This window comes from Eleutherodactylus coqui, chromosome 10 (assembly GCF_035609145.1).
Source record: "Eleutherodactylus coqui strain aEleCoq1 chromosome 10, aEleCoq1.hap1, whole genome shotgun sequence".
NCBI classification, from domain to species: Eukaryota; Metazoa; Chordata; class Amphibia; order Anura; family Eleutherodactylidae; genus Eleutherodactylus; species Eleutherodactylus coqui.
In genome coordinates, this window is record NC_089846.1 from 21,171,493 (window position 1) to 21,315,671 (window position 144,179).

General features: G+C 44.9%; 3 protein-coding genes across 3 annotated transcripts; 1 reads left to right on the top strand and 2 right to left on the bottom strand.

Annotated features, from left to right (window-relative positions):
* Positions 1-3,418: 3,418 nt before the first annotated feature.
* SNAPC4 (small nuclear RNA activating complex polypeptide 4) lies at positions 3,419-75,792 on the bottom strand. The gene is made up of 23 exons (XM_066580511.1): positions 75,557-75,792; positions 71,561-71,604; positions 69,891-70,022; positions 69,691-69,816; positions 61,970-62,048; positions 57,596-57,677; positions 56,461-56,565; positions 55,153-55,225; positions 51,414-51,578; positions 48,279-48,426; positions 45,559-45,665; positions 43,487-43,581; positions 41,487-41,581; positions 41,317-41,405; positions 39,003-39,467; positions 36,427-36,519; positions 34,239-34,431; positions 31,615-31,685; positions 29,708-29,818; positions 28,845-28,872; positions 21,530-23,100; positions 17,935-18,044; positions 3,419-5,050 (listed from the first exon to the last, which is right to left on the bottom strand). Exons 1-22 carry the CDS (start codon positions 75,687-75,689, stop codon positions 17,976-17,978), a joined length of 4,074 nt encoding a protein of 1,357 aa, XP_066436608.1. The 5' UTR covers positions 75,690-75,792; the 3' UTR covers positions 3,419-5,050; positions 17,935-17,975.
* Positions 75,793-91,095: 15,303 nt separating this feature from the next.
* Positions 91,096-95,331, top strand: ENDOG (endonuclease G). Its single transcript, XM_066580513.1, has 4 exons — positions 91,096-91,168; positions 92,226-92,780; positions 94,718-94,827; positions 94,906-95,331. The coding sequence occupies exons 2-4, from the start codon at positions 92,301-92,303 to the stop codon at positions 95,186-95,188; spliced, it is 873 nt and encodes a 290-aa protein (XP_066436610.1). The 5' UTR covers positions 91,096-91,168; positions 92,226-92,300; the 3' UTR covers positions 95,189-95,331.
* Positions 95,310-106,582, bottom strand: SPOUT1 (SPOUT domain containing methyltransferase 1). The gene is made up of 12 exons (XM_066580512.1): positions 106,499-106,582; positions 103,719-103,761; positions 103,505-103,630; positions 102,537-102,696; positions 102,362-102,451; positions 100,425-100,474; positions 100,208-100,338; positions 100,000-100,069; positions 98,127-98,225; positions 97,946-98,048; positions 97,334-97,481; positions 95,310-95,514 (listed from the first exon to the last, which is right to left on the bottom strand). Exons 1-12 carry the CDS (start codon positions 106,526-106,528, stop codon positions 95,440-95,442), a joined length of 1,125 nt encoding a protein of 374 aa, XP_066436609.1. The 5' UTR covers positions 106,529-106,582; the 3' UTR covers positions 95,310-95,439.
* Between the last annotated feature and the right edge of the window lie 37,597 nt (positions 106,583-144,179).

Genomic DNA, 144,179 nt, shown 5'->3' on the forward strand with positions numbered 1-144,179 from the left:
ACTTAAAGGGGTTGTCCCGCGCCGAAACGTTTTTTTTTTTTTTTTCAATAGGCCCCCCGTTCGGCGCGAGACAAACACAAGGGATGGGTTAAAAAAAAACAAAACAGTTTAGTACTTACCCGAATCCCCGCTCTGCGGCGACTTCTTTCTTACCTTAGCAAGATGGCCGCCGGGATCTTCACCCACGATGCACCGTGGGCTCTGTGCGGTCCATTGCCGATTCCAGCCTCCTGATTGGCTGGAATCGGCACACGTGATGGGGCGGAGCTACGAGGACCAGCTCTCCGGCACGAGCGGCCCCATTCACCAGGGAGAAGACCGGACTGCGCAAGCGCGTCTAATCGGGCGATTAGACGCTGAAATTAGACGGCACCATGGCGACGGGGACGCTAGCAACGGAGCAGGTAAGTGTATAACTTCTGTTTGGCTCATATTTAATGCACGATGTACATTACAAAGTGCATTAATATGGCCATACAGAAGTGTATACCCCCACTTGCTTTCGCGGGACAACCCCTTTAAGTCACGCAAGCAGCCATATTACTTGTGTACACCATGAGGGTTAATAGACAGCTTTCCATCAGGTCCTGTTACAACAAGCTTTACAAACAGATAACAGGACAGTACACGTGGCTGCTACGTGTCAGTACTTACTTACAGCTCCGATTGTAGCAGGATCATACTTCAATTTCATGCCGTTGGCTACAGATGGTTGTGATGCAATTCTAAGACTAAGAGCCACAATATTGCACCAGGATTTGTGACACACACCATATGTAGACAATGCCTTGCAGTATCACGATCCAAAATTTCCAGACCATAAAAAAAGGCAATTAATGGGGTATTCCCTGCAAATAAATTAACTTTTAATTGCTAGATTATGCTATCTTTTTTGACCATAGCTGTAAAGCTTGCTGACCACTAGATGCCTCTGCGACGCAGAGAAGAGATTTCACCCTGTTACCAGAGTCTGAGAGGGTGAGAGGGGCGCATTTTCGGGATGTGAGAAGCTGGATGGTCGTATAGACAAATTGCCACCACCTGGGCTGTTCTGACAGCAAAGTAGGAATGTCCTATTGCAGAATAAATTTGGTGCCCTGATGGTATTGCATGATTGATAGATAGGATACCTACCTGTATTTCTGTGCACTGACGACACTAGTAATCCTGACCAAATACCCAACTCGTTTTGCTTCAAAAGCAGCCCCAAACTTGCAAGGAGCCCCCACCATGCTTCACTGCTGCCTGCAGACACTCATTATTGTACTGCTCTCCATGATGCTTCACTGCTGCCTGCGGACACTCATTATTGTACTGCTCTCCACCATGCTTCACTGTTCCCTGCAGACACTCATTATTGTACTGCTCTCCACCATGCTTCACTGCTGCCTGCAGACACTCATTATTGTACTGCTCTCCATGATGCTTCACTGCTGCCTGCGGACACTCATTATTGTACTGCTCTCCACCATGCTTCACTGTTCCCTGCAGACACTCATTTTTGTACTGCTCTCCATGATGCTTCACTGCTGCCTGCAGACACTCATTGTGCCGCTCTCCAACCCTTCAGTAAACAAACTGCCTTCTGTTAGAACCAAATATTTCACATTCTGACTCATCAGCTCAGAGCACCTGCTGCCATTTTCCTGCGTCCCATATCCTATGTTTTTGTGCATAGTTGAGTCGCTTGGCCGTGTTTCTTCATTGGAGATATGCTTTTTTTTAACCACAATTCTTCCACGAAAAACACTTTTGTTCAAACTTCTCCAAACAGTAGATGGCTGTACTTCGGTCCCACTAGTTTCTGCGAGTTCTAAGCTGAGGGCACTGATGGATATTTTCCAATTTTGAAAGTACGAATTAATTTCCTTTGACGGCAACTGTGTCTGCGATCCTCAATGTTGCCCAGTTTCTTTATGCTTCTTACCTCGGAGAGACCTTGCTGATGCAGTATAACTACCCTCTGACTTGTTCCTGTGCTCAGTCTTGCCATAGTCTATGACCTGTGACATATAACTGTCTTCCACAACCTCACCTTTGTAGCTCAGTTAGGCTGTATGTCACACCAGTGGCCTGGATGATCATATCATCTCCCTTGGTATTCCACACAGTAATAGTAGTCCCCCTACTATTACTTTGTGCCCCACAAAGTAATAGTATATAGTATTGGCACCCCTTTTAAAACCAATTAAAATAAATTTTAAAAAAACTGAAATGTTTAGTTCATATGACGAGAGGGACCTTCTTCTGCAGCCAGCACAGGCGGTGCAATGCAGTGCCATCATTGCGCCGGCTGGGCTGCTCAAAGGTGAAAGCCTCAAGTCCTGGCCAATGTAAGCAGCTGTGCAGGGAGCCAAACTGGGTTCTCATCCTAAGGGTGTGGATCCAGTTGAAAACTCAGGAATGCAGGCGAGCCCCCTTCTCTTACAGACCTTGCAGCACCCACTGCGAGCCTGATAATTACATCTCTGCCCTCAACAGAAGGACATGCCTTGCTGCCCTACGGGCATTACCATCACAATACAAGCACTATTCATACCATCAATGGACTACATTATAACAGCTTATGCAAACTGCCCGAAGGCAGGAAACGGTTTCTCGCAGTCACATAACAGAGGTGTTCCAATTTTTGGCCTAAATCTGTGACTCCATAAAGGAGTCGCATTGTAGAGATGTGACTGTCTTTATTGGAGCGTTCATCCATGTATAGATCTAATTTTCCTCATCCAAGACCATGGCTGCCAGCTTTGATGGCGTTCACTTATAGGCCTCATATAGCTTATGACCGGGGGTGGGGGATGGGGGTGGGGGGGGGATCACATCGAGGGTCCTTTTACACAGGCTGATCATTGTCTGATAAACTGAACGATGAACCAATCATCATTCAGTCGTGGCTAGGATCTACACGGATGATGATCATTCAGATTTCCATGATCCAGTGAGAATCTGAAAGATCATGCAGTGTTAATCCTTTCAAATCCAATTTGTATCCTGGTTTTCCTAGGGGGCTTACTCTTTTTCTGACGTTATACAACGGCGCTATCTGCTGGCTAAAGCCAGTACTGCATGAGGTAACACGTTGGATAGGCTCTGACAGCAGAGAGGCTGGCAATATACAGTAAGAGAACCCCGATGAACGTCCTACAACATCGGAGCTGTACAGCCTTAAATCATAATGTCTTCAGATGTCAGACGGTGGATTGGAAAGGGTTAAAGAGCCCCAAGTCTTCACAATTACAGACCGTCCAACATGAGATTTCCTTATTTCCGGCAAAATATCACTTTTTCTCTTCATCCTATGAGGCAGTGAATTGATGTCATGTTAAGAAACCCTTTCCAAGACCTGCAAATATAACTTCTTATGCAACCAAGAAACCGGAAAAGAAAAGAGGAACGTGAGAAAAAAAAAAACAGAGGATGTGGGTAAGTGAGAAAATAGAACATCTCTTTTTAATGATATAATTTTCCAGAAGCAAAAAAAAAAAAAAATGGACAAAATAAATATACAAATTCTGCGCTCAGTAATGCCGGTCCTACTTGGAGTAACAAACCTAAACTGATTAAAGAGTAGTTTCCATCTGTTTTTTGATGTGGCGTCCATGGGCCTTGATGGAACTGATGAAGACTGAGCAACACAGAAATTAATAGAATCAGGTGCAGTTTTTTGTATTATTTATGCAAAAAAAAAAAAAGACACAGGTGAAATGCAAACCAACACGCAAAAGGGTAAGAACACAAATTATATATAGAATTAATCCATAAATAATGTGTTTACAAATATCTATTAGTCTCAGATCAGATGTTTGCCAGGCAAGTGCAGTGAACTGATTCCTGCAGGAAGCAGAAAGCTCCATTAACACTGCAGAGGCCAGGCTAGGTATTGCAGGCAAAGTCCCCACTGAACTAAATGAGAACATAGGTGTCTTCTTCCGACAAACGTCAGCCCAGTGAGTGAGCCCACTGGGCCAGTGACCAGCTGATCGGCAGACCACCCCCTCCCCGTCCTAAAGGATAGTCCATCAATAGTTTGCAACTGGACAATCCCTTTAAATTAACATGATGAAGGGGCCGTCTCCCTGGTTCTTTTAACTAGAAAATACGGCAAGATCAGAAAAGAACATGAACATATACATACAACAAGAGAAAAAGTTAAATATTAGCTTGTGACTTTACATAAGGTTGTAGTTCAAGAACCCAACATTGACAACTTGCTAGATGTCTTTATAGTCCTGCAGCCCATTTTGGGCTTTGTCTCTTAGTTACAGGAACCGGACACATCGTATCTATATCTTACCTGACAAGATTCTAATAATTATGGGTTTAAAGTAGTATGTAGGAGACAGTTTTTTCAGGTTTTCACCCACTCATGAAAACTGATAGATCGGTGAGGGTCTGACTACTCGGACCCCCTGATCCCGAGAATGGGGGGCACATGTACTGCCTCCTCCTCATTGTGGGGATGCTTCTCCCACCAACCGTGATGTCCCACTGAATGGATCACTGGGCATGAAATGCGTGGCTGACGCTCCATTCATTTCAGTGGGACTAATGGAAGTAGCAGAGCACTTTGTACATGGCTAGATCTGGCGGTCCAATTGCACATGAATGAAGCGGCACTGCGCTTCCGTGACTGCCGCTCCGTTCAATCTGACATCACTGTAGGTAGGGATAGCAACCCCAAAAAGTGAGGAAGAGTTGCGAGACATGGGTCCCTTATTCTCAGGATCGGTAGGGGTCCCAGCACTCTGACCCCCATCGATCTCCAGTGGATAGGTGAAAATGTGAAGATTATCGGTCTCCAAAATACCCTTAAATCTCCTTAAAATCTACCAACTCGCTTCCTCTGCTAGAAAGTGTCAGACAGACCTGCAAATCGTCTTTGAATGTCAATAAACTGTCAATATCCTCCACCAGTGAGAACAGGTTGGCTGACTGGTTTTCAGAAGGAGATCCATGTGCTCTTGGCTAAGATGTTTATCAGATGTGACATCTATGTCTTCATGACCTCCTTAAGTTTTAGCACGTGGATAACTCAGTTGATCGATTTTCACTGCAAAAGAAGAAAGAAAGATATATCTGTATCATTGTAAGGCTTTCTGAGCTCAGCAGATTTTTCATGGGTTTCTGAACATAAATTATTATGCGTGGCCGTAATATACTATAATATTATATATATAGATTATTACTAAATCTGCCCCCATACAGTTGAATGGCAAAAACAGTCCCTTTGGCTCAGTACTGCGGAGCAGTCGGCCCTCTGTGTGATCACATTATAGGGTTTTTTCTAGATTTCCTTATGAACGCACACACAGGTAGAGAATGGATCCATCTATAGGTCCACTTAGGATTGCAGAAAACTGCGAAGCTGTAATACGGCAATATGCAGAAATGCCTGAGGCTAATAAAAAGCTGGCTGTATATGGGGGAATAGACTCGGCTGGTCATTCTGCAGCACATCACCCCTTTTGTTGAGTGTTTTTTTCTATCCCTCAGTATGGCGGTTCATCTGAAATGTAGGACGCCAATTGCTAATCCATGATCCCTCTTGGGTATCCCAGGAGGGTCGATGCTACGGTATGTCAAGAACCTATGGTTTATAGAACACTTTACCGCTATCTTCCAGAGGTTAGATCATACGTTTTTAACATTAAAAAGTCCCATTGACAATCACGTGAAAAAAACAGCGATATCGCGTGAAAAAAAGGCGCAAAAAAACGCAAGTCTGCAGAAGCCCTTAGGGAGCTATTTCACATGAACAGTGGATGCTGCTAGCACAGGCTTTCCAGTCCCCTCTTAAGCTCCTCTATACATTTTGCCATCACCACGTCCTCAGGCAGAGAGTTCCACAGTCTCACTGCTCTTACAGTAATGAACCCCCATCTGTGTTGGTGATGAAACAGTCTTTCCTCTAGACGTAGAGGATGCCCTCTTTACCATCGCAGTCCTCGGTATAGACAGATCATCCTTGTATTGTCCCCTCATGTATTTGTACATAGTTATCTGGTCGCCCCTTAGCCGTCTTTTTTGCATAGTGAATATTCCCAATTTTGATAGCCTCTCTGAGTATTCTTGTCCTTCCATTTCGTTTATTAATTTAGTGCCTTTCTTCGTACCCCCTCAAGCACTGCAACATCCTTCCTGAGCACCGGTGACCAAAACTATACACAGTATTCCATGTGGGGCCTAATAAGTGCCTTATATAGTGGGAGGATAATGTTCTCGTCCCTCGCCCCTATACCTCTTTAACTGCACCCCAGATACACACGTTTTCGCCTAGACCAGCTGTCTCATTTTATTTATTAACCTATTATGTGGTACGGTGTCAAATACTTTAGTGAAATCCAGATCAATAGACTCTCCCAGGTCTAGCTTAGAACTTACATCATTATAGAAGCTGATCCAATTGGTTTGACATGATCGACCACTCATGAACCACTCGTGCAGTTACCAGGCTCTCTTCTTGACTCCTTTATGTATATTGGAACCATATTGGCAATACGCCACTTTAGTGGTACAACCCTGGTCTCAATAGTGTCCCTAAATATAAGACACAGCAGTCTGTCCATCACGTCACTTCATTCTCTTGGGACCCTCGGGTGTATTCCATCTGGGCCCAGCGATTTGTCGATTTTAATATTTTTTAACAGTCTCTGCACTTCCTCCTGAGTTAGGCAGATGATATTTTGCGGGGAGTTCATTTTATCCCCCTGTGTCTCGTGTGACATTTCTTTTTCCTTCATGAATACACTTGAGAAAAAATTATTTATTAGATTTGCCTTTCTATGGTTTCTCCTGCACTGTTTGTTAAAGGGCCAGTACTTTCAGTGCAAATCCTTTTACAGTTTATAGAACTGAAAGATAGTTTCGGGTTATTTTTGCTCTCTTTGGCAGTCAGTCTCTCTGCCTCCTCCCTAGCAGTTTTGATCTTTTTCTTTCATAATTAGTTTTTTTCGCCCTGTATCATTTTAGCGCTTCATCGCTGCCTTCTTGTTTTAATAATTTAAACGCTTTCTTTTTTTCGCTTATTAATAGAGATGAGCGAACGTACTCGGATAAGCACTACTAGTCCGAGTAATGTGCTTTATCCGAGTACCGCTGTACTCGTCCTGAAAGATTCGGGACGCGCTGCGGAGCGGGGAGCTGCAGGGGAGAGCGGGGAGGAACGGAGGGGAGATCTTTCTCTCCTTCTCTCCAGCCCGCTCTGCCCCGCTCCCCGCTGCGACTCACCTGTCAGCAGCGGAGCGCCCCGAATCTTTCAGGACGAGTAGAGCGGTACTCGGATAAAGCACATTACTCGGACGAGTAGTGCTTATCCGAGTACGTTCGCTCATCTCTACTTATTAACCCCCTTACAGTCTTGTCGAGCCACATTGGTTTCCTTCTAATTGTAGTTCTTTTATTTTTAAAGGGTATAAACTGCTCACGAGGTCATTAGGATGTTTTTAAAATTCTCCCATTTATCGCCTGTACTGTTCTTTTTGAGAACATTGTCCCAATTAAGTAGGATTTAACATACATACATACATACATACATACCCCTCTCCCTTTCTGGTTCCCACGGTCTCTTCTGAAGAAATTGTAACCCTGTAAATTCACCACCCAATCGCACTTCTCATCAAACCATGTTTACGTTGCCAAACAATTTATACGGTTATTATTCTTTAAATTCATTATGCTACTTATGGTCCTATTAGCTGTTCTATCAGTTCTAACTGCACTGCCCCACCCCCTGCTCGACCCCCATTCCCATTACTTGGTCCCAGGTCACCGTCTACACTGTCTTCCCCCGATTACTCTTTTTGCCTTCCCCTCCAGTCCCTAGTTTAAACACTCCTCCCCATTGAGATGCAATGGTCTCAGCAAATGTATTTTCATGGTCACATACCCCCCCCCCGCACTCTACCGTCCCTCCCAGCAAATACCTGTGGCAGCTGGTACAACGTAACCGAATAGCCAGTGCTACTATAGCTACTGACAATAAAGCAGGGCACCTGTCGGGTGCCAAGTGAAAGGGGAAAATTAGTTGAAGGGATACCACTTACTAGCTGTTAGGGATTTATAAATAATTATGAACCATTTAAAAAATTGGTGGCCAAACCCAAAACTATGTAAACAGGCTTCTAAAAATTTCCATTCTAGTGAATCAAAGGCTGTGATTGAATTTAAAGATGCTAAAGCCCAAGGCTTATTATTTGACCTGCCAAGTTGAATAGTTGCTTGAAGTCTACGGATATTTATAGTTAATTTACCAGGCATAAAGCCCAATTGATCAGTATGAATGATATTGACTTGAAGAATGACTTGATTCAATCTAGTAGCTAATACTTTTGCTAGGATTTTGTAATCAACATTAAGCAATAACATTGGATGATATGAATCCCATTCTGTGGGTTCCTTCCCAGATTTTAACCCCTTAGTGACGAAGCCTGTTTGCGCCTTAGTGACGGAGCCAAATTTTGGAAATCTGACATGCGTCGTTCAACGTAGCATAACTCCGTAAAGACTTTACATATCTAAGTGATTCTGACATTGTTTTTTCGCCACATGTACTTCATTTTGGTTGTAAAAAGAGACCAATATAATTTGTGTATATTTATTAAAAGCACCAAAATTGGGAAAATTTTGAAAAAATTGTCATTTTTTCACATTTTCAACTGTAATATCTCAAATATGTCCAAACATACTGTACAAATTTTTTATAAGATATATATTTCCATCTGTTTACTTTATTCTGAATGCACATTTGAAAAACTTTTGTGTTTTTTTAACCATTTAGAGTACATACAAATTTAACATTACTTTTCAGCATTTTGAGGAACACTTTGTTTTCCTGCACCAAGCCAAGTTTGCAAAGGCTCATGAGTGTCAGAATAATAGATACCCCCACAAATGACCCCATTTAAAAAACTGCACCCCTTAATGTATCCACTGAGGAGGTCCTGAGTATTTTGACCCCACGGTTTTTTTTCAGGAATTAATTAAATTTAGAGGAGAAAAAATAAAATTTCATATTTTTGCAAATATGTCATTTTAAAGACATATTTTTTTCCTATAGTGCCCATGAAAATGAGGATTTAGACCCCACAATGGATACCCCTGTTTCTCCCGTGTTCAGAAATATACCCATTGTGGCCATAATCTTATGTCTGGATGCACAACGGGACCTAAAATGAAAGGAGTAATCGGTGTCTTTCAGAACATAAATTTTGCTTGAAGGCGTTTTAGGCCCCATAGCACCTTTGTAGAGCTCTTGAGGGGCTAAAACCATAGAGAACCCCCACACATGACCCCATTTTGAAAACTAGACCCCTTAACGAATTTATCTAGGGGTGTACTGCCCATTTTGACCCCACAGTTTTTGAATGAATTCAAGCAAAGTAAAAGGAAAAAAATTGTGATTTTCGTTTTTTTGTCAATTCTGTCATTTTAAAAACAGCTTTTTTTGTACAGCACACACATGAATGAAGCCTTGCACCCCAAAATGGATACCCCTGTTTCTCCCGTGTTCAGAGACATACCCATTGTGGCCCTAATCTTATGTCTGGATGCCCAACGGGGCCCAAAACGAAAGGAGTAGTCGGTGTCTTTCAGAGCATAAATTTTGCTTGAAGGCGTTTTAGGCCCCATAGCACTTTTGTAGAGCTCTTAAGCGGCCAAAACCAAAGAGAACCCCCACAAGTGACCCCATTTTGAAAACTAGACCCCTTAACGAATTTATCTAGCGGTGTACTGACCATTTTGACCCCACAGTTTTTTAATGATTTCCAGCAAAGCAAAAGGAAATAAATGTGATTTTCGTTTTTTTTGTCAATTCTGTCATTTTAAAAACTGCTTTTTTTGTACAGCACACACATGAATGAAGACTTGCACCCCAAAATAGATACCCCTGTTTGTCCCGTGTTCAGAGACATACCCATTGTGGCCCTAATCTTTTGTCTGGATGCACAACGGGGCCCAAAAATGAAAGAAGTAGTCAGTGGCTTTCAGAACAGAAATTTTGCATGAAGGTGATTTAGACCCCATTGCCCACTTTCTACAAGTGGGCAATGGGGTCTAAATCACCTTCATGCAAAATTTCTGCCAAAATTTTTGGCCCTTGAGCGGCCAAAACGACAGAGAACCCCAACAAATGACCCCATTTTGAAAACTAGACCCCTTAACGAATTTATATAGGGGTGTACTGTGTATTTTTACACTACAGTTTTGGAATAAATCTAAGCAAAGCAGTAGGAAAAAAATTACAATTTTCATTTTTTTGGCAGTTGTATCAATTTAAAAACTGTTTTTTTTGTACAGCACACATAGGGAAGAAGACTTTCACCCCAAAATTGATACCCCTGTTTGTCCCGTGTTCAGAACCATAACCCTTGTGGCCCTAATCTACTTAAAGGACACATGGCTAGGCCTATAATAGAAGGAGCACCCGTTGGATTTCAGGGTACAACGGAATAAATTCCAGGCCCCATTGCCCACTTATAGAGCCATTGAGCGGCCAAAACGATAAAGCACCCCCACAAATGACCCCATTTTAAAAACTAGACCCCTTAATGTGTTCATCTAGGGGTGTACTGCGTATTTAGGCCCCACAGTATTTGAATAAATCTAAGCAAAGCAGAAGGAAAAAATTACGATTTTCATTTTTTTGGCAATTTCGTGAATGTAAAAACTGTTTTTTTTGTACAGTGTACATAGGAATGAAGACTTTCACCCCAAAATGGATACCCACGTTTGTCCCGTGTTCAGAAACATACCCATTGTGGCCCTAATCTACTTACAGGACGCATGGCTAGGCGCATAATGGAGGGAACACTCGTTGGATTGCAGGGCACAACTGAATAAATTCCAGGAACCATTGCCCACTTGTACGGAATAAAAACTGACACCTTAAAAACACACACACACACACACACACACACACACACCCACCCCTACCCCTCCGTGCCCTTTTCGGCGTTCCCTAAATCTTAGATAAAAGTAATAATGTGAACTGTGTGGTATTTCCGAAGACAGGTGTAATTACAGAGGCTGGTTGGAATGGGCACATGGGGCAATAAAACAGTGTATCCCCCCCCTCCTCTCATGCTTTTTGGGGGTCATTTCCTGACCTCAGTAGCGGGTATGGGGTGTGAAAAGTGGGGTTCCGTGAGTCTCCGTAAGCTTGCGGAGGTGCGGCGGTCTCACACAGAAGGCGCTCAACAAGCTGCTCCTGGAACTGCATAAAGGTGAGCGTTCCCGGGGCTTCTTGTAAAATAGGTATTACAGGTAGCGGTCTGAATAACGCCGGGATCACATGGCCGTAGGCGGAATCTGCTTGCGGAGATCCGCAGCGGATCCCATCTGTGAGCCCGGCTGTGACCCGGCGTACGGCCGCGTAATGTACTGCGCATAACTGACTTCTCACACAGGCGGTCATGCGCAGTACTTTTTTTTTGTTTGCATTTCCCGCACCGTCGCTTAGCGATGACACGGGTAATACACGGATCAATCGCATTGGATTACACAATTCCGCTCACATTAGCGGGTCGGAATTGCGTAATCCACTCGCAGAAAAGAAAACGCAGCAGGTTCAATTTTACGGCGGATATCCGCAGCATAGAGCCCATTGTGCTCCATGGTCGCGGATATACCCGCAGCCCGTATATAAGGTAGTTGCGTATGGGCTGCGGGTATATCCGCGACCATGGAGCACAATGGGCTCTATGCTGCGGATATCCGCCGTAAAATTGAACCTGCTGCGTTTTCTTTTCTGCGAGTGGATTACGCAATTCCGACCCGCTAATGTGAGCGGAATTGTGTAATCCAATGCGATTGATCCGTGTATTACTGCGGATCAGACGCATGCGGAATCCGTAATTCCTATCTGGTCATGTGAGACCGACCTATATTAGATCGTTACCTTTTTATCACGTGACTGGGGAACGCTCAACGAGGCCACCCGTCACTGCTCCAGGCTCTCGGTGACCGTTGGTCGCTGGGAGCAAGGAGATTTTAAATTTCCTGGACTCCCCGACTCCTGCGCATGTGTCCGGTATTTTGCCGGCGGTCGCATGTGCAGAATCCGGGCAAGTTCACGGAGGAAGATCGCGTCAGGGTGCAAATACGGAGGCCTCCGGTAAAAAGTTTCATCTCATCCCACCGATCGCATCGGTGAGGGGAGATGAACCTTCACCTTTTTTTACTTTTACGTGATAGCCATTATCCATTGGATAACAGCGAACACGTGATCAGGAACCGCTCACCGCAGCCCCCCGTGAAATCTCCAGGCTCTCGGCTAAGTTTTGTAGCCAGGAGCAGGGAGATTTTAAATTATCACAGCTTTTGCGCATGCGCCTGCCATTGTGGCGACGGTGGCGTGCGCAGAAGCTGGGGTAAGGTCCGCGGATAAATCCGCGGGCCTTAGGTACGTCATTTCATCCTCCCTCACAGATATGATCCGTGGGGGAAGATGAAATGCAAGCTTTTTTAACACTTTTTTTTTTTTACTTTTTACACTTTTTTTTTTACTTTACATGATCACTGTCATCCATTGGATGACAGTGATCATGTCCCTGGTGACATCCCTCTGCTCTTGGCTACACATGGCAGCCCAGAGCAGAGGGATTTTAAATTTCCCGGGGCTCGAGCCCCTCTGTGCACATCGGGCGCGCATGCGCAGACGGGCACTTCGGGTCCCGGGACATCGCAGAGGACCCGAGGTGAGTATTTTCACCTCTCCTCATGGATCCGATCCATGAGGGGAGGTGAAACTTTACTTTTTTAAAACTTTTTCGCAATCGCCGCAATCCAATGGATAGCGGCGATCGCGTGCCCGGGGACCGCTCACAGCGGTCCCCGGTAACAGCTCCTGGTTCCCGGCTACCTTCAAGAGCCAGGAGCCAGGAGTTTTTAAATTTGCCGGGGTCTCCCGGGCTTCTGTGTGTGTGCATGACGTCATCGTCTGGGGCGCATGCGCAGAAGGCCGGCGGCGGGTCCGGGAGGACCAGATCTTCAGCCAGCAGCGGGGAGAAGGCGGGTGAGTATTTTCAGCTGCCCTGGTGGATCCGATCCAGCAGGGCAGCTGAAATCTAATTTTTTTCACTGTTTTATTTACTTTTTTGCGATCGGCGCTATCCATTGGATTGCGCCGATCGCAATGCCGGGGGGGGGGGGGGACTGCCCGCATCCTGGGATGACAGCTCCATGCTGTCGGCTACCTGCGGGCACCGACAGCATGGAGCTGTCACGTCCTCAGGCAAGTGGGCATTAATCCTAAGAGGATGCATAAAACTACATCCTCTAGGATTAAAGCCCACTTTCTGAGGACGTAGTTTCCCGATGGGGCAGTCGTTAAGGGGTTAATAATACTATGATGGCAGAGTCATAGAAATAGGAGGGAGTTGTCCAGATGGGCCTGCTGCAGAGTATCCTGTAATGTTGGAGAAAGCCGCTTTAAGTATCTCTGGTACACCTCTATTGGTGTAGAGATTCACAGAAAAGTGTACTGTATCCATTAATTAAAATTTCAATTGTATTAGTAATCAAATTAAATAAAACCCCCAACTCCCCCCCCCCCCCCAATAATGTCCCAAACTAGAATATCTAGATGAGCAAGCAGAGTAACCGCCAAGAAAAGGGCGACACTACACTGGAACCTGACCTGCTTCTTCCTATCTTTTCCTAATTAAAAATATGGAGGGAATTTGAGAATGGAGATACCCTGGTCATGACAAAGGAGATCCGATTCAAAAATGGCTAATTAATAACAACTCCAAAAAATATTTAAAAAAAAACAGAAAATACACCACTAAAATGAAAAAAATATATATTTAATGTCAAACCCTCATGACATCAAACCATATGGATTCCTTTTTCTTCCTACACGTTTCACCCCAAAAAGGTCAAAGGGTTCATCAGGGATCTTCACTCAATAACTGATGCCACAAACCGATATCATTTATAGTATATAGCTAGATATCAGTTATCAAAAAATACCAAATTGTAATGGATCAAATCTCAGATTGAGAAGACTCCCAACTACATATCATTTCTACCTCACCACTTCAGGTACCAATAGATGGTGAGGAGAACCAAAATATATTCACATAATGTACTCCTACATATTTAGGGCGCAGCGCTGCCAAGGTTCCAATTTGAGCCATATACTAGCCTTGACTGAAAAAGATGTCACATTTCCAGGAGATGGTAGTTATGATGTTACAATGAAACCACATATTAAAATCGCAATACCACATCATATCCCAACTACCGCTTGTTCCATGTTGTAATAATAAACAAACCGAATATAATTGCATGAATTGTACCATACAGTATTCCAGTAATAAACCTGGAGCAAACAAGTGAATTTCCCAGAACGCTTCACATCAAGGACACCATACTCAGGGTTCTTCCTCAGGCATAATGGAACAGATCTAAAGAGGTATTTATATAAAACCACTAGCTGATATACCCGGCTTCGCCCGAGTTAATTTGGTAGTGGTGTTTATCTGCTGTTCACACGGAATATCATATGAAGTCGTGGTTACTTTGGAGATACCGGGAAAAAAATATGTTCACCATTTTGCATGGTTCTCTGCGTTACCCAGGAAACACCATGTGGAGGTAACCATGCGACGTTTCCCTTATATAAAAGGACATCAGGAAGTGAGAGAATTAGATTACGTACATAAAATGTGGACGCTAATTCTTTTGCGCTTAGAATTGAATAATTGAGTTGAGACCCATTAACTTTTGCAATTTATGACATAATCAATGCTCCTGCCAAATTTCAAGTTTCTATTACACCAAGAAGTGAGAGAATTAGATTTCGTACGTAAAATTTGGACGCTAATTCTTTTGCGCTTACAAATGAATAATCGAGTTGGGACTAGAGATGAGCGAATATACTCGTTTCGAGTAATTACTTGATCGAGCGCCGCGATTTTCGAGTACTTCCGTACTCGGGTGAAAGGATTCGGGGGGCGCAGGGGGGGCGGCGTGGCGGACCGGGGGGTAGCAGCGGGGAACAGGGGGGAGCTCTGTCTCTCTCTCCTCTCCCCCCCACTCCCCGCTGCAACCCCCCACTCACCCACGGCGCCCGCCAAATCTTTTCACCCAAGTACGGAAGTACACGAAAATCGCGGCGCTCGGGCGAAAAAGGGGCATGTCCGAGTAGGTTCGCTCATCCCTAGTTGGGACCCATTCACTTTTCCAATTTATGACATAATCAATGCTCGTGCCAAATCTCAAATTTCTATTACACCAAGAAGTGAGAGAATTAGATTTCGTACGTAAAATGTGGATGCTAATTCTTTTGCGCTTAGAATTGAACAATCGAGTTGGGACCCATTAACTTTTCCTATTTATGATATAATTAATCCTCGTGCCAAATTTCAAGTTTTTATGACATCGAGAAGTGAGAGAATTAGATTACGTACGTAAAATTTGGACGCTAATTCTTTTGCGCTTAGAATTAAATAATCGAGTTGGGACCCATTAGCTTTTCCTATTTATGACATAATCTATGCTCGTGCCAAATTTCATGTTTCTACGATATCGGGAAGTTGGAGAATTAGTGGCGAGTCAGTCAGTGAGGGCTTCCGTCTTTATATATATAGATATACACCAATCGGTTTTCGGTATAGGGATGTCTGTATTGAGTGGTTTTAAATTTGTATGGTAGTGTCCAAAAAGTTGATCTCTGTATATGAGTAGCTTAATGTCAGGTTTATGGTCGGGTGGAATGTATTGAATCTCTCATGGAATTTTACTAGTTCTTGTTCGTTCTTGGTCCAGATGAGTATGATGTCCTCAATGTAGTGGAAGTAGGCCAATGGTTTGTTGGGGCAGAAGGCCAGAAAGTCACACTCCAGTTTTACCATGAAAATGTTGGCATATTGCGGTGTTATTTTACTGCCCATGGTGGTTCTGGTGAGTTGCAGGAATATCTCTTTGCAAAAGGAGAAATAATTGTGTGTGAGGATGAAACCTGTGAATTGCAACACCGATTCAGAGACAACCCCATTGGCCTCAAGGTGTGCCTGACAGGCAGTCAGTCCATTTTCATGTGGGATGTTGCAGTATAACGATTCTGCTGCCGGCGGCCCCACTGAATGCAATGGGCTGATGGCAACCCCTGCAGTGATTTTCGGGGAAGGGCTTTAAGCTATAAGCCCTTCCTTGAAAATCATCCCTAGCATGTGTAAAAAATAAAAAAAATATATACTCACCTATCCGCCGCTGCCGGGGCTCAGCGATGTGTAGCCGCTTGTTCTCCCTGCACTGCTCTGAAGTTCTTACAACTGAAAGAGCTGTATCAGATTGGCTGAGCGCTCAGCAAATCACCGGCATTGCTCGGCCCTTCAATGAGTGACGGCTGAGCGCTGCCTGTGATTGGTCACAGCGCTCAGCCAATCACATGCAGGCTCAGCTATTCACTGAATTCAATGTCCATGATAAATTAGGCAGTCCCACATGATCCCTAGCATTTAGTGTGGTACAGAGGGAATCCTCCCACAGGAGCCACCAGCCCAAAATCAGCAGGGCAGTGGAAACTTAAAGTCACCTGAGCAACGCACCGTTCACAGCAGAATATGGATCACTGGGAGAACTAATCGAGCACCGATCTCACTGATGAGGAGCACTTCAAGATGCCACCTCACGGCTAGGCCTTACCAGGACACAACACAGGATGCTGACAGGAGGTTCATAAAGCACCACCCCAGACCCAAACACGGACCGGATTCCTCCAAGACAACAGCTTTAAGTATTTAAATTCAATAAGGACAGCAGAATCTAACAGAACTCAGAATTTTAACAGGATTATGGGTATTCCGAGGGAGCTCAGCTCAGAAGCGTCCTGACATGCTGTTAGTTGGCCATACCCCCAAGCACGGTGATACTTATATGTATTTTTTGTACTTCTTGTTTTTTATTTTTAAATGGTTTGGTTAAAGCATTTTTTTAATTAGTGGGGTTTTTTTTTCAATACACTTTATTGAATTTTCTTTTGACACTATTTTGTACTCCTTTAAAGGGACTCGAGGATTCGATTGTTTGATTGCTAGCATAACACACTGCATTACATTCACAATTTTTCTTTTAAACTGACTCAATAATTTAATGTCTGTCCTTATCAATATCTGGGAGACCCCTCTCTATGCCTTTCCTTTTCCACCTATCAAATCCTGTTCACTTGTTAAGCTCTGGTAGCCAGGCCACGTCCCATATTGGGGTATGCATTGCAGGTTTAAAGCCCAGCACCAAGTGCCATATTGGTCACTAAAGGGTTAATGGCGCTCATGTAACAGCATCCTAAGAGAATCTCTTTTCCTTATTTTCTCCATCAAGTGGATCCTAAGGCAGGACACAATGCAGCTCAGGAAAATAGCAAGAACAAATATACTAACTGAGTAGGTCTTACACCAAGTTCCTCCCTAATTCTCTCACTCGAAAACAGATGAGCAACAATTTCCTATGCAAAAAAAAGTTAATGTGCCGACAGCAAATCCTTCGGTGACCCTCCTGCCTCACCCCCAATCATACATACCTAGCTTGAACCATCATGCATGTGTTTCCAATAGAGAGATGAGAATAAGCCACTGCCAGACACTTCTAGCAATGGCTTATATCCCATAAACAGAGGATTGGGCATGTTGAAATCCAATATGCCTGATCCTACTTTCCGCCTGTCGTGGTGGGAGAGTCAGGAACCTCCATACACATTACATGGTTGACTAGTGCATCAAAGATTGGTGGGTTTGACTGACATTTGTCAAAGGTGTATAGGCAACACAACGCTAGGCATTATGAGGCTTCCAGGTCAGAAGGCCCTCCATGGATCTGGGATTCTCCCTTAGGAGACTGTAGAATAATTCACGCAGCTTCAGGATAAATATAATGAATGTGAGGAACCAGAAAGATACAAGACATACAATGCAGCAGAGGACTTTAACGTACTGATAGTTGATGTCTCAGTGCAGGAATAGGCCATCCTCTTTTTAAGCTGCGTTTGTGTTGTCGGAAACATTTTCTGGAGTCCACCGACTGTCGGGATTCAAAGTTTCTCCCTTCCAAAGAGAAGGACAAAAGTTACACATTAAATCATTATTAACATCTAAGTAGCAATAGCATTTTAATAGGATATGCCATCACTTCTTGATTGGTCAGGATCCTACACCGCTACCAATTTTAAGAATAAAAGGGGCCACATGTGAACTTAAAAGGGGCCACTTAAAAGGAACATGTTGCATTTCCCTTCACAGCAAGAGGATCGGAAAGTTGTTGTGCATGGAGAAGGCTGAAGGGGCTCCTACTCCTTTGTTCAGGTAATCGTGGAAGATGCCAGAGTCATAGATGTACCCCAGAGAAAGTTTCATCACACTAACTTCATCTCCCATAATATCATGTCCAGTACAGGCAATGAAGTAGCAGAGTTCTGAATGGAGCTCTGGATGTGAACAGTGAATAAGACAAAATACATAGGATAAGGTAGCCCCTTAAATAGGTTTTGTCATTAAAAAAAAAATAAAAAAAATCTATACTCATCTATTCCTCCCACGTCAGTCTCCTTAGCACATCATCTCCTCGCTGAGCTTCTGCAGTGCCCCCAGGTCACATCACAGAACGCCAGCCGGCTTGTTATGAAGGCTGCATTCCTCACATTCTTCTTCACGGGCGGCTCAGTGAAGGTCAGGTTGTTCACTGGCTAGGAAGAAATGCTAATCTATTTCAGAGACAGCTCGCATATGCAGTCTCTGAAGTAGATCGGCACTCCCACTGCTGGCCTGTAAACTGTGACATAACATACATTGGCTGGCAGGAAGGAGACTGCCGGCAATGTACGTAATCTACCCCACAGGAAGCAGAAGAATCAGCCAGCTTCCCACCCAGACTGCAGGAGACAGGAGAAGATAAGGAAGGTGAAGATCTGGTAAGGAGACGGATGAGGAGGAATAGGCAAGTATAGATTTTATTTTGCTTGGTATTCTTTGTTATTTCTTGTCTTCCTGTTCTTTCCTTCCCCTCGAAAGGGCACAAGGATAGTCTTGTTTCCCAAAAGAGTCTTTGAAAAGCTCTTCCTAGGGCACTCTTGCTTTAATACTACATTTCTAGGCTTGAACTTGGGGTCTAATTACTCATTCTGTTATGCCAGTTAAATCTGTGTCCCTTATTTCTCATAACATTCAGGGTTTCAACTCCCCTATTAAGAGACAGAAAGCCTTAGATTATCATTATAATCCTCACAATGATGTGATTTTCCTCCAGGAGACATTTCTCCCGTTCCTCCGTACTAGCTTTGTTTCACCGAAATTACCTGACATATTTTCTGACTTCCGTGCAGAAGAATAAAGATGTGGATGTGAGGATTTCCAGGCATATTTTTCCACCTGTAGGGTGGCTGCTGAGGCTGCACTGGGCCAAAGGCAGGAAGCTGAAGGTCTGAACAGGAGTCTTGCAAGAATACAGGCTGTGGTCAAGGCTAACATCACAGGTGCAATAACAAGGTCTAGGCTGAATGTCATGGCAGGCAGCAATAGCTAAGACCAGAATACAGAGCTGAGATCAAGGAGTACAGAAGTCAGAATAGTCCTAATATAGCAGGTGCAGGAATGGGATTGGAGGGGGATAGGTTTAAGGTATGCGCGCTGGCCCTTCAAGAGATGGAGCTAGAAAGCACAAGTGCCCAATAGGCAAACACTAGGGATGCGCAGGAAGACTGAACATGGCATACACGATGGTGGTGCCTGGTGACAAGCGAGACAAGGGAACGGCAGTAATGCGCTGGGATTGTGACCACCTCTATGGAAGCAAACATTGATCTTAGAGAGGCAATTGTTGCTGCCCATCATTCTGGGAAGGGTTATAAGTAGAGATGAGCGAGCGTACTCGGTTCGGGTGTTTTTGCACTCGAGCACCGCTTTTTCCGAGTAACTGACTACTCGGATGAAAAGATTCGGGGGGCGCCGGGGGTGAGCGGGGGGTTGCAGAGGGGAGTGGGGGGATGGGGGGAGAGAGAGAGCTCCCTGTTTCCCACTGCTACCCCCTGCTCCACCACGTCGCCCCCCACCCCCCGAATCTTTTCGTCCGAGTAGTCAGTTACTCGGAAAAAGCGGTGCTCGAGTGCAAAACCACCCGAACCGAGTACGTTCGCTCATCTCTAGTTATAAGGCTATTTACAAACAATCTGGAGTCCATCATTCTGCACGGAGAAAGATTATTCACAAGACAGTTGATAATCTTCCCAGAAATGGAAGTCCCAGCAAATTCAGCCCAAGGTCAGGTCATGTAATGCTCTAAAAAAATGCATAAAAACCCAAGAACTACATCTCTGACTCTAAAAACCTCAGCATGTTAAAGGCTAGCACGGTGCTCATTTTGAAGCCAGATAAAGAGCCAGAGGAATGGGGCTCAAGATATTAGCCTCCCGACTAAATCAAACTATAAAAGAAATCACACACCCCGAACCTATTCGGGTTTATTCCCGGAATGTCTACCTTGGACAATATTAGAAGGAGACAGATGTGGGGGTTGGACACATCTAAGGTGATAGATCTGAGGTGCATGGACAGACATCCCCCAATATTCCCAAAGTGGCGAAACATTGTTAATTCCACCTTGCCATATAAAAAGATAGTCAATAAAAATAGAAAATGTCCGAGGAAGTTCAACAAGGTGTGGGGAAAGTGGTGCAGCCCGGCAGACACAAATCCCACGCAGGATCGACTTCAAGGTCTATTAAATAGGACCGCACCTGGATTTTCTCCCATACTCTACACATATAGGAGTCTAACCTACTAGTGTACTGTACTTATGTATCAAATGTGAATATGATGCCTATGTAATTTTCCCCTAGTTTGAAGAATTTTCAGTGTATGCAAAAGTTTTTATTCATTTATATGCTGTATAGTATATTTATTGTTCAATAAAACGAGTTTGAAAAAAAAACAAAAACTCAGCATGTTAACCCTTTCCAATCCAATTTGTATTCTGGTTTTCCTAGGGGGCTTACTCTTTTTCTGCTGTTATACAACAGCGCTATCTGCTGGCTAAAGCCAGTACTGCATGAGGTGACACGTTGGATAGGCTCCAACAGCAGAGCGGCTGGCAATATACAGTAAGAGAACCCTGACGGATGTCTTCCAACATCAGAGCTGTACAGCCTTAAATCATAATGTCTTCAGAGGTCAGACAGTGGATTGGAAAGGGTTAAATGTCCAAACTTATGACAGAAAACTGAACAAGTATGGCTTGTTTGGGAGGCTTGCCAGGAGAAAGCCTATTTCTAAAAAGAACATGGCAGCATGACTAGCAAAGGCAGAATTCAGCATTTTGGCCTAGTTTTTGTTATTAACACTTTGCAATTTGTGATGTCATTGTTCCACTGCGGTTGTAGTTACCTAAGTTTAAGACCACCCAAGAACCACGTTTTTTAAATTATGTCCTAATGCGGAAAACCATAGAATTAAAGGGTGCACTTACGGTTTTCTCATGTTGCGTAATATAATGCAATATTATAGAATACACACACCCCCTACATATAACTCTTTTTTACCTCTTTTGGGTTTGCAGGTGTGGGTGACCCTGAAGCTCTGCCGTCTGAATGTCTGTCTGTATTGTTATCAGCATGGCTTACATACTTGTCAACTGCTCTTACTTGGTCTTCATCTTTGACCTCAATCTTCACAGCAGCCGGCTTGCTATTAGGTGGTGTAAAAACTGACAGTAACCCTGGGAATGTGAATGCAGACAGAAATCGCTGCTTCAGGAGGTTGTATGCTGGATTGTCTTTAAGTTTCTGCTCCACCAGCTTATCTAGGATTTCTTGTTTCTTACAGAGGTCGTCTTCTTTTCCGTCTCCATCGGAATGTGAGACAAGTTTAAGAGCACTCTGTTCCAAAGTCTTCTTCTGCAACAGGATCCTGGAAAAAGTCTTCAGAGTGGTAGCAGATGGTGGCAAATAAGCTATGCCACTCTTGCCCTGCAGCCAGTCTTTCACGTTGGTCTCATCTTCCAAGGAAATAAGGCTCAAGTCGAAAATGTTCTTCTCAGTGCTACTTGTGGAGGTTTGGGTGGTGGTGGCCTGAGAAGGAGCAGGCCGTTGACTATTTTCAATATTACATGTAACTGCTTTAGGGTGATTGGGGGGTAAGATTTTTGCTATTTTAACAACAGGATACTTTTTGGGTGTAATGGTGATTTGTGTTGTCTTGTTAGGGGGACTAGGTATAGAGGGCAAGGTTGGCAAAAGATGCTTAGTAGGCTGAGCACAATGTAGCTGAGCGGCTTCCTGTGCAGAAGACCCCTTACTCTCAGGCAACTGATGGTTCATGGTACTTCTTAAAATAGTTGGAATTTCAGGAACTTTATTAGAGGCTTCGTTTGAGAACTGGTCAACAGCTTGGATGGATTTAGACACAGCTGGGCTCGGATTCATAGTTGCCTGGTATGGATTAACAAACAAAGCCTGGACTGGAATTCGGACCAAGCCTTGAGGAGTAAGAATCCAAGTTGTGGGGGCTGCTGCATGGTTCACTGCACTCCGAAGAAGTTGTATTGGCACTGGCCGTGAAGCCATTTCTTGAGAGCCCGGGACGGTCTGCACAGCACATGGAGAACCAACCGATGATGCACTATTACATTTATTCGTTGCTCCTGCATCTCGCGCAACAGCCACAGCTTTATCTGCATTTGTTCCTTGCGGAGAGTCACTGCTTTCTGATGGTATCTGGTTGCTAGCAATATTGTTTGTCGCTACAACCTGGCATGTTGGCAATGACACTAGGGGCGAAGCTGGCAAAGGAGCATTTTGCGAGGTGGGTGAAGGCACCGAAATAACTGGTGTTTGCTGCTGTCCTGCAGGGATGGAGGTGTGAATGACTGCTATTTGAGGAGAAACTACAATTGTTGGAGAAGAGGGAATTATATTTGGGGCAGAACGACGGGCTTTTGATTGCTGCATTCTTTTTTCTTTCAGCAATTCAAAGACTGTCTTTGGCTTTTGTGTTGGTGCAAAACTTCTTGCTTGGCGCCGAGAAGCAGGTTGTTCTGTTTGTGCTCTAGGATCGTCTTTCGATCCTTCCTCTGAAGCAGTTGGCTGTGGTTGCTGAGCTTTATGTGAAAGCGCTGCAGAGGACATAAAAAAGAAAAAACAAAGTGAAATGAATGTACATCTTTTGACATCAGTCCATTTTCAGGTTCAAAATTCAATTACTGGAATAGTATACACTGTTCTACCAAAAGTAACTGGACACCTGAGCAGGAATCACAAGTAGCATTAATCTCTATACCTTAACACTTACTGGGGCTCCTCTAGCCCTAATGATGTCGGATACTCTCCGTGGCATACTTTCTACTAATGTGTGATACACTTAAGCTGGTACTTCCCGCCATTCATCATGCAAACATCTGGCGAGTTCTCTCAACAAAGATTGACACTGTTCCCATTTCCTGAGACGACGTTCCAGTTTGTCCCAGAGATGTTCAGTAGGTTCAGGTTCAGCCGGTCCAATCATGGAAAGTCCATTTTCTCAAACCAACGTAAAACAGTGCTGGATGTGTGACGAGACGCGTTGTCTTGTTGGAAGTATGGCTGATCATTCCCAGAGTATTGCCACATTGTTGGCAGCCCATTATTGTCTAAAATGTCAGGGTAGACATTTGTGTTCATGGTTCTTCCCACTACAACGAACCAAGACCATGCCATATAAGCATTGCCAGACCATAACGGAACTTCCGCCGTACTTACCTGTTGGCACAATACCCTCAGGTACAAGGTGTTCCCCATCATCCTCCACACCCCGGTACATCCACCTGATGTTAAGCTGGAGTAGTAGGATTCATCACTCCATAGAGTGTGCGCCCATTGCTCAACTGTCCAATAACGAAGCTCCTTGCACCATTATAGACGATGGGCCGATATGTTGCACTTTGTGCTGAACGGCTTGTGTGCAGCAGTCATAACTCCTATATTTCCAATAGTGTGCAGTCCCCACCACCAACTATGGCTGACACCTCCAAGGGTCTGTATCTTAGGGTTGACCAATGCCTTTTGGTAGGATAGTGTATCTTTATGAGAATGGAAACTAGGTTTAATGATACATGCTCCAAATCCTCCACTTTTCCTTCACACCGCCCTAACACAAGGTCAGGTCCCATATCCTGAGCTGGTTTATTTCTTCATATTTTTTTATCAAAGTGATGAAAATATGTTACATATTGTATAGATGTGTATAGATTTGGTGTACCCAGAATCAGTTTGGCTTGCTCTTTGAGTTTCATTTCTGGAAGGTGCTCATTAGGATGAGGTCTCCCTCTTATCCTTGGAGACCAAAGTCCTTTGGCACTCCAGTATGGCCAAACTGGTTTTGAGAGGAAGCCAGATATAAAATGCGACATCCAAATCAAGCAGCCTCCATCACCAGCTGGGGGAAAAGGGAGGATGTAAGAAAAGATGGACTGTTAAAATGCATTGGATTTGCTCCTTCTTACCTGGCTAGCCAGTTGTAGGCCGGGGCTTTGCTTAAGGCCTCATGCCCACGGCCGTGACGGACTCCGCCAGCGGAATATCGCAGCAGAGTCCGTCACAGCGCCCCCCCAAAGACCCCATACTCACCTCTCTGGATCAGCTGTGCGCACGTAGTACAGCACGTGACACACCGGCAGTGCGGGATGACGTGGACAGCGGGGACACGTAATCACGCGATACTTCCGCTGTGCTACAGCGGAAGTATAGCGTGACGGACGGTTTCCATTGGCTACAATGGAAGCTGGCCGCACGTATTCCCACAGCAATTAGAGCATGTCGAGGTTTCTTTCATGTTGCGGAATTCCGCGGTAGAATTCCGCAGCGTGAACATTGAGCTATTTGGTTCAATATAACCTAATAGCTGCGGCATAACGCCGCAGATTTACGCCAAGTGAAACGCAGCAGAAATCCGTCCATAGGCATAAGCCCTAAAGGGCAATTCCCAAAATCAACTTTTATCACCCATCTACAGGTGATCTGATCAGTGGGGGTCTCATGTCCCCCTCCCCTCCTGACAGCAGACTCATTACACCCCCCACATTGAGGAGGAAATTAAATACAGCCGCAGTTGACACGAGCAGTGCCACTCCATTCATCTTATAGTAACATAGTATAATGCCCGACAGTTGTCCGAGTATACTCGCTTCTGTGTTGTTACACAACTGCAAGTATCGCTGGATCGCTCACAGCGCGGCTTGCAGAGAGACAGAACGGTTGGAGGACCCCGCTCCTCTATATTCACTGTAAGCAGCGGCCGTTCAGGACTGTACAGCTGCTGTTTACACCGAACGATGTGTTGTTCGGATTTTTAAGCATCCTTAAAACTTAACGACTGTCCAGTCATTCTCTTTCTGCATGCTTTTACACGGGACGATAATCGCTGAAAACCCCTGAGCACAGGGTTTTGAACAACCAGAATGATAATCGTCCCATGTAAAAAGGCCTTTCGGCTGAAAAAAGGCCTTTGTCACATTTGGTTCAGCCCATTACTCCCCAATGTTGATCCAGTGGAAGGCAATAATCCCAATGAGGTAGAAGCTAATTTTTCTCATTTTTTAGGGAAAAAATTCCTTACTGGCTCCAATCTGGCAATTGGAATAATCCTGGGATCACCGACCCTTCTACAGTAATCAGTGATATAACATGTAATATTGTATCACTCAAGAAAGGCATCCAGGCCCCTCTTGTACTCTATTATGGAGTTCACCATCACAACGTCCTCAGGCAGAGAGTTCCACAGTCTCACTGCTCTTACAGTAAAGAGCTCCCTTCTATGTCGGTGTAGAAACCTTCTTTCCTCTAGATGTAGAGGGCGCCCCCTTGTTACAGTCCTGGGTATAAACAGATGATGGGAGAGATCTCTGTATTGCCCCCTAATATATTATACATAGTTATTATCTCGGACATTTTTTTTTCTAAACTAACCCCAATTTTTATAACCTCTCTGGGTTTTGTAGTCCGCCTATTCCATTTATTACTTTAGTTGCCCACCTTTGTACCCGCTCAGGCTCTGATTTGTCCTTCTTGAGTACCGGTGCCCAATACTGTCCACAATATTCCCTGTGGGTCTGACCAGTGATTTGAACGGGACTGTCTTCAATCTTTTTATGCGACTGTTGGAGATAGCCGAGCGCTTGCACTTGGCCATTTCTGGGGGTGTATGGACTGTGTTAGGGTGTGATTTAGGCTCCGTTTGTGGAAGTTCAGCTCAGTGAGGTAGATTAATCCCTTGCAGTCGTACCCACCCCACATCTTGGGAAAGCGCATAAGTGACAACAAGCCCATTCACTGATTTAAAAAAAACAAAACAAAAAAACCTCCAAATGCCCTTCATAGACATTACGTTAAAGGGGTTTTCCCATTAAAGACATTTATCACTTATTTACAGGGAATAAATGTCTGAGTGCCAGGGATCAACCACTAGAACTCCCAGCAATTAAAAGAATGGTACACCCTGAATCTCCCATGTGAATGGAGCAGCCGTGTGAGCATTTGTGTGACCGCTGCTCCCTTCACTTATATGGCAGTGAGGGAGATAGCCGAGCGCACGGATCTCTGTTCTGCAGAAGTGAATGGAACGGTGGTCACATATGTGCACCACCCCTCTAATTGCAATTAAGGGTGCACTGTTGCCTACACCGCCAGCAATCTGACATTTATCACCTATCCTGATAATACAATGCTGGCTACCTGCAGCTACAATTAGGAGCCTAGGAGCTCACGGCACAAGACTCCGGCTAAACTCACTAATACATAATACATGCATAGAAAGCAGCCACACTTACGGTACAAAAGTACAATAACCAGTACTAACACCAGTTCCCAGCAGCATGCAGAGGGAAAAGCACTATATAGGGGAAGGTAGTACCGATGCAAAATGCTGATGAACAGTTAATTGTTGTTAGGCTGGATTCACACGAAGGTATATCGGCTCAGTTTTCACACCGAGCCGATATACGTCGGCTCTTTTTGCAGGGGGGGAGGCTGGAAGAGCCAGGAGCAGTGCTCTGAGCTCCCGTCCCCTCTCTGCCTCCTCTTCGCCCCTCTGCACTAATTGCAATGGGGAGAGGCGGGACAGGGCTAATTCTCGTAACTTAGCCCCGCCCCCGTTCCGCCTCCTTTCATTGCAAATAGTGCAGAGGGGCGGAGAGGGGGCGGGAGCTCAGTTCCTGCTCCTGGCTCTTCCATCCTCCCCCCCCCTTGCAGATGAGGATGACGTATATCGGCTCGACGTGAAAACCGAGCCGATATACGTTCGTGTGAATCCAGCCTTAGGCCTCGGTCACATGGGCGTTTTTTCCCGCGATTTGCGGATCGCATGACGGATGCGCATCCGCAAATCGCGTGACCGGGGCCGACAATTCACTGAAAAAGCTGCACCAAGCAGCGTTTTTAGTGAAACTGCCCCACACTGCCGGCTATCCTCTGCCACAGCTGTGCCACAGCTGTGGCACAGGAGAACGATGTTCGCCCATTGAAAGCAATGGGCTGCCGGCAAGCGCGGGATGAATTTTCGGGAAGGGCTTAAAAATATAAGCCCTTCCCTGAAAATCATCCTAAAATGTGTAAAAATATAAAAAAAATGTATACTCACCTTTTCCCAGCAGCCGGAGTTCAGCCGCGTCTGGCCGGCAGTTCCCCTGAACTGCTCTGTGTAGTGTTCAGCAGTCGGGGATTTAAAATCCCCGCCTGCTGAATGAGCTGCCTCTGATTGAACACAGCCCTCACCAATCAGAGGCAGCTCTCACTCACCCATTCATGAATGGGTGAGTGAGTGCTGCCTCTGATTGGCTGAGTGTAGGGTCCAATCAGAGGCAGCTCTCAGCTGTCATTCAATAGCTGAGAGCTGCTTCTGATTGGTCCCTGCACTCAGCCAATCAGAGGCAGCACTCACTCACCCATTCATGAATTCATGAATGGGTGAGTAAGAGCTGCCTCTGATTGGTGAGGGCTGTGACCAATCAGAAGCAGCCCATTCAGCAGGCGGGGATTTTAAATCCCCGGCTGCTGAATACTACACAAAGCAGTTCAGGAGAACTGCCGGACGGACGCGGCTGAACTCCGGCTGCTGGGAAAAGGTGAGTATACATTTTTTTTTATTTTTACACATTTTAGGATGGTTTTCAGGGAAGGGCTTATATTTTTAAGCCCTTCCCGACAATTCATCCCGCACTCGCCGGCAGCCCATTGCTTTCAATGGAGCCGGCTGTATTGCCGGCTCCATTGAATTCAATGGGCGAACATCGTTCTTCTCTGCCACAGCTGTAACAGCTGTGGCAGAGGAGAATGATCTTTGTAGTATAGGTTCTCAATGGGGTTGGCGCTGCTGCCGCCGGCCCCATTGAGCGCATATATAGAACACAAGGAATCGCAGAACGCAGATAGGCGCGATCTGCGATTCCTCGTGTCCTATAATTTATCAGACATCCGCATAAAAGCGGACATGTGACCGATCTCATTGCGAAAGCAATGGTTCTATATATGCGCAGATCGCATGCGCATCCGCAAATCGCGGCAAAAAACGGTCGTCTGACCGAGGCCTTAGGGTGCGTTACCATGTAACAAAAAGCAAATGCAGCTGAGACTTTGCCGAGCCGCAGCTGCCAATAGCCGAATGTTCTTGTCGACCCATTAGCAAGATCGTGCTTCAATCCACTGCCATGACTGGGTGGAGGCTCTTTGGAAAGCAGCTCCCTAGTGGAGCCATCATATAAATGTGTGTGCTTGTGAAGGCAAGTTGGAGATTTGGAGTTCTGAAGACGTACAAGAGGAGCTCCAGCACTCAAAGATAACCATTGTAAATAATCATTATGTACACATAGGAAAATTAACCGCTACATACCTGAAATGCTTTTCGGGGGCATAGCAGCCTGTATATACAAAGAAAGAACAGTAAATGACATACAGTATATATGGAGAAGATAGATAGCCCATAATCGCATGCCCATAAATGGCAGTGGCTTTTTCATACCTTGAGGACATGGCCATTTTTCATTTTTGTTTTTTTTTTCATCCAGCTTTCAATCAATCAATTAAAAAAAAAAAATTCCGTCAACATAGAATTATGAGGACTTGTTTTTGTGAGACGAGTTGTATTTTTTCAACGGCACTACTTAAAGGGAACCTGTAGACCCTGTACAACCCCATAAACTATGTTTTTGTGCGGTTTGGAGAGGTGACAGGGAGCCGGGTGGTGTATTTTTTATACTCGCTCACTCCCCCGTTCTCTCGCTGTCCACCGGTGAGGTCCACACCCAATCTGAAAATGTGACTCTTTTCAGACCACTGTGCACACAACACTCCCATAGATGTTTATGGGACAGTAGAGGGAACGGGAGAGTGGGCAAGTATAAAAAATACCTCCCTAGGTTCAACAGGATTTCCCTCAACAGCAACATAACTTAGTTCATGGTGCTCTTTGGAGGGGATTGGTTTGCTATAATGTACCATATAATGTACTAAAATTATTAACAATTTCTAAGAGTAAAACCGTTAAAAAAAATGCAATTGCGCCCGGTATTAGTCTATCGTGACGCCACCAGGAATCTATAGCTTCAGCTTCCAGGTTTCTCCAATGGACAACCCTTTTTGGAACATAACATTTGATGCAGTTCACCTGCACTTCTCATTAGTAGTAAGTAGCAGGAAGCAAAACATTTTTGTCACACCCCTACGGCCACCTAGTGGAGAGGAGCATTTACTTACTGCCCGAGTCGGCTGTTGTGCTGTTCGTCTGGCAGCTTTTAGTAATTCGGCTTCCTGAGCTTTCCTTAGTTGGATCATTCGTAGACAACCTTCCGCATTAATCTGGAACAGCTTTTAAAAGATGGAGCGGAACAACAAAGTATAATAATATAAAACATCTCTATGGCATAGTAATACAGTTCTACAACAATCATCCTCACTGCTGAGCCAGGTAAACAAAGGTATACTGTGTCTATGGTGTCAGCATAAAACACGTATGTCAATGAGCAGATGGAGCCAAATGTCTTTAAGGCATTCATGGTGCAGTACAAATGACTTGTCTTTATTCCGTGAATTAGTGCGATTATAGCAATACCAAATATATATAGTATTTTTTTTTATATAGTAACACAAAAAAAAATTTGCTTTCCGACACCATATTTTGACCTACCCCATAACTTTATTCTTCCGTTGATGGGGCTATGTGAGGGCTCATTTTTTTGCAGAGCAACCTGTAGTTTGTATTGGTACCCATTTGGAGAACACACGACTTTTTGATCACTTTTTATTTAAATTTTTCTTGGAGATGGAGTGACCAAAAAAAAAAAATCACAATTCTTCCATTGTGTATTTTTTTCCTGATGGAGTTAACCAGGATTATTAATTGGATATTTTAATAAACTGGATCTTCACGGATGTAGCAATACCAACTTATTTATTTTTATAATAACTAAAAGATCTTTATTTTACCTTTTTCCCTTTTTCATCAGTCCCCATACAGGACTTGAACTTGCGATCACTTGTACAGTATAATGCAATACTATGGTATTGCAAAATATATGTATTTTAACAGGCTGCTTATTAAAGATGTGTCACAGCCACGTCCCTAACTGGCAAAGGCTCATAGCAGCCCTGGGGGCATTTAGAAGCTGTGATCTTATTGTGGGGGGATTGTTCAGGACGTTCGATTCCCAATCGGTCGGGGCACTTAAATATTGCTGTAAATAGCCACGATCAGGATTATCTCCAATGGAGATTGCTGCAGGCAGGTGTTGGCTGTCATAAAACAGCTGACACCCACCGGGTATGGAGTAGATTCGGCCCCCGAACCCACTCCATACACAGCATATGTGGGAAATGGCATGTGTAGTTAGGACATGTATAGCCATATGTGTTATGCAAAGGGGTTAAAGAATGTATACATCCTATATGTTGCTGTGTATAGTTAAAAATGACACCAAATTCAGCTACCTACAACTCTTTAGGAGTCAAAATCAAGTTGGGATTTTATTCAAATCACATTTATGAAGATGGAACAATCAAAAACAATAATACAAAACAGCAAGGCGGAAGAGTGTTAATCATAATAGTCTATCGGGAGGGGTATTATCTCTTCTTAAGGAGAGCACCTAGAAGAGGTGTGTATGTGAAGACACCTAGAAGGCGATTGATGAGGCTTATAAGGCCATGCATGCTTTTCTGGGAAATATATGCCCATAAGAAACGTAGAACAATATCTCTCTGGCGCCACCTATTGGATGGCAGCATTCTTTCAAATCAACGTCAGAACCTTTTAATAAGTCTTTAAAACAATGATTTCAAAAAAATTGAAAAACAAGCCAGAAAACCATACATAGACAGCTGGTTCGGGGATTTTTCCCGTCATCAGTGTGCAGTAGGTTTCTGGCTCAGCACTTGAACTCGTCAATCTCTGGTGGTCCCATTAAAGTGAAGGGAGTAAAAGTGCATATTCACAGCCACAGCTGCCAAACCATTGGGACATGCTAGGAGTGAAACCCTGAGATGGGACAAACCTTGAAAGGATGTTCAGTATGGATTCCATGTCTGCAAATCATAAGCAACTACTAAACACAACGAAGAACTGTCCCCCAAAACTAATCCCTGTTAGTGGCCCCTCTAAAACTTACCTGCATAAGTAAGGTGAAAATGGGGGTGCTGGATGTAGTCACAGAGGAAAGTTGCTTTCTCATCGCATCAGCTGAAAGCAAGCAGATTCTTATTAGCCCCAAGTAGTAGACAGGAATATATAAGAAATGTAAAGGTGTCCATTCAGATTAGATCAAAGCCTGGCCACTAGAGATGAGCGAGTATACTCGCTAAGGCACATTACTCGAGCGAGTAGTGCCTTAGCCGAGTATCTCCCCGCTCGTCTCTAAAGATTCGGGGGCCGGCGCGGGTGACAGGTGAGTTGCGGCGGGGAGCGGGAGAGAGAGATCTCCCCTTCGTTCCTCCCCGCTCTCCCCCACCACTCCCCGCCCCCCGAATCTTTAGAGACGAGCGGGGAGATACTCGGCTAAGGCACTACTCGCTCGAGTAATGTGCCTTAGCGAGTATACTCGCTCATCTCTAGTAGGGAAGTTTGAAGCCTGTCCATGGAATTATGAGGGATTCCACCACTCGAGCCTTGGGGCTTTGCAACCTGGACACAAAGGTTGGAAGCTTGCAATTAATTCTGGATGCCATCATGTTGACATCCCTGTGACTCCATCTGTGGCAAAGGTCTTGAAACACGTCAGGATGACTCTTTTGCTTAGAGTCTGGCACCTAGTACCAGACGCTATACCAATTGTCTTCAGCTGTCCCCCCCCCCCCCCCAAAAAAAAGCCCTCAGATTGCTATATTGACAGAAAATAAGAGTTTTGAAAGTGTTGAGGAGAAACCAAAAATGGGGGGAAAAAAGTCTGTGTCCTTAAGGGGTTAATATGCCACAAAGCCTATTAAATAGAAGTTAGTATATTAAATCCTTGAGATTTGGGGAGATTCTTTCTGGAGACCAATCTGACACATCTACTGGATATATACACGTGCAAGTGCTACCCAGTTTCCCCTAAAATAAGACAGTATCTTATATCAATTTTTGCTCCCAAAGATGTGCTAGGTCTTATTTTCAGGGGAGGTCTTATTTTTCGATGAAGAATAATTCACATTTATTGTTAAACAAAAAAATGCACATTTATTATATACTGTACAGTAGTTGTAATCACAAACCAGCACAACCAGACAAACTGTGAATCTTATCAAGAATTTCTTGTTACTACCATTATTTCCATGTACACACTGTCTGGAGACTGTAACGATCACCCCCTAAAGAATCAAAGTGACACGCTAGTTGCCTGACTCACACACAGGGCCACAAATAATAAGGGCTGTAAAGTACCTGGCACCCACACACTGTCTGGAGACTGTAACGATCACCCAGAGCAGTTCCTGAACCACGTGTACAGCAGTGCAGCTTCCAGCCACCAGGGGGAGCTCATCACAGCAGACTCACACAGCAAGGACAGAGCTAGGTCTTACTTTCAGGGGATACCTTATATTTAGAACTTCAGCAAACCTCTACTAGGTCTTATTTTCAGGGAATGTCTTATTTTTGGTATAATACAAGGTATGTAGGGCAGTGAAAATCTGACTTACGCTGCACTCATTTACCAGCGATTTATTCTGCCATTTTCATGCATGTACCGTGTGTTTTGCCAATCACAGAGTAGAACCTAAAACTTTGCTTTTATTTCTCATTGTCAATAAAAGTTGAGGGGGTCCGAGCAATTCCTCCTAATACGGAGGAACTGACCCTTAGGGATGCCGCTATACAGGGACTTAGGATGGTAACTGTCCCAGTGCTGGACGCCATTGGTTGTGGTAGGCTTACGATATACAGTCGTAGAGATGGTGCCATCCGCCCTCTTATTGATTTTCTGAGGTGAAGTACAGGCCATGGGTGATAGAACTGCTGGGAAGGATCCTGCTCTGCACATTAGCCGATATATTGGGTTATGCAGGGTTTTTAGAGGCATATTCTCTGGACAACTATAATCTGTTGCGGCATTTGTGAGGAGGTGGGTTATGGATCCATCACTTCTCACTCATATAAGTCCATCACGACTGGCATGAAGTTCCTCGCAAATACTCTGAAATCACACGGCTGACATATTTTAGTTTGATGCTAGATATATTTTTTGGATTTCTTCAGGTTTAGGGCGCCCACCCACTGGCGTTTGCGTTTTCCGTGGGAAAAAACGCAGCGGTTTCAGCGATTTTTTCGCGCGTTTTCCGCGATTTTTCCGTTAATTTCCATTGACATTCATGGGTGCATTAGGAGAAAAATAAGGACACATATGCAACTGACAGTTCCTATGTTAAAAACGCAAACGCAACGCAAAAAAAACGCCAGTGGACAGGAACACATGTTATCTCTATGCCTGTGCAGGAAAAACGCAAAACGCAAAACGCAGGTAAAAAAACGCCAGTGGGTGGGCGCCCTTAGAATATTTTTTCTTGTCTTTTGGCTTCTTGCTCTGCTTTTATTTCACATAATCATTAAGTTCCATTTTAGGTTCTACTCTGATTGGATCTACTTTACACTCTGAGTTACTATGCGTTTCTCCCATATTGTACTCAAATAAAACTTTTGTTTGATCACATCTTGTGAAATACTATGTGAGGAAGCACTCTGCACCCCTATTTGCATATTTTACACAAGACACCACTTATAATTCTTCATCAGTTGAGTGGACTCTTAGTTGCCATTTACCATAAATTTGCTTATCCCAAGGCGACCTGTAGTGAGTTAATAGGGGTAGAAAGACATTGCCCACCCAGGGCGTAATGGCAGTCAGCAGACTTCTGTCAACTGGGACTTTTTTCTTCTTAGGTACCGGTCTTGAGCCCAGTCCCTCTGAGGTGTCACTTGCGGGGCTTGTCTGTGTTGCAGCAAGTTGTTGAGCCTAAAGATTCAAAAAAAAATATGAACTATACATCTGTTTATACCACACAAAACGTAAAGGGGTTGTCCAGTTGTAAACTACTGATGGCATACCCTTAGGAGAGGTCATCAGTAGTAGATCGGCGAAGGTCCGTTACATAGGACCCCCCATGGATCAGCTGTTTGCTGGGCCACAGTTTCCATTGAGATGAATGGGAACTTGGCCTGCAATACCAAGCCTGGCCACTACAGTAAAAACAGAGCTGTCTTGCTTCCTGCAGAAATCAGCTCAATGCACAAGCTTGCTGGCTTTGGTGAACAGCTATTCAGTGGGGGTTGTGGGGGCGATGGAGCCAGGCTGATCTTCTATTGATGACCTGTCCTAAGGATAGGCCATCAATAGTTTACAACTGGACAACCTCTAAGAAAAAAAAAGTTCAGCCATTGAATTCTGGTTTTCTAGAACTGACCCTATGGGAAACCATAATCATATTACTGCATGTAGAAATAAAATTGGGGTCATCTGTTAAATGATACAATATAGCTTACCTAAAGGCACAACTAAGGAGAATTTTACAGAATACAGCTCTCTATTAAATATATCTCCCACTAGTGGTAGCTGCAGGGAATCAGAATTTTATCATTTGGCCTATTCTTAGGCTAGGTCATTAATAGTAAATTGGTGAGGGTCCACTGTCTAGAACCCCCGCTGATCAGCTCTTGGCTATGCCAATGCGCTCATACATCAAGCAGATTTTTTATAAAGTAGACAGCTTTGTCCCCACTATAGTGACTAGGCTTGGTATTATAGGCACAGTTACCATTCTCTTCAATGGAAACTTTGCATGTATTACTAAGACTGGCCACTACAGTGGGAACAGAGCTGTCTGCTTCCTGCAGAAATTGTCTCACTGCATGAGCGCACCAGACCAGCGAACAGCTGATGAGCGGGGGCCCCAGGAAACAGACCCCTGCCTTACTACTATTGATGCCCAATCTTAAGAATAGGCCATTAATAGTTTTACAATTGGACAACCCCTTTAAGAAGAAATCAGACTCCTATAAAACAACTATCACAGGAGCTGTATGATCATCATCAGTTACAGGAGTGTCTGTGTCTCCCTCTGAAGAGCTTGTGCAGTAGGGTCGATCCCATAGGAATTATGCGGTTTGAAAAACTGACTAACTTGACAGCACATAAACCCAAGTAAATCTCAGGTGGTTAGAATAAGAAGGACTGCCAGGAGTTTCAGATATAATAGACAAACAAGGTAATACTATCTGACTTATGCTTTATTCACACGAGCGTATACCGGCCACCATTTTCACGGTCGACCGATATACGCTACCATCTGATGCATTGGATTCCAATGCATCAGATCAGACGAGCGCATTTCAGCCGGGCACTTTTATGCCGGGCAGGAAAGATAGTCCTGGAACTACCTTCCTGGCCGGAATACGTCGGCTGCTGCATAGACTGCTATGGAAGCCAATGACAGCTGCCGGAGAAGGGAGGTGGGAGGGAGTTTAGCAGCGTGACTGCTACCCCCCCTTCTCTCCGCCCCTTGCTGGCTGTTTGCAATTGGAGGGGAGGGGCATGAGCTAGTTGCCAAGCTCCCGCCCTGTCCCTTCCCATTGCTGGCTACTGACAAGGTGCTTAGCTCACTAGCTCCCACCCCATCCCTTGCCGAGAGCCGACGGAAAGGGGGAGGCAGTGTAGCAGAGCTAAACAGTCTTCCCCCACCCGACAGCATTGCGGGCTCGGCGTCTATGCGCCGGGCCGTTTGAACGGGCGCACAAACGGCAGATTTGTGCACCTGTTCACGCGGTTTTTGGCCGCGCCGCGACACGGCCTGCCAATAAACGCTACGCTCATGTAAAAGAGCCCTTATATACACTAGTTGGGATAGCGGAATAACGTATGAAAAACAATTCACCAGGGTGGCCCTTTAAAAAGTGAACATTGTTTGTTCCAGACCTATAGAGCCATCCCCTAAAGGAAGCATGACCACAGCACCTGTTTGCCTCGGCAGAGTAAAGTATTCTGTCTGAGAATCCGCCGGACGTCATCCTCACTGATCTGCATTATCTGGTAGTCACTGTTTTCAGCCTGGGGAGAAAGAACCAAGTTTAATCACACAGCTTTATGAAGCATGCTGATGAAAAATGTGACAGACGTAGGCCACGCTCAAAACTACCGTATAGTAATACACCGCAATAAAAAAAACCCGCTGTGTTTTACGGACTACGTATCTCTGTGTATTGTTGCGTTTTTACTCGTGTATGACTGCGCATGTACAGTATATTTAACGCACGCTGTTCTGCACTGGCATCTCCTTTGTTTGCCCCATTTTCCTTAGAACTCATGTAATTGCGTATGGACTGCATTTCGAACACACCCGTAAAGAGTAATAGGGCTCTTACGCAAGCGCGAAGACCTGTGCGGTGCGAGCACGCCGGAGCGGCCCCATTCAACAGAACAGAAGAGGAGACTGCGCAAGCGCGTCTAATGGAAGGAGAAGAAGGCTTCGGTCGGCGCCATGGAGACGGCGACGCCAGCACCGGAGGGGGTAAGTGTATAACTTCTGTATGGCCAATATTTAATGCACGATGTATATTACAAAGTGCATTAATATGGCCATACAGAAGTGTATAACCCCACTTGCTGCCGCAGGACAACCCCTTTAAGCATTACAGAGTTCCCATTGAAATTTAAGGACTGTCCATATAATGGATGGACGTCTCCGGTCCTCTGAACTGGGAAAGTCTCTCTGTAGCCGCTTTCTGCTCCAGATAAGAGGCGGTTCTTACACGTTTTTAATGCATGTTTAGTGTACATTAAAAAAGTGTACTTTAAAAAATATATGCGCTCAATCTTTTTTAGCTTACACATTAAACGTATCACTGCCGCAGACTGGGATAAAGCAGCAAAGTAGACGAGATTTGCAAAAATCTCGTCCACTTGCTGCGGACGATCCGTTGCGGCCAAGTCGCGCTGAAATGGACATGCCACGCAGAATTCAAAGCCACGGCATGTCAATTCTTTCCCCGCTTCCGCGGCGGACGCTCTCCTCTATATGGGGAGAGATGGCCACAGCAGAAGCCACTTCAAAATCTGTGGTGAAAGGCCACGGGATTTGAAGGTGCATTCCTGCTGTGGAAATCTTGCAGTATTTCCGTGCGGTCATTCCATGAGATTTGCGCAGGATTTCGGTACTGTGCGACCCCAGCCTAAGTTTCTATACAAACTGGGGTCTGTTTTTTTGTTTTGTTTTTTTAACATAAACGTAAAAGTTTAAGTTTTCAATGTGAAGTCTCCTATTAACAAACTATGAAACTTTAACACTTTTTTGCTATTAGAGAACAAAAAACATGCCACTAGGCAAAATGAATCCTGATTCTACCTATACTAAGCAATCAGACTCATTTACTATAGGGTAGGTGACATTTGTTTGGTATTTGAGATATAAGCCCTTGAACATAAAACGTCTGTGCCCCGCGAGTGCGCTGGTGAACACACATCAGTGAAACAATCATTGAATACAAACTAATCAAATACAGTGAACATACATGCCCCCTTTAGTGCTTCCTGAACTAAAATAAGAAGAGGAGCAGTACTTACCTGTTCCCTACCGTCACGTTCCGGCACTGGAGTCCTGCCGTTTGTAGTGAATGGTGTCCCTGAAAAGTCAGGTGACTGCTTCAGCCAATCAGAGGCTGCAGTGTCACCGCTTAGTCTCCTGGCATCAGCGCTCACATCCTGACCAGCATGAGGCCATGATGCCAGGAGTTCAGGATTGTGACGCTACAGTGGTCACCTGACTTCCAAGGTCATCTGTCACAACAAACACCAGGACCACAGCGGGGCTGCAGCAGTGGAATGCGGCGGTTGGGAGGCAGGTACTGCTTCTCTTATTTTAGCACGGCAGACACTCAAGGGGGCATGTCATCCAGTAACCGGACACCCTGTTGAAAAGTTATGTTTATGAGGTTTTGACTGTTAAACACAAAAAAAAGTCTGAAAAGGTTACCATGCGGGCAGGACTGATAACCATTAGAGATGAGCGAGTATACTCGCTAAGGCACATTACTCGAGCGAGTAGTGCCTTAGCCGAGTATCTCCCCGCTCGTCTCTAAAGATTCGGGGGCCGGCGCAGGGCGGGGAGAGTGGTGAGTTGTGGGGGGAGAGAGGGAGAGAGAGATCTCCTCTTCATTCCTCCCCGCTCTCCCCCGCCGCTCCCCCGAATCTTTAGAGACGAGCAGGGAGGTACTCGGCTAAGGCACTACTCGCTCATCTCTAATAACCATCTCAGAATTCTTTACCAAATTAGAATTCTGCTTCAATGAACAGTGAAATTAAACAACTTAATTTGATTAATCGCCAATCGAAAATATTCCCTGATATTGTTTAGGAGCGATTGAAAAGGTAAAAGTTATTTGATGGCGACATCAGTAATCAAAGACGGTTCTATTTATGGACAAGCATGCAGTGGATTAGGCTGCCCCCTGCGGGGAATTAGGAGTCACTTAAAACATTCTGTGCTAATTAAACAACATACAAGAACATGATTCTACTTCCTAAACAAAACGTACCTCTGAGAGGAAGTGTGCGGGGTGCTCTGTTACTATGTCTGTGGATGGTGGGTAAGCGATGCCTTTCAGTATAGTGTTAAACTGAAAATTGCCCCGTCTGGCCCGCATTTTGGACCGTGATGCTCTAGAATTGATGACTAGTTTGGAGGGCAAATCTAAGTTCTGCTTCCTGGGAATCCATAAATCCATATCAGGCATAGACTCTAGAAAGTTGGTGGCCGCTCTTCTCTCCTCGTTTTCAGAATCATCGGCTAAGCTGCTTGAGTCATCCTCCTCTTCGCTGCCGCTACTACCGCTGCTACTACTGCTACTACTGCTGCTGCTGAGGAAGCTGCTGCTACTGTCACCGCTGTTATCACTGATGTCTTCCTCACTCAGTTCCTCTTCTTTTATCTTCTTAGGTGCTGTTTCTGGTCTCTTTCGTGGCGATTTACCTTCTGATGGTCTTCTTTTCCTTTTTTTCCCCTGAAAAGTCACATATAGGAGTAAATGGTCAATATCCAATTAAGGTCTTTTGTTCTGCAGATCGACCAGGCTGCTCGCAGTCGTGCATGCGCAGTACAGATTTTTTTCGAATTCTTTTTTCTCAGCGCCGTCGCTAGACAATGGCGCAGAATCTGCCACCTTTCTGCAAGGTCATTGCGGACGGGCCGCGGGTCGGACGGCTTCCATTGACTTCAATGGAAGCCATCTGCATGGAATCCACATGAAAATGGAGCAAGGAGCATGCAAAGCCAATTTTTTAAAGGACTAATTTAGTTCTGCCACGGATTTAAAGAGCCTAAATATCAGACCCCCCCATCCACATGAATCTCTCCATTTTAAAAACTGCACCCCTTCATTCAAAATGACATTTAGGAAGTTTATTAACCCTTCAGATGCTCCACCGGAATTAAAGAAAAGCACATCAGAAATTAGAACAATTTTTTTTTTTTTTGCAGATTTTCAATTTCAAACATTTTTTTTTCTATAAACATGGCAGGAGTCAGAGACACAAAACTTAGAATTAATTACCTGGATTCTGCAGTTTTTAGAAAGTCTCTATATGTGGACGTAAACTGCTGTTTGGGCAAATAGCAGGGCTCAGAAGGGAAGGAGTGCTATTTGGTTTTTGGAATGCAGATTTTGCTGGAATGATTTTCAGACCCCATGTTGTGTTTGCAGCCCCTGGAGGTATCGGTACATTTAAAACCCCCAAGAATTGACCCCATTTTGAGAACTAAACACCTTAGGGAATTCATTGAGGAGTGCAGTGAGTGCTTTGACCCCACAGATGTTTTGTGAATTTTTTTACATTTTGATTTGAAAGTGAAAGATTTTAATTTTTCCAGTAATATGGAGGATTAACATCAGATTTTTAATTTTTGCCAGGAACAAAAGGAGAAAAAGCACCTCATGATGTGTTACCCAATTTCTCCCCTAAGCATGGAAATGCCCTGTATCTGGGCGTAAACTGCTGTTCGGGCACATGGGAGGGCCTTAGAAAGGAAGCACCGGCATGTGGCTTTATATATAAGCTGTGACCAGTCCATCAGGGTAAATCATAGAACGGTGGTCAAACACAATAATACTATTAAAATCCCAGAGACATGTGGTATATTTTGAAATAATCTTTTATGCACAGGTGGGTTCTGTGGGGCAGGTTTCCTGGAAGCGAGGCTCTGGGGGGGGAACACTGGTGGAATTATCCAGGTACAGGTGATAACCGGATCCAGTAGTTGGGGCAGCAATTCCCATACAGTTTTTCCTGTCATTCCCAGGATGGGGGGGGGGGGCATTCAGGGGGCTCAATTCTGATGTCCTTCCCTTCGTCAATGTAAAACTTATGTATGTACTCTTACACATTTTCACGCCATAACGTGCCCTCTTATTGGGCCGGTACTGGCAGAATCGAAGCCTCTCTTTGAAATGTACCATCTACAAACTTAACATTAAAATGCTCTATTACCAGTCTGGTTTTAAATAAGCGATCCCAATTGTGGTTATCGCTGGGTGGGCACTGCGTATTGTCATACAATGCAGAAATTCTATGATCGCTTCAAAACACGTACGTGACATTGGCATTGCAGTGTGGTATAAAATATCTGTACTCCGGTAGACTCTACTGCTTGGCTTTATTACTAGCCCTCTATATGATACAGCGCCCTAAAATTTAGTGGTTTCTGATGCATCCACAGGGGTCCACCTGTGAGGTTTCACAAAACTGAAGTTGAGCTTTTCTCGGATTCCCCTCCATACAAACCCTAGATGTACGCCCCGGAGCATTAAGGGGTTAAGTACAGAGAAGGCTGAGACATTCAATTAAAAGCTTTACCTTGAAATACCCCATCATATTCTTCCATTTGCTCAGGCACTGAGAGCCTGTCCGGTGGGTTATCTCCTTGCCAACCTTAGACCAATGACCTGTAACGTAATGAAAAGAAAAATCAAACAAAACAAAACTTCTCAACGAACACAAACAAATGAGCAGGGTCAGCGGCTTACCTACACCGTACTTCTTAGTCAGCTCAATGAGTTTTTGTTCTTCCTCCGGGGTCCATTTGCCCTTTTTAATATCCTTATGAAGACCCTTGTAGTACCTGAGAGAATATCCATTCAGATTGATGAACTTGGACAACTGTTAAAAATCTGTGTGACCCTCCACCCCCTCAGACCATCCCCTACAACAGACCTGGGCAAAGCACGGCCCGCGGGCCACATCCGGCCCGCTGAATAGCTCGGACCGGCCCGCAAAGAGTGTCCTGGTGACTCACCAATGAGTCCGGTGTCAGCAACGGGAAGCAGCGAAACTAAGGCCTCATGTCCACGGGGAAAATCGGGCCCGCTACGGATTCTACATGTAGAATCTGCAGCGGGTCCCTCCTGCCCCGCGGACATGAGCGCTGAAAATACAAATAAATGACAATAAACTCACCTCCCATCCGCTCCGTTTCTTCTCTTCGCGGCGGCGTCATCTTCTCTCGTCGCGGCCGGATCTTCATTCTTCGGCTCGGCGGATGTGCACGATGACGTCGGTGACGTGCCCCGCGCATGCGCCGGGCCGAAGCAAAATGATCCGGCCGCGGCTGAGAGAGGATGGCGCGGCGCCGAAGAGAAGAACCGGAGCGGGTAAGTAAAATGTGATTTTTGTGTCCCGCGGATCCGGACGGCTTCCATAGGCTTCAATAGAAGCCCGCGGGAGCCGTCCCCGCGGGAGACCCGCATGAAAATGGAGCATGGTCCAGATTTTTTCATGCTCCATTTTTTTTAAAATCACTTTTATTGACGATCCGCGGGTATTTATCTACCCGCGGGTGGTCAATGCATCTCTATGGGGTGCGGATCCGCGCGCGGGAGAAGAGTTAAAATCCGCTGCGGATTTTAATTCTTCTTTTCCCCGTGGACATGAGCCCTAAGTGATGCCACTGTAACTTCTAAGTGGAGATGGGAGTGCTCCTTACCGCTCCCCTCTCCATTGGCAGACATGGGGGCCGCGCCGTAAAACGGGGTGAAACACCGGGTGTTCACCGCGCCGTATTACAGCGCCATTCATTTTCAATGGCGGCCGTATTCTGGCCGCAAATCGGGCGGCTGGAATACGGCCCCATTAAGGCAATGTGCATGGAGCCTTCGTATGTTGGTCTGGCCCTCTAAAACCATTCCAATTTCTCATGTGGCCCCATGGGAAAATTAATTGCCCACCCCTGCCCTACAAATATACAGCAGGTATAGGTTTTTCCCCAAACATGTCCATAATATATACCAAATGAATGTCTCTTTGGCCTCCTGCGGGATTCTGCAGCGGAGTTCGACCCAGTGCCCAGCCAGTGACGCCAGCTTATCTGTCTGGCGGCTTCTGCACAGGCTGCGGATGTGCCGGCTGGCACTCCGTCTTGCATATGCAGTAGCTGCCGGCGTTGGGGGGACAGGGGTGGGGGTGTGAAGGTTGAATCATATACCGCGATACTTCCACAGTGCTCACTACAGAAATGCCACGGGACGTACGGCTTCCATTGACTTCAATGGAAGCCACACGTCTGTAACCCGCACAAAATCGCAATCAATTTCCGCTTGTGGAGATGAAATGGCGTTTTGCCATTGAATACTATGGGCTGTATTTGCTGCAGAGTCCAGAGGTAGACGCCAACAACGGACTTAGAATGCAAATACGCCCTGGTGAAGGACGCCTTTGGCATATGCTGGGCCAGTATGCGTCCACTTACCTTTCTTCCACTGTATAGGAAAGAGCAGTCCGCTGCACTTTCCTATACAGATGGACAGTGTGAAAAAAAAAAAAAGCATACAGAACGATATACATATTTTTTCATTGGGAGTCAATGAGTGACAGCTCGCTGTATGCCTATTCTGTTCCCTTCTGTGATTCTCTTCTGTTGGGGAATATTCCAGATGGAAGCATGAAGCGCCATGTGAACAGAGCCTTAAGTGAATTTGGTACTTTTGTTATATTTCTCTACAAAGAATCATAGAAATAAATGAATACTGACCTCTCACGGCATTGGATGTCAGTCCTTCCAGGAACTTCATAACGAATTTTGTACCAGTCTTTCTCTCCGTATTTCTCCACAGCTTTTAATAACCGCTAAAGAAATGGCGAACATAAAAATAAATTAAACAATTCACAGAAAATAAATGTATTACCTCCATTTTGAGGAGTGACAGAAGGTTAGGGTTCTTTTACACAGGATGGCTTTTGGGTGTTCAAGCGTCGAACAGTTACCCCAAGCTTATGCTTACACATAGCAGCAACGATCGTTCGGCGAGGCATCGTTGGCCCGTTTGCACGTGAATTCGCTGTATAAGTGACTGAGAGCGACTGAACGAGCGCCGCTTAAACCGGACGATAAGTGAACGAGCCAACGATGATTCTTATGCCTACAGAAAACGAATGATGAACGAAAAGTAAACAATTATCGTTCGGCCGTTGGCTGCATTTAGACTAAACAATTATCGTTCACTTTCGCTCGTTTGAAAGATTTTTTGAACAATAACTGTTTTGTCTAAAAGGGCCCTAAGTGAGAATATCTGAAGTAGTGACCCTTAGAAAGCCTAAGAGAAGAGGATGAGTTGAGAAAACTGGATTAGGCAAGTATTGCGCCATCCCCCACCCAGTTTATCCGCCACACCTCATCCCCTGCCCAAACTCTCAACCTTCCTTTGATTACGTCTTCCTCATGTGCAATGTGACCAATCACAGGCAGCGCTCAGCTGTCATTTATTGAATGGCTGAGCGCTGCCTGTGATTGGCTAAGCGCTCAGCCAATCAGATACAGATCTTTCAGCAGGCGGGGATTTTAAACTCCCGCCTGATGAAAGAACTTCAGAGAAGAGCCAGCTACACGCAGCTGAGCCCCGGACAGGGAAGTGTATATTTTTTATTTTTTTTTACACATGCTATGGATGATTTTTTAGGGAAGGGCTTATATTTAAAGCCCTTCCCCGAAAATCACAGCAGGGTTGCCTATCTTCTGCATACCCTGCTCGGAGTGCTCAGCTTTATAACAGAGAAGAAAATAGCTGTATGCAAAAGATAGCGGTCCCGCGTTCCTTCTGCATACAGTGTGGCCTTCATTTACACACTTATGCTAAGTGAATGCTCAAAACGGTCACTCAAACTGCCGTTTGAGCGACTTTTGAGCGATCATCTTGCCATGTAAATGCACACAATTATTGCTCAAAAGAGGTCTTTTGAGCGATAATCATTGTGTCTAAATTAGGCATCAAGTATATGGATATTATTAACATTTACATTTTAAATATTCTTTCGCCCTTCAATGGTTTTTGACTTTGTATTTTGGTGAAGCTTCGCATAGAGACTTTAATTGCTCCATTCTTCATATGAACTACGGTAGCAACATGCCACAACAGTACAAGATGAGAATACCCTTCTACGAAGAGGCCAATTATAAAGCCTTATTGCAGTTGCTAAAACCATTTCCACCAAAGAATAAGGTGAAAGCGTTCTTAACTTTCCAACACTGCATACAGTCTAGTGGCTACAAGCTGCCTATGGGCCCTTTTACAAGTATGACGATTGTTCAAATATGCATTGAATCATGCAAAAATTAACGATAATTGTTTAGTGTAAACACAGCCAACGATTGAATGATAATTCGTTCACTTATCCTTTTTCATACATTTTATGCAGATATAAAAGTCATTGTTTGCCGTTTGCCAACCGCTGCATGTAAAAGTTGTTTGCAAACCTTTCCCAGGCAATTCCAGACTCCCCTAACAGACTAACGATGGACTGAACGAGCTAGGACAAAAAAAAAAAAAGACGAAAAAATGTAAACCATTATCTACACGTGTAAAACAATGGCATTTGAAAGCAAATGACTCATTCACTCATTGCAACGATTAGCTGCTTTGTGTACAAGGACCCTTACACTCAGCGGAATAAGCCAAATGTGTTTCTGTACTATTTATCACTCGCGGTGGAGAGATGCAATCACAGACAGGATTCACAATGCGCTGGCTTTGACTCTAGATTACTAGTTTGGAGTTTACTCTAGGCAACATTACCAGGTTTGTCGAATTTCCAGGTTTTGACCCTCACCTCATCTTCTTCTTTACTCCACGGTCCCTTCTTCAAAGACGGATCCAGACACTTCGACCATCGATGAAGGAGCTGCATGGAGTCTCTGCCTTCCATGAAATAGGAAACTGAAGAGATACATTGTCGAGTCAAGTCTAGCCTGTAGATATACGTTTATAATTCTAAGACTTAAGCCCCATTTACATGCAACGATTATCACTCAAAATTTGTTCAAACGATGGTATATGAGCGATAATCACTGCATGTAAATAATAATAATAATAATAAACTTTATTTGTATAGCGCCAACATATTCCGCAGCGCTTACATAGACAGGGGGGATACAGAAAGACAAAAGTACAAACATTACAGAACCACGGTTACATAGTAATCAATTGATGGAAACAATAGGGGTGAGGGTCCTGCTCCAACGAGCTTACATACTACAAGTAATGGGGGGATACAGAAGGTAAAGGGGCTGTAGATGTGCATGGTATGGCGAGGTGGAAAGTGAGGGGTGATATACACATAGACAATGGTCAGACATTTAGCCGGGTGACGGCAGAATCGGTATGATTGCAGGAGCGGTTTATGATGGCTAGCAGGGATTGCAGTCAGTAGGTCAGGGAGCATGTTATCAGGGGGAGTACAGAGGGGTTTATTTAGGGAATGCGGTATGCCTCCCTGAAGAGGTGCGTTTTTAGAGCACGCCTGAAGTTCTGCGAGTCCTGGATTGCTCGGGTAGCCTTTGGTAGTGCGTTCCAGAGGACCGGTGCTGCTCTGGAGAAGTCTTGGAGGCGGGAATGAGAAGTTCGAATTAAAGGGGCGCTCAGTCTGGTTTCATTAGCAGAGCGGAGAGCCCGGGCTGGTTGATGGATTGAGATGAGGGAGACGATATAGGGTGGTGCTGCGCTGTGGAGGGCTTTGTGGATGAAGCTAGAGAGTTTAAATTGAATTCTGTATTTAACGGGTAGCCAGTGCAGTGATTGGCACAGGGCAGAGGCGTCCAAATAGCGGCTGGATAGGAAGATGAGCCTGGCTGCCACATTTAGGACGGATTGGAGAGGGTAGAGTCTGGTGCAGGGGAGGCCGATCAGCAACGAGTTGCAATAATCGAGCTGGAAGTGGATGAGGGCAACAGTAAGCGGTTTTAACGTGTCCACAGTGAGAAAAGAGCTACCATCGTTTACTCTTCGGCTGAACAATGATTTTAAGGTGAGCCTAAAATCCATCATTCAGCGGGAGAGTAGATGACAGCTCGTCAGCCTTGGCCAACGTGTTTTTTCAACACGCTGGCAAATGCTCAGTGTCCTCTAAGAGATTGACACGGACATGAACGCTTCTCTGTGGGTGTGGGAATGGATTGGCTGGCTGGGAGCCAGCTAATGAGTGTCTGTCTGTAGACATTTATTCCAGCTCCTCCTTATGGAGGATGCCGGTTATACTTTTAGTCTGATGGGGTTGCCGGTCACGTTGATGGCTGCTGCTCCATTGTCAGATAAAGGTTTAACATAAAGGATATTCTGGAATGCTGAGACAGCTAATCCCTGACTATATTACTATTGTATTCCATATGGTCCATTGTGTGCAAGCCTCCATTTAAACTGTATTACTTGTTATTCTCTGTACCTTATATATCCCTGTATTCCAACTGGGGAGGGTTAGGCTCACCCCAACGTGCCTGATGTGGGGTTGCCCTCATCAGGGCAATTGCTATGCCTTTAGGTTGGGTCTCCCTGCATTAATAATTAGGGTCAGATTTACCCCACTTTTAGTTTCATTACTCATCTTTTGTGTTTTCCTTGTTAATATATTATGCGTATTCACGTCCTTTTTGGGCCACTAATTATGTTCAATCTGGACTAAGTGTTTCACGTTCGGCTCGGACGTAACAAATAGAGGGTGAAAGCATGTAGGAAAGAATGCCCACACGATAGTCTACATACTTCCTCAGGTTAGATTTCTGCTCATTTCAGCATAAATACCAGTACCGTGATCTTCAGAGGTTTGCTGTGTGTGTACACGGCATACTTGCCTACTATCCCTCTCCGTGACATAAGTTAACAAACACAGACCAGGCATGGGATTGGTATGTTTGGGTGTCCAATGCTTTGGAATATCCAATAACCTGGAATCCCAGAAGTTGCTGGATTATTGAAGTCTACTGGGACATGTAAACATTGATAAGGGCCAATGGGGGCTGTAAAGAAATTAATAAATGTCGCTTATCAAAAATAGTATATATGCTTATCAATCTATTTTAGCAAAAAGAATATTTTAGCAATATATTGTATGTGTAACAGAAGTCATGACTGTTTTTTTAAGGAAGTACGTCTGATCTAAGTGGAATCAGGAAGTTCTAAGGCCAGATGTCTTGGGATTTAGCAAGACGGGGCCTAACCGCAAAGAGTTTTCAGCTCTTACTCTAAGAGTCATATGAAATCAGCTATTTTCTTTAATGTCATTAAGTCATGTGTTTTTATCAGATGAATGTATGTATCATGAGGTTACTCCTTGTATTACCAGAGGTCGCATCCCTGCGTGGGCGATCTTCTATATAAACTGAGACGATACAGACAATAAACAGAGTCACTTGTTTCAAACCATATACTGTGTGTATAGGTCTGTGCATGGTCTCTCAAAGGAGCGCTCCTCCTGCTTAGGTCAATTTGGAACCGACAACATAACTGACCAGTCTGTTTGAACAAATTAACCCTCGACAACATAAATCAAGCACTCACTCTTGCGGTAAGGTATGTGCATTCCCACCCGCATTCGCTGCACGAAATGCATCAGCATCTCATCTTCTTCCTTAGTGAAATCTTTCCTCTTGAAGTCTTTGTTGCTGAGCTGGAACTGCTGGAGACACTGGAAGGCCGTTCGCTTTGTCTGCAAGAATCGAAACATGAAGTACTAGTAAAAAACTTGCAGTCTATGGAACATGAATCTGAATTGCCATTCTTGAACCTAAATCTGGGAATTTCAGCTAATTGGGCAGAACGATTATAGTTCAGAAAATCGTTCAAATGAGCAAAAGTGAGCGATAATCGTTAGGTCCAAGTGCGAGTCAACAACTAAACCACGAACGAGAATCATTCCTTTCTTGTTGGTCGTGCAATTTCTCCAGGCATAAGAATTATCATTGGGTCGTTCGCTTATCGTTGGGTTTGAACAATCGTTCAGTCTCTGTGTTCGCTTATACAGGGACTGAACGACGCAGAGCAATTCTCATTTGAACAAGCCAATGATGCATTTACCTGTCCAAATAGGCTGCATGAGTGCGAACGAGTTAGCGGAGACGTTACTCGCTTGTTCAAACGAGAATCGGCTCGTCTACAAAAGACCTTAATGACGCAACTTTTTTTTCTTCCTTCTTTTTCTCATCTTTAACCCCCCCCACACACACTTTAAAAAAAAAACATAAACTTATTTAGAAGTCGATGTAGCTGTTTTTTGAGGGGAGAGTTCAATTTTTCACTAGTCCTTTTTAATATACCAGATAATGTGGAGTGAAATGGTAAAAAACCTCCGCAATTTAGCCTTTTTTTGGGGGGGAAGGGGGTCTTGTTTTTACGGCGTACACACTATGGTATAAATGACCAAAAAAAAACTGTATTCTGTGAGTTAGATCAATTATGAAAATACCAAATTGATAAAGTTTTTAATTTTTAATATTTCCACATTCAAATAACCATAACTTCATTTTCCCATTGACATAGCTGTCTGAGGGCTGTTTTTTTGCGGGAGGAGTTGTATTTTTCAAAAAGGTACTACCATATATGATGCACTGAAATACTAAAAAAAATTCTAAGTGGGTTGAAATAGCGTAAAAAAGCCTGCAATTCTGCCAACTTGAGGGGTGGGGTGTCTTGTTTTTACAGCATACACATTGCGGCAAAAATGATGTGGTAACTGTGGTCAGTACGATTAAACGATAACAAATGTATATAGTTTGGGGGCTTTTTTGCTCTACTTTAACCCCTTCCCGCCCCAGGACGTACCGGTACGTCCTGGGAGCCTGGTACTTCCCGCAACAGGACGTACCGATACGTCCTGGGGATAGCGCGAGATCACATATGATCCCGCGCTATCCCACAGCGGGAGCCGGCTGTCAGTCACAGCCAGCGTCTCGCTGCAACAGCGGGGGGGCATCGGAGATGCGCCCCCCGCTGTTAACCCCTTCCCTGCTGCGATCTAAGTAGATCACGGCAGGGAAAGAGTTCACAGAGGGACCGCACTCCCTCTGTGTCTCCGGCCGGCACTCGCGATGTCATCGCGAGAGCCCGGCCTGTCACCATGGCAACAGGACGCCAGGCACTGGCGTCCTGTATTGCCTATGTCTATGATCGCTGTATAAGCGATAAGGCATGGCAGAGCAGTAGCTCTGCCATGCCTTATCACAGCGATCATAGGCACAGTGCTGCAAGTCCCTCAGAGGGACTCAAATAGTGTAAAAAAAAAGAAAAGAAAAATGTTTAAAAAAAAATGTAAAAAAAACCTTTTTTATGCTTTTTCTAATATCAGCATAAAAAAAGGTAAAAAAAAATTAAAACCACACATATTGGGTATTGACGCGTCCGTAACGACGTGTACAAAAAGTTGAACATGCTTTTTATTTTGTACGGCAAAAAGCGTAACAAAAAACGCTAAAAAACAGAGGCAAAAATGCTAATTTTTAGCATTTTGCCTCCCAAAAAATGCAATAAAAGTGATCAAAAAAGCCGTACATTCCCCAAAATGGAACCAACAAAAACTACAGCTCGTCTTGCAAAAAATAAGCCCTTATAGAGCTCCGTACATAGAAAAAGAAAAAAGTTACAGGACTTTAAATGCAGCTATAGAGAAAAAAAAAAAAAGATTCCAAAAAAAGGGTTTTTATTGCAAAAATGTGTAAAAACCTAAAAAAAATATAAGAATTTTGGTATCGTTGTAAACGTACCGACCCGCAGAAAAAATTTAGTGTGTCATTTATGCTGCATGATTAACGCTGTAAAAAAAAATAAAAATCTATGGCAGAATTGATGCGTTTTCTCTCGCTGTTATCATTAAAAAAAATAAAGGTTTTACGATATAGCCTATGTACCACCGATAACAACTACAGCTCGCCACGCAAAAAACAAGCCCTTATAAGGCCGCGTCGACGGAAAAATAAAAAAGTTATGGCTTTTGAAAAATGGAGGTGGAAAAATACCAAAAATCGCTTGGTCCTCAACGCCAAAATAGGCCGAGTCATTAAGGGGTTAAGAAAAATAAAATGCATTTGGAAAAAAAATAAATTATTTTCTGTCGCCATCCTCTGACCACCATAACTTTAATTTTCCCATCAAAATAGAAGTGCGAGGGCTCATTTTTTGCGAGACATCCTGTAGTTTCTATTGGTACCATATTGGAGTTTATGGGACTATTTGATTGCTTTTTAGAAATTTTAGAGAATGGATGGCCAAAAAAGGGCAATTCTGGCGTTGTGTAGTGTATATTTCTGACAATGTTCACAGCGCTGGATAAATAATGCACTTCTGCTTCCTCTAATTCACTACATAGCACTCATTGAGCGCTAAGTAGCCAGCAAAAGCAAAGGCAGAAGTGATTAAAACCGCTTGTCTTGTACTCTAGGTCCTTGGCTGTTACTGACAGCCAAGCACCCACCCTGCCCCTGCTAGACTGCGGGAGCAGCAGCTTTAATCTTGTGCCATATATTTACTATCGCCAGGAGTCAAAGTCCAGGACCAAGAGCCATATAGTTACGGTGATTGGTCCTTATTGGGTTAAACAATGGACGGACGATCCTTAGTCATATTACTGACTACTGAAACTATGGCCGCAGTTTGCTGTAGAATACGTCAGATCCGTACCAATGTATGAAGTAAATCACTCACCCCTAGCTCCTCCGCCGTCACTTCCCAGTTAACCATCTTGTGCTTTGCAGCAATTTTTTGCAACGTTTTGATTTCGTCTTCTCCCCAAGGATCCTTGTTGACGTCGGGGTGCAGATGGTTCTTCCACATCTTACTAATTCTATCTGCACTGTGGATACCTTCGAACTGAGAGGAGTAAATATCTAGATGTCAGATTAGGAGAAGCAATATCCCCATTATATAGTTCGATGAATGCTGTTGTACGTGAGCCCACAATAATATGCAAATTGTCAGGTTGCGTAAACTAGAATATTTCCATTCACTGTCCGTATGCAGAAATATCGAAAAATGGTGAAAAGCTCAAACACAAAAGTATATTAGAAAACTGCTGAACTCAGCATTATGCAATTAGTAATAATGTACTATTTGCACAAAACAGTAAACAAACTTTCAATGAAGAATTGTCATATTTACAGCTGCATTGGAAAGTCCTCAGACCATTTTACCCCTCAGTGACCGGCCTATTTTGCGGCTTAAGGACCAACCCATTTTCATTGTTGCATTGCAAAAGCTATAACTCATTGACAAAGCTATATGAAGGGGGTGGGGGGGGGGGGGTAGTGGGGGTGCGCAAGTTGTATATCTCAATGGCACTAATCTGGGGGACACAATACAGAGTTGTATAAAACTTTTATTACATTAGGTGGGGCAGATGGGAAAAACATCGAGAAATTTCAGGTTGCTATGAACAAGGCAACACCCATTAGGTGTTGTTTTTATTGTATTTATTGGGTACTTTATCCATTAAAAACAGGTTTTTGTGGGGAGAAAACATGTTTTTCTTAAACTTTATTTTTTTTCTTTAAATGTAAACTTTATTGATTTTTTTTAACACTATGTTTAACCTGTTAAGGACCAGGCACTGTAAATTTATGGCGCCTGGTCCTGGGCTTAAAGCGCCGCCGATAGTAAAATTTAAGCTCCCTGCTCTGCAATCAATCAGAGACAGGAACGGGGTTATCAGCTGTTAATAACAGCTGACAACCTGGTGGAGAAGGCAGGAGGAGTTTTTAACCCTTCCTGCCTTCTGCTTCCCCGAGTACACAGTGCTCACTGAGCACTGTGTATTGGAAAGTGAAAGCAGAACTGTAGCTGTAACTACGGGAGTCGGGGGGGTCATGTGACATCCGAGGTTCCCTGCTACAGCAGAGCTGGAGGGTCAAACTAGACCCTGGCTAGCTCTGCCAGTGACTAATGTCACTCCAGGGGTTGTTTTCCCTGTAACTAGGGCTCCTATGGATGCCCCAGCTACAGTGGGAAAGTGTCAAATAAAAAAAAATGAATGTTCCCCAGAGGTCTTACATAACATCATGGGGAACAGAGATAGTAAAAAACATAATTACATAAACAAAGAAAACAAAACAATATATAAGAAAATAACACAAATCTGAAGCCAACCAAAACTGTCGCCGTATGGGCCCTGTAAACCAAAACCATACACACTATATATCAAAACGTCCGAAACAAATAAAGGGAACCCGTTCCCATACTTTATTTTAGCATAAATATACTAAATTAAAAAACTATAACTATAAATGTTAAAAAAAAAAATCTTTATTTAGCATTTTACCCCAAAAAAACGGGGAAAAAAAGTCAGTGAAAAAGATATTTAAAATAAATAAATCACCCTATACGTCACGGGGGAAAAAAAACGCTGTAAAAATAATTTTGGTAGCTAAAGAAAACAAATTAGGGCAGTAAAACGGCCACATGGGTAAAATCCCTAAAAAGTGTCTGGTCCTTAAGGTACAAAACAACTTGGTCCTTAAGGGGTTAAGTATCTAAAGTGGAATTGAAGAGGCGTTCATTCAATCCCTAGGATAGTACACTGCAGTACTTATGTAGTGCATTCTACTAAACCTATGACAGCAGCCTATTAGACTCCGCTGGAGGCAGGGTGTAACAGGCTACGTTACACGGCAGACATGGAGGCCTTTGGCAGGCTTCCGGCTTCCATGGGAACCCAATGGTAACTTGCAATTGCACTGTGGGATGCTGATGGGTGACAGAAAGAGACCCTTCCCCCTGTCATCTGCAGTTCCTATTGAGTGAGGCATGTAAGGAATTAAACCGCCAGGATTTGAGGTTTCTCTGGCTGTAAGAGCAGGAGCCTGGCTATCAGTAGTCAGCCAAGCCACCACCTTAAAAAGATCTATGTGCAGGTTTAAACTCCATTAGTGACTGCCGTAAAAAGGTGTATTGGTGGCTACTAAAGGGGTTAATCTTTTTTAGACCCTTTGGTATAATACTTGATATGGGTCAGGTTGATGGAAAGCGGAATAGAGCAAAGTACAGAGATATTCTTAATAAAAACCTGATCCGGGATACTTATGTCAATGCAAAATGTTAGAATTCTTTGTACATTTGTTAAAAGTGAAAAACGAACCTCCTGCTGTCATTCTGGGGTACTGAGTGCAGAATGATGGGGAAAAGATTCATTTTTTATATCTGTACGAGGCCACGCCATAAGAAAAATGTAGAAAAGTGAAAGGGTCTGAAAACCTTCTGAATGCAACTGTATAGCACTAAAAAACTATAAAGTATTAGGGTTTTCAATTTTTCTTTTTTTTAAATCTTACTTCTAAACTTCCTCCATATTGTTCGCACGCTTTCTAGGAGCTTTCATCATAGTACTGAGGCAGTGACCTTTGAGAAAACATTAAGATTTACACACACATGCGACGACCCTCTGTTGTATGGAGGTGTAATGGGTCACCCACAGGCCATGTTTAGGCCTTACTATGTACCCCTGTATGCCTCCAATTTTTATATAGATGTTTTTGGCCCCCCCAAAATCCTGGCATTCTCCATTGGGTGCCATACGGCAGATATATTCTCCATATGCATACCTCTGAACATGGCAGAGCACCTGGCAGAGCAGCATATGGATGCAGAAGAGGTCGGTGTGCTACTGCCCGCTGTGCTGCACACTTGGAAGCTTCTTGTAGTTGCCGTAGATTAGCTGGAGGTGCTCACATGGTCTGATCAGCTGATAGGAAGGGGTCAGAGATTTATGCTGCCTTCACCAAATTGTGACCTCTCATCAGCACAAGGCAACAGAAATCTGGATTCATCTGACCAGACGATGTTTTTCTGCTGCTCAGTGATACAATTTTTGCACTCTTTTGTCGACTGGAGTTCCGCCTTTTTGTGTCTACTAGACAGCAATGGTGCTGAAAGTAGTCATCGGCTCTTATAGCTCATCCGTACTAAGGAACGACGAGTTATAGGTTTGGATACATTAGTTGGAGCACCACTGTTAAATTCATTTGCAATTTGACTGTGCAGCATCTGTTGATCAGAAGAAGTCTTGACATCCTCCTCTGACCCCTTCTACCAATGAGTTGTTTATGTCCATAGGATATCCTTTGCAATTTACTCTCAACACCGCTGCACGAGAAACCTCAGAAGATTGGCAGTGAAATCCTGGCTCTGACTAGTCTAGTACCGATGACCCGGCCTCGTTGGATGTTGCTCAGATCACTGAATTTTCCCATCTAATTCGCATAAACTGATCCACAGAAAATTTGTCACATGCTTTCATGCCGCACTCCAAGTCACGGATCTAATTTCCATATAGGAGTGCGCCAATCGTGAAAGGCAAGATAATATATCTAATGAGGTGGCCGTTCTGCGTACGCAACTGTTTGACAATTACTAAGATCCCACGTCTAAGAACAGAAGCTTCAGCCTAACTTACATTGATATTAGAGATCTTCTCCCAGTCATGATCATCAGTTTTCTGCCCCAACAGCTTTGCATCTGGAAGTTGGCTGAATGAAAAAAAAAATATTGAGAATGTATTGCAACTTGAGATATGATCACACATAAAGATCTACAATAGGGAAAGAGTATTTCATCAAGACAGCATCATGTAAGGGCGCTGCAAAAAAAGGCTGGCACGAGATTAGAAAACAAAATCTGCTTTTTATTCCAGAAACAGTGCCACTCCTGTCCCTGGGCACTGTCTGGTATTGCAACTCAGCTCGATTTACATGGAAGCTGACTGCCGAGCAAAGTTGCAGCTGGCCACATAGAGAAGAAGCCTCTATAGGGGAAATGTATTATGACAAGCTAATCTGCATTGGGACAGCCGTAACTTTTATATCTTTTATACCCCGTTTCCCTGAAAATAAGACAGTGTCTTATATTAATTTTTGCTCCAAAAGATTTCACTTTTTTTACATGTATAGCTGCCTGGACACTATTTAAATTAAATTTTTAAATTAACTGTAACTAGGGCTTAATTTTGAAGCAAGGCTTATACTTCAAGAATTCTCAATAATCCTGAAAGATCATTCTGCGTCCTCAAAAATCCCCCTAAAAATCATGCTAGGGCTTATTTTTGGGGTAGGTCTTTTTTTCAGGGAAACCAGGTATCTATAAGGATGACTTACTTAAACCGGCGTTTTATAAGCCGGTCTAAGGAAAGTTTGCACTGGCGTGAAGTGTGACAAATGTATTAACAGACGAAATGTATATGACGGCCATGAGTTTTACATTTCTTCATCTACATTTCTACTTGAGGACTTGTTGCTTTCTGTGAAGAGTTGTAGATTTTTTTAGGTAATCTAATTTAGAGTGACCAAGGTAAAGAATTATAGTGAAATAAGGTCCTTTCAAATGTGATTATTGTTGGGCGCGGTCGTCCCAGCGATTATCGCTCCTGTGCCTTCCGTGGCAATTGTTCAGTGAACGGAGGTGGAACAGGCCAGAGATTGTTTCCCGGCCACCCGCCTCCATTCATAGTAAACAGGCAGTCATTCATAGATGAACGACTGCCTGTTTACACAGGCTGATCGGCATTTGATTTTTATGCCTGAACATACAGAACGACGAACAATAAACAGATTACTGTTCTTCAATCAGTTGCTGGTGGCATTTACATTGAACGGTTAATGTTGAGTTTCGCATGATCCACTGATATTCTAATTAATCGTTCCAAGTAAAAGAGCCCCTGGGAATTTTAGCGAACAATTTAAAGAAAATAGGAAAAAATGTGACTTACTTGATGTCATCTATTTCCTGCTCTACCCCTCGGATCTGCTCCGTAAAGATTTTTTTGTCAATATCACTTTTGGCAAAATCTTGCTTCTGCTGTAGATATTCCACCCTGTAAACAAGTCACGGTTATGTTAAACGTATCATGCAGTATTTTGCTGTTAATGCTAACTCAATCTGTACCTCAAAATTCTCAATATCTCTAAGAATCTGAACAAATGTGGCCCTAACAGTAGATTAACATAAAAATCCTGTGTGTTCACGACTGGAGACAAACTCTTCGGTACAGATCAGGCTGTGAATATTAAAAAACAACAATATCCTATTAAAAGTAATTGGATACGTGGGCAAGAATTTAAAAAAATAGCATTAATTTCCATATGTTAATACTTCGTGAAGCTCCTTTGGCTCTAATGACATCAGATACACGCTCTATAGCATACTTTCTGCTAATGTCTGATATACTTCACCTGGCATTTCCCTCCATTCATCCTGCAAATGTGTGGCAAATTCTCTCAATGAAGATGCGTCGACCCAATGGTGCCCTCTGTGGAGTGATGAATCACGCCACTCCATCTTCAAATCAGATAGACGTACCTCGGTGTGGAGAATGCCTGGGGAACAACTTTAGCCTGAGCATGTTGTGCCAACAATTAAAGTTCTATTTTCCATTTAGCAGGCAAAACTACAAGTTTTCATGCATCCACTGGATGGGTTAAAACTGATATATAGATGAGGGTCTCATTGCTGAGACCCCAACCAATCCCCAAGAACAGGGGACCTCATCCCCCACACCTCCATTTCGCAATACAGGATTACCATCCCCTGTCACAAATCAGACGTTGTTTTAAGTTGGTTTGGGGATATCAATGTTCCATAATTGGACTGGACAGAGTCCTGATCTGAACCCTACTGAACATGTTTGGGACAAACTGGAGTGTTAAGTCAGGAAATATGAGCAGCGTTCATCTTCTTCGAGTGAACTCGCCAGATGTTTGCAGGATGAATGGAGGGAAATACCAGCTTACTTTTTGTAAAATAGGAAAAAAAATCTTCAAGGTTTCCCATAAAACAAATATTACATGGAAAAGCTACATTGCAGTAAAAATGATGCACAAAAATAGATTAGATTTACAACTTACTTGAGCAATTTGGGTTGAAGCATCTTTTGTAAACTGTCACTCAAAACTGCCTTTCTTAACTCTTCATTATCCATAGTCCTCCCTGCAAACAGGAAAGTTGGACAAAAATCAGACTAGGGTTCTTCAACAAACAGAGAAAACTTTTAGTTGTTAAAGGAGTCGTTTAGTCGTAATGAGTGTCAATCAACAAGGCATGCCGATCAGCACTGGTTTGCTGCAGTTCACAAACAGCAGATGATCGCTAGTAGGGGAACAAATCATTACTGCGATCCTCATACAGCCATCAATGGTCGGCGGCACGTCTCCTTGGTTATCCGTGGAGATGTAAAGTCCGTGTGCCAGCTCACATAAGACACAATCAGCTGATGAATTGCACTTTACACGGCCCGATGGTCGGACGAACGGTCTTGCTTGAACACCAAGCTGTGCGGCATTCAATCAACCTGAACTTTCCGAGAACATACAGATACAAGCTGGCAAAGCACATTACATAAAGGTCGGAGAACCTGCAGGCTTACAAAGAATCAGATGACAGATTTGGGGACAGACGATCCAGCATGTTGGATTTCAATATGCCGGTATGTCTTTTGCTGCTCTGAGAGATAAGCAGCCGCCAGAAGTGCCTGGCAACTTATTACCTTCTCATATTAAGGCCTCGGTCAGACGGGCGTTTTTTCGCACGATTTGCACATGCGCATGCGTCCGGTGATTTTATAAAACCATTGCTTTGCAATGGTATCGGACACATGAGCGCTTTTTATGCGCTCGTCCGATAAATTATAGAACAGAAATCGCAGATCGCACCTATCTGCGATCTGCGATTCCTGTTCTCTTCTCTATATGCGCTCAATGGGGCCGGCGGCAGCAGCGCCGACCCCATTGAGAACATATAGAATACAAATCATTCTTCTCTGCCACAGCTGTAACAGCTGTGGTAGAGAAGAACGATGTTTGCCCATTGAATTCAATGGAGCCGGCAATACAGCCGGCTCCATTGAAAGCAATGGGCTGCCGGCGATCGCACGATGAATTTTCGGGAAGGGCTTAAAAATATAAGCCCTTCCCTGAAATTCATCCAGAAATGTGTAAAAACAAAAAAAATATATATACTCACCTGGTCCCGGCAGACGGAGTTCAGCCGCGGCCGGCCAGCAGTTCTCCTGAACTGCTCTGAGTAGTATTCAGCAGCCGGGGATTTAAAATCCACGCCTGCTGAATGAGCTGCCTCTGATTGGTCACAGCCTCACCAATCAGAGGCAGCTCTCACTTACCCATTCATGAATTCATGAATGAGTGAGTGCTGCCTCTGATTGGCTCAGCGCAGGGACCAATCAGGGGCAGCTCTCAGCTGTCATTCAGCTGAGAGCTGCCCCTGATTGGTCCCTGCGTTGAGCCAATTTTTTATATTTTTAAGCCCTTCCCGAAAATTCATCGTGAGATCGCCCGCAGCCCATTGCTTTCAATGGAGCCGGCTGTATTGCCGGCTCCATTGAATTCAATGCGCTGGACAGCTCCGGCCCGTTTCTAATGAAACGCGGCTAGGAGCAGTTTTTTCGGGCGATTTTTCGGCCACGGTCACGCGATTTGCGGGTGCGCATCCGTCATGCGATCCGCAAATCGCGGGAAAAAATGCCCGTGTGACTAAGGCCTGAAAGAAACAAGCATGCATATTTACATGTATGGTGGAGCTGCAGGAAATAAAGGTTTGTCTGACAACTCATGTGTACGGCCGGTTTTACTTCACACAGAGCATAAAATAAAGAACACTGAAATAATATTTTCTCATTTTATTTTCTCCTCTCCCCTTTCAAAAAAAATCATAACAGTTATTTTTCTGGTTATATAGTTACAGGAGGGCTTGTTTTTTTCAAGACAAGTTGTATTTTTCAATGGTACAATTTAATGTCCCATATAATGTACAGGAAAAGTGGGAAGAAATGGAAACAAAATGCAACTGCGCAATATTTGGGGAGCATTTACTTTTAGAACTAGAGATGAGCGAGCGTACTCGGTTCGGGTGTTTTTGCACTCGAGCACCGCTTTTTCCGGGTAAATGACTACTCGGACGAAAAGATTCGGGGGGGCGCCGGGGGTGAGCAGGGGGTTGCAGAGCGGAGTGGGGGAGAGAGCTCCCCCCTGTTCCCAACAGCAACCCCCCGCTCCACCACGCCGCCCCCTGAATCTTTTCGTCCGAGTAGTCAGTTACTCGGAAAAATTGCGAAAACACCCGAACCGAGTACGCTCGCTCATCTCTATTTAGAACGTTCATGATGATCTTAATTCTGTGGGTTAGTACGATTACAGTAATACATTAAAAAAAACTAACTATATAAATTTGGTATTACAACCTAATAATAAAATCTAATACCTTTTAAAGAAAAAAAATTGCATTCTCTCGTCATCTTTTGACCCCCATAATTTTATTTTTTTTTCCCGTCGTTTGGGTTGTGTAGGGCTCGTTTTTCCCCGAAGGTGACCAGTAGTTTTTGGGGTACATACGAATTTTGGACTACTTTTTATTGGATATAGTGTGAGCCAAAAAGCTAAACTCTGGCATTACGTGTATTTTTTTATGACTGTGTTCACAGTGCTGGATTGATAATGAGATATTTTAGTAATCCAGACTTTTGTGGACGCAGTGGTACCACAAATTAATTACTTTCTTTTTTAAACCTCTTTAAACTCCTTAGTGACCAAGCTTTTTTCGTTTTTTCCTCCCCCCTTTAACAAAATTGTAACTCCTTTATTTATCTACGATGTAGCTGTATGAGGGCTTGTTTCTTGCAGGACAAGTTACATTTTTTAATGGTGCTATTTAATATACCATATAATTCCTGAAAAAAAAATAAAGTGGAGAGAAATAGGAAAAAAAAAATTAAATTCTGCCATCTTTCAGTGCGCCTTATTTCTACTGTGCACAAACTGCAATGAAAATGACCTGAGAACTTCATTCTATGGGTCAGTATAATACCAAACTTATATAGGTTTTTTTTTTTGCTGTAATACTTGTATATTTTTTCAAAGATATAAAAATGTTTAAAATTATTTTCTGCCGTCATATTCTACGTGCAAAAGCCATTTTATTTTTCCATCGACATAGCCATGAGAGGGCTCATTTTTTGTGGGACGTCCTGCAGTTTGCGTTGGTATTTGTTTCAACTTTTTTTTAGTCCCCATAAAAGCCTTGAAATTGCGATTGTTTGATTGCTCATAAAGTATAATGCAATACAATAAAAGGCATGCCTGGATAGGCAGTCATTCATAACAACCCTGGGGGCCTAAAGACCCCTGGATGCCATGATAACTGAACAGCACCTCACAATGGCACTGCAGAATTTAAAAGGTTAACAGCCTTGAACAACATGAAAGCTGATCACAGCAGATGCCAGTGGGTGTCAGCTGTCATTGACGGTTGACACCCACAGTGTATGTAGCAGACTCGGCTCCTGAACCTGCTTCATACACCGACGTATGGCGCACATTAGGAAGGAGTTAAAAAGGTACAGAAACAGTAATTACATTTTACAGTAAGGTGAACACAATGCTAAAGTCTTTAGAAAAATGTAATGTAGTCAAATTACTATCAACCACCTGTCCGTGAGTTACACGTGATGTCACAGTCATGTGATCAGTAAACAGGCCTCTGAACTCCGCCCCTGATCACATGACCATGACATCACCACAGGTCCTTCATCCCTGTGCAGTGAATGAGGGATTTCATCTGATCAGTCACCAGGGCTCTGATCTCTGCCCATGATCACATGACGGTGACGTCATCACAGGTGCTTAATTCCTGTGTACTAAATGAGGGATTTCATGTGATCAGTCACCGGGATCCACATGGCTGCTGCTCGCATATTAACATCTTCATCAACACTTGTGAATCAGCCAATCCCAAACAACCAATGAGGTTGAATCAGCCAACCCAAACAACCAATCTGGAATTGCTATATAGGGCAGAAGTGTTAATGAAGATGTTAATATGTCTGCTGTTAAGAACCTGTGATGATGTCATTATCATGTGATCAGGGGCGGAGCTCAGAGCCTTAGTGACTGATCACATGACGGTAACATCATCACAGGTCCTCTAAGCACACGGCTGCTGTCCGGCTCTGCTGGTTTAGCAACTGCGATCAACTCTATTCCCTTTCACTATATTATATTAGTAAGTTCTATATCCCCCCAGTGATGAGCTGTTATTGCTGGGGGCTATACATTTCCCTTGCAACGATATTAACATTAACCAGGCAGCAGTATACCGCATGAATGGGTCGGGTAAATTGGATTGTGGCAATAATGAATGGAAAGATAAACTAGAATACTCATTATCCAGGTTTCTGGGTTTTATAGACTGGATACAAACAAATAACTCACATTTTTTACAATTTAATTCTTTGAACGTTTTCACAATATGAGAACATCTCTCTGTCATCTCTGGATTGGCTGGAGGTCCCTGCAAGACAAATATAAGAAATAATCCATTTTTTTCCAAATTCAATGTTTATTGAAGTTTTCAGAACTCTCTATAAAAGTACAGAAACAATGTCAACAAGGGGAATTATCAGTGGAGGATAGGACAACAATGGATAGGGGTGGGGGTAAGGTCAAGGGCCACAGAAAATGAACACTTACAAATTCCGTGGCAGCAGATCTCGAAAAAAACATTTTTTTTTCTACTTACACTAAAAGCTCTTTCTCGTTCATTGCGGAATAGAGCTGAAGCCTGTGGATATAACTACTGCCACTAGGAGGCAGACACTAATCAGAAAAGTGTTAGCTCCTCCTACTGGCTATACCCCTCCTGCAGGCACAAAGCTAATCAGTTTGCATGCAAGTAGTAGGAGCAGCCAAATGGGATACAAAAACAGTTAACAACATGACAAAAATTTTCATCAAAACTGTAACCATGCGCAACTGCAAAACAAACCCTCCAACAAGGAGAAATATATGTGAAAGTACTAATGCAGTATGGCTGGGTGCTGTGTACCGCAATGAACGAGATGGAAAAGATGTAAGAAGTAACCAGGCAGCAGCTGATGATTTAAAAGAATTAGATTTTTCTTTATTCCTTCATCCAAAGATGACCGGCGACGTTTAGGCTTCTACCGAATCCTTTTTCAAGCCCCGAAACATCGCCGGTCATCTTTGGATGGAGGAATACAGAAAAATCTAATTCTTTTAAATCATCAGCTGCTGCCTGGTTACTTCTTACATCTAACTTTTCCTTGGTTCTTGATCCAAACCAGACCGGGCTGTTGAAACATTTTCTCCTCATTGTATATTACAATTCTATTGGGGAACCAGATCGGATCCTTTGAATCCCCGTTTTTGAGTGCTGCGGTTGTGACTTGTTTTTCCTGTCGAGATGGAAAAGAGATTTTACGGCAAGAACAAAAAATCTTGTTTTCTCGTCCGTATCGTTGGGGGACACAGCTGAAGACCATGGGACATTCCAGAGAAGTCCCTTGGGGCTAGAAAAGAAAAAGCTTACACACTTGAATAGCAGAAGCACCATTGCACACTGCCCATGAAGCCCCCACTGCCCAAGTAGAGTGGCCATAACCCAGAATGGAGGTGCTCTGCACTTGGCACTGTAGAGCTCTACCTCGGCTGTTCGGATCCAGCAAGAGATGGCCACTTTGGAAGCCGCAAGACCACGTCAAGAATCACAAACAGAGAATCAGGGCATCTGAAAGAAGCAGTCTGAGAAAGGTATGTTCGCAAGGCTCGCACAAGATCTAGTTTGTGAAGAGCACATTCTCTGAAGTAAAATGCGGAGGGGCAAACTGAAGGCAGAACGATGATCTCATTGAGATGGAATGTAGATACCACCCTTAGGTAGAGAAGAAGGGCCCTGACTTAAGACTGAACGGTGGTTTAATCAACAACGCTGCAAGCTCAAAAATCCGACGAGGGAGGTGGACGCTACCGAGAAGGCCACCTTCCAGTTCAAAAGACAAGCTGCAACCTGCCTCAACAGCTCAAATGGATAAGACTGTAGCGCATCCAGTACAAAATAAAGGTCCCAAGGTGGCACAGGAGAATAGCATGGAGGAGCGGCGTGAGCGACCCCTTGTAGGAATGTATAGACAGGCAGCTTTGAGGACAGTGGGCGGTGAAAAAGTATGGATAGTGCAGATACTTGTTCTTTTACGGAACAAAGGCTCAAGCTCATATCCAGACTTTCCTGTAAAAAAGACTGGAGGTGTGATAAAGAAAAACACACAGAGTGAAAGTCGCGTTTGTACCATAGAAAGAAACTTTTCCCATACGCTATGGTAAACTTTAGATGAGATTGGCTTTCTAGCGTTCATCATGGTTTGAACTATCGGTTTCGTAAATCCCCGGGCTCTCAAGACCATGGCTTCAACCACCATGCTGTTAGACGAAGCGCAGATAAATTCAGGTTGAAGAGGGGTCCCTGTAAGAGAAGATCCTCTCGAAGACACGACGCCAAAGAGAGTCGACAAGTAGATCAACGACATTCACTTACCATGCATGGCGGGCCAATCTGGTGCGATGAGAATAACCTGGAGACGTTCCATCTTGATCTTCTTGAGAAGTTGAGGGATTGGTGGAAAAGGGGAAAATACATATAGAAACCGGAATTCTGTCCATGGAATTACTAATGCGTCCACCGCTTAAACTCGGGGATCCTGAAACCTGGCCACAAAGATTGGCAGCTTGTGATTGATTCTGGATGGCATCAGATCAACGTCAGTCTGGTCCCACTTTCGACTAAGTGCTTAAAAGACTTTGGGATGTAGCTTCCATTCTCCGGGATCAACTGTCTCTCTGCTGAGGAAGTCGGCTATCCAATTGTCTACTCCCGGTATGTGGACCGCTGAGAGCACTGGAAGATGATCTTTGGTCCAGGTCTTCTCTGCTTCTGCCATGACCCTCGTGCTGCCCCTTGATGATTTATGTACATGACAGCTGTCACGTTGTCCGTATGTACCCGCATTGGGCAACCTGTCAGCTGGGGTGCGAAGTGATGAAATGACAGCAGAATGGCCCAAAGCTCCAACATGTTTATCGACAGTCTGGATTCCAGTTTGTGAAATCTCGTGGCACAAGGCACTTATACCTGATTAGCTTACCCCCATGTCTGTGGTGAGCACCTACCATTAAAAAAAGATAAGAAATGAGCGTCCCAGGTGGATCCATGGGAAATCCAGCCACCAATGAAGGGAGCTCTGTGTTTTCAGAGGTATTTGGATCTTCTGATCGAGAGAGTCTGCAGCTTTGTCCCACTTCGAGAGAATGGTCCATTGGAGAGGCCAAGTGTGAAATTGGCCGAACTGAATCGCCTCGAAGGAAGAGACCATTAGTCCCAGTACTCTCATGCAGTGACGGATGGTCATGGGGTTCTGAGTTTGCAGACAGAACATCTGCTTCTTTAAGTGCAGCAGTTTTGATGTTGACAGTATAACACGTTCTTGAACCAAGTCAAAGCAGAATCCTAGGAATTCCAGACATTGCAATGCTGTGAGGGACGACTTCAGATGGTTGATGATCCACCCGAACCTGGATAACGTGTCCAGAGTGATATGAAAACTCTCCAGGTTGGCCAAACATGTTGGGGCTTTTATCGTGATGTATTCTAGATAAGGTACGGCTACTATCCCCTTGGAGTGGAGGAGAACCATTACTGAAGCTAGAACCTTCGTAAAGACTTGGGGGGTAGGGTGGCGTAGCCAATACGAATAAAAGCTCCGTGAATTGGTAGCAATTGGACCATACAGCAGATCAGAGAAATCGCTAAGGAGCGTGTTGATTGATAGATAACAGGAACTCCTCTGGTTCCACAGATGCAATGACAGATGTCAGCGACTCCACGCGGAACTGACGGACCTTCACTTCAACTTCTTCAGGCCAGGAATGGGTCTGACAGTGCCATCTTTCTCGAGTACCATAAATAGGTTGGAATATAAGCCTGTAAAGTGTTGAGAATGAGGAACCAGAATCATAACGCCTTGCGAAGATTGCTTGTGCAATACACAACCTAAGGCGCTGGCCTTTAAAGGAGACCTCGGAATTCTGGAGCTGAAGAGGCGATCGGGTGGGGGTTTCATACCGCAAACTCTATGGCGTAACCCTCTGAAATGACCTCCCTGAACCCAGGCGTCTGAGACATGGGCTAATCAAGTCTGCCTCGTGGACGCCAGGAAGGCCTTGGTTTAACAGATGGCCTTCATTTTTGTTCTTATGAGGTTTTCTTACTGTAAGAGCTGTGAGGAACGAGATGGCGAAAGGAACAAAACTGAAGTGGTTCCTTCTGTGGAGTTTTCGCATGTCTGGATTTATTCTGTGGCAGGCAAGAACTTTTTCCAGAGATGATCTCATCCAGTCTGGTGCCAAACAGTTGCGACCAACAGAAGGAAGGCTTGTTATGGACTTTTTTTTTAGGAGGCATCTGCGTCCCAGGATTTTAGCCACAGGGTCTGGCGTGTGGCCCCCGAAGCACGAACTAAGAGCCTGGCCACATCTGGGCAAGCTTCACAGCTAAACTTTCCCGCAAGGCTTAACTGAGGCGTAATATGTGACAATTTTTTCGGAGGAGACTCTGAAAGAATCATTTTGCGCAGTTGCTTGGCCCATTGAGTAGTGGCCTTACTGATATCACCAGGGAGAAATGAAAACTGGCCTGAATGCCAAACCCACTGCTTCAAAAGAGGTCTTTGCAAGAGGCTTAATCTTCTTGTCACGCATGTCTTGAAAGGATGAGGTGTCCGCCATTGGAAGAGTGGCATGTTTTGCAAAACTGGACACAGGTGGATTTACTCCTGGTGAAGACAACCATTTCTTCACTAACTACTCTGGAATAGGATACAGAAGGTCTAGACGCTTAAGTTAAGTAAAGTGTTTGTCGGGAATGTTCCATTCCCTGGTTAAGACATCCTCAAAATCCTCAAGAGGAGGAAACCTCTTTGGAGATTGCTTTGAACATCTAAAGGAAACAGACAACAATGACGTAGTAGGTCAGACTACTGAATGGTGTCCTTCACGGCAGCTATCAGGCTATCCAGCATAGTGCAAAGTTTGGAAGCCTGTTCATCGTCCAGGTCAGAATCCAAGAAGGACTCAAGACAGTTCACACTGAGCGACTATTGTGCCTGGAAGACAACTGTGAGCGCAGGAAGTGCTGGCCGGGAAGACGATGCAGGAGATCTGAATGAGTGCAGTGAGCGGGAAGGTCCATTCTGCTTTCGTCATCTACCACGAGAGGAATCCTGCCTGACAGAGTTGTCTCAGTCGAATACATTCTGAACAGGTGGACTAGTAAAATGGTCCAGCCTATCTAAAATGGCATTAGACATTAAGGTCTGACACTGCCTGTGACAGGAAGTGAGCCCATTCTGGTTCGGTGGGGGCTAAGCGGGAGAGGTGCCTGTAGTAGGTTCTATGCCACAATAAAATACAGTTAGAGGAAGAGAGCTAGACTGCCCACATGTAATTTTTGATTACAGCACGCATACCATGTGGCTCAAGCTGATCGCTGCCTGGAGTCTTCCACTCTGGTGTCGGCTATGGACCTAGAAATGCCGCACACAGCTATATAGTATGAAGAAAATGTCGTACCCTACTACTGCAAAAAAATAAAAATAAAAATACTGCAGGAGGGGTAAAACAGCAGAGGACCTAGCCAGCAGGCAGAGCTGCCTAATTCGGAGCTGGTCTGGGGAGCTATGCACCAATAGATCACTGTAGAAGTGTCTCAATTCTTCTATAAAGACTGATGCTGTTTGGAGACCACTGTGAGGCACCACAAGTCCCAGCAGCATGCTTAAAAAAAAAACAAAAAGAGGAAAAACAAGATGAGGCCAGGGGCGAAACAGGATGAAGGAGGCCATGATGAAAAGCAGCAGCAGGAGGCGGTATAATTGCTAGGACTTTGGCACGCTGCACCCTGATTGAGGAGGTGAGCACCAAGTTGTCCTCTCCACTGAGCGCTGAGATAGCACACCTCTGGGGAAGTCGCCAAAGTAGGCTAATGTTTTGACCCTTAGCCCATCCACAGGCTGTGCAATGGCCTATCTATGACAGGCCTCACGTCATAGGTGGCCCAATACAATACCAGAGGCCACGAGACGGCCTAACACCACCAGATGCCGCAAGGGAGCCCAACAGCAGACAACTCCTGTGGAGATATACTTACCCCTTGAGAACGAAGAACCATGGCTTTCCAGTTTCAGCAGTCTCCCTCCCTGCGCTCGCCTGCCTATGGCTTGCGGGTCATGTTTAAGCTTGAACATGCCTCCTTTTCTTCTTAAGTTGGGGCAGACAACAGAACTTTTAACTTTGTTCTGTTCGCCCTCCTCGGTGGGATTACATCTCCCTGTACTCCCTAAATCCGAATGTAGTTGAAGACAGTCCTATGGGCACTAAGCTAAAACTGATTAGCTTGGTGCCTGCAAGAGAAGTATAGTAGTAGGAGGAGCTAAGACTTTCCGGCTTTGTGTCCGCGTCCTAGTGGCAGTAGCTATAACCAAGGTCTTCAACTGTGTCCCCCAATGATACGAACGAGAAGAAACCTTTTGGTTGGTTGGACGACTGTTGGCAAATAATCAATATTTTCACTAGGTTCTTTAAAATTTAGTTCTTCACTTCCCCAGTGACCTTGATGCTTTTGGGCATACATGTACGCCCTCCAGTGTCTGGGTCTGTAAAAAGGTGGGATCAGAAGCTGATCCCAATCCATATACGGTGAGTACCAGCTGTCTTTCAGAGCAGGCACCTGCCGGCAAGAGCCGCAGTCAGTGCTGATGCTGATCGCTGTTGTTAAGCTTTTAAATGCCGCTGTCAATTCTGACAGCAGCACTTAATCAGAGTTTGGGGGTCCGTGGTAGTCACGGGCCCCCAAGAACCTATTAGAAATAATTGAGCTTTTTTGATCACCCCGTTTACAAGAGAAAAAAAATTAATAAAAAGCATTTCAAAAGATGCCAGTAGAAACTACAGGACGTCCCAAAAAAAAATAAGCCTTCTCAGAACCCAAGAAACGGAAAGATAAAGTTATGGCGGTCAGAAGATGTCAACAGAAAATAGATTTTTTTTTTAAGAGATTTCATTTTTTTAAATAGTACAGAGAAATTTTTTGGTATCATCATGAGTGTAGGGACTCCTAGAACAAAAAGTTATCATGTAATTTTTGCCGCAGTTTGTACGCCGTAAAAACAAGACCTCCACAAAAATGGTGAAATCACATTTTTCTTTCCATTGCATCTCACTTTTCAAAAGGGTTTTCAGTAGAAAGAACAAGCCCCCAGACAGTTATAGCAACAGAAAAATAAGAGGAAAAGCCGAAAATGTAAAAAAAAAAAAAAAATCTACAAAAAAAGGGTGGGAGGTAAAGTTTCAATGAATGTCTAATTGAAGTTTAAATGTAGTACCAGCAATGTGGTCGAAACCCCAACCACACAAAATGGCCAAACGCCACACAGTTTTGCATTAATCGACAAGATCATGCAGACATTGGCAACTGTAGGTGGGTAGGGCTACAGCCGCACTGCGGCTACCACACGATCACCCTGTCCTCTTGGTGTTTGGTGCTCCACGTCCTAAGGATCCTACACTAGGCATAATGAAATGTATCAGTTTTACCCAGAGTGACCCTTTAACATGCATACAATGCTTCTCTGGAATGTGTCTAATATAGCAGCGATCCAAGTGATCTGCACACTACCAAGAAGATTTGACAATCTGGACACTAGAAAAAGTGAATCTGTATATTTGTGGCACTGACAGCATGCGCCTGCTTAGCTGATCAGTCGGGGTTCCAAGCAACGGACCCCAGCCGATCAACTATTCATGACCTATCCTGAGGATAATCCTGGAAAATCCCTTTAAGCAAACAGGTGATAATACATTCATTCAATAACCCAGACAATGCTATCATTATCGACAATCGTATAGTTTATCAAAAGTGTCGGCTTCATATTATGATTAAACAAACTAACATGGAGAGATATCACGACCTATAAAATAGTTTTTCCAAGCCCAGCTTATACCCACAGGCAACTTTTGCTATTCTCATTTGCCTTTAGCCATTCTGGTGATTTTGGCCAAAGAACAATTCCCAAAAACACACTTACCAGTCCAGTGACTTTATCTTTAAAATATGGTTTGAAGAAATGGCCGATGGAGAGATTTAATGGATAAAGTTTTGAGCTTCCGACCCGTTGAGTTCTCCGCCCAGCAAGTTCCCAGAGCAACTCTTCCTAAAAAGATTGGAATCGTGAAATTCACCATCTTTTCCTCATGTTGGCAAAATATAGCCATTACCCCTCCGCACCTGCTGCACTTTATTCTGAGAGATAAGAAGTTCCAATTCCTGAAGTTTCTCTTGTATCACTGCCTGATAGACCAGATTCATCTGCAAGCACATCTCCGTTCGGTGCCCTCTATCCTCCAAAGCATCGCCATCCTGCAATAGGAGAAAACCCACACACAATGGGTTAAATTTACTTTTCAAAATACCCTGTTTCCCTGAAAATAAGACATACCCTGAAAATAAGACATAGAAGGATTTTCCAGAATTTTTGTGGATGCAAAATGATTTTTCAGGCTTTTTGAGGATGCTTGAAATATAAGCCCTACTCCAAAATTAAGCCCTGCTAACAGTTAATTTAAAAAGTCAATTTAAATAGTGTCCAGGCAGTTATACATGTAAAAAAATTAAACCTATTTGAACAAAAATTAATAAAAGACTTATTTGGGGAAACACGGTACAACAGTTTACTGGCAAAAAAATGTGGTAAAAATCTGTCTTAGGGCTTATTCAGACAACCGTATATCGGCCGGGTTTTCACGCCCGGACAATATACGCTGTCCCTCTCTGCAGGGGGGGAGCCTGGAAGAGCCGGGAGCAGTGCACTGAGCTCCCACACCCTCTCCGCCCCTCGCCACTATTTGCAATGGGAGGGGGCGGAGCTAAGTTCCCCCCAAAAAATGTAGTCCTTGCTGTGTCCCCCAATGATACAGACAAGAAACATGCATTACTACACATTTTCTTCATGTACATTTCTTACATACCTAAAACATACGTGAAAGTGCCAGTGTGACAGGCCCTTAGATGTGTGTCAGTGCTGGGGCACGTGTTACTGTTAATTAAATTCCCATTGGGAAAAGGTGCTAGACAAAAGGATGAAGAAGGAGATACAGGGAGGTGCAGCTCTGTGGAGAGCTCTATGAAGGAGACTGAAGAGCTGGAATTGTATTCTGTAGTGGATGGACAATCACTGTAGTCACCGGCACGGGGTAGAGGCATCGATGTAATGATCCTTACAAGGTGGAGACATCAATTTAGCAGTTAGCCAAAAAGTTAAGCCTGACTGCTACATTGAGGTTGGATTGGAGAGGAGAGAGTTTAGTGAGGGGAAGACTGATCAGTAGAGTAGCAGTCATCAAGCCAAGAATGGATCAGGGCAATAATGAGCGCTTTTGATGTCTCCAGAGAAAAGGGTGGATTCTGGAAATGTTTTTTAGTTGCAGATGACATGACCATGAATGTATGGAGTAAAGGAAAGATTGGTATTAAATATGACCCAAAGACAGGGGGCGTGCTGCCTAGGCGTTACGGTAGTACCATCATCATTAGTTGATTGGTGGGAGTCCACTGCTCAGGACCCCAGCCAATCAGCTGCTCTACCGCCGGCTGTCAGTATGTACAGAGCAGAAAGTAAATAGCTCCATACACATTGCAGTGGCCCAGATTGGTAATGCAGCCAATGGGGATGGGAAGAATGTCTGCATTCCCAACCCAGGCTGCTGCAACCTGTACGGCACCATCTGCTTCTAAACTCATACACACTGACAGTCGGTGGGAGAACAGCTGAAAAGCTGGGGATCAGAGGACAGACCGGCTCAATCCCTTTAATATGTATGCCCAGTTTAACTTTCTCATCTCTTATACACAGTGGCGGACAGTACAGATCTGATATCGGATGGAGAATGTATGCTTACAGCCTCAAGATCTTCCTCCAATACGTCTCCATAGTCAGAGTCATCTAGAAATAGGAAAACAAAGTGACATATGAGCAACTTACAAACACCATTACATCATTTCATCCACATTCTGGCACCCTTGGGACCTTTAACTGCTGGAGAGGATATATAGTATTATATGGCGCTCTATCAGCTGAATAGGTGATCATGTCAAGTCCGTTAAAGAGGAAGCAACTCTTCAGCTCTTAGAGGAGTTCCAAGTGCAAAACCGTTCGCTGCGACATCCATATGTTTTAATAATATACATAATTAATTGAAGTTTTAACCCCATAGTGACTAGTGACCCCAATATGCCTTTTTACGGCAGTCACTAATGGGCTTTAAACCTGCACATACATCTTTTTAAGGCGGTGACTTGGAGGACTACTAACAGCCAGGAATGGAGAAACCTCATATCCTGGCAGTTTAAAGGGATTGTCCAAGTTACGAAAGGGCAAGGGATTCCCCATTGTAAAACAGCTGATATCCACCACTATCCAGCTTGTCCGCTGCCGCCGGCTTCGCGCTCCTGCGTGTTGTTTATAGGCTGCGGTCAGCCTGTGACATCCCATAAACCTGCTGCTGCAGCCAATGACAGCGCTCTGCGATAATAGTTATCAGCAGCAGCTTGTTTGTAGACAGCGCAAGCTGACTGCAGCCTGTGAGGAGGATGCCAGCAGCAAGACTGAAGGCGGACGCAGAGGAGCGGGAAGTATCAGCTGTTGTATTTTACACCATGGGGAACCCCTCAGACTGCCGTAAGGGGAGAGGGCCCTGGCACCCATCGGCACTTCGCAACATTCCAATGGATTTCCATGGCAGTCAGACGCCTGACAAAAGCCTCCACATCCGCCATGTAACTCAGCCTATTAGACCCCACCTCCCACGGAGTCTAATAGGCTGCTGTCATAGGAAATCTCTTGGATTTCAATGAGAGCCATGCTTGCAGTCACAAGTGCCAGCCACTACACAGAGGTTGGCAGAGAGACTTTCGCTGCTTCCGTTCCGACATCTGTATATTTGCGGCGCTGACAGCATGTGCCCGCTCAGCTGATCGGTCGGGGTCCCAAGTGACGGACCCCAGCCGATCAAATATTGATGACCTATCCTGGGGATAGGTCATCAATAGTATTCTCCCTGATTACGCTAATTCAGTAAACCGTACAAAGCTATCATGATGGACAATCGTATAGTTTATCAAAAGTGTCAGCTTCGTATTCTAATTGAACAAACTAACATGGAGAGATCGCGGCCTTTGAGATCGCTGGGTATAAGCTGGGCTTGGAAAAACTAATGAATGTGAGATGCCATCTCCTAAGGGGAATGGCTCAATAAAGAGCCGTGCTGAGTCCCTGATGGTTGGAGCGAGACCCGGCCAAAAAATAATAAAACCAGTAGGAACCAAAGAAAGGTGAAGCGTAAACATCCTAAAAAAGGGGTGAAAAGATTAAGGAAATAGGAAAGGGAAAGAAAGAATACGCTGCACCTTGTGGGCATATAAGCTGCAATTCAAGTACAGTCGAGACTAATTATTGTGTGGAACCACTCAACTGCCAACTAGAAAATAATCATCTTTATTTGTATAGTGCCAACTTAAGGTTCTTTTACATGGAACGAATGTTGGGCAAATGATGCGCGACACTCGTCCCTGTGTCTCCGCGCTCCTGCATGGAAGCTAGCAGAACAGGCTGGTTCACGGAGCGGCCAGCAGGGGGGCGGGCAGTGCAGGAGATTTCTCTCCTCTCGCTCCCCCCCCCCTCCATTCACATCACACAGCGGCCGTTCACTACTGAACGGCCGCTGTTTAAACTGAGCAATGAGCTTCACCGCTGATCTTTTATGCAGCATGAAAGATCAGCGACGAAGCTCATCGCTTAGCTTAAACAGCGGCCGTTCAGTAGTGAACGACGCCTGTGTTATGTGAATGGAGGGGCCTGCTGTAGTGGGTGAGGGGGGATATGTTCAGGAGGTTTGGTATGCTTCTTTGAAGAGGTGCGTTTTTAAGGCGCAGCTGAAATTCCGTTCGTTGGGGCCTGAAAAGGAAGGTGAATCCCGGAAATCTATCCATATAACCCAAGTAGAGTAAAAGCCAGAAAAATACTCATCGAGGTCTGCGAAGCTGAGCTTTTCCATATACTTCAGAGAATCCAAGACCTCTACCCAAACTCTCGAAACAACCCGTCGTATAGCCATTATAAAGAGTCGCAATAGGCCTAAGAAATCAGACCTGGAAACATGTAGGAAGAAAGCAATCTCTGCAATAAGGTTCATCGGATTGAGGATCTATGTAAAGCGTTATATAGCCCAGATATGTCTTGCCACAGTGGCGCTATAAGTGGACACTCCCATTAAATCAATGCGAGATGTGCCTGCAGTTACAATCACCGGCCACTACACAGAGGCCGGCGCACAGATATCTGCTCCAACCTTTGTAACTGCGGTGCTGTCAGCGATCAGCTTATCGGTCGGGGTCCCAATTACCGGACCCCAGACGATCAACTATTGATGACCCAACGTGAGGATAAGTCATCAATAGAATTCTCCCTGGGAAACCCCTTAAATTCACCACAGCTTGTAAAACCCGGGGGTGAATCCGTCAGGTCCTGAACCTTTAACCGTCTTCAGATCCAACATCCAGGTCTAGCTCATCAGTAGTGAAGTCCTGATGAAGACCGACAGGGATAGATCCAGGAGGGTTGAGCTCTAAGTCCCGCAGCCACTGCGGTCCTGGTGATTCCTGGGACAGATGATGTCCCAGGAAGTCAGGTGACCGCTGCAGCGTCACTGCTAACATCCTGAGGGTCATGATGCCAATGAGTTCAAGAACGTGACGCCGCAGTGGTCACATGATGTCCTGTGACATCGTCTTTCACAACAAACCCCAGCGGTCTGCAGCGCTGGATCACGGCGGCCGCGGAGAGGTCAGTATATCTCCGTTATCTTTACACAGGGGGTTCTATTGAAAATAAGTTGTGCAATAAATGGACCACCCCTTTAAATAATGGAGAATCTTCAAAATCAATGGAGAAAAGGGAAGCTGAACGGTCCTGCGCCGCGCTGAATTGAGCGGTGACACTGCAGCCTCTGATTGGCTGTAATGGTCACCTGACTTCTGGTGAAGGCCGCGGTCACGACTAATGCTGGAACCCCAGCAGGACTGCAGCTCCGGACCCGCAGGCAGCAGAGAGGCAAGTACTGCTCCGTTTATTATCTTACTACAGACAGTCCTTTAAGGCCGGGCTCACACAAGCGCAATTTAATTACGTATTACGCCAGGAATGGAGTCAATGAAAGCGCATTGATTTTACGCGTGTAGTAAAAAAAAAAACAACAAAAAAACACAGAATGTTCTATATTACCACATATTACATGCGTACAGCCCTATTCTCCTCTATGGGTGCGTACGAAAACACTCTATATACGCAGTTACATCGCGCACGTGCTGCGGCTTTACGCAAAGTTGCTTAGAGACAGTAGAAGGAAATTAAAAATAAAAAAAACAAGAAGCCCGTGCGCGAGATATGCTGCATACACGATCACCAACGCCCCCCCACCAGTTCTTCACTTCGTCAGCGTAGCCGCTCACCGGATACCCCCGCGGCCTCTAGCGAGCGCCGCTGGTCAGCGGATGCCTATATCTGTTGAATTCAACTCAAAATTCACACCAGTCGTGCGGCTTTTAACTCCGTTTTGGATGCGGAATCTTCCGCCCGTGCGAACGCGCCCTACACGGTAACACAACTCGTCCTGCAAAAAACGAGCCGCGATGTAGCTGAAAACTAGGACAAATTAGGATTCTTTTTAAAGCGAGAAGGAAGATAAGTCAACGAAAAAAGGGCTGCGACAGGAAGGGGTTAATTAAAGGGACACCAATTTTTTTCCTTAAATTGCCCGTAATAACTTCTCTAACAAACCATAAACTTGCACAAAAACCCAAAAGTTAGAGAAAAGTGAAAAAGTAGGTGAAGCGCCTACCGTCCTCAGAGCCGGCGCTGCTGCCGGACAGAACCACATCAATGGAGGAGATGTCTGGACCCAAACTTCTCTCCAGTGCTGCTATCTCCCTCTGGAGCTTGTCTCTCTGGGCAGCCAGCTCCTGCTCACCCATGCTGGCTGCTCCCAGCGGCCCCAGCGCTGAGCACTGCCGGCTGCCTGCACTGCTTGTGCTCCCTGCCCCTCACTGCTCGTCTGCAAGGGAAGCAGAGGTGCATTCTGGGGAATCATATGCAAATGTGTTTACAAGACATGAAGCGGCCGGGAGGGCTGCTAGTGTGCGAGCGCGAGGGGGAGGGGCTACTGCCGCCTTTATTAACATGAATTACCCACAATGCACCGCCCTCAGCCTGTGTCTCTGAGCTCCAGCAGGGCACACAAAGCCCTTCCTGCAGCCCAGAGGACACAAGTCCCGGCGCAGCAGCCAGCAGGCTTTATGAGCAACTTCTATACTAGAAATTTGAATATTGTTTTGGTTATTTTTATATGTATTTTGCATATTTTAGGCTGAAGTGTGATGCAGGGCGCAGCCCGCGGTCATGTGATTGCGTTTAATACACACTACAGGGTATTTGTGAAATTGACAGAAAACTTGTCTGTTGCCCCTAGCAACCAATCATAGGGCAGCTTTCATTCCTCATCGTTGTGTGGTAAAATGAAAGCTGCGCTGTGATTGGTTGCTAGGGGCGACACAGACACTTGTTGTTTACGGATACGTTCACATGTAGTGGGATTGATGCAGATTTGGAAATATGCTCCAAAATCCATGTGTCAAAAACCATTATTGGTGCAGATCTGCAGCAGATCGGAAGGGAGAAATCTACTGCGGATCCAAAGCAAAAACTGCGCCAGATCCACGCCGTGCGAGCGTACCCTAAGGCCGGATTCACATGACCGGATTTCAGCGCATAAACATTTGTCTGCGCAATACGCAGTGAATAGAGCCCCCTGATTTCAATGGGTCATTCACAAGCGCGTATCTGGATACGCAATCCGTCGTGCAAAAAAATACGCAGCGCGGTCTATTTCCGCATTTATACTGGGAAATAGGACATATGGAGCTACTTACACTAATTGGCAATTTCAGTGGTGGAAACGGCGGTTGTGTGGGGATTTTTGCACGCAGAAAAAGTAATAATGACTCAAGAAAAATGAGGACCTTCTCAACCGTTTTTGGTCGCCTTTTTTATACTTCGCCCTATCTTCTGAAGTGATGCGCAGCAAACTCCCATAGACTTCTATGGCAGCTGGAAAAAAGGGAGGGGACAGAGTTACCCTGCGCACAACGCTGGGGATAGAAGACCGCTGCCCTAAGGGTGACTACCCACTACAGTTTTTTTCCCTGCGAAATTCGCAGTTTTTTTTTTCTGCAGGGGTCTATGGGCTATGGGACTTGTAAAGTTAAAATTGCGATTGCGCAAAATTTTGCAGTAAAAAAAAACTGTAGTGGGTAGTCACCCTAATTAGGCATTATTGGTCATTCCGAGGATATTTTCCCGGGGTAAATGGCTTGAAATCCGTGAATAAAGATTGGGACTCCATTGGGTCAATTCTTCATTCATGTGAATAAATTGTGCGTACGGACAAACGTATATACGCATAGGCTCATCTGAATAAACCCTCAGGGCTCATTCACACAAGCATATTTGCGAAGCGTATTATGCGCATAATGCGCAGCGAATAGATCCCATTACTGGAGTTTATTCGTTTAAGCGTATTTTTTCTCGCAATCTGCGATTGAGTGCAAAAGTACACGGCGTGTCCAATCTGGGTGCGTATTATGCACCGCAGGAGTCCAAGGAAATCGATGGGTGTGTGGAAATACGCCCGAAATACACAGGAAGCCTGCGTATTCGCTGCGCATTTATGCATGAAATCAGTGCGATTTCAGGTGTTATTTTTACGTACGTAAATACTCTGCGTATTCATATGAATAAAAAGCCTGCCGGCAGGAAGACAGTCACACGGCAACAGCGTATATCGGCCCGTGAACACGCCGCATATTCACGGACCGCAATACTTATACGCTCATGTGAATGATCCCTTTTTTAACTCTGCGATATCGCTGAGTGGTTTTTTTGACGCGATTGTCAATGGGACTTTCTAATGTTAAAAACATATCGCAAGTTGGTGCTTTGCGACTTTTCTGCAATGCGTTTTTAACATTAGAAAGTCCCATTGACAATCGCGTGAAAAAAACGCAGCGATATCACGTAAAAAAAAGGCGCAAGAAAAACGCAAATGTGCAGGAGCCCCAACAGGCAGTCTCAACCGTGGTATGTGGAAGCTATGGAGGAGATAACCATCATATCCAGGAAAAAAGGTTGGCTCAGCGAGTGGGTGAACAGCGCCCTCTGTAGGTCAAATCTGATTGTAGACAGGGTTGCCCTCAATGTAACAGTCACTCTGCATAGCTCAATCATCTAAAGCCCCATAACTAGTGCGCCCCATCCTGATGTGATGTGTACCCCAAGAATGCAGGGCGCTTTCCTATATCTAGTGGTCTCCAATTCTACATGAAGTTGTGTACCCCATGACCCACTTACACCAACAAACTACTAGCGGCCCTCATACACTGCGCACCCCGAATTGTAGGACACGTTACATTATGCAGTTCAAGGTGCTGTACTATATGTGGTGCACCCTAATATCATAAGACCCTGTAAAGACCTTACTACATCCCATCACTGTCGTATACCCCAAGAGCATGATATACGCTGTGTACTCCGACACTACAGTGTACGTTCCACAGCGCAACCGCCATCCCTCGCCCGAACGTCGCTACATCGTGCACCTCAACCGCTCAGCTCATAACAGTGTACCCGAACATCACCTAATACAGACCCTCACGCTCTTCAATACGCCGTGTTGTCATTGGGCTGGAGCCCCCTGACCCCTCACATCGCTGCCCGCCACGACGCATTTTTTACACTGACTAAGGGCTCCTTCACATGTATGTATTTGCGTGGGCAACATTTACGCACGCAACACGCAGCGATAAGAACCCATCCGTTCACATAAGCATATTTTTTCGGCACATTTCGGTTGCGGGGGGAGAGCGGGGAGGAACGGAGGGGAGATCTGTCACCCACGCCGGCCCCCGAATCTTTAGAGACAAGCGGTGAGATACTCAGTTAAGGCACTACTCACTCATCTCTATACGCATGTAACATCCCTTTTTACTGTGTATTTTTACAATCCCGTAGACTTTCATGGGTGATTCTGGTCCAGGATGCCGACCAAAATAGGGCATGCTGCAAATTTTTTTTCTACGCATGTAAAAACGTACATCTAAATACACCAAGTAAATTCAATGTGTCTGTAATAAATACGGACTGAATACTGAAATAAAATACACCCATGTGAGCGGGCCCTAACTCCCTGTGCGGGCCTCTGTCTGGCGGGAGTTTCCTGTGCATGCACACTGAGGAGTGCTCACCCAGCTAGATGCTCCAGTCATCTCCTCAGCCCTGTTCTACCTGATTCGCTTCAACGTACACCAAACAGTGGTGTAGCTGGAAGTGAAAGTGGGGCATGTGCCCTGGGTTTAAAATTGGGGGATGGGTGTGTGGGGGGCCGCGCAGATCTGGCTGAACTGTCAGCCATTGTACATTGAGCAAAGAGTAGCTTGCTGCAGCAGCAGTGTACTTACTGAAGTGGCAGCCTTACACTATTTCCATAACTCCCATTGAAGTGAATGTGTGTTATGGAAATACGTAGAGTAGCAAACCGCGCTTCACTACGTAACGCACTGTTTCCATAACATCTATTCACTTCAGTTGGAGTTCCAGGAGCAGCATAATTCTGCCCCTTAATGAAGAGCATGTGAGGATTCCCTACCTTTATGAATTCACGGAGCAGAGGAGACTAGGAATGTGAAGAAGACAAGGACTGGGATCCAGAAGATGCCTCCTCGAGGCATATGTATGCTTACATTTATGTGGATGCATTTTGCCTTAACACCCCATGATGTAATAGTTTGTCATTAGGATTCCCAAGAACTAATGTAATAGTACATCATGGCGATGCTGTGCCTGTGAAATCTGTAGTGGTTGTTGGCTGTCATATACACCCAGCTCCACCTAAGGTCACCTTATATATATGTAAAATGTCCGTCCCGCTTTTGTCCTGTTTTCGGGACACGGGGTCACCATACAGGTGATTACCAGCCAGGGTGCCGCGGCTCCCCAGTTGGTAATCACTTAGCGGTGCTGCGGGATACACATACTGATCCTCCCCTGACCTCTCCTCCTTTGTTCCGTAGAAGAAGAGGAGAAGGGACAAGAAGTCTTGGCGCACACACTTCCTCCCGCAGAGGCGCCGATCAGTGGCGCTCTGAAGACCAGGAGAAGGATGAGTATATCGGTTTCGAGGGGGCTCTATTACTACTAGGGCTACTGTTGGGGTCCATATTGGGGACATTATTAGTAATGTTGTCCTCTCTATATTACTACTGAGGTCACTGTGGGGGTCACTATTACTACTGGAGCCGATATTGGGAACACTATTACTACTAAGGCCAATATAGGGGACATTATTACTATTGAGGCCACTCTACATGTGGCAGCATACCTCAAGCTGACTAAGGCCTCATGGTTACGGGCTTGGGTGGAATCCGCTGCGGAATTCCACACTTGAAAACTGTGCGTGCCCGTGGACATGAGGCCTTAGGGTATGTTTACACGTGGCAGATATGCTACAAAATGTCCGCAGCAGAAATTTCCGTAGCATTTCCGCATCCAAAAAACTGTCAAAATCCATACCCTTGGTGTGGATTTTGACTAGAAATCAGCCGCGTATCCACCGCTGATTTCATACTATGTGGTGTTCCCCCTCTGTAAGCTTTGGTATGAAATCAGTTGTGCGTACGCAGATGATTTCCAGTCAAGATCAGCACCAATGCTACGGATTTTGACCGTTTTTTTAAATGCAGAAATGCTGCATAATTTGTTCCCTGTCTTTTTTGAAAAGTTCTTGTACTTTTTATAACGACGGAGGTAAAATCATACGTTGTGATAAGCCCCGCCCCTGACCACAACCAAGAACTGAATGTTCATTTGCTGCTATAAAGGCCGCTATGTCTAATATTTATGGACACTATCAAGACCAGGGGTGTACAATTGGATTGGCGCATTGCCAACGTGGTTCCAATATACAAAAAGGGGTTCCAAAAATGAGCCTGGTAACTATAGGCCGGTAAGTCTCACTTCAGTAACTGAAAAAATGCTCAAGGTGATTCTGAGAGACGCCATCGTAGAATACCTCAAGGAGAACAACGGCATAACTACTCATCAGCATGGGTTCATGAAGGGTCGATCATGTCAGACCAATCTGATCAGCTTCTACGATGAAGTAAGCTCTAGGCTGGACCTGGGAGAGTCTATTGATCTCATATATCTGGACTTTTCTAAAGCCTTTGACACCGTGCCGCATAATAGGCTGATATATAAAATCAGACAGCTCGGATTGGGTGAAAACGTGTGTATCTGGGTAAGGAACTGGCTCAGAGATAGAAAGCAGAGGGTGATAATAAACGATTCATACTCTGATTGGGTCACCGTTGCTAGCGGGGTGCCACAGGGTTCAGTATTAGGCCCCATTCTGTTCAATATATTTATCAACGACCTGATAGAGGGGCTGCACAGTAAAATATCAATATCTGCAGATGACACAAAATTATACAAGATAATCAATGCAACGGAGGACAATGTACGGCTACAAACAGACCTAGAAAAGCTCGGGGCTGGGGTAGAAAAATGGCAAATGATGTTCAATGTTGATAAATGTAAGGTTATGCACATGGGCAGGAGAAACGGATGTCACCAATATACACTAAATGGAGTACTGCTAGGGAAAAGTGATATGGAAAAGGACCTGGGGGTACTAGTGGATTGTAGACTTAACTGGAGCAACCAATGCCAGTCAGCTGCTGCAAAAGCTAATAAAGTCCTAGGATGCATTAAAAGAGGTATAGGGACAAGGGACAAGAACATTATCCTCCCACTATATAAGGCACTTGTCAGGCCTCACATGGAATACTGCACACAGTTCTGGTCACCGATGCTCAGGAAAGATGTTACAGTACTTGAAGGGGTTCAAAGAAGGGCAACTAAATTAATACATGGTATGAAGGGACTGGAATACCCCGAGAGGCATCAAAATTGGGATTATTTACCCTGGAAAAAAGACGGCTAAAGGGTGATCAAATAACTATGTATAAATACATTAGGGGACGATACAAGGATCTCTCCCAGGATCTGTTTATACCAGGACTGCGACGGTAATGAGAGGGCATCCGCTACGTCTAGAAGAAAGCAGGTTTCATCACCAACACAGCAAAGGGTTCTTTACTGTAAGAGCAGTGAGACTGTGGAACTTTCTGTCTGAGGAAGTGGTGATGACAAAATCTATAGAGGAGTTTAAAAAGGGACTAGATGTCTTTCTAGAGGGGAAGGATATTACAGGATAGAAATTTTAGGTGACCAGCGGGCTGTTGATCCAGGTATACAGACAGGTAGGAACTATTAGAGGTTGATCCAGGGATTAGTCTGATTGTTATTATGGAGTCGGGAAGGAATTTTCCCCAAAAAGGGCTAATTGGCTTCTGCCTCTTGGGGTTTTTGCCTTCCTCTGGATTAACAATTTAGGAGGATAAACAGGCTGAACTAGATGGACATTGTCTTTATTAGGCCTTACATACTATGTTACTATGTAAGTAATGTGGTTAAATACCCTCTAATATTTGGGTGTGTTCAGAATTAGCCAATCAAACTAGGCCTCCTGCACACGGGTGACACGATATCACCGCGAGAAAAATCACAGCAATATCGCATCGATGGTCCATGTGATAACCCTGTGTTTTCTCGTGGTAATACCGCGATATTGTAGTGCTACAAAGTATATCACCTAAGAAGCGCTGTCAATCTCCGACGCGGGTCTCCTCTTCACCTCTGTACTTATCTTCAGTCTTCTGCCAGCATTTACTGGATTGGAGGATAAAAATCCCTGCCTCCAGGAAGGGCTGGCTGTGATTGGTTCATGAGTGCCCTGGCTCAGCCAATCATTGCCAGACCTCGATGAACTAATCACAGCCATGTATTCATTCATTGAATGGCTGTGATTGGCTGAGCCACGGAGCTTGTCAACCAATTACAGCCAGCCCTTCCTGGAGGCTGGGATTTGATCCTCCAATCCAGGAAGGGTTTGGCAGAAGACTTCCAGCAAGTGCCGGAGAGCTTCAGGGTAGAAGACGTGCAGGAGATGACAGCGCCTCTTAGGTGATGTATTTTTTTTTCTGCAGCTACAGCTAACTTTAGGGTTTTGACAGTAGGAAATACTACTTCCAAAGTTGCATCGCACAGAAAATTGCGTTTTGGTGCAATGCGATTCAACAGAGAGGAAGGCTCCATAGGAAAACATGGGCTACAAAACCTTGCAAGTCGTGTGTATTTCGCAAAACCTGCAAGGTTTTTGACTCGCAATGTCACAGGCTACAAAACATCGCTAATGTGAAGGAGCCTATAGGAAAGCATGGGCTTCACATACATGCGGTTTGTAGCATTATTGCAATGCGTGAAAATTGCGCGACTTTGTTGCCCGTGTGAAAGAGGCCTTATATGGGTGAGAAATAGTGGTCAGTACCCGGCTGCCATTATTTACAGGGATTCTGATTTCCCCCATATAAAGTTCAGCTCTTCTAGGAGGATTTTCCTGACATTTTCTTAGCTGGTCCATAAAGATCTTACAGCATAGAGATCTGATTGCTGGAAAGTATCAGCCAGGAGAAGGAGACCAAAGCACTTCCAAGACATTACATATACCATGGAACACCGTGCAGACGGTCAGCAAGTGGATTAAATTTGCCACAACAGTGACTTTATCAATAACTGGACGTTCCTCAAAAATTGATGAAAAGACCAGAAGAAAATTGGTCCTGGAGGCTGCCGAGAGCCGACAGCAACATTAAAGGAGCTGCAGGAATTTCTGCAAGTACTGGTTGTGTAGTGCATGTGACAACCATCTTTTGTACTGTTCATATGTCCAAGCCCAGCTATGTTTTGACAAAACCTACATCAAGTCTGCCCAAAGTATGTGAGAGAACGTGTTTTGGTCTGGTGAGACAGAGGTTGGACTTTTTGGGCAAAACTCCAAAAGGTATGTTTGGCACAAAGCCAACACTGTGCATCACCAGAAAAATCACCAACCCGCAGTGAAGATGGTGGAGGGGGCATTATGTGTGGGGCTGTTGTTCTGCTACTGGAACTGGGGCTTTAGTCAAGGTGGAGGGAATTATGGACAGTTCCAAATATCAGTCCGTTTAGCACAACAAACCTTCAGGCCTTGGCCAAAAAGATGAAGATGAATTTCACCTTTCAGCACGACAAAAATCGAATAAATCTATGAAAAGACCCAAAGCATATTTTCACATCAACAAAGGCATGGCTTCACTAGAAGAAGATCAAAGTTTTAGAATGGCCCAGCCAAAGAGACCCGACCCCAGTGCCTGCAGAGAGCAGCGCGGAACTCACCCGCTCCCGCAGCTACGGCTCTTTCATGTGCTGGCTGCCGGGCAGCCGATGCATGCGCAGAGCGGAGCCGGCGGCCAGTGAGTGACGTTTCTGTGCAGAGCTCTGCGCGGGATTTCGCGCAGACAAACCGGGGCCGTCTGCATAGGATTGCATGTTGTAATGCAATCCTATGCAGGCGTGTACGGGCGCAAATTCTGCGGGGAATCCCGCTGCCGAATTTCCGACCATCTGCAGGCGGCCTTAACTGTGCATAAGGACTACAGACAGAACTCAAACTGCATATACTCAGAGAGCAGGGACGGAACTCAGACTAAAGAAGATGACCAAAGAAAGCTGAGTGTAAGAACACTCACCAATTCTGAGGCCAAGGGGAAGTGCAACAGCTATGCTTAAATAGAGGAGTAAAGCCGAATTAAAGGGGTTGTCCCGCGACAGCAAGTGGGGTTATACACTTCTATATGGCCATATTAATGCACTTTGTAATGTACATTGTGCATTAATTATGAGCCATACAGAAGTTATAAAAAGTTTTTCACTTACCTGCTCCGTTGCTGGCGTCCTCGTCTCCATGGTTGCCGTCTAATTTTCGCCATCTAATGGCCAAATTAGACGCGCTTGCGCAGTCCGGGTCTTCTTATCTTCTCAATGGGGCTCCGTGTAGCTCCGCCCCATCACGTGCCGATTCCAGCCAATCACGAGGCTGGAATCGGCAATGGACCGCACAGAAGCCCTGCGGTCCACGGAGGGAGAAGATGCCGGCGGCCATCTTCACCGGGTAAGTAAGAAGTCACCGGAGCACGGGGATTCAGGTAAGCGCTGTCCAGTGATCTTTTTTAACCCCTGCATCGGGGTTGTCTCGCGCCGAACGGGGGGGGGGAGTTGAAAAAAAAAAAAAACCCGTTTCGGCGCGGGACAACCCCTTTAACCCCACAGGTGAGCTGAGAGCCAGAGAGCTGGTTAACCCTCTCAGTGCTGGACTAAAACAGATAGGGAGAGCAAAAGGACTGCATGGGGGCAGCAGGCAGGAGTAACGAACTTACAAGAGGATTGTCGCACTGGCATTTAAACTGAACTATAGTCCTCAGTCTGGACAGCAGAAAGAAGAAAAGAGATGTGCATGCGTCTACCGCATACTAGAAATACATGCTCAGATATTATGGCCAGTGCTAAACTGATAAAGAAAAAAAGATAGATGGATAGTGGAAACTAATGTTACTGAGGGATTTTCATACATAGTTCCAAATAGTCTCCTAGAGAAAATCCAACCACAAAAGATCGTATATAAGTAAAAGGGGAAAACAGAAATTAAAAAAGCGAGATTAAGTTTGCAAAAGGGAAGATGCTATAGACCCAATAAATCTATGAAAATTGAATACCAAAGAATGAGGGTGTTGCGTCTTACCGATGCTGGAATTGGAGCTGAAAGTGTAGTAGCCGAGAAGGTCACTGGAGAGTAGTTAGAATAGCTGGGAGTTGTTATCGGGAAGTCACGGTATGCAGTACAAATAGGATGAGACGAAACCGTAGTCAATGGAAGCCAAAGGTCAGCAGCAGGTATCAGTATGCAGTATAAATAGGATGAGATGGAAGTGTAGTCAATGGATGCCAAAGGTCAGTAGCAGGTATCAATTTGTAGTAGAGGAGCAGGAGAAACAGGAGCTTGATCAAGCTGGTGGAACACAATAATCACGCATTGAGGGAGTGGTTAAGCCAGGCTTTTACAGGACATGCAATCAAGGTAAGAGGCAGGTTAGGAACAGGAGGCAGGGGCTAGATAACTGGGATCAGAGAACAAGGCTGAGACATATGCAGGGAAAATGCTTTCAGTACTAGAGGTTCCTGGCTCAAGTCCTAACAGTAGCCCCCCTCTTCCAGGATGTCCTCTGGACGTCCCAGGGGCTGGCTTTTGGGGGTACCGCCTGTGGAACTCCCTAGTGAGTCTTGGTGCATGCACATTCTGCTCTGGGTCCTATGAATTTTCCTCTGGGCCATACCCCTTTCATTGCACCAGGTACTGTATTTTACCTCTCTGAAGTTTGGAGTCAAGAATCTTCTCTACCACAAACTCATCCTGGCCCTGAACTTTCACAGGAAGGGGAGGCGGTTGATGTCTTCCCACAAAAGTATTCTCATGAAATGGCTTTAGTAAGGAAACGTGAAAGATAGGGTGAATCCTCAGGCTGCCCGGGAGCTCAGTCAAAATGCGACCTGGCTGACCCTTGCTGCAATTGGGAAAGGTCCTAAGAATCTTTGCCCTAGCTTGGGAGAGGGTACATGCGCCTTCAGGTTCTTAGAAGCTAACCACACCTTTTCTCCAACCTGGAAGGTAGAAGCTGCTTGGCGATGATGGTCTGACGCCTTCTTATAGGTATCCTGGGCTTCCTATAAGGTCAGTCTATGGTTAACCGTTGGGACCGGAGTGTTGATGGGAAGGCCAGGAATAAAGATGGGATGTGTACCGTAGTTGAAATAGAACGGGCTCTGGGCGGTTGAACTGTGTTGAGCATCGTTATAGGTAAACTCTGCTGTTGACAAATCCACCCAGTCATCCTGTAAATGAGAGATAAAGCAGCGGAGATATTGCTCCAGAGTCTGAATTGTTCTGTCTGGCCGTTAGACTGCGGATGAAAGGCAGAGGAGAGATTTACAGTAATACCCAGAGCCATGGAGAAATGTGTCCAGAACTTTGAGGTGAACTGGACCCCTCTGTCAGAGAGCAAATAATCTGGAATTCCGTGTAATCAGAAAACTTCCCGGATCATCAACTCCACGGTGTGCTCAGCGGTGGGAATCTTCTCTATGGGGATGAAGTCGGCCATCTTTGTAAGTCAATCAACGACCACAAGGACAGTAGTCATGCCTTTTGAAGGTGGAAGATCCACTATAAAATCCATGGATATAGATCCCCAGGGTCTGGATGGGACTGGAAGGGGCTGTATCAACTCCAGAGGGCGAGCTCATGTCGTCTTGTTCCGAGCACATATCTTGCAAGAGATTACATATTTCTCCACATTCCTCCTGCAGTCAAGCCACCAGAAGGAACAAAGTAAACGTTCTGAAGTCTTTGTAACCCCCAGGTGACCGGCCAGCTTGGAATCGTGGCCTAATTTAAGGACTTTTAGTCCACCAGCCTCAGGAACATACAGTTGGTGTTCTTTCCTCCAAAGCCCTTCTGTAAAGGAAAGCTTCACATTCCTAGAAGGACGACTCAAGAACGGGCCCTTTTCGTATCCTCCTTTAAGCCTTGTGAGGAGGTCTTCAGAGTGTAAAATGCCCCCCAAATTTTTGGGGGACAGAATTGTGTTGTCTGTATTTGCCCTCTTTTCAGACCCATCAAGCTTGTCTCACAGATAACCTCTTGGCAGTGCGGAGGAACTTTAAATTTTTATGGTCAGTAAGAACCGTCACTGGATAATAAGCTCCTTCCAAGAGATGTCTCCACTCAGTGAAAGCCACTTTGATGGCCAGAAGCTCCTTGTTCCCAACATTGTAGTTTTTCTCTGCGGGTGATAACGTGTAGGATAGAAATGTGCAAGGGTGTAGTTGCATCTTATCTCCCATTCGTTGTGACAGAATGGCTCTGACCACAGAATCAGAGGCGTCCAACTCCACAGCAAAAGGCAACTCTGGGTTTGGGTGGATCAGTATTGGTACTGAAGTAAATAGAGTCTTTAGTTTCTCAAAAGCGGTTTGTGCCTCTGGGGACCAGGAAAGCATGCAAGCTTTCTTTGTGATGGGAGAGATGACTTTTGAGAAGTCCTTGATAAATTTTCTGTAGAAATTCACGAAATCAATCAGGCGCTGTACTTCCTTCAAATTTTTTGGAACAGGCCAATCCAGGACGGCTTTAATCTTGCTGGGATCCATACTTAAGCCCTCTGGTGAGATAATGAATCCCAAAAATTGTATTTGGGTCTGTTCGAACTCACATTTCTCTAACTTGATGTAGAGGTTATTCCCTTGGAGTCGCTCCAAGACCCCCTGAGGGTGCTTGCGATGTTCCTCCAACTTATCAGAGAAAATAAGAATGTCATCAAGATATGCCACTATGAATTGGTCCAACGGGTCTCTAAATACGTCATTGATGAAGTGCTGGAAGGTAGTGGGAGCATTACAGAGACCAAATGGCATCACTAGATTATATACCCCTCTGAGGTCTAGTTTACTAAAGACCTTGGCTGCCCGAATCCTCTCAAGCAGTTCTGGAATTAACGGGAGAGGATAGCGATTCTGTTGCGTCCTCAGGACGTGCAACCTCAATAACACAAACAAAAGGCACAGCTGTGTAAAGGAAACATAAAACTAAGGGGGATTCTCTCCCTATAGTCCCCTAACCCGGGAGGGGGCCCTGCCTACTCTAGTACAACAGAAAGGCAAAAACAGAAAATCAAACAAAGCATAACAGAACTTAGCTAGGAGCTTCAGCCAAGGTGTGTTCCTCCGTCGCTGTCCAAAGGTAACTGAAGGATTGACCAGCACAGGAGATCATGCTGGCACTGTTTAAGTAGGAGCCAAGCTACTCAGCACCAGGTGCTGACTGACGTTACTCCTGCAACTATCACGCCCCTCAGCTCCAGGAGAAGCAAGGGCACACCCAAAACCTGGTCTGGCCTGCAAGCCCAGTGCAGGCCTCAGAACGGCTGCAACAGATTCTTAATCGTAATCTTGTTTAGCTCTCGGTAGTCAATGCATGGCCAAAGAGTAGAGTCCTTTTTAATGAAGAAAATGGGTGCTCCTGCCAGAGAGGAAGATGGTTGGATGAAGCCCTTCTTTAGATTCTCATCCAAATGTTTCCGAAGGGACCCTAACTCTGGTTCTGTGAGGTTGTAGTTATGCCGAAATGGAATAGAAGATCCAGGGAGCAGAATTTCCCTTTTTTTTAAACCACCCTCATGTGGAATGGAACTGTAAAGGGCTTCAATGTCAAGGCTCCACAGTTTTACATGAGGCTCGACATTTAACTCCTCCAGGTAATGGAGAACATCCATTGTGTCCCCTGTGTAGGATGGGTTGGACACCACAAAAGGGTGCAGGACTCAGTCGATGTACACACTCAAATTTTGACAGATATTATTAATCCCTGACACTATTGGTCATTCCTTAAGGGAATTAGTCCTGTTGTGAATCTTTGGTAGTCTATAAAAGGTTGGAATCTGAGGGTATCTTGTTAGCATAAACTGATATTCATTTTAACCAATACATCAAACCTCCTTTGCTCTGAACAAAATATCTTTAAGAATTTGAGCAAACACATCTGTAGGATCCCCATCAAGTCTCCTATAAGTTGACAGCGCAAAACCACGGACCGAGAGAGATATCCTGCAATCCCGAGGCATGCCCCGTAATCCGGCTCCATCTTCTCCCTGATGGGTGACACCAAGTAGCCCCAAGAATCATAGAATGGTAGAGTTGGAAGGGACCTCCAGGGTCAGATAATATGGTCTTTTCCATTGTGGGCCAGAGCCACTAACTGCTCTGCGCGCCACCTTTCCAGTCCCGGCAGCTCCTCCACTTCTTATGAATTTCTCCACTTTTGAAACAAAAAAAAGGATTTTTTTGAAGTTTTGAAAACATACGTATATGTTAAGAACATTGTGTAGAACCGAACCGAATACGCTAATTAGGCATTTCAATGTACAGAACCACCACTGAGACGCACAATTAGTTTAATGAGTTAAAGATGTGTTCTTCCCCTGCACAAATGTGCAGAAAACAGAGCATGCTGCGTATTTTTTGCCGTGACATGCGCAGGAACAATACATGCATGTGAAAGAACCAATTGAAAACAATAGGTTTTAATTTCTGTAGCCAAAACTACACTGCACAGGGAATTTAAGGGAAGTAAAACCACAGCAAAAACAATGTTTAAAGCAGCATACCATATTTTTCGCTTTATAAGACGCACTTTTTCCGCCTCCAAAGCGGGGGGGAGGGGGGGGAAGTTGCTGCGTCTCATAGAGCGAATGTGCCAAAAAATTTGTTCTGATCGCCATTTTTAGCTCGATCGCGTGTTAAACTCGCGATCGCACGAACAAATGTGCAACCAGTCTCCTCCCCACTGCCGCCCATACATACCTCTGATTGGTGGTGAGCGCCAGCGGGTACTACTGCTGCTCCCCGCCTCCCCAAACGGCTTCCTTCCTTCCTCCTGCTGCACACAAGCGCCGCTGTGATATGGTGCGCCGGTTTTTCAGACCTCTGCTGCTCCCTCGGCTCCGTCACCAGGCACTATCCCTGCACTGTCCCTGCGTGAGTTCAATTTTTCCCCCCTATTTTCCGGCTCTAAAACGGGGGTGCGTCTAATAGAACAAAAAATACGGTACTTACAAATTTTGGACCTAGCAGTTACACAAGCAGATTCCCACAGCTCCCCAAAACGCAACTCGGCCTATTCCTCCCACATCATGTCCCTTCGGCTTCTTACATGGTACTCTTCCCTCCTGATGTCCCAAAGCTGGGGCCGTCTTGGACAAGACACAAATTAGTTGCTCCTTGTCTGATACAATCCGTGCCATGCTGGGGAATCCTGCCTCCACGCCGCTGAAACTACTCAGCATAGCCCTCCACGCTGCTCCGAAGCTGATGACATCATCTGTTTTTATTTGGATGCATTAACATAACAACATGAGTGAAAACGCATCGCATCGGTGAAACATCGCAATACATGGCGCCCATAGGAATGTATGGGTAAGAAAATGTGTAAAATCACAGTGAAATAGAACATTCAGCGAGAGACTGAAAACTCGTACAAATATGAAACCCATTCTTTCCAATGGATTTATTTACATAAGCGAGTTTTCAGCCTCCAGCGTTGCATAAAACTCATGGAAGATTCTCGCCCGTGTGAATAAGCCCTAAGGCTGGTATCAGATAAGTTACATTTTCTGTACGCATATTACAGGTGTAATACAAAGTAGTATGCACAGAATGCTACCCGCAATGCAGAGCATGATCACAAGATGGCAGTCTGGTGCTCAGCACACTGGTTACAACTTCCTGTGACCCGTGTGGGGTCATCATGTGCTCCTTAGTATCAGGACGAATCTCACTGACCGCAGAGGACTCTGTAAGTAAAGTCTTCTCTGCACCGTACGATGGACTCTGACCCTGCATCATTATATACTCACTGTAGCCGATACATTGTAACACTTCCTAGAATAAGGCTGAAGCTGATACATTATAACACTTCCTGGTAGAAAACTGCAGCTGATACATTATAACACTTCCTAGAATAATACCGCAGCTGATACATTATAACACTTCCTGCTGCTGATAATTCAAGGGCATCAGAGTCCCACTGTAGCAGGACAATATATTGGGCATTGTGGAACCTGTAGTTCTACTCTAACATGAGTATATCTCTATATAGTATTTTATCCGTATGCTATACATGTGCTGACAGAAGTGGCTCTGGTTGGCCAATGAGCTGAGTGACAGGTGTTTTCCATATTGGATAAGCTGCCTTCATTAGGCAAGTCCCTGAAAATAAGCAGCTCACAGCAAGCACTGCCGCCGGGATCCCCAGAGTGTAACTGAAGGGCCAACTTCAAAAGGGCGCACACGATATTGCAATGTGATTTCCTTGTGGATGCAAGGCGTTTTTATATCAAAACCACCTCGCATCACTTCCAGGAAGGATTGCAGATTTTCTCCCATTGTTTTCAATGAGGAAACCTTGCATCGCAGGGTCGGCTCCATTGAAAACAATGGGCGCTGCAATGCGAGAGCACGCTCAAAGACAGAACATGCAGCGATTTGTTTCCCACAGCATGGTGCGATGCAGGAAAACTTTGCTCAAGTGTTTGATCACGTTCAAAAGAAGACCTCTTCATCCGGGATGCTGGGGTGCAGAACACCGTCCCTAGATGTGTCTGGGGAGCTGGAGATCTCCGGTTATGAGGGAACCGCATGCCGCCAGCTTGAAAGAAAAGCAGGACCCGATTTTCAAAACTTCTTGTTTTGTGCTCAGTTCCGCCCTGCCTCTATACCCTCAGTGTACCCATGGTGCCCACGGCAGTATAGTTCCAAGTGTTGTAGACAAAAGCCTTGCAGAGGGCACTGGAGGGGGCATTAAAGAACATGCTGTATCCATCCCAGGGTTTATGTTCCCTTTTCTCTTACAGGAAGATCCTAGAATGACCTTAAGGATACTTATCGTTTAGGAAAGGTCTTGAAGGTGGCGGCGGGTGATTAAGAAGATGAGACTTCATCGCAGTCTTCTGCTCTCTGGGGCCTCCCTGGCAGTTGGTGTTGCACTTGGTGCTGGACTGACCAGATGGAAACTACAGGATGAGGCCGGCCCTAAAATCCATTACCTTCCTATAGTTAAGGCAGCCTCAGAAGTATCTCTGCCCTCTCCCTCTGGGATTACTCGTTTTGGTCTTCCAGGGTTGAGTCAGCTCAAGACCCGCCAATCCCATGTACTGAGCTATGACTCCAGGCTGCGGGGTCCAGCCTGGGTTTTGGAGCAGCTTAATGTTGACAGATTACAGGGCAGCGCCAACCGGCAGGGCTGTGACTTTAAAGAAGATGATTCTGTGCACCCTTATCACCGAGCCACCAATTCTGACTACCGCGGCAGTGGGTTTGATCGTGGGCATCTGGCAGCTGCAGCCAATCACAAGTGGAGCCAAAAAGCAATGGATGAGACATTCATACTGAGTAATGTGTACCCTCAGGTTTGTTTCCATTAAGTCATGCCTTTGGCTGCTAAAGCATGCTGGGAGTTGTAGTTTTGCAACAGTTTGAGATTTACGCCCCATTCACACAGCAGTATTTGGAAGCTAAAACTAGTACTGGGCCTATTGAGAGAAAAGGGAGAATGGCATCTCTTCCGCAGTTGGACTCACTCTTGGTTTTGATCCAGAATACTGCGATGACGGCCATAATAGTTATGTTTTACCATCTGCATTATTAATGTAGGATATAAACACCCAACAATTGAAGTGGCTCAAACCCTACAGAGGTGTAAATTCAGGTCACATCAGCCAGGGGGTCTGAATGAGGCCGTTGGCCGTCAGCGATGGCTGCCATGCTAAAATTTCTTATTAGGCTGTATGTACATGGCTAGACTAGCGTTACATCCGAGAAACATGGGCGCAACCCGCATTGCACACCGATACTTGTGCTGTCTTATATAAATGGACCTCGCACGTTGCAACTGCTATGTTCATTCTTAAATGGGTGAGAATAGGACATACAGCGATTTCTTTCAGACCTTTGTTCCATATAAGAGCTATGCTGTGTCTCAATGGGTTTGCACAAGTTGTAGTAGCACCTCTTGCTATATTACATACATATACACACACACACACACACATTATATATATATATATATATATATATATATGTATGCATATGCAGTATTTTTGTTTTCTAGAGGGATGGCTGCTGACATTAATGCTGTTATTCCCATATCAGAAAATGATCCTCCATGCTCAATATAGGGGATAACATGTTGATCGGTGGGAGTCTGTCCGCTGGGACCCCCACCGATCCTGAGATCTTAGCTCCAGTGTGTCCAGAAGTGTGAACAAAGAAGGTGGTGCATGTAGACCTCCTCTCCAGCCACTTCAATGGGATCACTGATGATAGCCAAGTTCAAGTCCTTGACTACCTTCAGCAGTCCCACTGGAATGGATGGAGTGCAGCACAACAGTTAACCTGTGCTTTATTGATTCGGGGGACCTCCATACTCAGCATCATTGGGGGTTCCAAAATCAGACTCCACTGATCACATAGTTATCCCCTAGCCCATGAATAGGGTTTAAAGGGTCTTTTACCAAGTCAGAGACTTTATTACCTATCAATAGGATAGGTGATAAAAGTCTGATTGGGGGGGGGGGGGTGTCTCAGCATTGAGACTCCCACAAATTCTGAGAACAAGGGTCCCGTTTTCCCCCGTCATCCTCATTTTGGGCTTTCTGCACCCCACAGTGAAAAATAGCTATGGCTGTTCTATTTATTTCAATGGCACTGATGGAGATAGCCAGTTACAAAGTGCATGACTATCTCAATCAGCCCCACTGAAATAAATGGAGCCGCGGCCGTTCGTACACAGATTTCTATGTATCACACGTGACAGCAGATCAGAAGTGTTTCCAACTGATTTCAGTATTGCAGCCAACACTTCATACAATATGACGTTACTGCAGTGAGAAGAAAAGGGGGACATGGGACCTCTGTTCTCAGAATCATTGGGGATCTCAGCAGTAAGGCCCCCCCCCTCCCCACAGATCAGACTATAGTCTATCTTGGTACTATGCCTTTAAGTTGTATTTAGGTTCATTCACATGTCACAGTTTTTGCCAAAACCATGGCAAATTCTAACATTTTGCTAAGATTTTGGAAAATCTGTAGCAAAAACCGCAATGTGTAGCTACACTGTCACAGAATGTTGTATCCAACGCTGCCACATACATACGACTCTTCTTCAGTAATGTGGGTACATAGTATTGTTCAAAGATTGTGCTGCTCCCCTAACCCTGTGAAGCAGGAAAGCTGAGCATGCTGGGAGTTGTGGTTTTACAGCAGCTGGATACCCAAAGGTCAGAGACAACTGCTGTAAAGCAATCTGTATGGACGCTGACTTGTGCCACTCACTTTACTCTTCTAGAATCCAAACCTTAATCAGAATGCCTGGAATAACCTGGAGAAGTCCTGCCGTGGGCTGTCCAAGAGCAACAAGAACGTGTATGTGTGCACCGGGCCCCTCTTCCTACCAAAGTAAGTCGTGTGATGATGAATACGTTCATGGAATCTCCCTTGATTTATCTGGCTGACCTACTCTAACACTTCTTGCAGAATGGAAGTTGATGGGAAGATGTACGTGAAATACCAAGTTATCGGTGCAAACCACGTTGCCGTCCCCACGCACTTTTTTAAGGTGGTCGTTCTAGAGAAGTACAATGGAGAGATCGAGCTGCGGCCCTATGTGATGCCGAACTGCCCAGTAGATGATAAGATCCCCCTGGATCGGTTCTTGGTCCCTATAGAGAGTATTGAGCGAGCCTCAGGACTACTATTTGTTCCCAATATTCTCAAAAGCTCAAATAACTTGAAGGCCATCACAGCAGGACAGAAGTGACCCCGGCTGGTACTGCAGCCACATGGACATTAGTAAGTGCAGAGCAGCCCAGCCTCTCGCACATTTACCAGGACATAGATGGACGCTTACAGAGTGTGTGATAATCAGGTAAAATACAGCATAGAATATAATAAAATATTTAATATATGAAGCAGTTTGTTTTACAGTCCATGGCTGTCATAGACGGACAACGTCAACACTATCGGTAGGCAAGATATTCTTCCACGGAAGTTGATTGGCGCAGTCAGGGTTCAGCTGTCTTTGAGCTTCTGAACGGCATTTTCTATTCTGGGTTTTAATGCGGTGAGAGAGATCAGTATGGCTTCCTAGAGAGCAGGAAAAAAATGTTAGCTGAAACTTACATATCTCCAGCAGTGAAGGTGTTAACGGCTCGCTCCAAGCACTTATAGGGGCTTGGTACCTTTCAATGCTGCTTAAAGGGGCTGTACCAGGATTACAAGTTATCCCCTATTCACAGCATAGGTGATAATTTGCAGATCGGCGAGGGGTCTCATTGCTGACACAGAACCCCCGTTCGATATCAGCAATGAGACCCCCACCATTCAGCAATTCTTGCCCATAGGCTATGCCACCTACTGCAGGTCAGTCAAAGCAATGGAGCTGAGCTGCAATGCCAGGGTATTCCTTAAAGATATATATGTCTTGGGGTCTACTGCTTGGGACCCGATGGATCGGGCACCAGCTGACAGTGCCACAGTACACAGGGGTTGGAGCAGAAGCAGATGGCTCCAACCCATATGTAGTGGTTGGCACATGTAACTGCAGGCACAGCTCTCACTGATTTTAACGAGAGCCTGCAATTACCATCATTGGCCAATACACAGTGGTCGGAGCCATCAGCTTCTAGTCTGACTACAGTGTATTGTAGTGTTGACCTCAGCCTCCCGATCAGTCGGGGTCCCAAGCAGTAGATCCCAGCCGATCAACTATTGATGACCCATCCTGGGGATCTCTCCCCCCCCCCCCTCCAGCTCACCCCCGCCGCATTTGCTCGGACAAGTAATCAGTTACTCGAGAAGACCGATGCTCGCTCGAGCATCAGCCATAAACGAGTGTGCTCACTCATCTACAAGTGTGATACTTCTGCTCATCATGCTGTAATCTAGAAGCGTTTGAGCTTGCTGCGGGGCATAAAGTTATGCGCGGATACCTTTTATCATGATGTTTTACTGAATATATAAAAGGAGAAGATTTTTTTAGAAGCTGCCCCCCCGTGTGCTTCACTTCTGGATGATTTGCTGCTGGACTTACTATGAAGAAGCACTTAAAAACCTCTAGGGAAAATATGATATTAAGCTTTTCAGTACATTATATTGTGCCGTGAAAAATACAATTCGTGCTGCAAAAAAACAAGCCTTCATACAACCACATCAATGGGAAACTCAAAAAGTTATTTTTTGAAAAATTGGCAATGTTGTTAAGAGGTTAAAATACTGCAAAACCAGGAAAAAGAACCCCACAGGCTTGCCATCTTTAAGGGGTTCTGCAATTAGAAGAGAAAAAAAACAATACTTACCTATTCCTCCCCCATCAGTCTCCAAACCCATCTTCGCCTGGCTCCTGCAGTCCCCTGGGCCACATCACCGCAAGCCGTCCAGATCCTCTTCCTGTGACGTTACATACATTCTCCTTCCTGCAGGTCACTACGCTATGTCACTAGTGATGTAGCATTAGCTGCCTAGAAGGGAATGCCGAATCCTATGCTGGGCCATTGCACAGACTGCGCATGCGCACTGTCTCGCGACAATAGTATATGAACGCTCGCAGCGAGAAAGTGTGCATGCGCAGTCTCTGCAATGGCCCAGCATGGGATTCGGCATTGCCTTCTAGGCAGTGAATGTTACATCACTAGTGACAAGCCGTTCATTGCCTGGGAGGAAGGATACCGCCAGCAATGTACGCTTCATAACAGGAAGAGGAGGATTCGGCCGGCTTGTGGTGAGGTGACCCGGAGGACTGAAGGAGCCAGGAGAAGATCGGTGAGAAGAAGATCTGGTAAGAAGACTGATGGGGAGGAATAGAGAAGTATTGAATTTTATTTTTTTTAATGACAAAACCCCTTTAAGAAATGAAGACAGATATGACACATTATATGCAGATGTGTGTTCTAGAAGGGATACTAACCTCTGTTCTTATAGTGCGACTGCCCTGGCCCGGACACGTGTTCAGGTAATGGTTAAACAACATACTAGGTTCTTCTATGTCCAGGTTTTGGTCGCTGTCCACGCTGGCTTCCAGCCCTTGAAGTCCACCAAACACAACCAAAGCATGCCTGACAACAATAAACAGATTATATCACTGTGTGCTCTTGTATCCCGGGGATATACATCCACTAGGTTCTCATATTAAAAGGGTTTAAAATTAAAGATCTCCCCGCAGCCAGAACGGTTATGGCAGGGCCTGATGGGGTGAAGCATGAAATAAGAAGAGGATCCGCTAAAGCCCTGCACCAGGCATAACACAACCCTTTATACCTGGAATGTTTCTTTAACCGTATTTACCAGACACCCAAAAAATCCTCATGGGACACACCCCAAAAAATTACTAAATTAGGGCCATGAAAACACCACCGCTGAAAAGTGTCTGGTCCTTTAGGAGTTAAAAGGCGGCTGACAACAAAGGACTGATGCTGGATGGAAACAACTGCAACATATTTCTGTGCAGGAGCCAGAAGAGGATGAGAGCCCATCAAGTGTACTCAGAAAAGACCTCCTAAATTAAGTCTCTGCTGCTTACTGGAAATCTGGCAGCGTCACATCCTCCACGCCGCTCCCACGCTCGGAGGTGCCAATAGTAAGGTCATAGCCATCCTTAAAGGGACATTCCGTGAAAACTGCACCTAAGATACAGAGATGAGTAAATACAGCAGCATGGGGGAAACACACAATACAAGACCAGGAGAGAAGCCGGTACTCACTGACACAGGATGCCAGCCTCACCCTGTACCCCCAGTACATGCCATCTTCTGTCCTTGGATGCTGCGGTGAGACCACAATTCCGTTTCTAACTTTTTTATCTAAAAATAGAGGATATATAAGGAACATGCAAACATGGTCAGATAATCTCATCTACAATGCACTGATATAAGTATTCCCGCCCCGTACTCAGTACTAAGTTGAACCACTTTTGGCAGGAATTACAGCCTCCAGTCTTCTTGGGCATGATGCCACAGGGTTTGCACACCTGGATTTGGAGAGTTTTTTGCCTTTCTTCTCTGAAGATCCTCTCAAGCCCTGTCTGGTTGGATGGGGGCCATTGGTGGACAGCCATCTTCAGGTCTCTCCAAAGATATTTGATTGGGTTCAAATCAGGCCTCTGGCTGACCACTCAAGGACATTCACAAAGGTGTCTTGGCTGTGTACTTAGAGTCATTGTCTTGTTGGGTGCTGAACCTTCCGCCAAGTCTGAGGTTCCTTGTGCTCTGGGTCAGGTCTTCATTAAGAATATCTCTGTACTTTGCTCCATTCAGCTTTCCATCCACCCGCTTGGTCTCCGCTCCCCCAGCATGATGCTGCCACCACCAGGCTCCTCTGTAGAGATGGTATTGGGCAGGTGATGAGCGGCGCCTGGTTTCCTACAGATATAATGCTTAGAATAGAGGTTTAATCTTGGCTTCATCACACCAGAGAATCTTGTTTCTCACAGTCTGAGGTCCTTTAGATACTTTTTGGTAAAATGCAGGTGGCTTTCATGTCTTTTACTGAGGAGGCTTCTTTCTGACCACTCTGCCATAAAGCCCATATCGGTGGAGGCTGCAGTGATGGCTGACCTTCTGGACATTTCTCCCATCTGTACACAGGATCTTTGGAGCTCAGCCAGAGTGATCATTGAGTTTTTGGTCACCTCTCTTACAAGGCCCTTCTCCCCTGATTAGTTAGTTTGGTGGGTCGGCGGCTCTGGGAACAGTCCTGGCTGTTCGATGTTAGAATAATGGAGGCCGCGGTGTTCTTGGAAGCTTTCAGTGCAGCAGAAATGTGTTTGTAGCTTCTCCAGATCTGAGCCTCCACACAATCCTGTCTCTGAGCTCTACAGGCAGTTCTGTCCTCCTCATGGCTTGGTTTTGGCTCTGATCTGCATTGTGGGCTGTTAGACCTTAATTCTAAAAGACACCCCCTTATCGATATATCTCCAATCAACTGACTTTACCACAGGTGACTCGATTCAAGGTGTAGAAACTTCTCAAAGATGATGAAGAGAAATGCCCCCCCCCCTCCAAGCCAAAATATCAAGTGTCATAGCAAAGGGTGTGAATACTTATGTCAATGCAAAATGTTAGTTTTTTTATGTTTAAAAAAATGTACAAAGATTTCTAACATTGAGTGCAGAATAATGGGGGAAAAAACATAACAAAATGTAAAGAAGTGAAAGGGTCTGAAGACTTCCTGCAAGCATTGTAGCTGAGAGATGTGTATACAGAAGACCTTCAGGTCTGCACATTGCATTATCTACAGCTTCTAACAAGGTCTGGCCGAGACGCAGTCTACCTTGTCAGGGCAGTACTTTCCCTCAGACCTCCCTTATGTGCCACATATTAAAGGGTCTGTGTCTTTACCCCAGAAACAGCGCCACTATTTTCCATGGACTGTGTCTGGTATTGCAGCTCATCTCCATTCAAGAGTATAGCATGCAGTGATAAGGAATAGAAGCGAACCATTTCCCCCCTCATTGGTCCCCAATGAACTAGTAGCCCAGCATTCCTTTCCAGGCTATATAGTTAGATGGAGGCTCTTGACTACATACATTCAGATCTGATAAGTAACACGCGTGTCTTCTGAGCGGTAATGACTTACCTGGTTTATCAGGTTGCATCTGAACGGTGACTCTGAGTCCAGGTTGCAGCTGCTTGTCAATCTGCACCTCCTAACAAGATATGAGAAGTGGTGAGGTGTCCAACATTTACTAATAGTCCGAAGGGGAAATCATCTTTCTTAACAGTAAATGGATATGTATAGCGATGCCGATTAAATGTTGTTCCCTCTAGTAAGTCGTTCTTGGTACCTTCCGTATCCCACAGTTCACGAACGAGCCTCTGCTGGGTTTGGTGGGTCGATCTAACACAACTCCTTCCCGGTACTTAGACTCTTCATCGATCCTCACGTGATGAGGACTGTCCAGGGGGTTCAAAAGCCCTAGAAAGGGTTAACACACAGAACAGTGACATCACTGTAAATGCGTCAAAGCAGATTTGACGGCTGTCCAGATATCATGTACTTACCTGCAAACTGCAGATCTGGATGTTTGGGGAAGAACGATTTTCTCAAGTATCTATCGGAGAGAAAGACAGTGCAGAAAATCACATCTATGAAGGCACAACAAAGGGGATACGCCCCCTCCCCGTATCCCATTTGTTTCTACCTATAGCCCTGCAAGCGACCAGGTATCCAGAGTGATTAGGAAACATTGGGCTCTATTTTCTAAGAGCCATTTGAATATCCCTGAATTCCATGTTCAACCTTTAATGTCCTACCGACGTTGTCGTAATTTAAAGGACCAGCTGGTACACTCATATCTTACGGATTTAACCCCCTCTAAACAACGATTGTTGGCCCCTGCAAAAAAGGGTAATTTCCCTATTGAAAATAGTGCCGGGGGGTGGAGAGGGGGCGGGAGCTCAGTTCCTGCTCCCGACTCTTCCAGCCTCCTCCCCCTGCAGAGAGAGATGCCGTATATCGGCCGGCGTGAATACCCGGACGACATACGGTTGTCTGAATGCACCCATAACAACATCCCTGTGCAGTTTGTATGGAGCGGGCCCGGGAGCTGAGCCTGCTCTATACACGGTGGGCATCATTGGCCATCTTTGACAGCTGACAAGCAACTGCAACAGCCACCCGAACTCTGATCTTGGCTGTTAACCATTTAAATGCCACTGTCATTTAAGTGTCCCAAATGGCTTCTTCTGCTACAAGATTATGGAATGCTGTTCAGGTATCATGGCAGCCCATTCTCTTCTGAATTTAACCACAGCTGTCATGCATTTTCACCTATTAAGATGTGCCTGCCTTAACAAAATACAATATACTGCAAGACTGAAGTATTGCAATATATTGTACAAGCAAATAAAGAACTGCAAGTTGAAGTCCCGTTATAGGACTAAAAGAAGAAAATAAGTAAAAAATGTTTTAATAATTACAAAAAAATTGTAAGTAAAAATTAAAAAAAATTTTTTCCCCCCATATTTACAGTAAAAAAAATCAAAAAACAAAAAAAACACATATTTGGTGCCCGTAAAAGTCAGATCTATTAAATTATGCATTATCCAGCTTGGTAAACACTATCATGGGGGAGAAAAAACACAATGCCAGAATTGCCCTTTTTTCTGATCTCGAAAAACAAAAAAATTAACAAAAAGTGAAAAAAAAAAAAAAAGGATATGTACCACAAAATGGTGTCAACAGAAACCAATGGTTGTCGTGCAAAGACAAGCCTTCACACAACCCCAGCAACAGAAGAAAAAATATTAAAGTGGTCAAAAAATGACAAAAGGAAATTTTTTAAAGACATTTTATTAAAAGAACAAAAAAAGGCTGTATAAATTTGGCCTTGCTGTAATTGTACCGACCCACAGAATAAAGCCAACATGTCATCTTGCCACGGTGTGTATGCCGCAAACACCCGATCCCCCAAAAAGGATGCAATTGCATTTTTTGCTATTTCATTCCACGCAGATGTCGATGAAAAAATAGGCAATGATGTTTGAAAGTGGGGAGGAAAAATAATGGCCATGTCCTCAAGGGGTTAACAGTGCTCGTCATCTGATGTCCTATAGGCTGGAAACGGCAACATTTTTTAAACCCTGAGCTATGGAAGTTTGAAAATTACGGACAGGAGCCCTTAGGGCAGTGTTTTTCAACTCCAGTCCTCAAGGCACCCCAACAGGTCATGTTTTCAGGATATCCTATAGTAAGAACACCTGTGGCAATGTCTGAGGCACCGACAATAATTACATCATCTGTGCAATACTGAGGAAATCCTGAAAACATGACCTGTTGGGGTCCTTGAGGACTGGAGTTGGGGAACACTGCCTTTGGGTGTGAAGACAGACTGATGATATCAGTAGTTGCCAAGATGAGTTGTGGGCTTCTACTTTTAGGTATTTTCAGATTTTAGGGGAACAAACTCTTTAAACGTCCCTGACAGATGTGTACTCACTGTGGACATTCGAGGTACTGCAGTATGCGAGCCAGCTGCACGCACGCGTGGCCTTTCTTGCCAATTCCCTCAAACTCCCCCTCCACGCTTCTGAAAGACAAGATGTCTTGGCTGAGAACAGACTGTACTGAACACAGAGTGACTTTCTGCTTTCCCTCTGCTTTGCTGTACATACTTGGATCCTTCGCCCGTCTCATCAAATATCACTATCTCATCCACACAAAATATGGCACACGCCCGAGCAATCTGCCCAGCCAGGTACGTCCGCAGCTCCGGTGACTGGGCATTGTCCATAATAGAACCAGGCAACGCCACGCTCACTGTATATAGACGACCTATGGAGAAAACACAGTGAAGTCTGCCATTACTAGCCAAGCCTGAACATCGGGTGCCCCAACCCCGTCCCACCTCTGTGGCTGCAATTATGAACTCCCTTCTAATGGGGGTTACCGAATGATCATAGAACCACCAGCTCGGCTGCTTCCGTAATCTGGTCCACAGGCGGCCATGGCATCAGGACTGCAATTCTCATCTCAGCCATGACTGACCGAGATGGGAATACCCCTTTAGGGTGCGGTCACAACTAGCAGATTTGGGGCGGATTTTGCCGCAGATCTGCAGCAGATGTCATCTTTCCAAGTGAAGGGATAAATCTGCTGGGGATCCGCACTACAATCTGCCACGTGTGAAAGCACCCTTAATGATCTACTCCCACCTTGTAAAGTGAGACCGTCGCTAGGAAATATCACTTTATGACCAGTGGGGTCCAACAACCCTGAGAATGGAGGGGATTGCACTACGGCAGCATTCAAGTCTCTGCAGCCATAGAGATCAACGTACAAGGCTCTTCCATAGAGGGCAAATCAGCATGCGGTTGGTGCAGCAATAACCCCTGAAATCCCATTCGAGGCTCAACCAGAACCAAAGAGATTACATGGTTACACCCACGATATCGGTCTTCCGAAGGTACTGTAGATCAGTGGCCTCCAACTAGTAAGCTGCTGTGAAACTACAACTCCCAGCATGCTATGACAGCTGCTGATTCAGCACTTCCGTTTTGCCCCACAAGCGGGAAGTTTGGGGAACTACACTGCCTCTGCTGGCTGATTAGTGTTAGGACATCTATTAGTAAAATAATTGTACCGTGCGACTCCTTCTCCACTTCTCCCTCCGGCTCCAGTTTCACGGCTTCTCTCTGTTTCTGCAGTTGCGCCTTCTCTAACTTTTTCAGCAGTTTTGCCTCCCTCCATTTTTTTCTCTGCTCTTTTCCTGCAATTCACATAAGTTGTTGGTAAGTCAGGACTCGTGTAAAGGCCAAGAGGCGTCGGACCGGGATGACATGACGGACGGGTCTTACTCTGCGCATTCTGTTTTATCCAGTCTACTTTCTTTTCAGGTTCCTGAAACATAAAAAGAAATAATTAGTATCGGAGCTTCGGTGTCGTCTGGAACAATCTGCAATAACAGAGCCTGAGGGGCGGAGCACCGCACATGTCAAAAATATATACCTGTGTCATGCTCCGCCCCCTTGTCAGCATTGCCTGCAGTGTGCCTTTAATCACTAAAAACTTCTGTAACTTCCTAATATACTTTGTGTTTCAATTTGAAACCATTTAACATCTCAGCTTGCTGTCAGTGAATTAGAACCTAGAAACCTGAAGAGGCCAATACCTCACAGCTGAAGGTTTGTTACACTGTATCTAGTCTTAGGTAATGATGCTACTTTCAGGCATGGATACATTGTAGTACAAACAATCAGTGATTTGCACACCTGATGGGTCTGAAAATCTTTTCTACAAACGGCTATCAGTGATCACCAGGGGATTGTCACGTCGGGCAGCTGAAACTACCGCTGCAGGCGATACGTATTCACGCTCATGCCCCATCTAGACGGGACGAGGCTCGTCTACACGACTGCAAGAGCGCCAACGTCAGCGCTAAGGTCATCAGCGCCCGTGCAGGGAGTTTATTCAGGCAGGGAACATCGCTGGATGACGGACTTCTCACTCAGCACTTCCCTCTCTATGTGATGCACTGACGGGGGAGCGTTTACACGCAGCGAGAAGCCCGCTATGCTTTTTATGCTGACTGAAAGTCAGAAGTGAACAAAGAGTAAACGATTTTTTTGCTTTTACACGGGACAATTATTGCTCAATTTCGTTAGTTTGAAGGATCGTTCATCTCAGTGATTGAGGGGAGCGGCCGGAGATCTCTTCCTCCCACCTCCATTCACAGTGAACCTGCCAGCCAGCAGAGATGAACGACTGCCTGATTACACGGTGAATCGTCGTTTGATTCTTATATCTGCAGAAACTGAATGACGAACGACAAGTGAACAAGTTATTATTCGCCGTTCAGTCGCCAGCAGCGTTTACGGTTCAGATTCCTGCGATCAGTAAGAATCGTTCCGCATACTACGGCCCGTAGCGCCACCATGTCAAACCGCGTATCTCTCCTGCAGTGCCAATTGGCCAATGCACAGGTCGCTCATCAGCCGATGGCCATCTGTAGATTTACAGAGGTGAGAAGCCTTTTAACTCACAGCCTACAAGCAATTGTGGCAAACCCTCAGCTGGTATTAGTGTATCTTGACACCACCAGGAAGTCCTGGGGGAGCCAAGATTGACAGGGGAGGGTGACGCCCCCTGTAGCTGATTGGCTGATGGCATCACTTCCCTGCAGGTCCTCAGCGCTCTGTAGAATACTGTAGTTCGTGATGTAAGGTCCCTGCTGATGCTCAGAGCAGCGTTTCCAATTTCAAGGAAACGCAGCGTGCTAATGTTCAGGACATTGTCTGCTGCTCACACTCCACTCCTTACTGCTGTGCTCCGCTCCTCCGGACTCCACTGCTGACAGTAAGCCACCCCCATCCGGACCTCCGCAGCTCACACTGACACCCCCCCCCCCTCCCCTCCGGCTACCTGTTCCAGCGCTCCTGCTGTCACAGCTGAGATGTCGGCGATCAGTGTCAGTGCTCCTCCGGTGCACACACTGTGGCTGGTATTAATCTGAGGCAGCATTCATTAATGGGGGGAGGACAGCGGTGAAGCCGCTCCCGGCGGCTGGGTAGGCGCTTCCAGGGGTGAAAGTCAAGGATTGCAGGGGCCAGGGCCTCGGAACATCTTGGCGCCACGGTCCAGATCTGATGAACTTACACCCCTGCTAAGCAGAGTGCATTGCCTGGCATTCAGACGCTGCTGGGACCTTCAATACTTGAGCCAATCGGGAGCTAGGGGTGTGAGAGGGGCGTTCCTCCTGTCAAGCCCCTAGCTTCCGGTGGCGTCAAGATGCACTAATACCCCCTCATCTGAGCTGGGGAGAACGTTGTCCTGCTCCATTCGGGGAGCAGGAAGGTGACCCCACGTCTCTGGATGGAACCAAACTGAACATTGCCTATATTGGAGTCCGTCTCGTGCAGAGCTTCCTTCCGGATCAGCGAGGGAGCCTCCAGCCGGACGTTCCTGCGCAGTTGTTAAATCGTACACAAGATAAAAAGCTGGCCAAAATGGCTGATTTAGGCCGACCTTCACCTGACAGTCACGTGCGGACGCCGACCACCGGGACGTTTGGCTGGGATTCTGCGCTGGTCGCGGCTGATCACACATTTGCGCCGTTCAGCCTATTATTTGCCATGTTGCGCCGCTTTCTCCCTCTCTGGCCGGTTTAGCCCCGCACGTTACTGCTGGGATCGGTTGTCCGCACCATCTGATGTATAGGTGACCTCGGGGTTCGCGGATCAGAGTTTGGCGCAGCGGTGGCAAGCTCACACAGCGCAGGATCCGCGGCGCCCGGAAGCAGAGAAAGCCTGACTGCCGACACGTTACTAATTTGCTGAGTTTCTGAGTTAATAACAAACACTTCGGCCCCTGCAGAACCTCTTTAAGAGTGACCCTAAAAAATATGACAAGAGGGGGGGGCATGGAATATTAAATCACACTAATGTGGAACTACAAGTACAAGCACTCCCAGCCAGTGTAGCACTGCATGTGGCTATTTAGCAGCCTGTAGAACTACAACTTCCAGCATACTCTATTAGCCGCTCTGCTTTTCCTTACGGACACCCTTCCCCTTCGTGCTACGTTCGTACAGACTCCAATACCCAGCACACATCTGCTGGGACTTGTTGTCCCCGCTCACCTCCTCCATCCTCGCTCTCTTCTCCGCCATCTTTGCTCTACATATGCAGAGTACTTCCGGTTTGAGAGACTCTCCTAGCAACTGTGGGGGTCAGCGAGAATATAGATATATGCCAGCCGGATGAGTGCTGCCCTCTAGTGGCCGGCGGCGTGCGCTGCAGCCTGCGTCACGTGATGTGTAGAGCCGTGATGTGGCTGCAGGGGGCTGACGGCTCTAGAGACCGGGGAGAGGCGGAGATGCAAAAAGTGGACATGGCTACACTCCTCAGATCACTAATGCACTATTCCTAGCTGTCACCCACAAAGACCCCCATAAAGTGTGTGCCAGCCACGGGTACCCCCATAACAATGTGTGCCAGCCATTGGTACCCCCATAACAGTGTGTGCCAGCCACGGGTACCTCCATAACAATGTGTGCCAGCCACTGGTACCCCCATAACAGTGTGTGCCAGCCACGAGTACCCCCATAACAGTGTGTGCCAGCCACGGGTACCTCCATAACAATGTGTGCCAGCCACTGGTACCCCCATAACAGTGTGTGCCAGCCACGGGTACCTCCATAACAATGTGTGCCAGCCACTGGTACCCCCATAAGTGCCTCTTCTAGCGTCAGGGCTATATTTGCCGCCAGCCACTGGAGGTCCCGCGGTTGTCGTAGCAGGCGCCCCTCCAGGAGCAGCCAGAGAGGGGTTTTCGTTTTTTCCCCAGCTGCACCACTGGGAACGTGGACCCCTGCGTCCGCCGTCCTCCTCACCATACTGTATGCCGGGGGGAGACAAGAACAAGATAGGCTTCCTCTCCTTTATCATATCTATATAGCAAGCTTGGTTTTGGTACCATATCTATGTAGTGAGCTTTGGTACCATATCTACTGTGTTTTCTGAAAATAAGCCCTACCCCAATTTTAGAGGAGGGGCTTGAAATATAAGCCCTCCCCCGAAAATAAGCTCTAGCTACACTACATGAATAAAAAAAAACAGCAATACTCACCTAGCCGTCGGCGTCTGGGTCTCTCGCACTGGTCTCCGATGCCGTGGCAGGCTGCCGTGGCCTCAGCATTGAGATAGCACTCTCTTCCTGGTAACGGGGCTTTGAAAACCCCGCCTCTAGTAAGTGAGTGCTGTGATTGGATCGAGCACCAGCCAATCAGAGCTGGCGCTCGATCATTTACAGCCGTTCGGTGAATGACATCACTAAATGGCTGTGATTGGTTCATTGAGCACCCGCATCTGATTGGCTGAGCCAGCGGCGCTTGTGATCCAACAAAGCGCTCACTTACTAGAGGCGGGGTTTTCAAAGCCCCGTTACCAGAAAGAGAGTGCTATGTCAACACTGAGGACACAGCAGTCTGCCACAGCGCCGGAGACCAGTGCGAGGGACCCAGATGCCATGGGCCAGGTGAGTTTAAGGCCCTCTCGAAAATAAGACACTGTGCCTCATTTGGGGCAAAAATTAATATAAGTCAGTGTCTTATTTTCGGGAAAATACAGTATGTAGTGAGCTTGGTTCCGGTACCATATCTATGTAGTCAGCTTGGTTCTGGCACCATATCTATGTAGTGCGCTTGGTTCTGGCACCATATCTATGTAGTGCGCTTGGTTCTGGCACCATATCTATGTAGTCAGCTTGGTTCTGGCACCATATCTATGTAGTGAGCTTGGTTCTGGCACCATAGCTATGTAGTAAGCTTGGTTCTGGCACCATATCTATGTAGTGCGCTTGGTTCTGGCACCATATCTATGTAGTGAGCTTGGTTCTGGTACCATATTTACACAGTAACCATGGTGTTATTATTGTATCTATGCAGTAAGCTCAGTTCTGTTATCATATGGATGCAGTAAGCTCGTGCCATATACCTTGTTTTTGTGTAAAAGCCAGAAATATTTTATTTCTCCATTTTTTGGGGGGGGGGGGGGGGGTTGTTTATTACAGCATTAACCACGCAGTATAGATGACATCATAATTTTTTTTCTGGCGGTCAGTATGATTGCAACAATCCTAAAGCTCTGTATTTTTTTTAGGTTTTTCCACTTTTGTCAATAAAAGCCCTTTTTGGAAAAAGATTTTTTTTCATCGCCGCATTCCAGTAAATACATTTTCCTTTATTCCCCCATCATATAGAATGGAAAGTCTTGCAATGTTATAATATACAGATTAGTGACATCCTCGCCAGAGGTATAATATGTGACTTCTATGGAGTAAATGGAGGGAGGGCAGCAGCACCATGTTGTTTCCCTGCTTTCCATGACTCTGTCAGAGAGGTTACCTGCAGTCATCACTAGGGGGCGCTCACAGCATACAGATTTAAGGAGCCCCCATTGAGTTCAGCACTAGCTGTATAAATGCATATTCAGTTAGCTCCCTCTAGAGGTGGCAGTCAGAACTTCATCATTTACTGGGTCACATTTTGGAATAGGAATCCTCCTATTAAGATCCTATAGAAATGACGTTTTGCAAGTATAGAATTAAAAACTCTGTAATTTTCATTCTCTTCCATATTTCCTATTTTCAGGTGCGGTGAAGCACTATGCCAACCATGTACTTGGGCAGCACTGGATGGTGCCGGCGATCCCTAAAAGGGTATTCCCAAAGCTGACTTATATCTCCTATCCATAGGATAAGTGATAAAAGTCTGATTGGTGGGCTGCGACCCCCAGTGGGGCCGAGGACCATGCTGAGTGTGGAAGGAAAGGGAGTCTCCCTCCCGGGTGTTTCCTGAGGTTGCATGTTGAAGTAGAGTGCTGCCGGATCGCCAGCGCGGGCAAGAGACCAAGCGTTATGGAGAGGCCTGTATTCAGCAAAGTGGATCCCGGCACAAGCGCACCAGCTGTAAATGCATTTGTTCCCCCAGGACTGTATTGAGTAACATCCATGGCCAGGGTGGGGGTCATGGACCTGCTGGGACTACCCGAAAGGGTTAACACTAGTTAGCCTAGTTAATTATGGTGGTGTAGTTAGTGCAGGGCCTTACGTGAGAGTTAAACAGCGAGGCATCAAGTGTGAGCAAAGAGGCATTTGTGATATTTTAGGACGGCAGCAATGTACCAGATGAGGCTTCCATGCAACACAGAGGGTGCGCCGGCGAGCGGCTCCGAGAGGCGCGGGCTGCCTTATTAAACAATAGTAAGTCCCATAAAGTGTATAATTTCGTATTGCGTGCGGAACCATGGCCGGGATGAGTGAAGCCCCAGGATGCTTTGTGCTAAGTATGCATAGCTGCAGAGCTACCACATGGCAACACATCAGTGCCCCCCATATAAACAGTGCCAAAGCTATGGTACTACGCTTATACCATGTACCACAGTGGGCTGTTTCTGGAAGAAAGCAGCCATGTTTTTTTTAACCCTATATGAATTCTTTAACAGGGGGTTCCTATCTCAGTAAAACATGGCTGCCTACGAGGTGGGAGGCAAGAAACAGCCAAGTGCCATTGTTCTCCGCTGTTTCCGTAACCTCCATAGAAGTGAATGGGAGTTATGGAAACAGTCAAGCACAGCCATCTACGCTGTTTCCGTAATTTGGGGGCTGCGGAGACAGCATATCTCCTGTGCTGCCCTGTTTGTGTAACTCCTGTTGACTTCTATGGGAGTTATGGAAATGGCGCTACTAAACTCACGCAGTTGTAAGTACCACTGCATTGAGCTGGGCCGGGGCCGTGGGGGCCAATACTAGAGGTAGGTGGGGGGAGCAGTGACATATGAACATTCAGGGCGCTTTCACACACATTAGGATATTCTACAATACGCGGCTGAATATTACGCTGTCGAAATCGCTCCAAAATCTCCATGTCTAAATACGGATTGTGACAGAACTGCCATCAGAATGAAGCCATTCTCAGTTGTGAGTCAAAATGCGCATATAAGAGTCCTCTCACACACGGATACGGCAAAGCTACACGATTTCAATCGTGGCACTTTGCCGTGCTTTTCCCATCGTTTTCGGCCACAGCCCCCTGCAGCCAACAGCATGTTTTAGCGCCCCCCATCATTGTGATGGGTGATGAGTTGCACTAAATGCCAAAAAATAGAGCAGACAGCGCTCGGAAATCACGGCACTGGAAAGCGCCGTCCAGCGGTGCGATCGAATGCATGTCTGTGAGGCTCCATTGAAATCAATGGGAGGGTTATACCGCAATTACAGCGGCCGTGTTAATCGCGGTAAAAAGCGCCTGTGTGAGAGAGGCCTTAGACATGTGGATTTCGCTGCAGATGATGCGGAATATTCCACCGTGTGGAAAAATCTGCATTTCTAAAATGCTGATTTTGATAAAAAAAACTGCAAATGGCCGGCAATTTTGCATCAAAATCTGCAGATTTTGGTACGGATTTTGACAGCGGAATATTCTGTAGTGTCCTGCGGAATATTTTGTCCCTTGTGAAAGCGCCCTAATGAGCCGCACCAGACTCCTCTCCGCATGCATTCAAGAGTAAGGCTTCCTACACACGGCCGGGCGCGATATCGGGCTGTGAAACTGAAAATGGTATTTTCGGGGCATCTTCGGGGTAACTTCTTTTTGAACTCCTTTTAGAAGCTCGTAGCCTTTATTCTCCATATACCAGTAGTTGTGATGGACATTTTTAGTGCTCAGGGAGGTCCCTGGCAGCGCAAGCTGTTATCAAGCAGCATCCTGTACCAGCCACCCTGCGAACAATGTGACCTAAGATAAACCGGGCTTCTTAACACTTTCTTGTATTGTTCATAAAGCCTTTTCTCAAGTAGATTATAGCAATAAGAAGCCAATGATGTTGTTTGAGTAATTAAATAAAGTTCTGAAATTTTCCAGTATACTTTGTGTATTAAGTCTGCATGGTTTTCCTTATCACTGCTTGCAGTCATTGAATAGAAGACAAATTATCTGCCATAATCATGTGAAGATCACGAAGCTGCCCCACTACCGTTATCAGAGCGGTCTTACAAGGAGGACCCGGACAGAGTTTCATCCTATGGGTTTTGTAATGGGGATTTGCAATAAGCTTAGACTCAATAAATGAACAAAAATCTTTTATTCTACTCATAAGAATGAAATATCAGCACATGTAAAACACATCTTCTCCGACATACCTGGCAGAACCCCATCCAGATTTTACTGTTGCATCTTCTCCTGGGGCATGCTGGCGTGACCTAAGCACTTGCTTTACTGTATATCAGAGTTTAAAAATATAACACAGTGGCCCCTTTTAGTAATAATAATGCCCCTCGTGGCGACCTAGCAAGAAAAATACCCCTCATTGCGTCTATTTAGCAATATTGATGCTACTCATGGCCTTCGTTTAGAAATGATAATTCCACCCTCCTGGCCTCCCTTTTAGTAATCATAATGCCCCACATAGCCCCATTTTTGCAGTGTCTGCTATATGGCGCGTTCGCCCTGAATGTAACACGCACCACGTCCAGGACGAACGTAAGGTTGTGTTCACACAGGCAGCAGAATGCAGCGAAGTGCAATAGAATCAAAAGAAAGAAGGGATAACCTCACCCTGACTACTAAGAAAGAACAGCCCTGCTTAAAAGTGAGGTTATCGCCTTGATAAAGGCGGCCCCAGGTCTCGTGCCTCGGACACTGACTCTAACACCTAAAAGAAAGAAAACACAAATAGACAACAAAAGCAGCATTTTGCATTACAGCAGAATTAACAAAACTTGAAGCAGTTAGATTCTTTTTACAGCTAAGGGGATCACAGCATGTGGCACATAATGAATTCGTACTGGAACTGTGGAGATTTATTCTACATCACAACTACTTCATCTTTGACACCAAGTACTTCCACCAGATCAGGGGCACAGCGATGGGGACGCCTTGTGCCCCATCGTATGCCAACGTGTACCTGGGCTGGTGGGAGGAAAAGGTGGTATTTTTGGAGGAACTGAATGAGTGGTCTGACAAGATCTTATTATGGCTAAGATTTATAGACGATACATTGATTGTATGGCACGGGGATGAGACCTCCTTTCTCTCCTTTGTGGAGAGATTGAATATCAGCTCTCTCAACTTTACATTTACATCTGCCATGAGTATGACATGACTATCATTTTTGGACATCACGATTTCTAAAAATCCAGATGGGACGCTAGTCTCTACACTGTTTCGCAAACCCACTTCAACAAATAGCTTATTAAGCTGGGACAGTTACCACCCAAAGTCCCTCAAACAAGGAATCCCAAAGGGGCAATTCCTCCGCCTGAGACACAATTGTTCTGAGAAGACTACTTTCCAGAGTGAAAGTACCAAGTTATTTAAGAGGTTTTTGGATAGGGGGTATCCATCAGAGGTAGTGGATAAAGCATATCAATTTGCTAAACAGCAGAGAAGGTCCGCTGTTTTGATTCCACGCCATCGGGAGGTCACCCCAATTCCACATATTATTGGGAACTATGATATTGGAGTAAGTCATGTGCGTGATATGAGCAATCGTTTCTGGGATATACTTAAAAACGATTCATGGTTACCCATCTCCAGACCTCCTGGTACTTTTCCCTGTGCCAATTATGTCGTTGTACATTTATACAAAGGAGCAGCCAATTCACTAGCGCCGCTAATAAACGGATTTTTCAGAATCGTGAATTCATTAACTGCCATACGAAAAATATTGTCTATATGGCCACATGTCCTTGCCCACGAAACTACGCTGCAAGACTGTCCAACAGTTCCGCCGACGGATTATGGGTCTTGTGGGAAACATAAGGAGAAAAGAGTCGACACCGTTAGCAGATCATATGCATACGGTACATAGTATGAACCCCGAACAGCTCACATTTCAAGGAATCGAGGTTCTGCGCACTTCTATACGGAGAGGCAGTGTAGACCAACGACTTCTCCAAAAAGAAGCCAATTGGATTTTCCGCCTCGATTCTCTTTCACCGAGCGGTCTGAATGAAGCTCTGTCCCCTACATTTTGTTTGTGCTCTCCCACACTTTTATGCCTTCTCTTGCAATTACATCAACCATCAAACTGGTCAGCCAATATCACTTATTTTCGAGTATTTATCTAGCGGCAATTTCATGTCCATGTCCTATGGTCCTGAGCCTAGAATACCCATGAGGCAATTAATACCTACCTTTTCATACCGACACAGTATGGGATCGTTTTTCTTGGAAAAATGGAATAGAGAAATTATTCTTTTAACCCCTTCCCGCTCCAGGACGTACCGGTACGTCATGGGAGGCAAGTACTTCGCGCAAAATGACGTAACGGTACATCATCGGGATAGCGCGAGATCATGACTGACTTTGCGCTATCCCGCAGCGGGAGCCGGCTGTCAGTCACAGCTGGCGTCCCGCTGCAACAAAGGGGCCCCCCGCTGTTAACCCCTTTCCTGCCGCGATCTAAGTAGATCGCGGCAGGGAAAGAGTTCACAGAGGGAGTGCTCTCCCTCTGTCTCCGGCCAGCTCTTGCGATGTTATCGCAAGAGCCCGGCTTGTCACCATGGCAACAGGACGCCAGACACTGGTGTCCTGTATTACCTATGCCTATAATCGCTGTATAAGCGATAAGATGCCTTATCACAGCGATCATAGGTACAGTGCTGCAAGTCCCTCAGAGGGACTCAAATTGTGTAAAAAAAGAAAGGAAAATAAAAATGTAAAAAAAAGAAAAATGTAAAAAAAAAATACAAAACCCCTTTTTTGTGTGCTTTTTCTAATATTACCATAAAAAAAGGTTAAAAAAAAATTAAAACCCCACATATTTGGTATCGACGTGTCCGTAACGACGTGTACAGAAAGTTGAACATGCTTTTTATTTTGTACGGCAAAAAGCGTTAAAAAAACGCTAAAAAACAGAGGCCAAATGCTAATTTTAGCATTTTGCCTCCCAAAAAATGCAATAAAAGTGATCAAAAAAGCTGTACATTCCCCAAAATGGTACCAATAAAAACTACAGCTCGTCTCCCAAAAAATAAGCCCTCATAGAGCTCCGTACATAGAAAAAAAAAAGTTACAGGACTTTGAATGCAGCTATAGAGAAAAAAAAAGATTTCCAAAAAAAAGGGGTTTTATTGCAAAAAAGTGTAAAAAAAAACCTAAAAAAATTATAAGAATTTTGGTATCGTTGTAACCGTACCGACCCGCAGAAAAAACTTAGTGTGTCATGTATGCTGCATGATTAACGCTGTAAAAAAAAATAATCTATGGCAGAATTGATGCGTTTTCTCTCCCTGTTATCATAAAAAAAATAATAAAAGTTTTACAATATAGTCTATGTACCCAAAAATGGAACCGATAAAAACTACAGCTCGCCACACAAAAAACAAGCCCTAATACGGCTGCGATGACAGAAAAATAAAAAAGTCATGGCTTTTTGAAAAATGGAGATGGAAAAAATACCAAAAATCGCTTGGTCCTCAATGCCAAAATAGGCCGTGTCATTAAGGGGTTAAATGATTCAATTTTATTTTTATCTAGGAATCAGTTGGCCTTATATATATCTTGATTTCCCTGGTATCAGCAGGTTATAAACTTAATCTATAATGTAATATTTATTTTTATTCGATCCATCTATAGGGAATTCTTATATTTTTTTATTTCTCTCCCTTTGAATTGGTTTACTATGATGGCTAGAACTGCTCTAACTCTGATCACCATGGAGTGTAGCGAACTATGCTCATGTGATCGTTGACGTGACGTTCAATGCACTCCTCCTATGATTATATGAGGTTTTGTTGTAGGTTGCTATGGAAGCAGGGTAGGTAGCGCTCATGTGACCTTCTACTCACTCCCCATTCTATGTATCGAGCCATCTTGAAGGGCCACTGCACATGTCTGCTATGACGCGCACAGGTAACGCCCACATCTGAGTGATTACTATGCTATTCCACAGGAGATTGTGTCAGAACAGCGACGATCGCTTTATGGACCTCTACTGTATGGACCCTTAATTTGGAGCGGAGTTGGTGCAGAGAACGGGATGGTCTCGGGGTCCGGTACTTTGGTAGGCGTGGCCCTGGTTTGATGCTCATTCCGGCATGCATCCTGATTGGTCTTTGAACTCTAACTCCACCTCTGGGATGGGACTAAGGCCGCTATATAGCTCGGGCAATCCCAACCTGACAGCATAGCCTCCGACCTACCATCAAGGCCGGAGACGCTCTGTCTATTGTTGCACACCATCACTGTTAGGGTTGACAAGTATAGTCTATGGTCGATAGACCTCTTTCCTAATAGGAGTCTTTTCCTAGCGATTGGACTAGCCCAATGATGTCTTGTTAGCTACTGGTGTATGTATACAAGTCCATCTTGCCCTAGTACTAGGGTGTATATCCTTTTGGCTTAAGTCCAGTGCTGTCACTGTTATAGAACCAGTATTGTCTGGAGCTCTAGATCTAACAGTGTACTTTAAGCATCTCGGTGTAGATGGTGGCTACCATCTGTAGCAATTTTGTTTATCTTGGCTACAATTATTATCAGTTCCGAGATTTAACTATCAGCCCTTTTGCAACATTTTGCAAGACTGAATTTCTTTCTCACAGATTGATGCACAATAAAAAACGTTTTTAGGTTCCTGATAAAATGTCATTACCAAGACATAGAAACGCGTCGAACCTTTGAGCCTTTACTCTAGTACATCTCTGTAGTGATGCTGCTCGTTAAGCATCCAAATAGGCATCATCTTTGTCAATAGTCCTTCTTGCAAATTGGACATTTAAAAAACACTTGTTTGTTTTTTTTCGAATGCTCAATATCTATTGCTGTGACGCTAAGTTCACATGAAAAGGAATTATTTTTCCCTTTCTCTACTTCTTGCCGGGTCCTATTTATCCAGCATCCTGACCCAGCAGAATTAGCATTGGGTTTATGTTGATCATTTCCCTGCTGGACCTGCTAGAATCAGCAACGCCCAGTAGGCAAACCAGTAGATAAGTCTATATGCTGTGGTCTTTTCTATCCATGACCCAGTAATATAGGAATCTATGTGTATATGTCCTGTTATACGTCAGTTAGTTGGTAATAGCCCTATTTTAATTTGAGTCATTAAAGAAGTGATTTTAATTAGTCTCTAACTGTGAAGGGCCCACCGAGAGATTCTTTCAAAAGCCAATTGGCCTTTAGCTAAGTTTTGTTTAATTCTGCAAAATGCTGCTTTTGTTGTCCATTTGTGTTTTCTTTCCTTTAGGTGTTAGAGTCAGTGTCCGAGGCACGAGACCTGGGGCCGCCTTTATCAAGGCGATAACCTCACTTTTAAGCAGGGCTGTTCTTTCTTAGAAGTCAGGGTGAGGTTATCCCTTCTTTCTTTTGATTCTATTGCACTTCGCTGCATTCTGCTGCCTGTGTGAACACAACCTTACGTTCGTCCTGGACATGGTGCGTGTTACATTCAGTGCGAACGCGACATATAGCAGACACTGCTAAAATGGGGCTATGTGGGGCATTATGATTACTAAAAGGGAGGCCAGGAGGGTGGAATTATCATTTCTAAACGAAGGCCATGAGTAGCATCAATATTGCTAAATAGACGCAATGAGGGGTATTTTTCTTGCTAGGGCGCCACGAGGGGCATTATTATTACTAAAAGGGGGCCACTGTGTTATGTTTTTATACTCTGATATACAGTAAAGCAAGTGCTTAGGTCACGCCGGCATGCCCCAGGAGAAGATGCAACAGTAAAATCTGGATGGGGTTCTGCCAGGTATGTCGGAGAAGATGTGTTTTACATGTGCCGATATTTCATTCTTATGAGTAGAATAAAAGATTTTTGTTCATTTATTGAGTCTAAGCTTATTGCAAATCCCCATTACAGAACCCATAGGATGAAACTCTGTCTAATTTTAGAGAGTCCCGAATATTAGCGTGGCTTATTCTATTATTTTTGCATGTACAACAAGCTTTGGTCACAGTTTGTACTTTTTCGTTTAGAATTCTTTTACAGTACCCCCTTTGAGGGAGTCTATTTCACTGAGTCTGCGTACATACAGGATGCTGGTGAGGGTAAGCAATGAATACACTCTCAATCTGACACTACTGCCACCAGGGTATCTGGATGTATACTTTTCCGTCACTTTGTTTTCATTGTAACTGCTCTTCACGCTATGGTCCGTGGCTCACGGTCTTCCACTGTCAGTAGGTTTCTGCTCTAGAAGGCAGGTCTGTCACTGGTACGTGGATCACTGGTGGACAACGCTAACAACACTTCTTCAGCACTGTTCTCTTGCTCTTCTCTCCCGCTACTGCGTCACACCAAGGCACACAGGAATCCCTCTTCTTATACTCAGCTATCACAGTCAATCAATACAGACTTCAGGTCCTCGCAGATGAGAGCACTAACATTGGACCTGGCAGGGCCATGTGACCGTCTCTCAAAGGTCCTTGAAGAGTAATATACACAGTTCAGCTATACATGGGTATACACATAAATTAGTTTAACCCCTTACAAGATCAGGAGTGAATTTGTTTGCTTAATATATTTTGGGATATGTCAGACACTGAGTGTGATACTACTGTACATAAATCTAGACTGATCTTGAACACATTTTCTCCACTTGAACTCCAAGGCCTTTTCCAGTAGGATCAATTCTTTTTCTGGATTTAAAGCGGTTGTCCGGTTCCCGGACAACATCCCTTTAATAGGGTTACCTATAGTAAAGTAGCAAACGTAGCTATACCTACAACCCTTCCACCACGAAGAATCCAGCACTACAGCCCCACTGTGGTCTTGGCATTTGTTGTGATAGCTGACATCTCTGGAAGTCAGGTGATCACTGCAGTCAATCAAAGATTGTAGCATAATGTTCCCGAACATCTGGCATCACGGTGTTCAGGATGTCAGCACTGATGCCAGGAGAGTGAGCGATGACACTGCAGCCTCTGATTGGCTGCAGTGGTCACGTGACTTCTGATGATGTCAGTTGTCACAACAAACGCCGGGACCATAATGGGGCTGCAGTGCTGGATCCTGGCTGTGGTGAAGAGGTAAGTATAGCTTAGTTTGTTATTTCACTACAGGCAGCCCTATTAAAGGGATGTTGTCCGGTAAGTTGCATAAGGAGAACAAGTTAGAAGTGGACAGGAGTCATCTTGTATCTGAGTCCTTTTTCAGTTGATTGCAGACTTTTTGTACATATGGCATTACGGGAGTAAGGTTTCTGCAGAAGTGTGTCAACATAGTTTTAATATTATGATTAGTTTGCATATGCTGAAAACTTTTCTCTAGAAGTTAGTGGTTTTTCCTTCATGTAAATGGGGAATTAAGGATGTGGGTTTGTGGCTAAATTGGATGGTAACTCAAAGACCTATAGTTCAACAGAGTACGTCAGTTTCGGAGACGCCCAAACATTGGTGGCAGTGGCGGGGACACAAATTCTAAAAAAAAAAAAATGATATCATAGTATCAATATATTCATATTGGTTACTGAGGAATCCCTCCTTTTGTTTTTTTCTTGAGACATTTGCCCCCTCTCCTTCCCTTTCTTCTAGGCTGGGTCTTTTTCTGTTTAGAGTCAGTGAAAAGAAGGAGTTAATTTTGGGATTACTCTCCCTCTGAGTTCCTCGAAGAGGACGTAGCCTGAAGGATTTGGTAGCAGAGGTATGAAGACAAGGGCGTAGTGCCAAACTGGATGTGACGATAGGGGGGGAGGCAGTTGTTGATACAAGGTTCAACGACGGAGGATGGGCTTTTGGCAAAAGTGGACCCTAAAAAGGCAAATGGATCTGTCGAATATGGAGGAAGAAGGGGAGGATAATTTGTGTGGTTGGCAGTCAAAGTTGTCACTGTAGAAGATGCAGCTGCTGTATGTGTGCGTGATTGTGCAAGCTACAATTCTGAAATTACACAAACATTCTAGTAAACAAATAACAAAACAGGAGCCGCAGCAGCGTCGTTGCCGAATCTCGTAAGGTGGCTCATCGCCTCCGATGTCAATCACCTTCCTCCCATGGTTAATGTCTGTACATCATTTGCATTTAAAAACAGCATTTCCCACCCAACCTGTTCATACTATTGGCAGTCTATCCCCAAGGGCAAGATGGGGCTAAAATAATTTTCAAGGTTCTACCCCGCCTAAAAATAGTTTTTGGTTTGATAAGAAAAACATTCTTTAAATCACTCTCTAAAATATTCCAATGTTTGTTTAGAATGCCCGAGATTGCTCCATATTGTCTATTATATCTCATGATAAAAGAGATATAAGACATGTTACTCCCTTCTGCCCTTGTTTTTTGTTTAATAGACAATCCGACTGATCAAGGGCACCGGATCTTTCACAATCCGAAAGCTTTGGGATAACCCTTTTTCATAAACCTACCTTTCAAAATGTCTGATTGGAACTAGAAAGCCGAGTCACTGGTGCAATGTCTACAAACCCTTATAAACTGACCACAGGGGATATTGATTTTCCAACACTTCAAATGGCATCTGTCAAAGTTCAGATAACTTAGATACTTTTTCTAATTTAATGATTGAAATGTTGATAGAAAAGAAACAATCTAGAAGCAATGACTGCATGGTGAGGTTGGTTTCTCTTGTTAAGACCCATTTACACTGGACGATTATCGCTAAAACTTCGCTCATCGGCGATCGCTTTAGCGATAATCGGTGTGTGTAAATGGGCGGGGGGCACCCGCATTTCGAGCTCTTTTCGCTGATCCTTAAAATAAAGTGAGCTTGATTTTGGCAATCAGTTTTATCAGTTGTTCTCCACGGGGGACAGCTGAAAGCATTCCCCCTCCTCCCCCCTGCCCGTGGAGAACAAAGGATCTGAACACAGCTAATAGCCTCGGACTATTAGCATGTGCTCAGTGAAGGCTTTATTAGCATACATAATTGGCATTTAAGTAGCTGAGAAACTACTTGAATACCAATTAGTTTTAAGGAAATAATCGCTCAAAGCTGTCGCTCAAACTGTCGTTTTTTTAGCAATCTTTGAGCGATTATCTGCTCGTGTAACTGGGCCTTAAGGGTCTGCCAAGATGAAAAATGAAATAGGAAAATAGGGAAATTGAAAATGGACATGGGTATTACAATAGAGGGGACATTAAACAATGGAATGTAAAAAGACATAAACACATTGGGGTAAATAACACCCACCCCCAAAATCCCTGAGAATTGGTCACGCTTTGGTCAAAAAGGATGGGGGGAGGGAAATGTCACTCACTACATCACACAATCTGCTGTGTTACCTTTAAATTTGTCATAATCTGTGCGCAATGGTATGTTTCACTCATCCATTGCTCTACTCCATCTGAATTTGACTGCTCCGCCTTCCTTCCACTGACTCTGCTGTGTTACCTTTAAATTTGTCATAATCTGTGCGCAATGGTATGTTTCACTCATCCATTGCTCTACTCCATCTGAATTTGACTGCTCCGCCTTCCTTCCACTGACTCTGCTGTGTTACCTTTAAATTTGTCATAATCTGTGCGCAATGGTATGTTTCACTCATCCATTGCTCTACTCCATCTGAATTTGACTGCTCCGCCTTCCTTCCACTGACTCTGCTGTGTTACCTTTAAATTTGTCATAATCTGTGCGCAATGGTATGTTTCACTCATCCATTGCTCTACTCCATCTGAATTTGACTGCTCCGCCTTCCTTCCACTGACTCTGCTGTGTTACCTTTAAATTTGTCATAATCTGTGCGCAATGGTATGTCCCATTGCTTCATATAAATTGAATTGACTCTCTTTGTACTATATGTATTTTCCTCATCACCTCCCCCAAATAGTTTTCTCCCTGTCTCATCTTAGTGTTGCTGGACACAGTTTGTTTTTGTAAGAGGGCAATAAAGCCCCCCCATCTTGTTCCTTAGCCATCTAAAGGTGGGTCAGGTCAGCTGGGTGACTAGTGAAATGTAACAAGCCCCTCCCAGCTGAAGTCCTATAGCCAGAACTTTAAAGTCAGTTCTACCCTCCATGCCTCCCCTGAGGCAGCCTCCCCTGATGTGTCCAGCACTAAGTGTCCAGCAACAAGTGTTTTTGATGCTGTTGAATGATGCAGTTATACAGCGCAGTTGGACAGTGCAGGAGACAGGTAACATGCACAACTGTCCAAAGCCTGGAGGGAAATACTCTCCTCTTAGCACTGATCTCCTTCACCATCCTCTTTTCAAGCCTTCACACTTTCTTCCAACGCCCAGCCCCAACACACTCCATCCACATCAGCCCTTCCCTCCTCTCCTCACCTATGTATGGCTCCCATGCACTGTTCAACTTCCTAAGACGCCTCCAACCCCCCAATACTGCAGAGAAACGCCTCAGACACCCACACAAATCCCCTAGCCATGTGCTCACCCTTGCTACTCTGCTACTCCTAGCTGCAGGGGACATCTCCCCCAACCCAGGCCCACCCCGTACTGTTCTCTGCCAAAATGCCCCCCCTCCCCCATTCAAATGCGCCCTATGGAACTCACAATCTGCGTGTAACAAACTCCCAACTATCCATGACCTTTTCACCACTAAACGCTTGAACTTGCTCGCCCTCACGGAAACTTGGATACAGCAGTCCGATTCCACCTCCCCCGCTGCATTGTCCTATGATGGCCTGCAGTTCTCCCACACCCCCAGATCGGATGACAGACGCGGTGGAGGAGTAGGCATCATCCTCTCCCCAAACTGTACCTTCCAGGTCATTCCCTCAGCTCCCTCGCTTACCTTTCACTCCTTCGAAGTCCACACCCTCCGACTCTTCCGCCCACTGCCGCTGCGTGTCGCAGTTATTTACCGCCCCCCAGGTCCTACCCGCCTGTTCCTAGACCACTTTGCTGCCTGGCTCCCCCACTTCCTATCCTGTGAAATCCCAACCCTCATCCTTGGTGATTTCAACATTCCTACTAACGACTCTAGCTCCTCATCTGCCTTCCGGCTCTTAACACTTACCTCCTCCCTTGGCCTATCGCTAATCTCCGACTCCCCCACTCATAGAGATGGTAACACTCTCGATTTAGTTTTCCTCCGTCTCTGCTCTGCTTCTCACTTTACTAACTCCCCACTTCCACTCTCGGATCACAACCTTCTCTCTTTCTCCATCAGGCACCCTAGCATCTCTCCTGACCCTCCTATCTATCGCACCTCTAGGAACCTCCAGTCTGTCCGCACTAAACAGTTTGCCGAAGCTATTCAGTCCTCCCTATCGCCCATCTCTCGCCTCCCCTGCCCTAACCTGGCAGCCGAATACTACCACACCACCCTCAGTCGTGCCCTGGATGAAGTGGCACCGCCCGTGACGCGAGCTGTCAAACGCAGACCACGGCAACCCTGGCTCACGTCCCAAACACGCTTCATCCGGCGGTGCTCTAGGTGCGCCGAGCGGCTGTGGAGAAAGTCAAAGCTGCCAGCAGACTTCCTCCACTTCAAATTCATGCTTAAAATGTATAACCTAGCCCTTCACCATGCCAAACAAGTTTACTTCACCTCCCTTGTCTCCTCACTATCCCACAACCCCAAACAACTCTTTGAGACCTTTCACTCCCTCCTCAGCCCCAAGGAACAGGCCCCTGTGACAGACCTGACTGCTGGAGAACTAGCTACGTATTTCAAAGAAAAAATCGACCACATTCGAAAAGAAATCTCTGAAAGCTGCATGGTTAGCCCTGATCCCAGCTTCATCAGCACTGCATCCAGCACCTACTCACTATCTACGCTAGAACCAACGACAGAGGAAGAAGTCTCCAGGCTCCTTTCCACTGCCCGCCCTACCACCTGCGCCAGCGACCCTCTCCCCTCTCACCTCCTCCGCTCCCTTTCCCCAGCTCTCATTACTCACCTTACCACAATCTGCAACCTCTCCCTAACCTCTGGCACTTTTCCCTCCTCATTCAAACACTCCATTATATCCCCTCTGCTTAAAAAACCAACCTTGGACCCGACTAATGCTGCTAACTACCGACCCGTCTCAAACCTCCCCTTTATCTCCAAATTACTGGAACGCCTGGTCTACTCCCGGCTTACTCGCTTTCTCTCTGACAACTCACTCCTTGACCCCCTCCAGTCTGGTTTCCGCTCTCTACACTCGACCGAAACTGCCCTTACAAAAGTAACAAATGACCTGATGACTGCAAAGTCGAGAGGTGATTACTCTCTACTAATCCTCCTTGACCTGTCTGCTGCATTTGACACTGTCGACCATAATCTCCTTCTCACTATGCTCCGCTCTATTGGTCTAAAGGATACTGCTCTCTCCTGGTTCTCCTCCTACCTCTCTGACCGCTCTTTCAGTGTTTCCTTTGCTGGTTCTATCTCTGCTCCACTTCCTCTCGCTGTCGGGGTACCCCAGGGCTCAGTCCTTGGTCCCCTTCTCTTCTCTATCTATACTGCCCCAATTGGACAAACCATCCACAGATTCGGCCTCCAATACCATCTCTATGCTGACGACACCCAACTATACACCTCCTCCCGTGAGATCTCTGGACCATTCCTCCAAAATATCACCGACTGTCTGTCCGCTGTCTCTAACACTATGTCCTCCCTTTTTCTCAAACTAAACCTCTCTAAAACTGACCTCCTTGTCTTTCCACCTTCTAACCGACCTCCCCTCAACATCTCCATTCCAGTGTCTGGCACCATCATAACCCCCCGACGGCATGCCCGATGCCTTGGGGTCACACTGGACTCTGACCTCTCCTTTGCCCCCCATATCCAATCTCTGGCCCAAACATGCCACATGCACCTCAAAAATATTGCTAAAATACGTCCGTTCCTAACCACGGACACGCTAAAGACGCTCGTGGTTGCGCTCATCCACTCCCGGCTTGACTACTGCAACTCGCTACTCATCGGCCTCCCCCGCACTAGACTCGCTCCGCTCCAATCCATACTAAATGCAGCAGCTAGACTCATTTTTCTATCCAGTCGTTATTCAGACGCCTCTGCATTATGCCAGTCGCTGCATTGGCTGCCCATCCACTGCAGAACTAAATTTAAACTCCTCTACCTCACTCACAAAGCTCTGCATGGCGCTGCGCCACCATACATCACCTCCCTCCTGTCAGTATACCACCCAGCCCGCTCACTCCGATCGGCAAACACACTCAGACTAAACACCCCTGTAATACGAACCTCTCATGCTCGCCTACAGGACTTCACTAGAGCAGCACCCATCCTCTGGAATGCTCTACCCCAAGGCATCCGGACAATTCCCGATGCACGAAATTTCAGACGTGCCTTAAAAACGCACCTCTTCAGGGAAGCATACCAAATCTCCTGACCTAGTCCCTCGCCCCTCCCTATGGTGCTCCACCCTGGTTGCCTTCTGATAAATGCTCTGTACATAATATTTCCTATTGCCTGTGTTCCCCACCCCCTGCACCTCCTGTACCACCCTCAACCAATTTGTGTCTAACCCAATGTACCTTATATTGTAATTGTTGTATTGTTTTGCATTTATCCATGCCTGAAAGCGCTGCGGAATAAGTTGGCGCTATACAAATAAAGATTATTATTATATTATTATTATTACAATCTCAATAGGGGAGTGACACAAGCCTTCAACGCCCGGATGGGTTTTGTATAGAGACACAACCGCTTTAATGGCTACATAGTATTCAAAAGGAAGTTCACAAAGCAGTCATTAATCACATGACTGTATCCCCGAAGAGTTCTGCTGTAAATCTTCCCAAACAAGTCCTTCTAAAACATCAGTGTCCATCCAGTAATGATACATCCCACGCAATTACATGGTCCCCCAGTCTAATTACACCATTTCCCCGCCTGTTCAACATCATAATTCACCCTCTATTTCATCCTCTGAAGCTATTCCTGTGCCTCATGCACACATACAGCAACTGCATATTCTACTTTGACAGTCCACCACACAAAAATGTGGGAAATACAAATGAAGTACAAACATTAACCATGGGACGACGTTTAGTGTCATTGGAGGCGATGAGGCACCTTACGAGATTCGGCAACGACTCTGTTGTGGCTCCTCTTATGTTATTTATTTGCTGGGATGTTGGTGTAATCTCAGATATGTTGATCGCACAATCACGCACACATACAGCAACTGCATCTTCTACAGTAGCGACTTCGACTACCAACCACACAAATTATCCTCCCGTTGCACCTCCATCCTTGACAGATCCATCTGCTTTTTTACGGTCCACTTTTGCCGAAAGTCCATCCTCTGTTGTCGAACCTTGTATCAACAACAGCCTCCTCCCTTATCGTCACATCCAGTTTGACAATATGCCCTTGTCTTCGAAACTCTGCAGCCAAGTCTTACAGACTATGTCCTCTTCCAGGAACTAAACCTAGAAGAAGGGGAAGGAGAGGGGATCAATGTCTCAAAAAATCAAAAGGAGGGTTACGTCAAAAAATAAGGAACTGTATAAGCCTATTTTTAATTTATCGAAACTTAATCTAACTGAACCTGAAAAACAGGTATTTAATAAAGGCTTGTCCTTTTGTCCGTTAAGCTCCGTAAATTTATCGGAACTATTTGTCAATCTAAACCATTTTGTGAGAACATTAACTCTCCGTAGACATTTCACACTGGAAATGTCAATGGAAAATAATTTGAATAGGTCCACTGTTGTTTTGAACCAGGGGTTTTTCCATATTTTGATGTAACCACAAGCATCTTGGAAGACCTGATTACTACGGAACTACGTCCAAAGACTGATTTTACCCCATCTACAACAGAGGACCTTTTATCGAGACCTTTTATGATAAGGTTTTCAAAGATTTTTTAAAAATGACAAAGAAAAAGGAGAAAACCAGGATACATAAAAACATAAACACACAACAACTCAATGCCTTAAGATCTCTAGCCAACAACAAAGAATTTATAATTAAGAATCAGACAAAGGGGAAGAGTGGTCATTTTGTACTGTTCCTCAGTATGCTTCGCTCCATCGGCCTGAAGGACACTGCTCTCTCCTGGTTTTCCTTCTACCTATCTGACCGCTCTTTCAGCGTCTCCTTTGCTGGCTCTACCTCCCCTCCTCTTCCCCTTGCTGTTGGGGTCCCCCAGAGCTCGGTCCTCGGCCCCTTTCTTTTCTCTATCTACACAGCCCCAATTGAACAAAGCATTAGGAGATTTGGCCTCCAATACCACCTTTTATGCTGACGACACCCAGCTATACACCTCTTCCCGTGACATCTCTGCACCTTTCCTCCAAAACATAACCGACTGTCTGTCTGCTGTCTCTAACACCATGTCCTCTCTCTACCTAAAACTAAACCTCTCTAAAACTGACTTACTGGTATTTCCACCCTCCACTAACCGACCTCATCCTGACACCTTCATCTCAGATTGTGGCGCCACCATAACTCCTAGACAACATGCCCGCTGCCTTGGTGTCATATTCGACTCTGATCTCTCTTTTACCCCCTACATCCAATCTCTCACCCGAACATGTCAGCTGCACCTCAAGAACATCGCAAGAATCAGCTCTTTTCTCACTGTAGACACGTTAAAAACGTTTACTGTTGCCCTCATCCACTCCTGGCACTATTATTGCAACTTGTTGCTGATCAGCCTCCCCTACACCAGACTCTACCCTCTCCAATCCATCCTGAATGCAGCAGCCAGGCTCACCTTCCTGTCCAGCTGCTACTCGGATGCCTCTGCCCTGTTCCACCTTCATCCACAAAGCCCTCCATAGCGCAGCGCCCCCCTATATTGCCTCCCTCATCTCAATCTATAACCCAGCCCGGGCTGTTCGCTCTGCTAATGAAACCAGACTGAGCGCCCCTTTAATTCGAACTTCTCATTCCTGCCTCCAAGACTTCTCCAGAGCAGCAGCGGTCCTCTGGAACGCACTACCAAAGGCTACCCAAACAATCCAGGACTCGCAGAACTCCAAGCGTGCTCTAAAAACGCACCTCTTCAGGGAGGCATACCGCATTCCCTAAACAAACCCCTCTGTACTCCGCCTGATAACATGCTCCCTGACCTACCGACTGCAATCCCCGCTAGCCATCATAAACCGCTCCTGCAGTCATACCGATTCTGCTGTCACACGGCCAAATGTCCGACAATTGTCTATGTGTATAGCATCCCTCACTCTCCACCTCGCCATACCGTGCACATCTCCAGCCCCTTTACCTTCTGTATCACCCCATTATCTGTAGTATGTAAGCTCGTTGGAGCAGGACCCTCATCCCTATTGTTTCCATCAACTGATTACTATGTAACCATGGCTCTGTAATTTTTATATTTTTTGTCTTTCTGTATTCCCTGTCTATGTAAGCGCTGCGGAATATGTTGGCGCCATACAAATAACGACTATTATTATTATTATTATGAGCAGGAAGCATCCAGAATTCTGACGGACAAATCTTACTATAAAAATTAGCAGTGATCCAACAGCATCTGTAAAAGAGTCTCTCTAACAATGCTGGAAAACAAAAATATGTGAAGACTTGATCATCTTACACTAGGAGCACCAGTAATCTCCTTATATGAGGTTGAATGGAAGTCTTCCTATATCTGGGCATCCTTAGATGTCATTTCCCTTTATACAAATATCCCGCATAAGAGAGTCCAATCATCTGTAAAGACATTTCTTCATGTGCCTGCCAATCTCATAACAAGAATTTATTTTAGATGCGATTAGTTTTATTCTTTATAATAATAATAACTACTTTTAGGCATAACAATCAGCTTTTTAACCAGTTAAAAGCTACCATGATGGACACACAGAGTTAGGCCAATCTGCATATAGGAGCCTTTGAGGAGCCCTATGTTTCAGATCCTTGTATACATTTTTGTCGTAGATTCATAGACAACCTACTGATTATTTGGGATGGCCCTGAATGTGATTTGAAGGATTTCATTGCTGAGTTACATAACAATTAGAGATGAGCGAGCACTCAAATGCTCAGGTCCGCGTTATTCGAGAGCTCTACTCAAGTAACGAACCCCATTGACTACAATGGGAGACTCAAGCATTTTTGTATGTGGGACGCCGGGCGCCGAGCTTTTTTTTTCTTGGTTCTCTCTCTCTCTCCCTGCTTGCCAAAAAATTTGCCATTGATGCGCACCCTGCGTCGTGGCGGGGAGGGGCCAAAACAGGCATGTCACAGCGGGGAGGAGCCAAAAACTAGGCCGGGGTCGAACACGGCTTAATGCACGTTCGAGTAATGAGCACCATCGAGTACGCTAATGCCTGAACGTGCATCAAGCTCGGCAGAGTATGTTCGCTCAACTCTAATAACAATTATTGGGGTCTTGATTTACGGGCCAGATCAGTCCAACTGGAATATGTATGTCCTGATTGGCACATTTCCATGAAAGAGATGGGCTATATGCAGAGACCTTCTTTAAGTTTCAGACATTCTGAAAAGTAGGTTTATGTAAAAGGGTTATCCCAAAGCTTTGGTTAATTCAGATCGTGACGTGAGACATTCGGGGCTCTTAATCAGTTGGATTGTCTATTAAACAGAAGGAAGTAACATGTTGTATATCTCTATTGTCACGAGATATAATACATCATATGGAGCAATCAAGGGCAATTTATATACACAGTGTAATATTTTAGAGAGTGATTTTATTTTAACCCCTTCCCACTCTCATTCGGCCGATCACGGCTATTAACCCTTTAAATGCCGCTGTCAATTCTGACAGCGGCGTTTAAATCCCCCGAACAATGTTTGGGGGTCCTATATGCCCCCCCCGCAGTGAGATCGGAGGGAGCCGTGCAGGTGTCATGGCAGCCGGGGGCCTTTTGAAAGGCCCCAGGGCTGCCTAAGCAGACTGCCTATCAAGCCATCCCAGTTGGGTGGCTTGATAGACTGCCTGTCAAATGGCAGTATGACGTAATGCTATAGCGATCAAAGCATCGCTGGTTGTAGTCCCCCAGGGGGACTTTAAAGTAAAGTTTAAAAAAGTCAATAAAGTTTTATTAATTGTAAAAAAAAAGTTATAAAAGTTTAAATCACCCCCCTTTTGCCATATTATTATTAAAAAATCTAAATCATAAAATAAAAATACATATTTGGCATCGCTACATCCATAAAAGTCCAATCTATCAAAGTAGTGCATTATTTTTCCCGCACGGTGAACATCGTTCGAAAAAAAAAATGTAGAACGGCATGAAATGCACATTTTCAGTTACCCCGTCTCCCAGAAAAAATGCAATAAAAAGCAATCAAAAAGTCGTATGTATTCTGAATTGGAATTATCCGAAACTACAGGACATCCTGCAAAAAATGAGCCCTCGCTCAACCACGTCGACGGAAAAATTAAAAAGTTATTGCGCGCACAAAATGACGGCAGAAAATAATTGAAAAAAATTAGATGTCTTTGAAAAAAAAAGAGTAGTATAGTAAAAAAAAAACAATACAAGTTTGGTATCGCAGTAATCGTACCGACCCGTAGAATAAAGTTATCATGTCATTTTAGTGGAAGTTTGTGCGCCGTAGAAACAAAACGCACTGAAAGATGGCAGAATGTCTTTTTTTTTTTTCATTTTACTTCACTTAGAATTTTTAAAAAGTTTTTCAGTACATTATATGGTACATTAAATAGCACCATTGAAAACTACAACTCGTCCCGCAAAAAACAAGCCTTCATACAGCGACGGCGATGGATAAATAAAGGAGTTATGATTTTTTTAAAGGGGGAGGAAAAAATGAAAATGGAAAAAAAAAAGGGCCGCGTCATTAAGGGGTTAAAGAATGTTTTACCCGAGTAACCAAGAACTATTTTAAGGAAGAGTAGAACCTTGAAAAATATTTTAGCCCCATCTTGCCCTGGGGGAAGACTGTCAGCAGTATGATCTCTCCCTATGGGGTGAAAATCGAAATGCAAATGATGTACAGACATAAACCATGGGAGGAAGTTGATTGGCATTGGAGGTGATGAGGCACCTTACAGGATTCGGCAACGACTCTGTTGTGGGTCCCGTTATGTTATTTATTTACTGGAATGTTCATGTAATCTCAGATATGGAGGTTGCACAATCAACACCCTACGGGAATGGGTGACTACATAGACCTAGCATCATAATTGGTTATAATTAACGAGAGGCGTAACTTTAAGCTTCTGGGCCCTAGTGCAAACTTTATAACAGGGCCACCTACTATAATGCTTTATTCATGGTACTGGGCTCCCTTATGGGCCCCCAAGGCTCCTTGGCCTGGGTGCACCCACATCCTCTGCATCCCCTATAGTAAGAAACGTAATTAGAGATGAATGAGCACACTCGGATAAAACAGTTACTCGAGCGAGCATCGCTCTTCTCGAGTAACTGCTTACTAGTCCAAGCAGGCTCAGGGGGGCGGCGGGGGTTAGCGATTTTGCGCGATCGCGATTTTAACATTACAAGTCCCATAGACTCCTGCAGAAAAAAAAAAAACGCTGCGAATTTCGCAGTGAAAAAAAAAAAAGTTGCAGGTAGTCACCCTTATATGGTTTTTTTGCTGTACTACTTAAATAAAAATAAATCTTGTTATTTGTATAGCGCCAACTTATTCCGCAGCGCTTTCAGGTAATTATTACTTATTACCCCCCACCAAGCTGGGTTCTCATTTTACCGACCTCGGAAGGATGGAAGGCTGAGTCAACCTTGAGCCGGCTACCTGAATCAAGCGGGGATTGAACTTGCAACCTTCAGGTATTGTATTTTTCTTCAAGGATATTTAATTTTTTAAAATTATTTCCTGCCGCCATCTTCTGCACGTAATAGCTATTTTATTTTTCAGTCGACAGTTGTGCGAGGGCAATTTTTTTGCGGGACGTCCTGTAGTTTGCATGGTATCATTTTGGAATACATACAACTTTTTGGTCGCTTTTTATTGCATTTTTTCTTGGAGACAGGGTTCTTAATTTTCTTTTTTCTGATGACGTTCATCATGCGGGGTAAATAATGCATTACTTTGATAGATCTAACGTTTAGGGACGCAGCGATACCAAATATGTATTTTGGTTTTATTATTTATAGATTTATTATTTATCATACTGTGATCGGGCAGGCAGTCTATGAAGCCACCCCACGGGCATGGCTTGATCGACATTCTGCCATGACAGCCCCGGGGCCTTTCAGAAGGCCCCCGGCTGCCATGACACCTACACGGCTCCCTGCGATCACATTACAGGTGGTCGTACGGGACCCCTAAACATTTAAATGCCGCTGTCAGAATTGACCGTGGCATTTAAAGGGTTAACAGCTCTGATGAGCTGCGCGGCTTATCGGAGCTGTTGCGGCCAGGTGTCGGCTGTAAGAAACAGCTGGCAGCTGCGACCTGGACCCTAAAGAAAAAAAGCTCCAATGAAAGTGTTTTCTCTCAACGCGTTTCACCACAGATATTGTGGATCCTCAGGAGATAAAAGCGAGCTGTGTATAAAAGATAATGACAGCTAATATCCTGATATAGGTGATCAGAATCGTTATAATAGGGTGGTGACCCAGATTAATGCAATCTGAGTTAACAGGTGCCTTCTAATCTCATATTTGAGAAAGGGAATGAGCCTCTTTTGAGATAAACCCCTTAGAGCATTGATGTAGTACAAGAGTATGTATTAAGTATCAGCTCTTGTAACACATAAACTGGCTGTTTCCCATGTAAACAGGGTCCAGGTCCTGATATATTTTTCTACTCAGGCCCCTGACCCTCTAGTTCTGTATATCTATACTTTAGGCCTATTCCCCCCAAAACAATTGTTATAAGGGGTAAGGGCGTTCATATCGGTGACATACTGTATAACATCCAGCCATAATCTAATGTAGGCTGTTCTTTGACCCAAGAAAGGAACTAATTACGGTCCCGTGTTTGTTTAAGATTGACTGTTGGTTGATGGATGTGGATTGATATCACATTAGCACTCAATCCCACACCACAACTTTGTACCCATAGTGTTTATGTTTTTAGAGAGTCTCAATAAAGATATAGATTTTAATAAAGTCTTCTGTGAAGGGTAATTTGTAGGTATAGGAAGAGGTCACCCCTTTCAAGATTTCTTTCTCTGCATAGCCTAGCAAAGGGTTTTATTTTGGAGTCTGCTAGAATGTCTGTTAATACTTCAATTCCCTTTTTCTTCCAATTCTTGATAGATAGATTAGGGATTACCATCTCTAGTACATCAATAGGTAAGGGGATCTGTCGTTTAGGAAAATGAGATTTGGAAAATGTGATTAAATGCAGCCAGGTCTCCACTGAAATTCTAATTGTTGGGTAGGTTGGGAGTTGGGCATGTGGATTTATTGAGAGTGCCAACAAACTTGTTCGTAAATCCCCTCTCCAGCTAAGCACTTTTCATTTGCAGGCCAGCTAACAATATTATTATGGGGCGACCACCACTTTATTAGTTGGAGTACTGTAGCTCTATAATATGCTGTAAGATTTGGGACTCCCATCCCGCCTCTATCTCTGGATAAGTCTAGAATAGATGCCGCCATCTTCAGTTGTTTCTAATGCCAAATAAATGTTAACATTTGTTTCTGAAGTGCTTTTAGATATTTCCAAGGAATGGGTAGCACCATAGTTTTGAAAATATACAAGATTTTCGGGAGTACCATCATCATACATAGTATTATTCTGCCTAGGCAAGAAGGCTTCATATTATCAAACCTGTTTAGGTCCTTTTGTAACGAGAGAATAAGGTTGTCTATGTTTGTTGTTGGCATGTTGCTGAGAGGTCGGACAATCTTGATGCCTAGGTAAGGAATCGGCCCCGTTTCCGAAGAGTATGGAAATTCTCTTTTAATGGCCTCCTCCAAGTTTTTTCATATGTTAATACCTAATAGTTGAGATTTGTGGGAGTTGATTTTGTAATATGAGATCTGGCTAAAGCTGTTTATTATCTCTGTTACCGCCCTGAGAGATGACAGCGGGTGAGTCATTAGCAATGCTACATCATCCGCAAAGAGTCCTATTTTATGTTGTCGGAATGGTAGGGGGACTCCTCGGATATCTATGGAAGATCTAATTTTCTCTGCAAATGGTTCCATCGTTAGCACAAAAAGTAAGGGTGAAAGAGGGCAACCCTGGCGAATACCATTAGATGTCTGGAAGGGGTTGGATAGAGTGCCGTTAGCTAACACTCTTGTTGAGGGGGGAGAATACAATGCTTGAATGGCTCTAAGTATTTCTCCTCTAAATCCAAATTTCTCCAACATATATATTTTGATGGAAGGGTGCAGCATTGAAAATTATTGGCATTTTCATAGCCCTGAATATATTTGTTCACCATCACATATCTATGGATTTATTTGCTCACAGGTGTTATTTCACCAGTTTTTTCCAGGTATTTCCCTGTTTTTCCACTACAATTCTAAGATTATGCAATTGGAACAATAACTCTACAGCACCACCTATTGGAAAACAGCATTCCTGCAAGTCAATGCCATCTCTTTTAACAAGCCTTGTAACAATGACTGGGAATATAAACCAAAGTTAGAGAGTCTTCTCCAGATGGAAAAGATAACCCTGTACAGACAGACTGCTTCAGTATGCAGCAGGTTTCTGGCTTGGCTAGTGAGAAGCCTTATAGACGTAGGTCAGGTTGACTTGCGGAATACTGTCTTCCAATAGGTGGCGCTGTAGAGACTTTATTCTATTTGCATATTTCCCAGAAGAGCAGGGATGACCTTAGAATTCTCCTCGCACCTTCTAGGTGCTCTCCATAAGGAGAAACTATACCTTCTTGACCCAATTCTAGGACTGGTATTTCTGTTTAGGGGGTTTACCAAGTAACCACTAATGTATCTTGACACTATTGGTTATTGAAAGAATGTATGTATGGCGCTTCCTGTGCCACGTTGTAGTCAGCTGACCAGGTGTTACTTTGTGCCCAGCCTTGTTTATCCATATTATTGACTGGGGAGTGCGCAGGCGCTTACAGCGTTCTTGGATGCTATGATCTGCGCGCCAACATAACAACGTTCTTGCTTAACACTTGAGATGCGGACAGATGGAAGGAGTATGATTGCAGGATTACGCTACCAGAACTTGTTTGCCGTCTGTTAATATAGAAACATAGAAATCTGCAAAGGAGCCGGAGACACGATAGGAGATTTTTATTAATTTATTATTTTTAAGATTATTTGCAAAGTTTTATGTTTTCTTTTGGATGTCTTGGAGCAATAAAAAAAACACTGTGAGTGTGGACATCAGCTTTAACCCTTTGAGGACATGGCCTATTTTGGCAATAAGGGTCGCAATGATTATTTTGGAATTTTTATAATCACTTTTCAAAAGCCATAAGGCCGGATTTACATGAACATATGTGTGTTTGCGCATGCATTTGTGCTGCATTTTTGCGGAACAGACATTGCGTATTTTCACAGGAAAGTACATTTTTTTCTGTACCTTTTGCCTGCACATATCGTGCGCATTTGCGCTTGCAAGTAAACATGCAAAAATGCTTTCAGCCATTAAAATTGCCAATTAGTGAATGAAATGCACCCAGAAATAAGCACCTGTGAATGAACCCATTGAAATCAATGGGTTCTATTCTCTGCATATTGCATGTGCAAAAAGGTGCACAAACACGGTCGTGTGAATCTGGCCCAACGTTTTTTTTTAATTTTTCCGTCGACATGGCCATAAGGGTGACTACCCACTACAGTTTTTTTACTGCGAAATTCGCAGCGTTTTTTCTTCCTGCAGGGGTCTATGGGACTTGTAATGTTAAAATCGCGATTGCGCAAAATTGCGATTTCGCGGTAAATTGCAATTTTGCGCGATCGCGATTTTAACATTACAAGTCCCATAGACCCCTGCAGTGAAAAAAACTGTAGTGGGTAGTCACCCTAAGGGCTCCCACTCACTGGCGTTTTTTTCTCCACTGCGATGTGATTCTAAAGTTAAAGTCTCGCATCGCAGTGTGAGAATAACACAGGCAGATATCCGAAAATCGCTGGTATATCGCTGTGACATCGCCAGTCTTTTCAATGGGGCCAGCAGGAGCAGTGATAGCCCCATTGAAAAGATATGGAGAATGCCGCGGACTTCTGCCACAGCTGTGACAGCTGTCACAGCTGTGGCAGCACAGCTGTGACAGAAGTCAGCGGCATGCTATCCCATTGCTTTCAATGGGATCGGCACTGCTGCCAATCCCATTAAAAGCAGTGGTTTCTGACAAGCCCTGCAGAATGATTATCGGAGAAGGGCTTGAAGTATAAGCCCTTCCCCGATAATCATAAAAAAGTGGTTAAAAAAATAATAAATAAGTTACTCACCTCTCCTGCTGTCAGACGCGTCCTCCGGCTGGCTCCCCGAAACTGCTACTGAGCTCTTTCAGCAGACGGGGATTTAAAAATCCCCGTCTCCTGAAAGGGCTGTGCAGATTGGCTGAGGGCTCAGCCAATAGCAGCTACTGCTTAGCTATTGGCTGAGTGCTCAGCCAATGGCAGATAGCTCTTAGCTATTCATTCATGAATAGCTAAGAAATTGCTATTCATGAATGAATAGCTAAGAGCTATCTGCCATTGGCTGAGCACTCAGCCAATAGCTAAGCAGTAGATGCTATTGGCTGAGACCTCAGCCAATCTGCACAGCCCTTTCAGGAGGCGGGGATTTTTAAATCCCCGTCTGCTGAAAGAGCTCAATAGCAGTTTCGGGGAGCCAGCCGGAGGACGCGTCTGACAGCAGGAGAGGTGAGTAACTTATTTATTATTTTTTTAACCACTTTTTTATGATTATCAGGGAAGGGCTTATATTTCAAGCCCTTCTCCGATAATCATTCTGCAGGGCTTGTCAGAAAGCACTGCTTTCAATGGGATTGGCAGCAGTGCCGATCCCATTGAAAGCAATGGGATAGCATGCCGCTGACTTCTGCCACAGCTGTGACAGCTGTCACAGCTGTGACAGAGGGTTCCTTCATGAAGGAAACTCCTGCCACAGCTGTGGCAGAAGTCTGCGGCATTCTCCATATCTTTTCAATGGGGCTAGCGCTGCTGCCACTGGCCCCATTGAAAAGACTGTCGCAGCAATATCGCAGCGATTTTCTCGCACTGCTCTGCGAGAGTTTTCACTTACTCTTGCAGCGCAGTGGAGAAAAAAACGCTAGTGGGTGGGAGCCCTAAGGAGGCATGTTTTTTGCATGGTATTTTTGGGTACATTTAATGTATTGTATAATTTTTATACATTTTTTTTGGAGGGTAGGGAGAAAAAACACATCAATTCTGCCATTTTGCAGCATAAAAAACTTTTTTTCTGCAAGTTGGTGCGATTAAGATAATGACACTTTTTTTTCACTTTTGCACAATAATCCTTTTTTGGAAAATTCTTTTTTTTTTACATTGTTATATTCAAAGTACCATAACTTTTTTATTTTTCCATGGACTGAGCTATGTGAGGGCCTGTTTTTTGTCTGACGAGCAGTAGTTTTTATTGGTATCATTTTAGGGTACATAAGGCCTTTTTATTGTGTTTTTTGCCTCTATTTTTACGGGGTTTTTACCATGTAGGATAAATAGTGTGTTCACCTTATTGTACAGGTCGTTACAGATATAATTATGGTAAATATTTTTGTTTTAAATACAAATGAGAAAGTGCACAAAGATTTTTTTTGTTTAGATTTTTTTTCTTTACGTTTTTTATGTTCCTGTAGGGAAATTCGACCATAAAAGCTCTGATTGCTATGATAATGCATAGCAGTACTTCTATACTGCAATGCATTATCGCTCAGAATACCAATCACAGGCCGTAACACCAGTGTATGGAATCAGGTTGCTATGGCAACCTATCAGCCCCCTGCAATTACATTGCGAAGAGCCGATGACGTCACAGAGGGACTGGCCTCCTCTGTGAACCCTTTACATGCCGCAATGTACATTGATGTCAGCATGTGAGGGGTTAAGAGCGGGGATCGATGTTCTCATCGATCCCCACTGTTGCTGCGGGAGAGTCCGGGTATCAGTCACAGCAGGCTCCCACTGTTGGATGGCATAGAAATGCAACGGCCAATCTAAGCGCGCCAAAGTGGGGGAGACCACAGGGATTGCAAGATGGTTGTCACGGGTGGCTCTGTAATCCCTCCTGTCAGTGGTGATAACAGGGCTCTGCTCAGCTGTTGCACAGTGGCACAAATAATGTATAAGGTTACATTTGGAATCAGCTGTTTCATCACGGGTGACGCCAGTACTCCAAACCGAACTCCCAAATGTAGTAATGGCGAAATAACTTGAGACGAGTCCAGTAGCTTGTATTAGTAAACTGGGAGCATGCAGGTTTACTAAAGCTTTTGAGATACACTTGAACTTTGCAGCATTAAGGATGTAGCAGAGCCAGCAATGATGCTGTAATTTAACATGCTGAAAACAGTAGATTTGCACTTTAAATAACACTTTTCTTCAACACTCTTTCTCTCTACTTCCCTATAGGTTATTCAGTATTCAGTGTTCACTAGCTGATGGGCTTACTGGAGGTGTACGATGCAGGTGTTCGATGAAGTTTGAAAATGGCTGCTGAACTAATCCTGGCTTTGAATTCACTGGGTAGTTTAACTCACTGTTTTATGGAATGCTGGCCTCTAACTCAGATCTCCTCACTGCAGGATGGATAAGGGAGCGGAAAGGGACCTCGCTACTCTTGCTGGCTTGCTGAAACACTGCACACATGGCTGTACAGCTAACACACCTCTTCCTCCAACCATGACTTGCTGCAGACTCTCCTCTCCTCTGACTGCTCTCCACTGACTCCTCCTTCACTTCCTCTCTCTTTCCTGCACTTTCTCTGCTCCCCTCCCCCTCTGCATAAGGACTCATGTTAGTGTTTTCCCGCTCTGGACTCTCCCACCAATCAGTGGAGGCATGACATATAACCAATAGACAACCAGCTATTGCCAGCACTAAGCTCTCAGCTTAGGAAGGGGAGAAACAGGGTTTCTCTGATGCACCTTTTATGCCTATGGGAAGTGCATAGACAGGTGTGACAGGACCAAAGGTTAGTGTGACTATTCTGGAGGACCATCTAGGCCACTACAGGAACACTTCTGAGCCCGCACCATCCTCAGGACTAAAGTTTATGTCTTGTTGCATTAACTACCACCCTGCCAGGACGTAAACGTATGTCCTGTAGAGTTGAGGGGTTAAAAATTATGTAACAAAAAATGGGCAACGCAATATTCTTTTTAAAGTAACACAACTGGGCTCTGGCATTTGCTGCTTACCGCAGTGGAATGTAAGCTGATAAAGTTACACTATTGTTACACTGTAAAACAGAGGAAACTACACCCGGATCCTTCCTTCTTATTCCCCTATGCACTATTACTACCGACCCCTGGCACACAGCACTGTAGACATAGTACGGCTATGCAGACAAGTAGAATATAGATGTCTATCAGGAAAGGCGTTATGTGGCAAGAACACACATATCTACAGACAAATCAGTACTAATGCATTCACAGATACATAAGTATATTACATATACAAAGACATGGAGACTCAACAAGCTGCGTGTAAGACAGGAGGGCAGGATGCCAGCCGGCACCACTAATAAGCAGGTCCACTCAACAGCAGCAAGCAATTGTCATAAAAACATTCCTACCAAGACCCTAAATAAAAAGAGTCATGCAGTGCCCAACTAAATGGTGCATTGGCTCATACAATGACATGTTATACTTCCTAAACAGACACTTTGCTACATTGCTTGCATTCAGTTTAGGCACTTTTTGAATTACTTTTTGATTTTAATAATGTTTCTAATAACAATATCTTGCAACATTAATTTGCTATTTTGTAAATAAGAAACAGTTAGGGTGAATGCAAACGGCCGGGTCGGATTCCGACTGCGACAATTCTTACAGCGGGATACGTAACCGTGCCCCTGCAGTGACCCGCAACTCACCTCCTCCGGCGTCTTCTCTCTGCTCTGTGCCGGCTGGTGCACAGCCGCACATGTGCAGAGCAGAGCCGGCGTTTCAGTGGTAACGTTTCTGTGCGAGCCTCTGCGAGGACATGCCGCCATTTTGTTACTGGGCAAGGGGGAAAGGATGGAAGAGCCAGGAGCAGGAACTGAGCTCCCGCCCCCTCTCTGCCTCCTCTCCACCCCTCTGCACTATTTGCAATGAAAGGAGGTGGGACGGGGACGGGGCTAAGTTCCGAGAATTAGCCCCACCCTGCCCCGCCTCTCCCCACTGCAAATAGTGCAGAGGGGCGGAGAGGAGGCAGAGAGGGGGCGGGAGCTCAGAGCACTGCTCCTGGCTCTTCCAGGCTCCCCCCCTGCAGAGAGAGACGACGTATATCGGCTGGGCGTGAAAACGTCTGAATCCAGCCTTACTTTATATTTTCAAGATTTGTTTTGCTACCAATTCAATTGATTTTGTATATTATTTTCATGTGGAATTATACATGTATTCATTTATTTATCATTAGTTTTTTTTTCTTTGCTATGTGTAGAGGCTTCAGGCACTGGGTTGGAGCCTCAGGTGTAATAGCCGTAGGGATGAGCCAGGAGTCAGCAACGGGAGGTCTTGGTTTGCGGTACAAATGGATGAGGCAGGTAATGTAGTCAGATGGAAAGCCAAGGGTCAGCAATGGGAGGTCTTGGTTTGCAGTACAAATGGATGAGGCAGGTAATGTCAGATGCAAAGCCAGAGGTCAGCAATGGGAGGTCTCGGTTTACAGTACAAATGAATGAGGCGGTTAACGTAGTCAGGTGAAAAGCCAGAAGTCAGTATCAGGAGGTCTTGTCACAATAGCAGAGGAGCAGGCAGACGTGGAGCTTCATTAGTCAATGCTGGGGAGCAGAATTACGCACTGAGGGAGTGGCAGGGCCAGGGATTTATAGGAAGTGCAATCAAGGAACAAGGAAGGGGCAACAAAGAGAACAAGGTTATGCAGGAGAGCCTGTCTATCAAGCTAGATAGCTCACTGGGAAGAGCCACCAACTGGAGTATAGTAGTTCGTGGGTTCGAGCCCGGACATACTGATGAAGAGGTTCATATACCTCGAAACGCGTTTACTAGCTGGTTTTTATTAATAAACTAAGGTCTTTTTAGCAAATATCCATTACAGTTATTTATGAAGGTTGTGTCACATTCACCCCTCCGAAATAAAAATCTTTTCTCCTTTTTCTCAACTAAATGGTGCACACATTGCTAATCATGTGCCATGTATTCTTGGTGCTCTCCTTAAGGAGTGATGTTACCCCTCCCTACCCACATGTATTCACCAGACACTACTGCAGCACCCATTTGTTGCACAGACAGTAAATACAGTGCCATATATGCCTAGATACATAGGGCATATTAGATTTATTACAAGTTCAGACTGTTATGTGTATCAGGGTCAGAAGATGTGGACCTGCTGTGCCACACACTGGTTTCACTTTGGGCCAAATTCAGAGGTGACACCCTTTTACCCCAATCACTTTCCTGCGGGACCCTTATGCTGTTACACTAGAAGTGTTTCCAGTTATGTGATAGCTGGCGCTACACTGGACCAAGGCATGGTACTAGAGTGTGTTAACAGAGGCGTAGTGAGATTAGTCTGAGTTGAGGCATGTGGCGTAACTTGAATACAAGGGACAAGCCAGAAATCAGATCACACAGAGCAGGTTCATTACGGTACAGCAGGTCAAAAGTCAGGACAGGCAGCAGAAAGATGAATGGTCAATACAGTAAGCCACGGTCAAGAGTGTAGAATGCAACAAAGTCAGAAATAGCCAGAATCAGGAACTGGAATAGCATCTTCAGCTGGACTAGAAAGACCAAAAGCTTAGGCAACTACCTTAGAGGAAGGGTGCCTGATATTACCAGAGGTGCTCCATGATTGCAGGGGACAAAATAGGAAGGTGTGCACTGGCCCTTTAAGAGTCAGAGCATGTGTGCATGCGCCTTCTGGGCAGCAGAGAGAGGCAAGGAGGATGCTGCGGATGGACATCTGCAAAGGAGCTGGAGAACATGCACACCACGGCCACCAGGGGGCGAGGTAAGAGGGGGCCACGAATCATAGCAATGTGATGCCCATATAGTGTCATATAATGTCCACACAAATCCAAAGAGCATGTAGTCTCATATTATGCCCACATAGTGCAATAGTGTGTCCATATATACTGTATGACATACATTTAGAGAATGAAGAACAAGTAACATTCAGTTTTGGGATGAACAATCCAATAACTTTAACATGACGTTTATCCCCAGGAGATACCCTTCAGATTGGGACTTCCATAGGCCCCCTTATAAAGATGACTGGCTACATGTTTTTAGGTAGACACAAGAAGAATATTCCAGTTTACTGAAATGAAAAATGAAGCTTAGCTCTAACTTTCAGTGAATCTAGTGGGCAGGGAAAGGTATACAAGTAAGCCTTTTGTGCCCTTTGACTCTTTCAGCACACCAATAAATAGTTGGGTACCAGAGGCGTAACTTGAAGCTTCTGGGCCCCAATGCAAAACCTATAACAGGGCCCCAACTATAATACTTTAGTCATAGTACTGGGCTCCCTATATAGAGAAGAGAGGCCTTATGGGCCCCCAAAGGGTCCTGGGCCCGGGTGCAACCGCATCCCCTGCACCCTCTATAGTTACGCCCCTGTTGGGTACATTATTTACAGTTAGCACTTGGGGAGGAGTGCCTATTACCCACCAGACATATCCCTGTTAATGCTGATTCACTAATGAGCACATTTGCACCTATGATTCACCCATACATGCATGTAAATACTGGATCTTGATGAATGGTGAGCCACTTCAAAGAGTCAAAATTGGTGAATGAACTTATTTGTCGACAGATACCTTATCAGACATGCCCATTCAGGTTAGAATAACAGACATGTTATTTCTACGTTTAGCACAGAGATAAGCTGGTGGCATCTATTTTTGAGAAAAAAATGGTCACCACCATCATGAGATTTTCAGGGGATAGCATTGGGTCCATGTATATGTTGGCTTTTTAGACTACAGAATATGAAAGAAATCATTTAACCCACCATCTTGCTCTATTCTCCATATTGTCTTGAAAATCATTTTGATGCTTAGAGAGGTATTAAAAACTAAGTAAACAAAAAGACTTGCAAAACAACCAGGAGGGGCCCAAAACCAAGCCATCTCCACCCAAGGTCTGTATGTAGGAGATAGCGAAGAACTGTCACTGCAGTCAAGGTCTACATGCCACTCCTCAAGTGACTGGTTCTGAACTTGAGATGTAATGTGGTTGGACAAGCCTGATGCTATATAAACCCTGTCTTATCTGATCCAGCTGTAAGTGTCTTCTATTTATATTCAAGGTTACACATACCCTGCTTCCCTGAAAATAAGACATACCCTAAAAATAAGACATAGCATGATTTTCCAGAATTTTTGAGGATGCAAAATGATTTTTCAGGCTTTTTGAGAATGCTTGAAATATAAGCCCTACTCCAAATTAAGCCCTGCTAACAGTTAATTAAAAAAGTCAATTTAAATAGTGTCCAGGCAGCTATACATGTAAAAAAGTTAAACCTTTTTTAACAAAAATTAATATAAGACACTGTCTTATTTTCAGGGAAACATGGTATGTCACTTTATTAGCACCTATCTTTAAAGGGGTTGTCCCGAGGCAGCAAGTGGGTCTATACACTTCTGCATGGCCATAATAATGCACTTTGTAATGTACATTGTGCATTAATTATGAGCCATACAGAAGTTATAAAAAGTTTTATACTTACCTGCTCCGTTGCTGGCGTCCTCGTCTCCATGGTGCCGACTAATTTTCGCCCTCCGATGGCCAAATTAGCCGCGCTTGCGCAGTCCGGGTCTTCTGCTTTCTTCAATGGAGCCTCTCGTGCAGGATGCCGGCTCCTTGTAGCTCCGCCCCGTCACGTGCCGATTCCAGCCAATCAGGAGGCTGGAATCGGCAATGGACCGCACAGAAGCCCTGCGGTCCATGAAGACAGAGGATCCCGGCGGCCATCTTCAGCAGGTGAGTATGAAGACGCCGGACCGCCGGGATTCAGGTAAGCGCTGTGCGGGTGGTTTTTTTAACCCCTGCATCGGGGTTGTCTCGCGCCGAACGGGGGGGGGGGGGGGTTTAAAAAAAAAAAACCCCGTTTCGGCGCGGGACATCTCCTTTAAAGCGACCCTCTGGTTTCAGGACAAAAGTCTGTTACGGGACCGGAGTGAGAAGGGGGTATATTACCTGTAGTTCTTCTTCTCTGCCTTCTTTTTGATCTGCCATTCCAGGTCCTGTTTTCGCCCATACAGGGTGGCTGTTGCAATTTTCCAAGTACTGAATGCACACTTTGCACTGCTCTCTGATTAGTCTGGGCTGGTCAAGTGATCAGTGCTGGCTAATCAGAGACTAGGTATAGTGCATTCGTAGTCTAACACTACCACTGAACTGTGGGGATTGGGCAGTCTGAAGAGTGCATCAGCCATCTTAGATGGCCAAAAACGGGACCAGTAACTGGTGGATCAGATGGACGGCAGAGACTAAAGGCCCATTTAGACACAACGATTATCACTCAAAAGATGTCGCTCAAGCGACTTTTGAGCAATAATCGTTGTGTCATTTACTGTGCAAGATGATCGCTCAAGATGAGCAATCACCTTGCACTGCCACCGGAGGATGCAGAAGACAAGCGGGGTGTCCCCGCTTATCTTCTACATCCAGGTGTTCCCACCTCCGAGCGCTGGCTGTTATACAGCCAAGCGCTCTGAGCGGAGGATGCAGAGACAAGTGGGGTGTCCCAGCTTGCCATTCCAGGTCCTGTTTTCGCCCATACAAGATGGCTGTTGCAATTTGAAAGACAAGCAGGGTGTCCCAGCTTGCCTTCTTCATCCAGCTGTTCCCCGCTCCGAGCGCCCAACTGTCCTACAGCCGAGCGCTCGGAGCAGAGGATGCAGAAGACAAGCAGGGTGTCCCCGCTTGTCTTCTGCATCCACATGC

What these genes read in the sequence shown, in the direction of transcription:
- SNAPC4 (XM_066580511.1), bottom strand. Translation starts at nt 75,689, where the DNA reads ATGGGTGAGCAGGAGCTGGCTGCCCAGAGAGACAAGCTCCAGAGGGAG. An exon ending in TGGAGGAAGATCTTGAGGCT is followed by an intron (nt 70,023 to 71,560) that starts GTAAGCATACAT and finishes CTCCTATTGCAG; the next exon opens with GATGGCGATGCTTTGGAGGA. An exon ending in CCGCACACTTCCTCTCAGAG is followed by an intron (nt 36,520 to 39,002) that starts GTACGTTTTGTT and finishes CTTTCTCCCCAG; the next exon opens with GCTGAAAACAGTGACTACCA.
- ENDOG (XM_066580513.1), top strand. Translation starts at nt 92,301, where the DNA reads ATGAGACTTCATCGCAGTCTTCTGCTCTCTGGGGCCTCCCTGGCAGTT. An exon ending in TGAGTAATGTGTACCCTCAG is followed by an intron (nt 92,781 to 94,717) that starts GTTTGTTTCCAT and finishes TTACTCTTCTAG; the next exon opens with AATCCAAACCTTAATCAGAA. An exon ending in GGGCCCCTCTTCCTACCAAA is followed by an intron (nt 94,828 to 94,905) that starts GTAAGTCGTGTG and finishes CACTTCTTGCAG; the next exon opens with AATGGAAGTTGATGGGAAGA.
- SPOUT1 (XM_066580512.1), bottom strand. Translation starts at nt 106,528, where the DNA reads ATGGCGGAGAAGAGAGCGAGGATGGAGGAG. An exon ending in GTGACGCTGCCAGATTTCCA is followed by an intron (nt 97,482 to 97,945) that starts GTAAGCAGCAGA and finishes TATTGTTGTCAG; the next exon opens with GCATGCTTTGGTTGTGTTTG. An exon ending in GTCGCACTATAAGAACAGAG is followed by an intron (nt 95,515 to 97,333) that starts GTTAGTATCCCT and finishes CCTGCTCTCTAG; the next exon opens with GAAGCCATACTGATCTCTCT.